We start from the raw sequence: 137,653 nt of genomic DNA, 5'->3' as shown, positions 1-137,653 counted from the left end.
CCTCTGCAAAAAAACACACACAAACGCTCACACACAGAATGCATGCGCATTGTCCAAAAGGAAGTGAGGATTCCTAAAGAAATGAGGGGTGATGTTCAACATTACAGTTAATACAACACAAAAAATGTACTGTACTCTATAAACAAGCACTGAATATTTGAGATTATAAGAGGGGTCATGCCAGATTCAATTTAATAGAGCCAACTCTGTGAAATAGCATCTTAAAACAAGCTACGCTGGTTTACTGGTCTTAGTTAGTTAGATTGCCAAGCTGGTGCTTAGTTGGTTTAACAGGACAGTCGTCTGGTCTTCCAGCCTGATCAACTGAAAAGTGCCCAAAACCAGCAGACAGACTGGTAGAATTAGGAATGCACCGATATAAACATTTCTGTCCGATATTGATTTAGAGCGAACATCTATATGCCGATAACAATACTGATATTTATTCATTTATTTTTTCATCAGATCTCTGTTTTACTTTGGAATTATGCTTTAAAAATGTACAAAAGCTTTTTCACTGTTCTAACAATTAATAATTTCCATTAAACATGGATTGGATCCATGAAAGATACATACAAGATAAAAAGATTTAGTTTTTTACCAAGATAAAAAACGAAATATGATAACATTATGATTGATATGAAAAAAAGAGGTGATTTTGTACTTGTAAAACATTTTTGCAGATTAAAGCACAGCCGTTTAAGATTTAGTAATTGCACAAGGCCATATCGCAATTTCAATCAGTCATGTAGCATTAATGGATATCATACTGATGCCTCAGAAGTCAACGTGTACTGGTTTCAAAGCATTTTGGATGGTATCCCTCATCATGTCGCCTATATGTAATGGCAGTTTTCAAAACGGTCATGTCCATTTATCGCGTTATCCTGCATTAACAAGAGAACAAGACAGAATACAAATGTAGATAGGAGTGCCAATCCTTCTACATAGTGTGTCTATTATTATTTCTGGATTGTGTATTTAAATTCACAGCGTTTTTACAAAGTGTGTTACTAATTAATTATAAATAAACATCTTTCGGGAAGACACGCAGGCTTGAGTGAGGTTTAAGATGCCATTTATTTGATGAATGTAAAACAGAAACGTAATGTCTCTCTTTGGCGTAGGCCCTGTCTGGCGGTCCGAGGGAGTTGTACTTGGAACCATCATATCCTGCCGGAGATAGGAGGCAGGGGCGAGGAGCCTACCCCTGTGCGGGACGGGGCTCAACTAGTGGTGGTGGGGTGGTGGAGGTTGCCGGTTAGCACACTGAAACAGCAATGTGATAGATTGCAATGCAATGGCTTACAGGCGATTGGCTAGGAGTTACCCAGCTAATGATGTGATGTACAGCTGCTAGTCTTCCCGCTAGAACTATGCTGCGCTTCCATATCTGTGCACCCCTAGTTACCCTACCTACATTTTTGCAAAAAAAGATTTTTAAGTGGCTCGATGTACATGTCGAGGCACTTTCCTTGTAAAATGAACATTAGAGGTGCTACACCAACAATGACCTTTATTTACTTTCAGACAAATCATGAAGTAGTGCATGACTTGTAAGCCGATACATATTAACGTTCACATTAAATAACCAACTACATTTACAGGCTATTTGGAGCACAAACAAATTGTGCGGTAGCTCAACTTAACTGTGCTTGCAATGCAAAGGACCGTGGTTTGAGTCCAGAAACGCATGTGATTTGACGTGAGCCAAAAGTGTCATAGAAGGACCACAAAATGACGCGGTTGTTTTAACAATTGCGTTTTTCATCTCACATTTGTTTGTTTGACACGATCGTTTAGGTTTAGGGAGGTAGGTGTTGACTCGATAGAGCAGATATAGGCAATTTATGGCCTGTGGGCCGGATCCGGCCCTCCACATGGTTTAATCTGGCCTGTGGATCATTTCAGTGGATATTTTAGTTATATTGCATTGGGACCTAACGTGCCTCCACAAGCATTTAACATGCTCAGGGTTGCCAGATAAGAGATGCAAACCGAATTACAGATTTATACTTGCACATATTGGTAATAGTCTGCCTAATGGTGTACGTAATGTAATTTTGCAAGTGTCGCCACAGTCACGTAATTAATTAAATCAGGTTGTCAGCAAACAAGCTTAGGCTGTTTAGTATTCTCTCACTATAGCGTGTCACAATATGTGCAAAACTATAGCCTACATCCCCTTCGGACACATTTCTTAGGGGCAACAAATGGGTGATTTCGTTAGAAAACCTCTACAATGAGTGCAAAGGATTGGAACAGAATTCAGGGTTCTTGAGATTTGTTTTTAAACATACCACGCTATCTTAAAAACGCTCATGTTGGGACAGGGCAACATGACAGCCAAAGATGTGTGTCTGAATTTGTATGACTGTAACGGTGGGACTTTAAATATGATTAATTAAAAAATGCAGCTATTCTAAGCTAAAGCGCACTTTCAGCACAATCATTAAAGCAATACACGTCCCTCCCTTGAAAATAACCTCTCTAACAAACTTGCGAAAATGTTCAAGATTCTAGATTAGTTTCTTCACCCCAACAGTTTTAAAATATAGTGGCTGAAACTAAATTAGAACGAGCAAGACGTGGCATGTTTTCATGCTCTGCTAAATCTAGATGGATTAACATGTGAGATCATCTTCGTAGCATGTAATTACATACCATCTTCTTAGCGTTTTACAATCGTACATTTTTAAGGGAACAAATATTCCACGTAGTCTCTCAATTATTAAGGTTGAGAGATAAAACTGCATGCATAAAAAATATAAAGGAGTTAGAAAAAATGTCTTTAATCTTTGTAAACATACCTTTGTGGATCATCTATCATCAAGCCAGCACATACCACTGCATTAAATAGTTAAGACGTAGAACCAGACATTGTATGCATTGAGTCACACTTTAACCAGCATCATTGTGTTGACCCACCAGTGCAGAAGTTTCATCACCACAGGTGAATTATAAAAAGGTCTTTGTTTGATTGTTAAACAAAGGGCAGCTGTATATACTCAGCAAATCAAGACTAATTTAATAAAAGTCATGGTTAGTCATGGACTTTCTGTTCCAACAAGTGTTTAAAGTATTAAATGCAGTGTTTTGCTGGGTGTGTGTGTTACACTGTTGCAGGAAATAGTATGTGAACCTGAATTTCAGCATGGCTGTAATTATCTGCATCCGAATCACAGTTCTGATATATTCAATGCAACAACACTTTTGCTGGTGTGATTATTGCTTAAGTCTGCCTTAAGAACTTTATAGGTTATAAACTTAATAGCAATTAAAACTCCTATGTGACACTTCAAGAACATGAGACATGTGCCTGAATAAATTACTCGCGTGTAACGGATAAAAAGTGATTTTTAAGCAATGTTGTTTTCATTTTATTTACATCAAAGTTACTAGTATCTATTTTTCATTGTTCATTTAAAAAATATTGGGTATGGGAAACAAATAGTAATAAAAGCAATTATATTTATGTCAATCAACCCAGCAAAAATTCCTTGAAATTGTTAATTATTGTTAATGATCCATCATATGGTCAAAAAAAAAGCCCTTGTACAAGGTCAGAAATGAACAAGGATTCGGAGTAAAAATGGCATTGAAAGTGACAAAAATACCCCCAAATTTCAAAATGTGGGGGCTAAAAAAATGTCCACGTAATAAATTCCTCTTTGTTTCATTTGTAATATCTAATACATTTCTTAACTTTATATTCTAGGCCTAGATATACACCTAAAAATTGCCTATATTTTTACATTGACTAATTTCAGGTTTATTAATTTACTTTTGTTAAAGTCGACACGAAATCAAAATTGACCCTATTTATTTTCTTAATCACGTTATTGTGAAGAGGGGTGTAAAATACTCAGAAATTGTACTTAAGTGAATGTATGTATACTGAGTGAACATTTGACTCAATTAAAAGTCTAAGTATCTAGACAAAAACATACTTGAGTGGAAGTAAAAAGTATTCACAAATTAGTATTAAAAAAGTAAAAAGTTACTTTTTCCTAGCTGAAATGAAATCAGGAGACGAGATTGTTAAATTTGATTGGATTAAGTCAACCTTTTTACTGTCTCTGATGACTGTCACATTTCTTCCACTGTGGCATTCTCAACCTGGTCAAAAAATCATGTTACAAATAACTCAATTTTTGCAAATTTATTTTTGCATGGATTGTTGTACTGTTGATTGTTGTGGCTGTAGTTTCCTGGTGAACAGCAATGACATTTATTTCACTCAAATCACATTTAAAACAAGATATTATCAGTTATCAAACACTTCCTTATTACAGTGTTTTCTACGGAAGCGTATTGCATTCACTTGAGAAAAAAAAATCTACTCTGTTTTTCTGAATTAACGACTTCATTATCTCAGAATTACGAGATAATTCTTCATTAAAAAAAGTTTTTGCTCTGTTTTTCTGAATTAACGATTTAATTATCTCAGAATTATGAGATAATTTTTCATTAAAAAAAAGTTTTTGCTCTGTTTTTCTGAATTAATGAGATCCCTCAAAATCCTGCCAGGAGCTCTATTTTAGCTGGATGGAAGTAAACGTGTCCCACCTTTCAAGTTTAATCTGGTTTTATTTTACAATAGAAGTTTCGAATGTAAATATGACATGACATTTGGTACAGTCTAGTATGAATGGTCAGAATGACCGCTATGGCCATTCTAGTAGTTATAGACTTCCGGTAGTTCTAGTGTTAAATGCAAGTACAAGTCTATTGCTTGATTCGTGTCCTTTGGAAGATCAAAGCGTGTCTCAGCCATGACAGTATTACAAATGTCATAGACAGTAATGTCTTTGTATTGAAGGCCAAGTTTAAAATATATCTCTATAAATTGTCTCAGACCCAAAGTAAAATAAAACCGGATTAAACTTGAAAGGCGGGACACGTTTACTTCCATCCAGCTAAAATAGAGCTCCTGGCAGGATTTTGAGGGATCTCATTAATTCAGAAAAACAGAGCAAAAACTTTTTTTTAATGAAAAATTATCTCGTAATTCTGAGATAATTAAGTCGTTAATTCAGAAAAACAGAGCAAAAACTTTTTTTTAATGAAAAATTATCTCGTAATTCTGAGATAATGAAGTCGTTAATTCAGAAAAACAGAGTAGATTTTTTTTTCTCAAGTGAATGCAATACGCTTCCGTAGTTTTCAGAGCGGTTCTGTGCTTCATATAACTTCATCTCATAAACAGAAGTGCTCAGAGTTTGGTTTCCTTTGCTTACGTGCACTAAGCACTTCATTTACACTAAACCCGCACATCCTGCATGAAGTGGTTTTTATGATCATCTGCGGAAGCTGCATCTCAGTCTCCACCAGCACAATAATTCAAACATCTTTATTAAATGATTGCTGAGCAAACAGCATTAACAGTAGCACCTGTAGAGACCAGAAACTCTTCTTCCTCATTCTCTTGTCATTTGTTTACGGTCCTTATTACACTCTCAGCAGCAACATGTGAAAGCAGAACTAAAATTACCAACATCCAACAAAATGAAATGGAACGTACATATAATAAATCCATATAAAACATTTAGATACTATAATATACAGCCAAGCATCACTTCAGTCTATTATGATGGACTTCAGAGGATGAACTGATGCCAACTCCAACCATAAGACATGGGATACTTCATATGCCATTGTCTGAACGTTGGATTTAGGATGGACCACACCGAAATTACCGGCCAGGTTGAACTGCGTTTCACATCCCTGATCTCGGCCTGCATCACCTCGGTCTATTGATGGACTACGATCTTGAATTGAATGCATAGACTAACAATGGCCAACAAAAGCCTTCATCAGCCAATTAACAAGGACAATTGCATCTATGTGAACTTCTAACATATTAGTCATTGATCTTACAGTTCAAACACAATCGATGTTTAAACACTGACCCTTAACCCTCACTTAGTTTAATAATTTTAAACCATGACTTTAACTATACATCAGTAATATTTACATTATATTTATGATGTTAGCCAGAGGGGAACTGGCCCCCACAGTGAGTCTGGTTTCTCCCAAGGTTATTTTTCTCCATTAATCAACATCTTATGGAGTTTTGTGTTCCTTGCCACAGTCGCCTTCAGCTTGCTCACTGGGGTTATTAATACAATTATTATTTAATTACTTATTTTTAAACACGATTAACAATTGTATTTTATCTAATTACACAATGATGATTCATCGACATTATAGACAATATCGTTATATCATCTGTTAATGCTGATCTTCTGTAAAGCTGCTTTGAAACGATGTGTGTTGTGAAAGGCGCTATACTAATAAAAATGACATGACTTAATATAATGGATTGTTAAGTGAAATAATAAAATAATTTACATGAAATGGTGACAAACTAAACAAAACTTCCACATTAAGTTTAATTGCACCAATGGGTTATCAGTTGAACTTCAGTTTTACACTAAGCCTCATTCTTTAGGACTATCTTATATACATTAGAGAATAGCTTATAAAAGCCAAACTGTTTTAAAGGAATATTTAGTGTTTATTTAATTATTCAACCAACCAACAGTATTTTTAACAGCTGTGGTATTACCAACAGGGACATTCAGTTTACGGTGGCATTGAGCAGAAAGTTTACATATAAGCAGTTTTGACAGAGCTGCTGATAAAAGTTAAATGATCAGCATCTGATGATTAGATGAAATGAAAATTGGAGATCAGCATTTGATGTTAAAATCCTGATTGGAGCGTCTCTAATATTCAAGCTGACTGGTTTTCAAAAACTAATAATGATGATAAGTGGGCTGAGACTCTATCACAAAATGGACAAGAACAGGTACACGGTGAATGGGTAAAATTTGAAAATGAAGAAGACAGTGTTTTTTCTTCACTGTTTATATATTTATTTGTTTGTGGGTGAATTGGAAAAAAAAGGTCTCAGTTTGGTTCTTTTTAAGTGACTTAAGTGTGAAAACCCCAGTAGCCTTTTGGCAGTTGAACGTGTGAATAATCGCAGTTTAAATCGAAATCATAAAATGTTTAAAAATAATCGCAATATGACATTTTGTCCAAATTGTGCAGCCCTAGTAGGGAGGTCAGTTTGGATAAACCTCATCAGTTTGGGAGAACATTTCACTCGCTTTTAGCGCCACCCAGTGGACATTTCACTTTGGATCTGCCCTAAAAAGTGTAAAGAACCATATAATTTTATTTTTCAAATATGGTGCCACAGTCATGCAATTTTCATGCATGAGAGAATGCGCTCACGGATTGCGATGTTAGCCCCTTGAAACATAGAGAAAATTAAAAAATGTCAAATGAAGCTTTGTAGAAAGTTAGAAATGTTGTTGGTTTTGTGAATTCAATAAAATTAATAATTAATATGTACTCAATTCAATTCTTTTTATTATCATTATTATTATCATTGCTGGTTTTATAGTTATTATTATAATGAATAGTTGCCTAACAACAACAACAATAATAATTCAGCAAAGCCTTTTGATTTCTGTATGTATATTTGCAACGGGAATGATAATTTTTGACTTCATAACTTTCCAATCTGTAGAAGTAGCGTAGAAGTGTTTAGAATAAAGTTTAGGGAAAAACCCATTAGTGTTTCTCAGTTCGCGCTCATAGTTTTGAATGAATACATCACATTCAGTCGGTCGGTCACAAGCGGTCTAGTTGCACAAATATTTAAACGTATCCGAAGCTCAAATCAGATCCGAATTTCTGCCTCTGCAGATGGTCAAACCTCCACACAGCCGCCATTTGACCTTTGGTCCTTTGTTGGATTCAGTGAAAAGACAGCTTCAGTCCAGTCAGACGAAAGAAATGATGCGTGAATATAGTAAAAAGTACTGCTTTTCTTTGGAAATGTAATTAAGTAAAAGTAAAAGTATTTCATTTAAATTGCACTCAAGGAAATTACAAATCCCCCCAAAAATGTCATAACTTGCTCTTCTGCTGATATGACTGACTCTTCTCTTGTCAAAAGTTTTTAGTCAATTTTATCCCCACCCCTTCAAGAGCCTGTCATATACACAAACCTGGCACAGAGATGTTGAAGTGTATTTTCGGCTGTTTCCCTCCCAAAACCCTGTTTAATTCCCAAAACTTCCTTGATTGTGGCACTGCTGGCTTGAATTTTGATATTTCGAAAAAGGATGAATAACAGCAAATTTGCGGTTATGTTCATCAGTCGGATGCGGAGAAAGTGGCTGGAGTTTCTTCATATTTCTTTAACACAGGCATTTTTCGGAGATATCATGGTATGTACAGCACGATTCAAAATGTTTAAAATTTTTGTTAAATTTTCATTTATCTAACATTGGAATTTCACAACAGCTCATAGTAAGAAAACACACGTGCTGTGTGCGTTTGTGGGCTGATTATGTACTAATGTTGTCAGTAAGATCATCGATTGGTTCTCAAGTCAGTGGAAAAGCGAGCCAGTATTGATATTGGTTCTCAGTTTTCTCCATAGACGGCTCTGACATGAGCAACATGGTGGAAACCAATTTGTGAGTGTATCTGGCAGTAAACTAAAGCCTATTGGCTCTTTCAAAGCCTATCAAAAAGGGATGAGCCGTGTGACATTTCTTGCCCCAACTTCCTGTTTCAGTTGGAAACATGTCACAATAACAAATTGAGCTGCGCTCACCAAGCTCACTGTGACTTTAAAGGTTACTCATTCACAATTAATGAAATTGTATTATGAAATTGAAATGTGTAAATCTTGAAAGTATTTAGTATTTTATTTTTTTTGGAGTGCATACATACTGTATAATTACTAAGGTTAAGAATTTATGTTATTAACTTTATTATAAGTTGATTAGAGTACACATCCCCTCATAAAGGTAAAAATTGCCTATGAAAGTCAAATCCAGGAGGCCTCTTGGAAAGGTTGGAAATGGAAAAGGTTATTTCTGACACTGCAATGTAACATAAACAATACCAGTTAAAGGTTTGGACACGCTCACTAATTCTTTATTAGGAGTATTTCCAAATTTCAGAATATTAGTATAAAGTCATCAAAACCATAAAATAACACAAATGGATGTATGGGAATTATGCAGTAACCAAAAATGTTAACTGTCTTATATTTTAGCTTCTTCAAAGTACCCACTTTCATCATAGTTTTTCACAATCTTGGCATTCTTTCATCCTGTGATGCTTTTTTTTAACAGTGAAGGCATTCTCATGTATACTGGCTGCTTTGCCTTCACTATTTGGTCCAACTCCAATTAATTAAAATGTCAGTTTAGTGAAGAAATTCATGTGTTGGCACAATTTATACTGGCCTACAAACTAATTCCAAGCATTCAAGCATAAGCCTTTTCATCAAAGGGTTTTGAAGATCTTAGAGAAACATTTTCAGTCAAGTGTGTCCAAACTTTAATGATGTACTCAACATGACAGAATTTACACACAGGCATGTTATCTGGTTTGGTATTTACAGTGGCAGACAAGTGATAAGCTGTGAGAAAAAAAGCCTGATGTCATAGGTCAAATTATCAATTATTTACTCACAGTCATTGTTTCACACAGCCAAATCAAAGAGTCTCATGTCACACGTGTTCCTGTGTTCCCAACATCTGATGTTAAGCTCATTCTCACTCGCTTTCTTACTTTGATGCGCTCAAACGCAACATATAAACCCAATCAAAAACATGTCTATAAAATCTGGACAAACTAAACAGCGACATTTATCTTACAACTTTCCAATTTTCTTACCATATCCACACCAACTCCATCTATTTCTCAAAAGGTTATGACTGTGCTTTATTTTTCTCCTTGAAAGTCTTTTTAACCTTTCTACACTGTTCGTTAATTTTTGACTAAAATCACTTTTCCCGATGTAATAAAAATTGTTTCCTTTATCTGAGTAGTCCAGTACTTTTTCTGCATTTACCATATAAACACACAAAATGAATGAAAAGTGACACCTTAACTGTTCGCGGTCAGAATTGGCTGACTATAGGAAATTAATGGAAAAGACAAAAAAATTTAGCAATTTTTAAATGCCACAATGCAGAACAAACACACACCGAAATGAAGGCATGAGACTTTAAGACATGAATAGTCAAAAATATTACTTTTGTTCCATTTTCATTTAATTTTGCCGCACGCTTAAATAGTTGCAGTACCCAAAAGTTCAACAAAAGAGCGGTTTCCTTATTCACTGGGTCACATATCCGGTGTGCACGGCCGTCATAACGACCAACATCCACCATTCCATTTTGGCAGGTCAGGCGCTCCAGCGGCATTGACGCCATAGCGATGGCATTTCACGCCCGGCACATGCCGCCTCCCGCAGGGCTACGAGCACATTCTATCAGGAGTGTGGCGGCCTCCTGGGCCTTTACCAGTGGCGCCTCTCTAACAGACATTTGCATAGCAGCGGGCTGGGCAACACCTTTGCGAGGTTGTACAATCTCCGGGTTGAGCCGGTTTTGTCCCGTGTCTTGGCAGGAACAAACAGGTAAGTCCAGGACAGTTGGCCGGGTGTATCGCTTGCGCATAGCGCCTTTCACCTCCACTGAGCTGAAGACGTGCGCTGATTGACTCCCAGTAGTGTTCACAAAATGCGTTCCCTGGATGACTTCCTCCAAGCCCTGTGGCAGAATTTCCACTCAAATACCCCCCCCCCCCTCTGGGTGGGGTGTGGTCTCCGTGGTGTGTCCCCCCCCCACCCCGTGGACTTAGTTGGTCCCAGTCGGTTGACACATTTTCACACTTTTTGGGGAGAAAAATAAAAAATAGAGTAAAAAGGAACGACTGGGCTAGCCTGTCCCTATTTTTTGGGCAGTCGACTTGTCCCTGAAGGGCTGTTCGACGCTCATACGTTGGGGGAGGTTACGTGTCGGCCTGGTATCCTGGCTACGAGGCACACAGTTGTCTGCCCGTCTCGCACTGCCTGTTCACGGAACACAGATCAGCTAGTTGAGGCGTTTTGTAGGGGGACCCCTAGTGTCACTTCATCGACACAACGTCGAGTGAGTGAGTGAGTGAGTGAGTGACAGATAGGGAACGTCCTGGTTAATTCCGTAACCTCCATTCCCTGATGGAGGGAACGAGATGTTGTGTCCCTCCTGCCACAGTCCGCTGGACTACCCGCTGAAATGGCCAGGACCTTCTCTCTCGGCTCCTCAGCACAAAACCTGAATGAGCGGTTCACACACCAGCTCCTTTATACCTGTATGTTCGGGGGAGTGGCATGCAAATACCACTTGCCAATTCCCATTGGCCTTTTATCAAAGATCAGATGTGTCTCGGGCTCCCAAGAGTGACCCCTAGTGTCACTTCATCGACAGAACGTCTAGTCATGTTTTGTGCAACTTTAGTAAGCTTTGAAAGTCCATATGCAAATGTTCCTGCCAAAACTGTTGTTCATTTCAGGTACAGTTCAGAGTGTCAGCTACTGTTATGTGTAGTCTTTACCCATCTTTAATAATGAAAATAGGTATTATTTAATTGTTTTATAGGGTAACTAAACCCTAAACCAACTTTTTTTAGTTAATGATCTGTAAGAATGGGGCTTTATTAGTACTGGTCATTGATTCAAGTAATTTTTTTGACATTTGTGTATAAAGTGTTTTAATTCTACAATATATGGTGTAAAAACGTCTGAGTGCTGCCCTCTTCAGGTTGAACGGTGGCTACTGCAGTTGAATTTTCTTATTGGCTGTTTGCGGTACTTCGTGACATAAGCGGTGACAGCTGACGTAAGCAGGTTCCAGCTCACCACGCCCTTGGTACGAGCTACTACGCCCATGGCAGTATAAAAACCATCTTGTTTCGTCAAAACCACTGTAGCGAGTCAGGAGTTGGAATTGCGAGTATTGAAAACGATCAGGATAGAGTATTTTAGCATCTATTTAGCATAGCATTTATATAGTTATTTAGATTAGTTCGTGTAGCCTAGGTAGTTAATTAGCATATTTGTTAGTGTAGTATTGTTAGAAGCATAGTTAGTTAGTAGCATAGTATTGCGTCAGTTAGGATAGCTTCAAGTTAGCGTAGATTATCTGTATTTAGTACAGTGGTCAGGATGGTACGTAGGTGTAGTGTTTCTGGTTGCAACAGCACTGCTGGACTGTATTGCTTTCCATATAGACTTGGAAATTAGGCGCCAGTGGTTGCATGTCCTTGGGCTGGAAGACCGCTAGTTCCCGCCTATAGCTGAAGGAGTGTGCAAACTGCATTTTATGCGGGATTGCTTCTCCAACGCAATGGAGGTGGAAATGGGCTTCTCCAAACAGCTCGCGCTGAAAAGCGACGCAGTGCCAAACGCTGCTCCTCCTGCATGGACTCCACCACCGCAGCGGCGTCTTGAGGTGAGTGATCATATATATTTGAATCACAATTTATGGTTAGGCTAAAGTTAATCCTCTGGGGTCGACAAACACATATTGCTGGATTTTTTCACATAGCGGCAAAATACGAATATGCCTACAGAGCGCGCGCTATTGACATCAACTCGATAAAACTCATCAGATTCATGATGTCGTCTTGCGACCGTGTGAGGAATAATAATAACATAATAGTAATACAATTCACCCTCCTCCACTTCAGGTGAAGGTGGGGGAGAAAAGTCCTCGACTTCAAAAGACCGCTCCGTGGCAAAGCTACTTGCGTCACTCCAGTCACTCTCCATTTTAGAGTCTGACAGCAGCTGTCAATTAATCCGTCACTACGGGTCTCAGGTGCACGCCCCCCCGCTCAGCCCTGCCCTCGTTTCGTCCCCTCTATCCCTGCTGGGGTCTGCCCACTTTTCAAGCATTTTTCAAATATTGCTAGTGGGTGGAGTCAGACTCTGAGCAGGGGTTTAGTTACCCTTTAAACAAGCATTGTATTTCTACTACAGGCAAACCCATCTAGGCATTACTATACACCTCTTACACAGTATGAGTACAATATCTATACCCCTCTTACAAATTAACATTTAATATTAAATTTTTTCACAATACAAGAAAGCTTACAAATGTTGCTCTGCAAACTCTTTAGATAGACAAAATCAATTACTAACACTGTCTGTGCAAAATTATATCTAGTCTGTTCACTCCTGTCATAAGCATTTAAGCAAATAAACCTGAGAAAAATCAAAACACATGAATACATTTGGTGATGAATAACTAGAAGTTAATCTGCCTAGAACAGTAGTCCCATTGAAAAAATGGTGTTTAAGAATTCATGGAAGTACATGAACAAAAATACAAGCTTGACATTTTTGCTTTGCATGACCCCATTTATTTTACTTTGTATTTCCATTAAAGAAACCACAATATTTACTTGGTACAAAAAACTTGCCCTGTAGACTCTTGTGTTTGGCTGTGTATGACTTTACGTCAATGAGGAAGGGGATTTTACTTAGAAACAGGATGTCTGTGTCATTCCTTTTTGGAGCGACAGAGTGAAAACTGAGATACAGTACTGGAAATGACCCTGTATATCGTTGTTTGCATTTTTAACATGTTTAATTATTTGGTAATTTGTTCACGTAATTTAGCATATTTTTCTGAAGGACTGTTGTGGCATACGTTAGCAACACGCACCTGTGCAATCATATAAGTTCTCCCTTTGAACACGCTTTATGAATGACAATGAGCATGATCATGTGATGGTTTTCCTGTCTTTATTGATTACATTTTTGTTTCACTGATGTATTGCATGATGTGTGAGTTGCTTTAGAAAACATGTGAATGTGTTAATTATATTGTTCTACCAGCTGTCTTTAATAGTGATTTTTTTCTTTTGGTTTGTGTGTGTGCATTTAGCTATTATGTTGTTTTAATCTAGAATGCATTACAAATTTCTGAAAACATCCTTCAAGAAGTTGGCCATAAATTTAGTGGGGTAACCATTCGACTCATTTTAGTGTTTTGAAGTAGTAGTGCAAATCAAAAACTGAGAAAACAGATCTAATGCATGTTCAAGTACAAAGTCCATTAGGTAAGTAAAGAAGAAGAGTGAATTGCCAGATGGTTAAATATCCTGTTTGCTAACCATAAACTGCTTATTACCATCAGAGCAAACCTAATAAATTCTGTTAAGAACATGCCTGGGGTCATATTTCAGCACAAAAAAGAAGAAGAGAGAAATAAGAAATTATATTTTCCATTGAGGAAATCAAGCTGTTTGGGAGAATTTAGATTTTTTGCATTGTAAGATTATAATGGTTCCTTACATGCATCGCGGCAGTTCTGATGTGAAATTTCCACTGCGTGGGGCTAAAAGTGAGTTACATTTTCTTCCAAATATATGAGGTTCTTAAGGCTAATGCCATATGGAGATTTAAATCAAGAAAACTGACCTCCCTTCCCTAAACCTTAAACCTAAACCTAACTAATAGTGTCATAAAAAGCAAATGTGAGATGAAAAACATAATTGCTGGAGCAACCACGTCATTTTGTGGTGCTACTTTGACACTTTCGACTCACGTATCGACTCTTGTGCTCATACCCCGGCCCTTTGCATCGCCATGCACTATAGTAAAAGTTTTTAGATGTCATAAGATAGCATTGTGTGAGGAACAGGGGGAAAGTAGTTGTTTATGAAGTGGTAATCAGATTATCTGATTTGCGTAAAGTGAATAAACGTTATTGTTGTTGTAGCACCTCTCGTGTTAATTTCACCTGGAAAGTGGTGCAGAATGTACGATGAGGGAGGTAAAAATTATTTTGTAAAAGTGTAGGTATAGTAACGTGATTCTGTGGGACCAGGTAGCAAAAAACATTATGCAAAAAAACAAATCTAATTTTCATTGCTCTGGTCAGGCTGGTCTGATTTGCTGGTTTTGATGGGGTTTGGGCACAGGCTGAGATACCAGCTAGACCTGCAAAAAAGACCAGCATGGAGTAAGCAAGGCATGTAAATATACCGTATATTGGCACACTAATCATACAAAAATCTAGAGTTCATGGCAAATTTGCTGTGAAAGCACTGCAAAAACCACTTATTTTCACATGCAAATGAGCATTGCGGCAAACTTGCAGCAAATTGTCCATTGTTGCTAAAGTTTTTCTGCAGGTTCACCACTACCGGCGAAGAGCTGCAAACTTCTGGCAAACATTTGTGGCCAATCACAAGCTCATTTGCATGTGATTTTAACGAGCAGCAAATTTGTGGCAAGTTTACTGCTAGCTTGCCAGAACTGTAGTTCTCCCCTCGAAGTTTTGTCAATGTAGTGACACTAGGGGTCGCTCTTGGGAGCCCCAAAACACCTTTTGAGAAAAGGCCAATGGAAATTGGAGAGTGGAATTTGCATGCCACTCCGCCAGACATTTGGGTATTCGGTGCCGAGCGATTGTGTATCAGTGAGCTGAATACTTCTGCTGTTCCATTCACCTCTGAAAGAAGCATATGCTGTTGGATATACAGCACATTCCATCGGCTTTCTCTCCTTCTGCACGATTAGTGCAGATTACGTCCCTGGGCGCTTCGACGGCGCTACTAAAAGAGTATATATTTCTTAAAAGAGTATATTTTCCTCTATTAGAGCAACACATTGATGTGAACGTCTGTTTAAAGATGCCTTTCCGTCTTTGTGTGATTCCTGGATGTGGTCGTTATCTCTCCACCTCCGACGGCCACGTGTCTGGGCCGCGATCACACTGAGACAGCATTCGTTCTCAAGGACATGACCATGGCAACGTTGCGATCGTGGCTTTCCTTCTTCCGAGGGAAAGCCACTTCAGCCAGACTTCCAGTTTCGTCTGCTCTCACTACCCTCGACGGTGGGTCGGCCCACGGGTACACTGAGGTCCCTCAGGTGGATAAGACGGTCGCGGTGCATCTATGCCTGCAAAACGCTGCCACCTGGCGGGATCATCCGGCACTCCCCTCCAGGGCCTGTTGGACTACGTCATCTCTGGCGACCAAAGCCTACAGTGCTGCTGGACAGGCTGCCTCCACCCTGCATGCCATGGCCCTCCTGCAAGTACAACAGGTCAAAGCACTGAAAGAGCGGCACGTGGGTAGTCCTGATCCCGATGTGCTGCAGGAGCTGCACCCTCCGGGCAACAAAGGTCACGGCATGAGCACTCGGACAGGCGATTTCCACCTTGGTCCAACAGATGTCCATCGCCATCCGTTAGATGGCCCCAGCTAAATCTAATACTCTGTGGAGAGAAAACATATAGAGAAAAGGCCACGGCTGGTCCCATGCTAGTTACGTCGCTTCCCCCCCTCAGGGATATGGGGAACTACATGACACCTTTTGGGGCATTGGGGGAGGTTATGTGCAGTCTTATGCACCTGCTATTATGCACGCAGCAGCTTGCTTGCACCTGAATCGGCAGTTCACATAACACGGTTCAGCTTTTGTGCCGTTTTTCTATAGGGACCCCTAGTATTACTACATCGACACAACGTCAAGTGAGTGACAGAAGGGGATCGTCTCGGTTACTCTCGTAACCTCTGTTCCATGATGGAGGGAAGGAGACGTTGTGTCCCTCTTGCCACTAACGCTGTACTAGCCGCTGAAATGGCCGGGACCTTGTCTTGGCTCCTCAGCACAAAACCTGAATGAGAGTGGGCATTCCTTCTCATTTTATACCTGTATATCCTGGGGGAGGGGCAGGCAAATTCCACTCGCCAATTTCCATTGGCCTTTTCTCAAAGATTTGAAGGTGTTTTGGGGCTCCCAAGAGCGACCGCTAGTGTCACTACATCGACACTATTTCTCTTTCCATCCACCAGGGAACGGAGGTTACGACAGTCACAAAACAGCCACAGAAGAGTGACTTGGACTAAGAACCCTCATTACAGTTCCTAAGGTAAAGATTAATGTGGAGATGCAAATAACATGCTGTTTTGTGTTAATGTTTGATAGACGTAAAGTCAAGCATCTCCATATCCAGAATCATTCAGTGATTTGAAAGCAGCAATCCTTTCAGCCAGGTGGTAGATCTGACATGACAGGAAAACATACAACTGCAGATGTAAAATTAGTGTAACAAAATTTTTTTTTTTTAAATATACTTAAAAATATGCAATAACAAAATATAAAACGAAGTGGCATCTGCAAACAAATGTTGCTAGGCTTTTTCTCAGAACAACTTTTCTTGCAACCACTTTTAACTAACTGGTCTAAAGTTTGTTTTTTATTAAAACATTTTAAAGGGTTGCTTGAATCAATATATTCTCTCATCTCTTTGTAAGCTCTGTTTTGCTTTTCCTGAACATGCTCCAACAATAGAGTAAAACAAAATAGCTTAACAGTTAGATTGTATTTGCTATTTCCCATAGTAGCTAATGTCTCAAAACACTGCTCATCTATTAATGGAATGAGACAAAAATACCCCAGTGTTGGAGAAGAATATGTTTAGGGACTAAATCATGTTAGTCAGTTAATCTTAAATGCTCGAAATAGCTTGTTGCTATTTAAACACATGGTGGGGTTTTGTGGCCTTTTGTCTTTGCATCGAAATGACATTTAGGAAGCGAAGTGCTGCATTTCATTTTAGACACACTGAAGTTTGGAAATGTTAGCGTGAACTGGATTTGCAGCTACAGTGGCACCAAAAAGTATTTGGACATTGAAGCCATGCTTAAAATGTATGCATGTTATTGCATTAGGTAACAACATATCAAAACAACAATATTTGTTTGAAAGATATATCCCTGCTGAGAAGAAGTAAAAAAAACAACCCAACAACACTTAAACCATCTTGCTTATCGTAGCTGGTTTAAGCTTGTCACCCAGACTGAGTACTTGAAAAGTGCCCAAAATGTCTCTAAAATCAGAAAAGAATCCAGCCTGACCATGCTGGGAGAACAGCAAACCATCTTAGCCTGGCTTAAGTTGGGTTTTTTTCTTCTGCACAAATAGCACAAAAAACACACTTTTCAAGCTGAACATTAAACTGTAGTTTAAACATTTTGTTCTCTCTTACAGGATGAGAGTAAGGAGGTATAAGGTCTTCCTGTTGTGCTTGGTGGGGCTCTTTATCATTTCCTTCCTACAATACTACAAAGCCCTGAACAATATTCTTCTGCTACAAGAGCTCTCCTCCTCCTATTCACAAAAAAAGACACTGGAGATGGTCAACAGTTTCTTCTGGAATGTGCCGGATACTGAATTACGGTTCCAACACGACTATCACAAGCACAGCTATCGGAAGGTAAGGCCAATGAGTGTCTAGAAATTAATGAGAAATTATAAAGTGGTTAAGGGATCACAGTGTCCCAGATGTCAGTTTTTCATATATAACTTTTGTTTTGTGTCTGATTCTAGTAAGATTAGTTTAGGGTTAGGGATTTGAACAAACATCTAACCCTAAAGGCGCCAATGTACTATATACTATAAATCGAAGAAAGAAAGGGAGTGATGTCATTTCAAACTAAATCTGTCCAAAAAGGTGTTTTTGAGTTTGTTGCAGTGTTTTAAAACTGCTTGCCAGTGCAAACTTTCAGGAAAACTTTATACTGGCTGTTAAACGCCATCTTACTGCTATTGGTCTACTTCATCAGTGTGAGTGATCCAGTGTTTAACCTAATTTGATGCCAATTTCTTTTTCTGGTAAATTACTTCACTCAAGCGTGATCAGTCAGCATGAACATTATGACCACATTACTTATAGCGTTAGCACTATGACTGCAGAATGTAAACATGGCAAATTACATGTGATCTACTGCATACATATTTCTTTAAATCATCAAGTGTTACAGCTTCTTTTACTGATCTTATTTGGATTCTATCCATAGAATGAGGCATGTAGTCATTGATAACACGTTTTAATGTAACATTGGTTAATGTTTTATAGGTAGTCTGTTGACAGGACAGCATGCGTCCCATTTAAATGCTCTACTATGGCGATCGCATACCGTATATTGTTGCTCAACTGTTTCAACCATATTTGTAGCTCTGAGCTATGAATGGTAAAATGGTAAATGGTCTGCACTTATATAGCGCCTTTTTAAGCCTTAACGGTATTCATAGCGCTTTACACTGCGTCTCATTCACCCATTCACACACACACATTCATACACAAATGGCGGCAGAGCTGCTATGTAAGGTGCTAGCCTGCCATTGGGAGCAACTTGGGGTTCAGTGTCTTGCCCAAGGACACTTCAGCATGTGGAGTCGTGTGGGCCGGGATTCGACACCAACCCTGCTCTACCAACTGAGCCACAGCCGCCAAACAATGAAGATAGTAAAAGTAAACTATATAGTAAACGTTTTTCGCTTAACTCGTCTCACCTATTTGTTCTATGGACGTAAGAGATTGAGCAATTTCGGGTTTGGTTTGCTGGGTTGGGTCAGAGGTTCTGCTTAAAGCCTGGACAGACCATTATAGTCTTTATCCTTATTCATTTAGAACACACAAAACATGGATTATACTTTTGTTATTATGGTAGAAAGTAGACCCATATCGCTGAGCATCAAGCTCAAGACAATGAGACTTAACCATGAATGTAATGAATCTAAACAAAGTGTAATAAGCTTCTTTTGCTCCAAATAGGGTTTTTTGATGCAAAGGAGATTCCGCCAGATGACCCATTTCCAAAAGGAGACCTTCACAAAGGTACATTTGTCCTCCATGATGGTTCCTCATCATTTTTCATCTACTCCAACTCTGGAGCAATGTGCTTCCGTGAGGGGACTAAAGAGTCTGCATCACAACGTGCGATACTGCAGCATCATCATCAACATGATTCAATCAATGAAGGCAAGAAGATGGTTCAGTGTGCCTGCCGCCAAGGCTGGCACGGCCCTCATTGCGGCATACCTACAATCGTGCAACATTCAAATCTCCCAACCAAGTCAAAATTAACACCCAGAAAAGTTCCACGCCGAGTCATCAATGCCATCAACATTAACCATGAGTTTGACCTTCTACACACTCGATTCCATGAACTTGCTGATGCCGTGGATGTGTTTTTAGTTTGTGAATCCAATTTTACCACGTACGGCAACCCGAAACCTCTTTATTTCCTGCAGCTGGTCCTAAATGGAACATTTGATTACATTAAGAACAAGATCCTTTACATCTTCCTTGACCATTTTCCAAATGGTGGCCATTCGGACGGCTGGATCGCCGATGATTATTTACGAACGTATTTGACCAAAAACGGAATGTCACGTGTTCAGGGCTTGAAAGATGATGATGTTTTTATTATAGATGATGCGGATGAAATTCCCACACGAGAGGCAATCCTTTTCCTTAAAGTCTATGATGGCTGGACCGAGCCATTTGGGATCCACATGCGGAAATCTGTGTATGGATTTTACTGGAGACAATTTGGAACGCTGAACGTCTTGTCGGGTTGCACGGTAGCTATGCTCTTTAAGGTTTACAAGGGCGATGGAATTCTTCTTCGACGTCGGCTGTATTACACAATGTCGGGATTCCGGGAGTATGAGAACTCTACGGGACGCATTCTGGTACCTTGGGCCATCGGAAGCCCCTTTCACTATGCTGGATGGCACTGTTCCTGGTGTTTCAAACCAGAGGGGATTTATTACAAACTTATTTCAGCCCAGAATGGAGACTTCCCACGTTGGGGCGATTACACAGAAAAACTAAAACTAAGTTATATTCAAGAGCTAATACGTACTGGGGGTTGGTTTGATGATTCTTTACCAATCTACCCTCATACAGACCCCAAAGAACATATGTATGCTCCAAAATATCTACTGGACAACTACGAAAAATATCAATACTTGCTGAAGAACCCATACACAAAATAGAAAGTTTAAAAGAAATGGGAAGTTTAAGGAAATTTTTTTGGTAAAACGCTTCTTCATTGTCACCAAAGGTTTGCTGCAGGTTCACTACTACCACTGAAGAGCTTCTGGCAAACATTTGTGGTGAATCGTAAACTCATTTACATGTGAAAATAATGAGTGTGAAGTTTCTCAGAACTCTAGATTTTTTTTTGAAGGGTAATTGAGATAGGTATACATTTTGTCTAATTGTGTTCTGCTATTAACTATCTGGTTGGCTTAATATTGCTCTTTTGTAGAGTAAAACTTGTGAAAAATAATCGATTATTTTCAACAAATCAGTTGCCCTGCGGGCAGTGGTGGCTCAGTGGTTAAGGCTCTGGGTTACTGATCAGAAGGTCAGGGGTTCAAGCCCCAACACCACCAAGACACCACTGTTGGGCCCTTGAACCTATCTGCTCCAGGGGCGCTGTATCATGGCTGACCCTGCACTCTGACCCCAGCTTAGCTTAGCTGGGATATGTGAAAAATAAATAATTTCACCATGTATATGCAGAAATGTATGTATAATGTGTGACAATTGATCAATTAAAAATTAAATTAAAAAGAAACTGGTCTGAAGAACTTATTAGTGAATCAATTGAATTTGAATTATTTTAAAAATATAATAATAATAATAATAATAATAATATATATATATATATATATATATATATATATATATATATATATATATATATATATATATATTATAAATATAAATATAAATATAAATGACTGGAAGGTCATCCGTAATTTTTTAACTGCCATGCTCATGGCAGATTGGGGTTCGGGTCCGGTCTGGGTTGTGTTCCCATCTTGCTACCCACACTCGCACCACTTGATCTACTATCCCCCTATTAGTGTCTATCAATGAAAATGGCTAAATTTTCTTGTATCTTGATAAAGATATCAAACAGCACTAGCCCTATCTTAATATATGTTTATTGATTTGAAGGGTTAAAACAGTACACATGTGTACTTTATGATTTTATGATGCTTCATCTATTTTTTATGTTTTTAAACTGTAAACTACAGTGAAATTGCAGATTAAAAGTCACTTTTATAGTTCTTCCAAATGTCTTCGGTCTCAGGGCTTTTACAGGGTCTGTCATGCGCTGGAGGTTTGTGATAATTCACTTAAAACACTCTCTCTAGGCATCTGTATCTAAAGTGTTTTATGTGTAGGCTGTGCCCCAGAAATGCAACTCCTATCAGCCAATGAGAGTGTAGTATTCAGTTGTCCATGTAATAGCAACATTGCGGCCCCTTGAGGCGACTCACTGCATATAAACTCAGCAAAAAAAGAAATGTCCTCTCAATTTCAACTGCTTTTATTTTCAGCAAACTTAACATGTGTAAATATGTGTATGAACATAAAAAGATTCAACAACTAAGACATAAACTGAACAAGTTTTACTGATATGTGAACAGAAATGGAATAATGTGTCCCTGAACAAAGCGGGGTCAAAATCAAAAGTAACAGTCAGTATCATTAAGTGCTGCAGTGCATCTCCTCCTCATGGACGGCACCAGATTTGCCAGTTCTTGCTGTGAGATGTTACCCCACTCTTCCACCAAGGCACATGCAAGTTCCCGGACATTTCTGGGGGGAATGGCCATAGCCTTCACCTTCCAATCCAACAGGTCCCAGACGTGTTCAATGGGATTGAGTTCCGGGCCCTTCGCTGACCATGGCAGAACACTGACATTCCTGTCTTGCAGGAAATCATGCACAGAACGAGCAGTATGGCTGGTGGCATTGTCATGTTGGAGGGTCATGTCAGGATGAGCCTGCAGGAAGGGTACCACATGAGGGAGGAGGATGTCTTCCCTGTAATGCACAGCAGTGAGATTGCCTGCAGTGACAAGCTCAGTCCGATGATGCTGTGACACACCACCCCAAACCATGACGGACCTTCCACCTCTAAATCGATCCCGCTTCAGAGTACAGGCCTCTGTGTAATGCTCAGTCCTTCGACGATAAACGTGAGTACGACCATCACCCCTGGTGAGACAAAACCATGACTCATCAGTGAAGAGCACTTTATCCAGTCCTGTCTGGTCCAGCGTAGGTGGGTTTGTGCCCATAGACGATGTTGTTGCCGGTGATGTCTGGTAAGGACCTGCCTTACAACAGGCCTACAAGCCCTCAGTCCAGCCTCTCTCAGCCTATTGCGGATAGTCTGAGCACTGATGGAGGGATTCCTGGTGTAACTTGGGGAGTTGTTGTTGCCATCCTGTACCGATCCTGTGCAGGTTTTGTTACTCTTGGTCTGCCACTGCGAGGACGATCAGCTGTCCTTCCTGTCTCCCTGTAGCACTGTCTTGGGCGTCTCACAGTACAGACATTGCAATTTATTGCCCTGGCCACAAGTGCAGTCCTCATGCCTCCATGCAGCATGCCGAAGACATGTTTACATTGATGAGCAGGGACCCAGGAGTCAGTAGAACGGTCTCTTTATTGTCCTAAGTTTTTACAACTGTGACCTTAATTGCCTACCATCTGTAAGCTGTTAGTGTCTTTACGACCGTTCCACAGGTGTATGTTCATTGATTGTTTATGGGATGCTGCTTCGAGCCCCACAGCCAACACCATTGTGTCCTTGAGCAAGGCACTTAACTCCAGGTTGCTCCGGGAGGATTGTCCCTGCAATAAGGGCTCTGTAAGTCGCTTTGGATAAAAGCGTCTGCCAAATGCGTAAATGTAAATGTATTGAACAAGCATGGAAAACATTGTTTAAACACTTTACAATAAAGATCTGTAAAGTTATTTTGATTTTTACAAAATTATCTTTAAAATACATTGTCCTGAAAAGGGAACGTTTCTTTTTTTGCTGAGTTTAGAATAAAATTGCTATTTCAATGTTATCGATTCATATTATGTCCCTGCATGACCAAGAACATCACTCCTGGGAGGAGCTCCCATATCGTCAAAGTGACGGACTTGAAAGGAAACCATGGTTAATTATTTTGGGAAGCCACAGTAATTGCGAGGGAATTCAAAAAACTATTGTGAAGGGAAAACAAAACGTATTGCAAGGGGATGCAAAATTATTTTACAAATAAATGTTTAAAATCCCTCCCTTTCCTTTAAGGGACTCCATATCATTTCATGTGAGTCAACATCGTTTTAAAAGGTACTATGTGCAAAATCTTTTAATGAGGAAAACTTTTTTTCATATTGGCCAATTCGTAATATTTCAATGTTGCACTGTAAGTAATGTTGCCCAATGTGCCTTATATACCAGTACCTTCATACTCTAAAATGTAAGCGGCTGCTGTATTGAGTTGCTGTGAGAGAATATTCCGGGTGTCATTTTCCATTAACATATGCAATGTCAGCATTGCTAAACAATGGCCTGACTGTCTTTTTAATGCTGGCTGGACCAAATCTGAATGAGTGGTCTTCCAATGGATTGAAAACTGCTGATATGTGAGTGTTTTATTCTTAAAACGGTTTTACCTCCTATTTATACTCTCAGGTAGAAATCTTTATGGACAAGGTTTAGAAGTAATGGCGAATTTCCAATTGTTTCACTTCCCAAAACTGATGAAGGCTTTCTGTTGGTGGGTGGCTGCTTTCTAGGGAACTTGAAGTCCAAAGTGCATCAGTTGAGCAGTTCAACATCCAAGATCCTCTTAGGGCACACAAAAATGAAATAAAATCTGAGCTGTTTTGTTGGATTCCACTCCCATTAATTAAAATGATTAAAAGTTAATCATTTCTTTTCTCAGATCATGTCTGTACACTCTGAAGGCATTTGTTTGGGCAACAGGTAAAGGGAGAGGTCATAGTTAAACTTTGAGTTTAACAACGTAGGCCTGCCTGACAGGAACAATTTCCATAACCCATAGAGACTGATAGCTATTGTTCATTTGTGTTTTAGTGGCCACGTCCTTGACAACCACCAAATATACGTGCCAGCGTTAACTGAGCACCAAGTAAACAAGCAGCTAATCCATGTAGATTTGATTTATTATGTGGAAAACACAAAAGGAGATGTCTTAGTGAATATCTCGGTCCATCTTTTTAAAACAATGGAGATGAAAAATACTTTCGGTCCTTTTTAATCTTTAAAGTGAGGCACTGTCCACTTTCATATTATTGAAAGATAGACAGCAATATTCATCAACTTATTTTTTGATACGCATTAGAAAGAAAGTTGTGTGTTTGGAACAAAATGATGGTGAATAAATGATGACAGAATTTTTATTTTTGGGTGTTTCTATTCCTTTATACTCTCCTCACTGTGTATAATGTAATACTGTCTTTCATTGATTTTGGGGAAACAAGATTCTAATTACAGCTGCATGTTCGTTGTTTACAACAACAGAAAACACAACTGGCACTTGCTTTTGATTTAATAGATGCCATTATTTGCTAGTGTAAAGTACAGTAATAATTTGGCAAAATGTCTCCAGATCCTCCATATTGTTGGACTGTTTTTTAATGTGAATAATGAAGAAATTTTTATTGACTAATGTTAATTTTGTAGTTGCTTCTACATTCCAAATGATTCACTTGTGATTGTGTAGAAATATGTATTTATTTTTGTAAAATAAAATATAAAATGTTTTCTTATCCTTTTTCAAGTCATCCTTCATGTTTTTATGTAAGTCATTAAGTGTAAAACATAATCGATTAATATGATTAAATGATTATGATGATATGCACTATTACCTCTCACCACTAGAGGGTGTGATTTCACGAGCACGTCCTTCTCTGTTAAGCAATCCAAAATATATTAATAAACAAAAACAATAAAAACCTCCAGTCACTCTGGCTGAACTTACATTGAACCAGTATTATAAGGAATGATGATTTATGTAATTTTAACTGAAATGGTCCAACTTTTCTGCACACAGCAAAACTTGCTTGTGTTTACACAGTATGTTTGCATGACACTGAGGGGAATTAAACATGCATTATTTTTTTTATTCCATTCTTTACTCGTTTTTTATTTTTGCCCCACAGAAAGATTTTGTTCCAGTTTATTTGATTCAGTCAGTTGAATTAAACTTTTATTTTGGCATTTCAAATAATAAAAATACAGTTCACTAGACATTCCATAAAATATATAAATTGGAAATAAGAATATTAGCGGTTAATATTCAAACCAAAATATTTTCAGTCCCTTTTGCAGTCAAGTATGTAACTTTTAGCACCTGCTGAAATGTGTTAAAAAATACAAACATCAAACTTGTAGCACCTGATTTCTTTGGTAACAATGCAACCAGAAATTTAGCAAGTTTTAAACTTAGATTTTTATTTAGCACCATTTCTTTGCACGTTATCATCTCAGAATCTTTACAATCCTGAGAGTCTTTTAAGTCAAGATTTTGGGACGAAATCTGTCTCCTGTGGTTTGAAAATATGTAATATTTAAGGGCTCTCTATATATTTCTATCATCTAGGTCTCTCTTAAGTGGATTCTTGCTACTGAAAAGGGAAAGCCACACACACGTCCTGTCTGCCCAATAAACAGAACCAGACACCACACACACGCGTGTATTTTTTTCCTCAGTACCCACAGCTAGGGTGACACACTCTCAACTAATTTCAAACAGAAAATTGGTCAAAGTTTTCTATGTCCAGATTAAGATAATGAGTAAAATTATTCTACACATTGCGCTATTCCTTTTTTTTTTTTTTTTTTTAACTGTGGTAACATTGTTTGTTTGAGCGTCTCGAACCAGCCCGACACAGCAACATTGACCACGTTTACATGGACACCAGAAAGCTGTTTATTGTGAGAAAGCTGCTTGAGGCTCCAAATCGGCATATGTGTTTACGTCTTACAGCTGTGTTCTCTTTATACCTGTATACATGCGGTTCAGTCAGTAAACAGTTTTCTCCATAGCAACGTAATTTCCCCACGATGCTTCTGCAAATAACAAACATGGCATCCGAGGAAGACTTTGTTATTTTCTTCTCTGTTGCTTAGTGTCATTTCCAGATATTCCAGAGTTGTTGCTGTATTTGTTTCCTTAACTTTCTACCATGACCTGCAGCAGAATTGCGCTATAATAGTGGGGTTTCCCTCTTATGTAAAACTCCAGGATTCCCCTGCATACACCCGAACGTGAAGGACCGTCGATATTTTACATGGGTGTGTATCCACCTTTTTCACAGGCAGCGAAATTACCCATTATGCTTTGCATGTTCGTCCAATGCGGATGCTACAGACTTCCGCTTCGCAGCTTATTCCCATTACCAAGCATTGAAATATCACTAACAACGGTCAAAAATGAGTGAACAGTCTGTGCTTATTTAATGTAAATCCCTTTTTCACTAAAGGTCACGTGTGGACATTCTGTTTCAAGTACACAATCAATCACACACATTTACATGGTAAGGTTACTAGGCTCTAGTGCTCTCTCTGTGTGTGTGTGTGTGTGTGTGTGTGTGAGTGAGTGAAAGAGAGAGAGAGAGACAGACATACAGCAGAGAGAGAGAGAGAGAGAGAGAGAGAGATAGTAGAGTATTCACGTATATGATGTGCAAGATTTAATTATGTTTTTTGTTGAGCAGTTCAATACGAAAACAGCCAAATAGCGGACATTTAGGGAATCTAGAAATCCTGACTGGTCACTTTTTAGGGAGGGAATTAAAGAAAGGACGTATGGTCATAATAGGTTCCATTTAAAAATCTTCAGATTTGAGGCATGTGCCTTTGCATTATTTGTGCATTAACAAGTTCTGCCTTTTCACGCACTCTGCCGAGAACAACTTGGTCTCTCCCACATTCACATACAGTCACAGCGCGGCATGATATATGAACCTTGTGAAGATGATTAATAAAACAAAGGTTTTTTTTAAAAAAAGGCAATTGACGGAGAATTAGTTTAATGTAACCTCTGATTATTACATCTGGGGGATTATCATTGTGACATTAATTTCCAGTCATTATTCAGCTACCTGTAGTTGTTATAACACCCTATAACAGCGCATAATTATCCAAACCCTTAGCTGCTCGCCATCACCAGTAACATTAGTCTAGCTGATAAGAACAACTAAGCGGAAGTGTGGAGCATCCGAGAGGAAATCTCTCGCTGCAATGGTGCCGCCCATGGAGAAGTCAGGAAAAAGGTGGATAAATGGCTTTAGTTTAAATTCTATGCGCTTTTCCCAATGTAATCCCAGAAATGTTGAATTCTTTCCACTGTTTTGACGTTTTGTTGGGCACCATCCTAAGACGTTAGCTTTCCGGTCTGCTCATTCCTCAAACACATATAAGAATGCAACTTATGTGTTTACATTGCCACTTTAAGCCGTGTTCTCTGGGATAAACCAGGGTGTGTTAAACCGCTTTCTCTTAATCCATTAAACAGCATAAGAAAATCGGCATTCTCATTTATATGACATTTCAGAATGCCACTTTCTTGTTTCTTTTTCTTAAGTGCGTGTAAACGTGGACACTGGCTTAACCAACGGTGTAAGTTTGGGGCGGGACTATCTGCTTGTTCTACCAATGGCAGATGGGGGTAGTGTTTGGGGAAACTTTTTTGAAAACAGTAATTATGTTTGCAATTCCTTTTGGTGACACTAGAGGTCCCAAAATTATACACTTCACCTTTAATTCCCTTTATGCCTTATTATTTTCCTATTAGAGTCCTCTTGCCTATAAAAGTTGTTGCATTGCTAAAGCATTTTTGGCCCATTTTCAAATATTAAGTCAATAAATGATCCTTTTTGCTCCTTTCTGCCAATGTTTCTCATCTCACTCAGTTTCTGCTTTGATGAGGTATCCATTAAAGGTAATGTAAACATCCACATCATCGCTATATATGGCGTTCTCGCGCTCCCGTTTGTATAGGCGGACCCAAACCTCATCGCCCTCCTGCAGAGGCAACATCACGCTCTGACTCTGCATGATGGAGCGGTTGCTAGGCTGAGCATAAACAATCGCCTTCTCACTCTCTTTGTGCATGATGTGCAGATACGTCTCCTTAAAGTTCCATGTGTGTATGTTTACATTGAAGAAGTAAATGCCGGGTATTTGGCAATGGAACTTCCCGGAAAACATGTCAAAGTGTTTGGGGGTGTTTACGAAGATGGTGTCGAAAATTAAGGCCTGGTAGTTGTCAACGCTGTGAAGGGACTTCCGTCGGCCCACAGAGAAAGCAGAGTGCTGGGACTTGCAGGCATCACCAGGAGCTCCGACTTGTCCCTTAGCTCCTTCTGGACCCTCAGCTCCCCGTGGTCCCAGGGAACCCTCGATTCCAGGCTTTCCAGGAGTTCCTCTTTCTCCACGATCACCCTTGTCCCCTTGGAGAGAAAAATAACAAAGTGTAAAAAAAAGCAAAAACCCCAAACATACTCCACGCAAGTACGCAGACACAAATCTTGGCCAACACATTGCAAGTGTGTGATCCATATGTACTTGTTTGATTAATAGCTGTAAACAACACAATCTAATGGACAGATCCAATATTTTGACACATACCTGATTTTTGACGCAACTGTTTGCATTTTCGTAAGATGTAACCGACTGTGTGTACATTAATCCCTCACAGGACGTGCATTATGACCATGAACACATTTGACCGTTTACATGCACAGAAGCTCTACATCATTTACCAGAAGTGCTTGGGCCTCACAGTAATTGTGGTAATGCATCCTTTTACAAATTAAGTGCATTAATTATTTTATTGATCACATCTTCAGCCAAAGGCAAGTCAGTAAAATCAGTAAACTTTCAATGCAAGTCATTTCACAGTGCGGCTATCTTGGGTACGCCCCGTGGAAGCTATTTTCTATGGATGCAAGTGGCATAAACGCACAGCTCCTATCTACTTGAATGGTGGAGGACCGAAATCTCCAAAGCAGTTGGTCAAGATTATGATCAAAAAACATATTTCAAATCAGTAGTCAAATCTGATGGTATCATCATAAATCCTGACATTTTTATAACAGTAATATTCTCAGAAAATATAATCAAAGTGTTGCCCCACCACAAGAGTAGTTTACCTGAAAAATAAGCGACATTGCCCGCCCACTTTTTCAGTCGTCTGGGTTCCAGAAGTATTTTTCCCATACAATTTTTTCAATGGGCTTTTCATAAAACACTTCGTGAATGATTTCTAAGCCATGAAACAAAGCAACCAGCTCTGAGGTGAATCACAACATTACAAACTTTTGGTGTTTTAAACCAAAAAAGTATTTGAAAATTGGACAAAAAGACAAAGGTACAAGACTGGGTACTTACTGTCTCACACGAGGGCATGAACTACAATCCCATGAAGCATTTGACGTAATCAAACACAAAACTATGGAACTATATAAAACTACTGATTTTAGGTTGTTGATTATAAGTATAGAAACTATATATTTTGAGTAAAATATTCTGATATATATAGATATGTATGTAGTTTGGTAGACTGACTTGATTGGTTGTTGAAGTGAGCGGTTGCTGCTGGATTTGTTTGAAGGAATTTGTTGGTCAGATTGGTGGATATCTCTCTGCTGAATCATGGGTAGTGTAGTTGTTATCCAGGAATTCCACTATTAATCACGATTTTAAAACAATGAGGTTGAAATAACGCAGACTGATGGCTTCAACTAAGGCATAAACCATCGATGAGCAAACTCGGAGCTCACGGTAGGTCTGTCTTTAAAGGTTTATAATTTATCATCAAAAATCAATTAGTCTATGGAAAAAAATTATGGGATTTTTACTTCCAGAGACAGACTGTTGCACTCTATAGCACCCCTTGTGGCAGTTCTGAGAATGCCGGTGGTCACACTAAAATTTGCGCCGCATTTACTTCCATTCAAACGTATCCAAATGCAAGAGACCAGAAAAGCAAGTTCAAGCAAAGAAATGTTGCATTCTACTGCAATAAAAGCTTGTTGCAAATTCCTGCTGTGACCAATAGAAGATCGAAATGTCAAACACTGACCTCTTGCCTCAATTCAAACAATACGTTTCAAAGCGGAGTGTTTTTATTGTTGCAGGAAATTAAGTAGATGGCATATTTTAACATTTTGAATATAACATTATTTGTTAATTGCGATGTATTATTTATTAAAACTAGAAGCTCTCGAATGTGACATCATATCCTCTCCGTTGTGGTGTCCGAAATAATTTTGCATGCACAAAAACTAGTGTGACCGGGGCTTTACACTTTGAATTGTGTTCTGACATATTTTTGAAAAAGATAACGATGTATGAAATCAAGCTTGCTTAGCTGGAAGTGTTCACATTCACACATTTGCATTGCGAGTATGAGGTTGCAAGCGTATTTTCACTATGGGTTTTTGAACATAATGGGTTTCTTTCATCAGCTGTATGCCTTCATTTGAAACCATGTGTACAGATTTAACTACTGCATGAGGTCAAAACACAAGGACAGCTTTACATGAAGAATGGCAGAGCTGACATATTGGGCAGTACAGCCATAATAGGTCGTACAGTATGTGGAGTAAGACTATATTGGGTGATGTGGGCACAAACTATAGAATTCAATTCCAATATTTATTCCTCAGAATCAGACCTCAAATACGACGGAGTAATATGACTGAGTTGGTAAACCATACTTTATATGCCAATGCTTACAGGAAATTGGCACACACTACAAAACAAAAATTCTGCCAGATTAAAATGAGACCCACAAACCTCAAATCACAGCTTTTAAAAAAGGCAAAAATGAGGGATTGTTTTTTGCCCTACTAAGGCTCTTTTTTTCTACTTCTTCCATTGTCTTTCACTGGTCAACATACAATTTTTGGTACAAATTCTGACCTTGGTTTGTAATTTCCAGACCGCTTTTCCTGCAGACTGCATTTTCATACATGCAACAAACAAATGCACACATGTGCTCACATGTAAGGCACATAAAACATCTTTGGTCATACTGTTCCTGCCACATCAGCAACTTTTCTGCCAGGTTTGTCACTTCCTGTCCACAAAAAGGCCTCCAGTGGAACAGAAATTCCAGAGCCAAAAACAGAGAGGTTAACTAAGGCTCACAGAGGGAAGGAAAGCAACTGAAAACACACAATACTGTTCATCCCAAACAATGAGAGCCATGTTTCCCTGCAGAATCTCTATCATGATTAATTTGCCAGTTTAGATTCAATATCACAGAGTTGTGCCAATAGACAGACTGATTGGGGAATTTGTTCAACTAAAAGCAGAAGAAAATCAGTCAATCAATGGAGTACCTTTGAGAATGGTCATGTTTATGTATGTACGGACTTCAGGCATTGCAGGCAAGTTTTCTTTAAGGGTTCCAGCATCGTCTAGTGGTGGGAGGTGTTCACAGCATCGACGGCAGGGAGGTTGAGGTACAGAAACTACTAGGTGAAGAAGTAAACAGATAGACAGGAGGGATCCCAACATGGCGGCACCTGAGACAAAAGAATAAAATACACACATTTTGCATAATAAACAGCTTAAAAACAGCCTAAGACGGTTTCTTGGTCTTAGCTGGTCTCCCTGACAAATCAGGTGGGAGATTAGCTGGCCAAACTGCTAAGCTGTCTGAAGACCTATTTAGCTTTTAGAATAATTTCTAATTAGAATAATTTGTAAAGGAATATATATATTTTTTGGGTAATAATTTGTAAGCATGTAATTCTAGTTCTGTTCGCTCCATCTCCCTCCAAAAAGTCAAATACTAGAAAAAATTATTTGTTCCTCTATCACCTTCCATCGCAAAATGCCCATCTAAAATGTAGGTGGCGCTCCAATGCATTGTAGTCCTCACAGATGTGCTTGTCAATAGGCATTCAGTCTAATTTAAATCTCGACCTCTGAGTGGACTACAAGCTGAATCTTGGTGTCATTAGAAATCTGAGATTGTCCCCTTTGCGCAGATATAAAGCATTTTATCATCAACAGTAGATAACATATATTTCAGATGATTTGTTTAGCATACATTTCCTGCTGGACTGCATATGTTGTCCTGGACATCTTAGATATAACCTTTGATTATTTACTCAAGCAAGCTCAGAGAAAAGTAAAAAATATGTAGAACATTTTGTAAGAAAACTGCCTAAGGTAAAAGCAGATATAACGTTTTTGGCTACTCGGGGCGTAAAGCTGCATTGATCGTGGCATAAAAAGACATTTGTATTTGATGTCTTTAAGATATCATCTTTCACTTTGTGATTCTTTTGAAAATCTTTTGAACTGTAGTATTAGGACAACAAAATACTGTACAGTCACATTCATGAAAATGAGTGCTATCATTTGATATATGAATTGTCCATTTAAGTGCTATATGAAAGACTTTTCACATTAATATTTCTTCCACATTACCTCTAGGTGGCACTAATTTCCGACACAGAGGTTTTCAGCCCTATATTTTATGTAATATAAACGCAAAAAAAATAAAAAAAATGGCGATGTCAAATGATATGCCTGACTTACGTATCTAGGGACTTTAACATTTTAAGCGTAACTTATTTTGCGATATAGCGCCCCCCCTATGGTCCAGTGTCCACAGAGTTTAAGACTTCCTGGGTCAGCCAGCTTTTTCAGAATGTACATGTGAATAACAAGCTAGACCAGCACTAAGCCTACATAAACTTGCCTGGATCAGCATAAAAATTCATGCTGGTCTGAACTGGTCTTTTCAGCCTGTTTTGATAAGGGAATAAATCAGATTGTTGTGTTATTGTAAAGGGATCAATGGAAAGGAGGAGGCGAGAACCGGCTTGACAATATAAATAATAGTTTTAATGACAAACTTAAAAGACAAACACACACGATGGACATGTCCGTAAACGATCTCTCTCTCTCCCGCACGATCCTCTGCAGTCGATCTTTATCCCTCTCGGAGGCTTGATTAGCCTAATACGGGACCGGGTGTGTAGGATCACGACCCGGCCCCGCCCTCCACCCTGCCACAGTTATGTTCATGGATATTTTTGTCGTTCCCTACATTAACTTTCCACACACACTGTTATGCTGCAATTAATGTGAGATTGTGTATTTAAAAAATGGCATCATTCATGTAGTCTGGATTAAGATATGATCCAGAAAAATGGATTGAGGAAGGGAAAGAGACAGAAAAAGTGAGAGAGAATGGAATGCTGACAAATGTAGGCCCCTTCTGGAGGACACAGATGAACGTTTCTGTTGGTCTGAGTCCAACCAGCACACTTGATGACAGCTAAACTAACAGAGTCTCTGTCGCTCTGCTCGACTCCTAGACCCGACACAATCCAGCTCTTATCTGCAAGAGTTCACCGGGGGCAGTGTTTCGAATTTCGGTAAGCACAGACCAATTTTAGCTAAAGAAAAGTCTACCTGCTGTTTCCGAATTACACTGTGAGACCAGTCTGTAGTGCAACTGTCCAAATCATCTGTTGATTTTGAATAAATAGTAACCTTCAGCAATTAAATAATTATGCCTTAACAAATCATCAACATTATGTCTATCTTGCTATAGAGATCAAACTGTGCTTTAAAAGATGCCCTACAGAAATGTGTCTGTAATACATCAGTAATAGACCTCAGTAACAGTTTGCACATGTTCCCTTCTGTCTCTGCATCTTTACTTCAGCCAGCAAGCTGTAAACTCATGCTGTCAAGCCTTAAACAGCATGTTTCCTGTTAGAAAGCTCACAAAAGCCTCATGTGAACACTGTAATGCAAAGATGACTTTAATAAGTCTCAACAAACTAATCCCGTTTTTTAAAACATCTAAAAATGGATAAACTCTGTCAACTGCAGTTCCTGTTTAACACATATCTGGCTGGTCTGATGTATGTGTGTATGTGTAGCAATACTTACAATAGTTCTCGATGCTGGTTTTGCAGCTGCAGTTGGGTCAGTGAGCTGAGGAAAGGTAGAGTAAAAGAAAAAGGAAAATTCCTCCGTCAGCTTATTTTTCCCTCCCTCTTTCACTCTCCCTCCCTTTCTTTCATTCTTATTCAGTCTCTCACTCCCTTTCCTCCATCCCATTCCCAAACACACAATGAGCCGCTCAGTCAAGACAGACTTTCAAATTCTTTCTCTCTCTTGTGTAATTGTGTAAATTATAATCACTTTTACTCTTGTCTATAATGAATGTCTATCTATCTATCTATCTATCTATCTATCTATCTATCTATCTATCTATCTATCTATCTATCTATCTATCTATCTATCTATCTGTCAAAACATTATTCTCTCTCACAGGTGAGGCGTATAATGTTGATAATCTCCTATTAAGGCCACATGTCAAGGTCTGTGTAGATTAGATGGTAAGCGAATAATGAGTTCTCATAGTCAACATGTAGAATGCAGGAGAAATGGGCAGAAGTAAAGACCTGAGTGACGTTTGACAAGGGCCAAATTATTATGGCCAGACAACTGGGTCAGAGTATCTCTGGAGCGGCAAGGCTTGTGTGGTTCTCCCAGTCAGCAGTGGTGAGTAGCTACTGACAGTGGTACGATGAGAGACAAACCACAAACCAGCGACAGGATGTTGGGCACCCAAGGCTCAACAATGCGGACAACGAAGGTGTGGCACAAGTCACAGAAAATGTTAATGATGGTTATGGGAGCCATTTGTCACCAAATGGTGCCCATGATAACCCCTGTCCACTGTCGAAAGCGCCTACAATGTGCATGTGAGCGTTGGAACTGGAACTTGGAGTGGTAGAAGAAGGTCGGCGCCGAGTTTACATCATGTGGACGGCCGTGCACGTGTGCGTTGTTAACCAGGGGAAGTGATGGCAGCAGGATGCACTGTGGGAAGACGACAAGCCGGTGAAGGGAGTGTGATGCTTTGGGCAATGTTCTGCTGGGAAACCCTGGGTCCAGGTCCATTCATGTGGATGTCAGTTTGACACGTGGCACCTACCTAAACATCGTTGCAGACCAGGTACACCCCCTCATGGGAATGGTAATCCCTGAAGCCTCTTTCAGCCGCATTATGTGCCTTGCCACACTGCACACATTGTTCAGGAATGGTTTGTGAAGCATGCTGAAGAGTTCAAGATGTTACTCTGGACTCCAATTTCACCAAATCTCAATCTGATTGAGCATCTATGGGATGTGTTGGACCAACAAGTCCGATCCACAGCGGCTCCACCTCACAACTTACAGGACTTGAAGGATCTGCTGCTAATGTCTTGGTGCCAGATACTACAGGACACCTTCTGGGGTCTTGTAGAGTCCGTGCCTCGGCGCTTTTTTGGCAGCACACAGAGGACCAACAGCATATTAGACAGGTGGTCATAATGTTTCGGTCGGTCTAGCAGAAAATGTAACTCCACAAATGTGTGTATATTTAATTTCTAAGAACATATAAATAACCACATAGAAACTCCCATTGAAAAGTCATAATGTTGCAGCTTGTTACGTGAATAACCCTGATTTTGCTCTATGGTCTGTGGAGACCTTGTCTCTCCCACAGAGGAATTTCAGATAAAATATCTGCAAACCATAAAAGTAGACTAATTTTCACCATGCCCTTTTATGGCCCAACCCACACACACAAATACACAAACTAACCAAAGACTGCTTGACCTACATGTATTGCTTCATGAGAAAAACTTTATGAAGATGAGAGCAGAATTTGCAATAAACTAAACATTTACATGGGTGTTGTGGGTGGTTGCCAGGGTATTGGTGTACAGTTACTACAGTATGGTGTTCTGAATCATTTTCAGCATGTTGCTAGGGTATGTTTGTTGATTCTTACCGTCCCTAAATTGATATGATATTCTGGGCTCTAGATATGGTTTGGGTTTCTTCTCCAATGTAAGTCTTTTCACCAGTTTTATCATATGCCAGGTAAAAAATTCCAATCACTTAAAAGTAATGGCACACGTCTCCTCAAAAAGACACATCATTTTAGGTATCATACATGTCCAAAAAAAAAAAAAAAAACTTATTCCAAGATAATCTAAGGCAATATCAGTAATTAGGATAATTTTTAGTACTAAGAGAAAAATGGCAAATGATGGCCTATACTGCACGTAGTGAATAATGTTATGTTAAAAAACAATAAAAAAAGGGCTTGTGCATTTGTGGTTCCGTACACACATCCTTCTCAAAAACCACTTTCTCATCTGTTTTGAATTAGTATGTCTGGGTCATCGGTTACATTCCTGGTACTTATGTAATAGCAATCATCTCATTCTCCCCATATGGAAAGAAAATTAAGGTCCGTCATTGACCTTTGATTGACAAAAGGTTTATTTTGTCCTATGTTACATTCCCTCCATCTGTTCTCTTATTTTCCTTCCAGGATTTTCCTCTGCTGTTGTCTTTGCATGCATTCCTGGAAAGAAATATATTATAAAAGCTTTTCTCTTTTGAGGTCTATTAAGCCCTTTCAAGAAAGGTTTAATTAAGAAATTATAGTAATATTTCATCCAAAATTTAAATTCTGTCATTATTTACCAACACCTTTTCCAGTGGGACACAAGCTCGATTTGTTCAGCAGAATGTTCAGGCATGCTGCATCCAAGAATAAAAGAAAACAGTGACAATAAGCTGTCAAGCTCCATAAAGCACTAAAAGCAGCATAGAAGTACCCTACAAGTAGTCCGTCATTCAACAACTTTCTGTGAGGAACAGATGGAAATGTTCATTGTTACATTTCATTGTTAGCCCTCTGCGTAACTCTCAAATCTTGTACATGTACAGATTACATGTACATATTAAAAATACTAAATATTAGTAACAGTGAGTCTGGTTTCTCCCAAGGTTATTTTTTTTCCATTAATCAACATCTTATGGAGTTTTGTGTTCCTTGCCACAGTCGCCGCCTACAGCTTGCTCACTGGGGTTATTAATACAATTATTATTAATTACTTATTTTTAAACATGATTACAATCGTATTTTATCTAATTACACAATGATGATTCATAGACATTATAGATATTACAGTTGTATCGTCTGTTAATGCCTGAGCTTCTGTAAAGCTGCTTTGAAACGATGTGTGTTGTGAAAGGCGCTATACAAATAAAAATGACTTGACTTGACTTATATTCCACTAAATAGTTGGTAATCAGAATATAGTTACATTCAAAATGTATTTCAATTACTTAAATAGATTACTTTGCATTTTAATGTCATTTGTTTTATTTAAAATGTAGTCTCTTCAGTTAGAAAACATTTATCCATATAAATGATGCAATCCAAAGTGCATTTGAACAGCTGTGAAAAACTCTCTTAAGATGTGTTAAAGTCACACGAGCAGACAGAGAAGTAAGTTTGGAGCAGAAGAAATAGAAATAAACCTTGTGTAAATTGTTAGCTTTATGCTAAGCTAAAAAGCTATTTCTAGCCATTTTACATGCACCTGTTACCAGGCACAATCATATATTTAATTTTTGAAAATCCATGTCAGATCATTTTTTTTCTTTCTCTAGTAAGACCTTTGCTATTAGGGTAAAAATCTTATTCTTGATGAGAATTATTATTATTATTATTATTATTTATATAAACATAACTAAAAATCCTTAAAACAAATCAATTTGCTTTATTTTGTTTTAGAAACAACACTGCACAATATATTTAGGGTTTTCAGAGAATATATTTTTAACATGTGTCTTACATGGCAAGTCAGTCCACTGTCGGCCATCTTTAAAACGCTTTCGGGAGGCTATTTCCTGTCATGCCTCCTATCTACTTGAATGGAGAAAGACCAAAATGTAAAAAACAGTTGGTCAAGATTACGATCAAAGAACATATTTAAAAATTGTGATTCTTTATCACATATTACGCTAAAGATACGCAATTCTCTCAGCTTGTATAGCTAATGCGCATGCGCGTTCTAAAGATGCTCGACAGGTGATGTCTGTATCTAAAAGGTGATTGGCGCGTTTAACTGTAAGGCGGGTCTTCCTTTCTACATCTGTTGACCTATGGCGCTCAGAGCTGCTTGAATGAGCGTTCCAATTCCTCCCATTAATTTAAATAGAAGTGACCCATCTCTGCTAAATAATCTCTGGTAACAGTGCGTGAGATTTAGCGGTGTAGCATTTCTGTCGTAAAAAAGAGGTCTTATCGATGCTGTAGACCTTGAGCATTAGAGCTTTCTAATTATATATGGTTGGTCAGGATTAATAATTGAAAATGTTATGTGATTAAATTAGTAATGCTGTGACGATGATAACGTCTCATTCAAATAAAAAAGTAGGCTATGTCTGCCTACCTGTCCATTGGTTTTCCACATTCTTTCAGAAGACATTGCCCTGTTGAAGTTTTCTAGGTTTATTTAAGAGGCCTCACAGGAGATACGCTTGACTTATCTGGTTACACAAGCCGCTGACAATAAATGTCAGACCACATACTACCTGCAATAACTCCACTCATTCAACACATGCACACTCAAGCCTCTTTTGTAAACAACATGGCATGTACACTTGTCATATTTTTGGGGTGTTGTTTATATTTCAATCTGAACTGTAAACAAGATTAACAACAGAAAATGTATATTTCAATTAAAAGAGAACTGTAACATAAAAAAAAAAAAACATTTCAAATAATTGTGTTGTTTATACAAAAAACAAAAACAAAAAAAAATGCAGATATCAGAGCATTGCATGAATGAATTTTACATTTGTTTCTTTTCTGTTCAATTGTTCAAATAATAAAACTTAAATCCTTTGAATCTTGTGATGTGAATATCAAAATATGGTAGAAATATTTAGGAGTGCTGTTGAGAGGTTTAGATTAAACATGCATTCATGAATTTCCCCCCTTATTGAAAACTGTTATTTACATATAATAAGCAGCATTTATCCCATGTTCATAACATTCAGCAACTTTATAGATGAAATAACAATAGCAGCAATAAAAAAAAAAAGCAAGAACTTAATCATTTCAATCAGTTATAACATAATATAAAAGGTTAGTGGTGGCAATATATTTAACAAGTCAATAAAGTTCTACAAGATACAATCAATAATAGTTAAAATAATTAAAGATGTCTTGGACACATGGTGTTACATCACAAGCTTGCTGCTTTCCACTGTGTTAAAGCTAAAGTGAGTCAACATGAAATGGCAAATTGAAACGTTGAAAAGTAAAAATGAGAATGGAGTCAGACCTGAATGCAAGTTTGCAGTTGATTGTGGAAATGATGAAAACCAGATGGTGGCTAGGACATGTAGGCTTAAGGTCAAGTTCACGCTTCAGAGCAGCCTGACTGATTATTAACTGCAACTATTAACTGTGACTTTTTTATGTGGAAATTAAAGGTGCACTCAGTGTTTTTTTTCCTCATTAAAAAGTTTAACTCTTAAAGACATGAATGGTCATTTTAAAACATATGTTTAACACTCATGTTAAGCATGTTATTTTACATGGAGAGGGTCCCCCATGTTAAATGGTAAATGGTCTGCACTTATATAGCGCTTTTTCTAACCTCAGAGGTTACCAAAGCGCTTTACACTGTGTCCCAATCACCCATCCACACACACATTCATACACCAATGGTGGCAGAGCTGCCATGCAAGGCGCTAGCCTACCATTGGGAGCAACTTGGGGTTCAGTGTCTTGCCCAAGGACACTTCGGCATGTGGAGTCATGTGGGCCGGGAATCGAACCACCAACCCTGTGATTAGCAGCTGACCCGCTCTACCACCTGAGCCACAGCTGCCCCACATGTTAGAATCACGTGACCAGCCGAATATTACTCACTCAATCTCAGTAAGCGTCCTGTTATTGGACACTTTCACTCATGGATTCAGTTAATCATGGCTGACCGTGAACAGTGAATTTCTACAATACTTTCGGTAACTGAAAAGTATTCAGTTTGAACGATGCTGCATCCACACCGCTAGATGTCAGTGTAAGACTACATAAACAAAAACCTTTTACTGACATTCAATTTCTGTGTTAACTATCAGCAATTCTTTAGAAAGGCTGCACTACCTGCATTAGCAGACTAGGAAATGCCTGATTAGCTATTTGGCTATTGGTTCCACTTAACAAATAGCCCACGCTGTCTGGTGACATCATCTAAAGAGGAAAGTCGTCTCAGAGGCGGAGCAAATTAAATGTTTGCAAATAAAACCTCCAATTAAAATGTGCACAATAAAATGAGGAATGCATTAAGTAATACATACAATCAATTTTGATTTCATTTAGACTTAAAATCTAGCTTATAATGCCAATGTAGAAAATAATCTTAGGCCATGCCCACACAAATACATTTTTGGCTGAAAGCGCATTAATTTTGCAAGGTTTATACCTCTCATTCACACTAGAACTGCGTTATCCTCCTCCAAATATATATATTTTCGAAAATGCTCTCTAGTACCGCGTGTTTTAGAAAACTATGATGTTAGGAAATGTAAAACGTACTGGTGCAAATGTGGCCTTAACCATTCAAAGCTCTTTTAATGTAGCTGTTATAGCTTGCAAGGTGTTGGAATGTATCAAATTTGCACATTTACAATCAATTAATACACATAAACGGTGTATATGGACGGAGACCCAACAAGACCTGCAATCAGATGGATTTGTTGCTGTATTCCTGCATCTCTTTCATGGTCAGATACCCACTCCCACAGGGCTCGATCATAGAGGAGGGTCTGGCCACAGTGCTCTCTGCAGGCTTAGAGGTGGAACTACAGCTAGGCGGAGTCACAAGTTCAGGCCAGGGTTTGATGACGGGCATTGGAGGAAAACTCTCTCCTGGGCAAACTAAACCCAAAGAACTCTGTGACAATGAGATAATGAAGGAAACCAAATGATTTCCTTTGGTCAAATTGGTCTCCTCTTCATTGATTACTCCATCATCTTGGTCTTCCTCATAATGCTCCTCCCCGGCCATGTCAAACCCAGAGTCTGGATTCAGTGGATCTTTAGGTTGATGACTTGGGCTTTGCAAACGTTCGTATGAGGAGCTGGACGAAGAGAGAGCAGGGTTTGGACCTTCCTCAGGGTGGTAAGTGAAATACACGGGGCAGGTTTCTAGACACAAGGATCCTGAATGGGATTTGCTGTAGAAGTAGCCCATGGTTGCAAAACCCGACGATGATGCATGGCTGGTACCGCTGTTCTCGAGTCCAGAGTCCACCTGATTGGAGTAAAGGTGCGTAGCTGTAGACATCTGAGATTTGGTGTCCATCAAGGACACATCCCAAATATCAGAGACCTCGACAGGTGAGATATAATCACATGACTGTGGAGTAAGAAACGGCCCAACAGAATTCTGTACGCCCAGCCATTTCTGTGGACAGGCAAGAGGAAATATATGAGCATGTGTGTGTGTTTGCTTTGGTTAGATGTAAGAAAGTAATGCGTAAGCATTTACAAGAAGTGCAGGTTTCAGCCACATCTCTAAATATGTGTGTGTGCATGCATGCACCTAGCTGTTGTTTGGGGACAAATCTGTCCAAAATCTGACATTTGGGATATCCCCATTTGGACAAACGATTTATGGATAAAATAAATATATATATTCTAAAAAAGCAAAAAGTTTTAATTTTGGGGTACGGTTAGGGTTCCACTATAGTAATTACACTGCATGGCCAAAGTCACCATTTGGATAATTAAATTATAATTAAGCAGATAATTAAAGGGTCATGACATGATGAATACAATTGTTCTTGATGTTTTAACATATAAGCGGTCATCGTACTATAAAAACATACTGTAAGTTTCAGAACTTAAAACTTCCTCCTTAATTGAAAACGAGCATTTATTTAAACCAAGCTGCAAAAAGGGCTCGTTTGGAATTCATGGGACTTGTGACATCACAAGGACCAAATACATCTGCATATGCAATGCCTATTTTTCCGTCATAGCACCCTTGGCTCCACCCACTGGTGTTCAGAGTCAGTTGAAGAGGAGAGAGATGGGCCTGTCATGGGAAATTTGTCCAAAGTGAACTTACACAGGACATCTTCATGTGCCTGTCTGGATTTAAATGTTTTTCTACATAACTGTGCATGGCTTTGACCATTATCATACATCTTGTGCCACTTTTAAACAACGTGGTGTCAAGTTATAACCCTTAAATGTAGACCCCATTGTGATTCATGTCTTACTGTTGTGCTGTTTTGAAGGTATCCTGGACCATTTTTGCACCCATCTATGCTATTTTTAATTGTTGGTCTTTTGTAAACATACATTCGTTGGATGTCTTTGATCATTTTGATACGTTTTCGGTGATGTGTGTTTATGGTGCTGCTTGAGTGAACAGTTTAATAAATTCAGATGAAATGTGTTGAATGTGGGTTATATGTTAATCCTGAAATGTAGTTTTATAAATCTTGCTGTTTTTGTGGAGTTTATTAATGTTCTTCGGATTGTTTCAAATATGGCTCTATTGGAAGGGCTGCATGATGTTAGACAATCACAACAGTGGGCATTTATATTGAAGTCTTAAAGGGCTAGACATCTTAAAACAGAGCGTTTCAGACAGGGGGCCAGAGACATGGTGGAAAATTATTATATATGACTAAATTATGAATAAACTATACTAACATTATAAGTGGAAAGATAATAAAATGATAATACAAAAAAAAGAGTATGTCTTTTTTGCAACCTCATAGCCTTTAAGAGCTTATGATTTGATCATTATTGCAGTGATTAATATGATTCAGCTGGCAACAATACTTAACCCCTAACTGATGCAGTGTGTAGCTTCTCATTTCTTACACAACCATGTCAGAAGACGTATACTTGTATGGATGTATGGTCATGAAAAATATGTTAATGTGTTTCAAAAGGGGCAAATTATTGGCCTGCATCAAGCAAAGAAAACACTGGAATTGGGTCAAGAACTGTCCAATGCATTATTAAAACCTGGAAGGATAGTGGTGAACCGTCAGCTTCACGGAAGAAATGTGGTCGGAAAACAATCTTGAATGATCATAATCGGAGGTCACTAAAATGGCGTTGCTTCAATTGGTCAGGTCTAGGCACAGCAACGTTATGTAGCAATAAAATGAAGTCAGCTGACTAACTGAATGTACTGAAAGACCAGGTTATCCCAGCAATGGATTTTTTTCTTCCCTGAAGGCAGAGGTATATTCCAGGACAATAATGGCAAGATTTATTGGGCTCAAATTGTGAAAGAGTGGTTCAGGGAGCATGAGGAATAATTTTCACACATGAATTGGCCACCACAGTCAGAGTCCTGACCCTTAACCCCATTAAATGTCTTTGGGATGTGCTGGAGAAGACTTTACAGAGCGTCATCAATACAAGATCTCGGCCAAAAATGTATGCAACTCTGGATAGAAATAAATGTTCTGACGTTGCATAAGTTTGTCAAAACAATGCCATGACGAATGCGTGCCGTAATCAAAGCTAAAAAATGTTGTGTGTGTGGCCAGGCAGTGTATAATGAGCCTTATATTAAAACAATAGAAGTTTAAAGTATTTTCCCATTTACACAGTTAAGTAAATGTTTACATTTAGGGCTAAAACACACTCTACACAAGTACATGCACGCAGACGTATCTTGCAACGCAAGCTCGATTTCACAGGTCGTTACATTCGGAAATGTTTCAGACCGCAATTCATAACTCAACGCAAGTAGGTTGACATTGTCACAAGGGGTGCTATAGTGAGATTAGTGTGAACTGTCCACTTCTAAAGTGAGTTTTCTCTTTAAGGTCGACTACTGTAATGGTGATGGTACTGTAACAGTTTGAAGAGAATACTGCTGAGAAAGTTAGTCAATATATTTATAGAATCTTAACTGAATAATTGCACATCCAGTTAATGGCACAGACATCCGAAGGTAACTCTATCGCCCCCTTGAGTACTGAGGTTTATTCTGTGATGGTAACGCAAGAATGCACATTAAGCACGTTTAACCGGACAACACATTTGCAATGCGGTGGCCAAGCAATCGTATCTGCATTCAAATACTTGCCTAGAGTATGTTTCAGCATTTAGATTTACCGGTAGTCACACAAATACATTGAAACTAATGTCTAACTAGTGTCTAGACACTAGTGTCTAGAGCTTACCCGGAAGTTTCCGCCATGAATGGTGTGAAGAGGCTGAAAGTATTTGGAGGGATCTGGAACATGTTGATTTTTTGGTTTTAAAAACCTGCAGAAAAAAGCATTTTAACAAATTATGTTTAATAGGTGTAACTGATTCAAACAGCATCAACACTTACTCCATTGCAGAAACAAACACAAATACATTAAGTACACACACACACACACACACACACACTCAACAACAACAACTACCATTAACCACTAAGTGGTGGTGACGTTACCACGACGCTTGTCCCAGTCTATGTGCACCTTGAGGCCACGTGAAGTGTCGAAAGCCTGCTGGTAGGAGGTCACAGGGCAGACCCAGATGCCATGGGTCGACTGACTGAGACGACTGGCTGATGGACCACCTGTGCCCCCTACTGTGAAAACTTGCTGTGCTTGAGACATCTAGTGCTGCGCTCATTGTTGTGAGCATCGCTCCTCCGCCCTCCATTGTTGTTGGAGGGCAACTACCTCCAACTGCCCAGTAACATCCTGCACGAGCCTCCTCCATAGAGGCCGATCTTGACACCGTTGGTACCAGTCAGCGGCAAGTCCACTCTGCTCCACATCCTCCTGTACCACATAACCCATCTCCTCTCCAGCCTGTGCTGCGCCCTATAAAGCCCCCCTCAATCCGGCTGAACATAAGCTGTGGCTGGGCATGCGGGCTACATGGCCCAGCCAATGCAGCCTTGCCTGCCGGAGGAGCTCACTGATGGGACTTTGTCCAGATCAGCCTGGTTAAACCCAGGATGAATCGTTGGCAGGCCAGCCTAAATATTTCTAACCGGCAAAGATATTCCATTAACAGGGTCCATGTTTCGCAAGCATAGAGAAGGGTGGGAATGACCATGGCTGAGAAGACCTGAAGCTTTGTGCGGAGCGACAGACCAGGTAGCTTTCACGCAGCGTTACGCAACCAATGAAACGATAATGCGTCTCGACTGATAAAGAGTGAGATCTCCACTGCTAAAACGGAGCTGCTCATGAGCACACTGCCCAGGTATGAGAAACTCTCCACAACTGCTACATCACCAATTGGAAGCTGGGGGGTAGAGGTGGAGTGTCCAATGGCACAAAGTACCCAGGCAGGTGCTTCGTTTTGGTGGGGCTGACGGTAAGGCCCCACCTCTTATTGGCAAGCTCCAGGTTCAGCAGCAGCACCCCCAACTCCTCCTCTGAGTGAGCAGCAATTACCAGATCATCGTCATATATAACATGGTTGAGCAATAGGGAGCCATCCCTTGACCGCACCCATGCATCGATCAGCCTCCCATTGTATCTGTACCAGATGGAAATTCCTCCGGTACATTACATACAAATTCCTCCGGTCGTGAAGCCCATTGAAGGCTTCACGAACTACGACAAAATAGATGTTAAATAATGTGGGAGCAAGAGGACATCCCTGTCGCACCCCAAATTGTACAGGGAATGGCTCCGTTCCAGCATACACATATACTCCGTATACACACAAATACACACACACACACACACTCAATGAAAGGTACCTAAAAGTAGAAAGGAGTTGTTTTAGCATTTTTGCAACCTTGTTTCCAAAATTTGGTAATAAACAATATACAGTACTCACCGAATGCTTTTTTTGACCTTCATGTAGATAATCAAAGAAATGACAGCGAGAACAAGTAACACATGGAAGCCAACGATCAGAATGGTGTGGCTATCACTGGGGAGAGCTGGAAAATGGAGGGAAACTGTTATCATGTACAAATCTATCTCTCTCTCTCTCTCTCTCTCTCTATATATATATGTATAACATGGGGAGCCAAACAATAAATCATAATGCTAATAATATAGTTATATAGTTGATATTCTGACAGTTATAATTCCTGAATATACTGTGAGCATTTGGAATATATAATAGATATTTACATTTACATTTATGCATTTGGCAGACGCTTTTATCCAAAGCGACTTACAGTTACACTTATTACAGGGACAATCCCCCCGGAGCAACCTGGAGTTAAGTGCCTTGCTCAAGGACACAATGGTGGTGGCCATGGGGTTAGAACCTGTGACCTTCTGATTAACAGCCCTGTGCTTTAGCCACTACGCCACACCACACTACGCCACCACTATATATTTATATATATATATATATATAAATCCTAAATATATTGTTATAATTCTGAAAATATGGTTATAAATCTGAATATATAATTGTAAATCTGAATATTTAGTTATAAATCTGAACGTATAAATGTAAATCTGAAAATATGGCTGAAAAATCCTGAATACATTGTGATAATTCAGAATATAGTGATAAATCTGAATATATAATTGTAAATCTGAATATAAAGTTATAAATCCTAAATATATTGTGATAATTCAGAATATATCATTTGAAAAAACAATTATATAGTTGTAAATCTTCATAAATATAAATTCAAAAGACAGTTATATAGAAGAGGATCATAATAATAATATAAGACACAAACACATAACATTATTTTATGTGTTTGGCAGGAGGCCCACCTGCCGTTCTTTCCACTGACGGCTGTTGTTGTATTTCTTTCTTCCCAGTCTCAGACTTCCAGGACACGGCAGGGCTCCAGTTGCTCCATTCCCCCTGTAGGTAACCTTCATCTATTGGTTCAACAGGCTTCACACGCACCCTGGCCTGGTACTCTTCTCCTACAGTTAGTTTGTTTTGGTTTAGCAATAAAGAACTTCCATGGGACACCAACTGAGGTTTTGCCATCTATAACACAGGAGGAGCATGCACAAATCCACAATCATTGTTAAAGAAAGCTGGTTGTCATTATTTTTGCAATTTCATTTGGTGACAGTAATGGCATAGAAATGACACACTTCACCATTAATTAAAACAAACACAAATGCATGTTACCTCCCAGCTTGTGTGTGCTTTTTTAAACTGCAGCTCAAATTCATAATGTTTAATATCTTTTGGAAAGTGAATGCCTCTACTCCAAGTTATGTTGTTTCCTCTTACAGATGGCATATCTGGTGGGTGCGTCTTAACTGTCAATGCCCAAAAAAAAAAGAAAGAAAAAGAAAGAAAAACCAAGATGAAAAATGCTAATTTGTTAAAATTATAAAACAAAAAGCAACTGGCTTAACATTACATGTAGTCTCATCCTCAGTCCTGTTGCATAGCAACAATAATAAATGTAATAAAATTTATATAATAAATGTAGATATTCATAATTAAATCCACAAAAAAAACGTACTAATTTCTACACCACTAATGTTGACAGACGGTATTACAAAAATAAAGATTGTTTTCAAAACAGCTTTTCTGAATATTCCCCCCATCTTCAATTGTTCTGCCAAACAGATTGTCCCGCCCCCAAATTCATGCCATTGGTTGAACCAATGTTGTTATGTCGAGCTGGTTGGGATGCTCAAACAAACAGAACAATGTTTTTACACTTTTTTGGGGGAAATCAGCTGACAAAAAGCTTCCTTATAGTTGAGGTATAAGTAAGCTGGGATAGAAGAATGTATTTTAACATTAAAAATGTTTAAGAATTTAAAGGTGAACAACTACTTTCAGTAATTCTGTATGTGTTACATTAACACAACATGCTAATGGATTTTATTCTATAATTTTTGACGGTAATGAAAATGAGGCTGTGAGGGATAGATGTACAGTCTCTTCAATAGGTTGTGCTGTTGTTCAAAGGGTTTTTTGATCGTTCCTCTCACGAAACATTGAAAAAATTCTTTCCAAGACATTTCAGTTGACAAAAAATCAAACTGAAACATTTTATGTGATCTAGGAGCTTTAAACAGTGGATGTAACTGAAGAGACTGTAAATCTATCCCATACAGCCTCTTTATTGTTCATGTCAAAATTAAAGGCCCAGAGTCAAAAAGCAACTTACTGTTTCGGCCAGGATGATAATTCATTTTAGTAATGAGAGATCCATTACAAACCACACTCAAACAGATCTTATCGAGAAAGAAAAAGTCCTGTGAGAAAGAGAGAGAGGTAGAGAAGAAGATAAAGATTGTTGATAAAGTGAGGATACTAGATGTCAACTTAGGTAAAAAGTATTTAAATTAATGTATTTTCTGCTTACCCATTTTTCAAAGGTTAAAGTGCAGCTCCTCACAAGATATGCATGATTTTTCACTGGCACCAGCTCACACTTTGGCATGCTACACACAAATGTAATATGATAAACAGAATTCAAATTCAAGATTAAAATTTTGTAGGTCAATTTTTCAATATTAATCCTGAAGATTGTCATTTCTGTCACCAAATGAAAATCACAAAAAAACCTGTTGTTTTCAAACACGTTTCCTGAACACTCCCCGCATACTTCTATTGGTCAATCAAACAGATTATCCATCCTCAAACTCAATTTTGCTGTGTTTGACTCATCGGTTGGTCAAACAAACAGAGCAATGTTTTGACAGTGCCACAGAGCCAAAGTGTTACACTTTTCAGGGAAATCAACGGACTTATTACTTATACATGTTACCGAATGCATATTCAAAGATCAGTTCACCCAGAAATGAAAATTCTGTCATTTTTTACTCACACCTGTGTTGTGATAACCCTAAATTACTTTCTTTCTTTTTGTTAACACAAAGGGAGAAACCGTTGATCTCCTGCGCGCATTCATGACAGGGCACGAGAGTAACAGTTCACGCAGCCCCCGTGCAACATTGGGATGTTCAAGCGAAAACTTGTTTGTTTATCTAAAAACAGGTCCTCCACAGTGATAGTGAAAATAGATCACAACTCACTAAAAATGAGTTCTCAGAAATCAAACAGAAACATAGCGGAGACAGTGAAGAGCGATGGTACATTCTACTGATGGCTTGTTTTCTATTTTCAGCATCGCACGGATAACTCTGTCTGCTGTGAAATAGCTAAACCAGCGTTTCTCAACGGGGGCGGTACCGCCCCCTAGGGGGCGTTTGGACAGTGTTGGGGGGGCGGTGTGAACGAGGCAGCAGAGAGGGGGGCGCTCAGGCACAAATGGGGGGCGTTACTCAGAGGTACTCAACAGGCGGCCTGCGCAAAAATCTTTTCAGCTCTTCTCCTTAGCCTATGTCTTCGTCTTGCTCGGATTACTGCTGCCACTTCACCAGGAGGATATGCCAGGAGAGCCGCTTCCTAAGTTACAAATGCTTTTAATAGGCGGAGAATTTTCAGCGCAAAATAGAGGCGCGCTTTCACCGGCTTTTTCTGTACATAACGCGGAATACATAATTAGGCGCAGTTTACGCTTCCCCTCCCATCTATTTATGTGACACTCCCACTTTCCCCTTGTCCATCCCATGAATGCATATGCATGACACGAAAAGCGCATTTTGCCATTTTAAATTGCGACAGGCAATCTGCGCTTTCATCTCGGTGCGTCACGTTCGTACATACCTCGCCATGGTTTTATGTGCACTTTGCGAAACAAATACGCCTGAAGTGGGCGCAAAAGCGTTAGTACATCTGGCCCTGAGAATTTTAATTGTAATGTGATGATCAGGTGCGGATATCTAATCGGAGAAAATCATTGGTGATGGTGAGTTTGTTTTTAACAGCTGATTCGGGTGACGTTAGAGCTGATCCGCGCATCTCTACTCTGCAATGTGTAATTGGCCGATGGTAATAATAAAGTCATAATAATATAAATATTGATTTTATATTATTTGTCTTTTGCAGTTATTCACCTAGTATATTAATATTAACTTACGTTCTCTCCCTCGTGTCCCGCAAAATCAGGTCTGCTGACCTGCAACAGAGCAATAGCCAGGTGGTCACCCTACGTTACTCACTGTTATTCATCACAACGTTTAAGCCTCTGACAACTCATACAATGTTCATTTGAATGTAAAATAAAATTATGTCTGTGCAAATGAATGAATTCATATTTAAATGTTGCTAATAACCCACTCGGCTAGTTACCGACAAATGATCTCCATAGCAACGCCTAAAAACAAATGCCGCAGCTGTCAGAGTGGTAGAAATGACCGTTTGTAGGCTATTCAAATTTGAAGCCTAGTATATATTGCCTAATTGAGTGCGCTGAACGACCGCTGCTTTTTCATTGGCCATTTAGGTTAGTTACGTTATTGTTCACGTGATTGGTTCATCTTAAAAAAAATTGTGTGAGCCTGAATTTGTTTGAATTTCTAAATACATTTGAAATACCTTTCAAACAATCCATGTGTTTTTGCATTTTTTCCAAACACAATATTACTCAACTTGAGGCTTTTACATGTAGTTTATACAATAAGAAACTTCTGTTTCAGTTTTTTTTTTTTTTTACCAAAAACTCAGGCTTCAGGTATCAGTGTTGCAATTGTTTGGCTGTAATAGTATTTCTGAAGTGTTTTTTTTTTTAGGGGGGGGCGTTAAGAGGATCATGAAGAGGTCAGGGGGGCGTTTGTTCAAAAAAGGTTGAGAACCACTGAGATAAACAAACAAACTTCCAAACAAATAAGGCTGGGCATAGAAATGCATCTATTCTTCAACTACAAAACACTTCAGACATGTTTAGTAAGTTCTGTTTTATGTTTTGTGTGCAGATGTGTTGTGTTCTGTTGTCACTGTGGCTGATCTGTTTTTAGAAAGAGTTTTCGCTTGAATGCTCAAATGTCACGAGGGGGCTTCGTGAACGGTTGCTCTCGTGCCCTGTCATGAACGCATGAAAGTTATTTTTATTTGTAAGCGCTTTTCACAAAAAACATCGTTTTACAGAAAATCATGCATTAACAGAAAATAAAATTGTAATATCTATAAAGTCATTGTGCAGGTTGATTAAATATGATTGTAAATTGTGTATAAAAATAAATAATTAAATAATTATTTTATTTAGAACCCCAACGAGCAAGCCGAAGGTGACAGGAGACCAACAGTCAATGAACATTTTCACTAAATAATACATTCGATTTCGGGTTGTTTCTCACCAAACCTTATCGTATACTTTCATAACAATCATTAGTCTCATGGAATAATTTATTAGACTTCCGAACTACATTTTTGCGTTCTTTTGAAGCTTGAAGATGTAGTCATCATAAACTGCCATTGTATGACATCACTAAGCACATCTCCCTTTGTGTTAAGAAAAAGAAAGAAAGCCATATAGGGTTATAAAAACACAGGGGTGAGTAAACAATTACTGAATTTTCATTTTTGGGTGAACTATCCCTTTAAGCTGGGATAATAGAATGTTTTTTAACATCCAAAAAATTACACACATCAGCTTTAAGAATCTTTGTCTTGAGATTTAGAAACACAAACCTCTCAAAGCTTCTGTTCCCCTCAAGCTCACATCGCTGGCCGGAGAAATCCGTAGAATTCCTCCACACACAGGAAATGTTTCTCAAGTAGTCATTCACGCAGGACAGACCTTCTATTTTTGGTAAGATCACAAGACATATCAACGTTAAAAGGATAAATAAATTAAGTAATCATTTGTATTTCATTACTTGTAGGAAATGGGCGTAAAACAAGCTTGGTACTGGCCAACACAAAAGCATAAAAACACTTACCCATTTGTGTGTGATTGGACTGAGCGGTTCCATAAAGTATAATGAAGATTAGGAGAGGGGTATAGCAGTAATGCCTCATCACTACTTGGATCCTGAACACACAAATAAAACGTATATATATTTTTTAATGTCATAATTTATTCACAATTATATTGTTCCAAAACTGATGTTATTTTCTTTTTGGTTGGAAGTACAAAAGATATGATATTGAATTAAAATTTTTACTTTTTATACACAGACTGCTCGGCTTTAAGGAAGCACACAACTGTGGTCAGCTTCATTTGTTGTCTATAAACAATATCTAGTGGATGTGAAACATGGTCAACAGTTAACAACATGCACAAGTGTGTGGTTAGGGGCCTGGCAAGCTCAGTATTTAAGAACTATGATAATTCACTGATAATAATAATAATAATAATAATTCCTTACATTTATATAGCGCATTTCTAGGCACTCATTACATAGTATAGGGTGAATCTCCTCAACCACCACCAGTATGCGGCATCCACCTGGATGATGCGATGGGAGCCATAGCGTGCCAGTACGCTCACCACAGACCAGCTATTGATTGAGAGGAGAGTAGAGTGATGTCGCCAATTCAGGGATGGAGATTATTAGGAGGCCATGATAGACAAGGGCCAATGGGGGGAATTTGGCCAGGACACCAGGGTTACGCCCCTACTCTTTACGACAAGTGCCCTGGTATTTTTAATGACCACAGAGAGTCAGGACCACGATTTAACGTTTTCATCTGATTTGATTATAACTTCTGCATTTATGTTACATAAAATAACAAAAGCAGGCCTGAAAACATTTGCGTCGCAAATCAGCACCACTTAGAGTTCATATGGTAAAAATAAGGCTCATTTTTTAATGCACTTACCACAGTTCGAAAGATTTTCAAAAGAATCACAAAGTGAAAAAACGTCTCTATTAAGCTCCGATCACTGCTGCTATAAGCCCAAAATCAGATTTCTTAAAAAAAAAATGCTTGTGTGAATAATCCAATGTTATATCTTAGACGTCCAAAACAAAATATGCAGTCCAACAGGAAAAGCATGCTAAAGAAATCATCGTAAATATATGTTACTGACTACAGATGATAAAGTGGTGCAAAGGGGATGATCTCAGCTTTCTAATGACGCCAAGATTGAGCTTGAGGTTTGTGAGGTGGTGTGCATGAACTGAAAATTAGACTGAATATCTAAGGATGAGCACATCTGTAAGGGCTAAAATGTGCCACCTACATTTCAAATCGGCATTTTCACAGAAACAGGAACAAAATGACATTTGTAAGCATGTAAATTTGGTTCTGTTCACTCAATCTCCCAACAAATAGTCTTATTACACACACACACACACACACACACACACACACACACACACACACACACACGACAAAGACAAAGATACCCCATTTAGCCTTAACAGACTGTAGGGGCAAGTGCTGTTAGCAAGCACCTATGAAGGCCAGAACGGTACACGAGGGGGTGGGTGGCCAGCACCAAGCCCGACCGCCTTTGTCTCCCCAGTGGCAATGTTTTACACACCGCACCAGCTACTCATTTTAGGAGTCAACCTAGGGGAGGCCCTGGACCGGTTCAGATAATCGTCACTGGTGTTGGCCATGAGCGGGAATCGAACTCGGGTCGCCAGGTTTGTAGCGCTAACCGCTACTTCAATTGCGTACATTTTTTTAACGCGTTATTTTTTTTAACGCGTTACAATATATATAATATATATATTATATATGTAACAATAACAATATATATAAATATTGTTACATTTCATGGAAAAGGAAGCTGGGACTGGCTTAACAAACACCCAAGACACTTTAATCATACTTTTCAGTGTACAAAGTAACAGGGTGCTTTCTAGCCCCACATAAAACACACGCTCCGCTTTTCAGCCAACTACATCAAACAAATGAACAAACAGACAGCTTTGTGCATCTCCTCCCCTTAAATACTCACACTGACCCTTACTGGAATGCGAGACCGGTCATCACTCACCTTCCCGGCCTCGCTCTGCCCAGACGTGGCTTGACACCGCCCTGCTAACCATATATATATTTATATACAAAGAACTGTGCTAAAGTGTTAGGCACGTAAGATGTTTCACAAAAGCATTTCTCTGAAGATGGTTGTTTATATCTTCAGCTTTAGTGTGTCAATAGGAAAAATACATTTAAAACTTCCAAACATTACTTTTGCAAATAGAAAAGATTAGAGTAGAAGAACAGGGAGACCTGCAACAGATGGCATGGTCCCCCCAAAGCCCCCCACTGAACATCATGTCAGCAATTGAGACAGCCGAAATAGATAGAAGAACTGTGGTGAATTCACCAAGAAGCTTGGAACATCCTATCTGCCAACAACCAAGAAATACTGTGTCCAGGTGTACTAGGTGAATTGGTGATATTACAAAGGTGGTCACACCGAATATTGATTTAGCTTTTTATATATACTGGACTTTGTATGACATTAAGTGATAAATGAAAACTACTTATGGCATTATTTTTGAAGACATCCACACTATTCAACATTTTTCACAAGTGCCTAACACTTTTGCACAGTACTGTATAAAGGGATGTGCCGATACAATCAAATATTGATATATTCCGATACATTTTCTCACAATATTGTATTGAATCGTCGATCCGTGTATCATGATATTATCAGTGCAGTCAGAGACACTTCTATGAAGCACGAAAGAGACAAACGGATCCCTGCAAGATTCACATTCTTTCTCACAGACATGCTGAGAACTTTTAAATTTGATAATGAGAAATTGCAAGCGGTAGCGCAAAAATGCCTCAATGTTTAAGAGGTAAACTTTTTAAAATTCTGCTGAACATTGAACACACTGTGCCGTTTTGGAGAGATGAAGATACAATGGCATGACCTAATAATATCAAGTAGGATACTGTTTTGTGGCAAAGAAGATATTAAAGATATTTCTTATCATAGATATAGGTTACACATTGTCCTAGATTTCGCTCAGTCTTACCATTTATTGGAACTGCTCAATGCAAAAGGAGTATATAATTAAACAAAGCTGTAAAAAAAAAATTATATAAACATAGTTAATGCATTAAGCCTACTTACTTTTATTTGACATTAAAACTGTTTTCCTGTTGTGATATCAAAAATGTAATTGTACTTTTGCTTCTTTTCTTAAGAGTTGATTATGCTGAATGCATTACTTATCAAAGTAAATAAAAGCTATGAAGCACATTTCAGCTAATTAAAAAATTGAGAGGCCTAATAATTTCGGTGCCTCCAAAATATGATTATGACTAAGAACCTGTCGAAATATGGCATTGTATCTTATGGTTATAATACAACTTGCAGCCATCTGTTTTTAGGCCTATAGGTGCAATGCAAGTAAACGAGATATCCTCACGTTTGACAAACGAATTACAGTATGATGCACACAGATGTTAAACACACCCCAAAACGAGGTTTAGTCAGAATAAGAAGATGAAATATGAAGAATTACTTTTTGTCTAGCTGGCAGGGCAGAAAAGGGATTTTTGGGAGTGCTTGTTGTAATGTTGTGCGGTGTTTGGAGTGAATGGAACTGTTGTTTATATTGAAATGCGCCCTCACGTGACTAAATCAAGCCCGCTTCACGGGGGCGCGTCAGTGGTCGCGTTCACGCGGATATGAAATGTTGCACAATGTATAGTGCGCCGTTCAAGCCATATTTTTTGACTGTTTTTCACTGTTCCGCTAGTCCACCTAATTACCTGTAATTTGACACTGCTTCAGTTCCCGCTCCGTTTTAAACCGTCTAGGACCTCCGACTTCGGAGCTGGCCAATCATAGTGAAGACTTTGGCTTTTTGGCATGGCCAATGGAGCGAACTTTCAGACAGCACGTATTTATAGGTCATTGAAGTACACATATACATTTAACAATATTTGTATCACTTTTACTCTATACTTTTCAAATAAGCTATAGTTTTTGTAATGCAAACATAAAACAAAAAAATTGAAAACAAAAAATTACACTGCATGCCCAATTATTAGTCAAATTGCATGTGGGATTCATTTTTATTGTTGAACAAACACAATGCTCTCAGTCAATCCAAAATGTTATTGAACCTCATACCTGAATGTTTAACAAATATTTGTATCCTTCTCAGGGGATTTATGTGCGCACAATTATCAGCAACTAAATTCCAAAAAGAATTTCTCCCAACTCAATTGTTTATTCTAATTTTTTAGAGTAAGTGCAACAATTAGTAACACAAAATGACAATTAAATAACATTTTGGGCCTTTCAAAAATATTCAGTGACCAATATAGCCACCCTTCTTTTCAATAACTGCCATGAGCCTTCCATCCATGGAGTCTGTCAGTTTCTTGATCTGTTCACGATCAACTTTAACCGTAGCAGCAACCACAGCCTCCCAAATGCTGTTCAAAGAGGTGTATTGTCTTCCATCCATCCATCCATCTTCAACCGCTTATCCGAAGTCGGGTCGCGGGGGCAGCTGCTCCAGCAGGGGGCCCCAAACTTCCCTATCCTGAGCCACATTAACCAGCTCTGACTGGGGGACCCCGAGGCGTTCCCAGGCCAGTGTGGAGATGTAATCTCTCCACCTAATCCTGGGTCTTCCCCGAGGCCTCCTCCCAGCGGGACGTGCCTGAAACACCTCCCTAGGGAGGCGGCCAGGGGGCATCCTTACCAGATGCCCAAACCACCTCAACTGACTCCTCTCTTTTCGTGACAACGGTGCGATAGAGCGAGTGCAATACCGCCCCCGCTGCCCCGATTCTCCGGCCAACCTCCCGCTCCATTGTCCCCTCACTTGTGAACAAGACTCCGAGGTACTTGAACTCCTTCACTTGGGGCAATACCTCCTTCCCTCACTGTAAATCTCACGTTTGAGAAGGGCCCACAAGTTCTCAGTAGCATTTCCTTCAGGTAAGGAAGGGGACAAGTCATTATTTTGGCATCTCTGAGGCCCTTACTGGCTAGCCAAGCAGTGGAGTACTTGGATGCATGTGATGGAGCATTGTCCTGCATAAAGATAATGGCCTTCTTGAATGCGAAGGACTTCTTCCTGTACCACTGCTTGAAGAAAGTACTTTCCAGAGACTGGTAGTAGGTTTGAGAGTTGAGTTTCAGTCCATCTTCAACTCGAAAAGGTCCAGCTACCTCATCCTTAATGATAGCAGCACATACCAGTACCCCTCCTCCACCTTGCTGGCACCTGACTCGAAGTGGTGCCCTGTGTCCATTAGTGATCCAGCCACGGGCCCATCCATCTGGTCCATCAAGAGTCACTCTCATTTCATCTGTCCATAAAACCTTTGACAAATCTGTCTTCATGTAATTCTTTGCCCAATCTTGATGCTTCAACTTGTGAATCTTATTCAGTGATGGTCATGTATCAGCCTTCTTGACCTTGGCCATGTCTCTGAGCACTTGACACCTTATACTTCTGGACACTCCAGGTAGATTGCAGTTCTGGAATATGGTATCATTGGAGGATAATGGGTTCCTGGTAGCTTCACGTTTAATTCTTCTCAAGTATTTTACAGTTAATTTGCACCTTTTCTTCTCCATGGGTTTTTACTGAAACAAAACGTTTGATTGTCCGATGGTCACGCCTCAATAATTTAGCTATTTCAAGACTGTTGCATCCATCTGAAAGGCATTTTACAATATTTTACTTTTCAGTGTCAGTTAAATCTCTTTTTTGGCCCATTTTAATGTGGCCCAGAGGTAATGAAGCTGCCTAAAAATGATGCACACCTTGATATGTGTTAGTAACTTTCGTCACACCCTCCCTCATTACACAAATACATACCACCTAAAAATGATTGAATCCAATAAGCATTCAAGTTTATATGGTATGGAGTTGGAAAATGTGCAGATCAGAATACACACTTGCCTAATAATTGGGCATGCCGTGTAATTAAAAACGAAGAGCTGCATTAATGGCATATGCCAAATCAAAGGTCATCATGTGCCAACGTTCGCCCGCAGGCCCTAAATTGGGCACCTCTGCTATATAGTATTGTCGTATTCTCTTGTTTATTGCGTGAGTAAAACACACACACACATTCGTGCGTCTCTTCTGCAAGCCTCACTTTTATTGAACACCTCCAGCGCCCACTCCTGGGCAGACCACAGTACTCTGGGCCTAAACCATGTAACCCATTATTATGTAGTTCCACTACATATATTATCTTACATCTCCCCTTTTAACAGAAGCAACAACAAAAACAATAACATATTTTTTTACTAGACATTTCTTAAAGAACAACTCAACACTGAGCAAAAACCAATATCTGTTATTGTTGTTATGAAAAACACATTATCAACAGATACACATGTATATATATATATATTTTCAACATTATTAGCAACATTTCCCCTCTTCCCCCTTTCTGCTCTTTTTTTCTTTTCTACCCACCACCAGGGAGGCTGGGGGGTGTAACTGCTTGACTACTGTGAAACGGTCCCCTAAAACTACAGCAAAGTGACTATAAATCCAGTCTTTTAGGTTTTACGACTGGTCTCCCAGATCTGGTTCTGGTTACTGCTCCCGTTGGACTGACAGAATATGTTTGGGGTGTCAGTGCATTTTGTGTCTCTGTACTGTTCTCAGAACACTGGGAACCAGCATGGGTGTCACAATCACCATCGTGTACATCCATAGGAAAGAGGAAATGCCGGTTCCTACGAACAGTTCCATGAGGCACATCCACCTGGTAAGAACGGGGTGTTGGATGTTTCTTTACCACAGTCCCAGTCACCTTTTGATCTGTGACCCACACCTGATCGCCAGGTGAGAGCTTGTTCAGGTCATGCACCCTATGCCGTTTGTTGAAATATCTCATATCTGCACTTCTTTTCTCTCTCTCTCGAACACTTATGGCGGTGCCATCAGGTAACAAGGGGTCCAATAGTCTTGGAAGGGTTGGCACCGTAGTACGAAGGCGGCGTCCCATGAGCAACTGGGCTGGGCTGTACCCGTTTTGAAGTGGAGTCGACCTATATGACAGTAAGGCAAGATAAGGATCTTGCTCTTTTTTGAGAAGGTTTTTACTGTCTGTACAGCCCGCTCAGCTTTCTCCGTTGCTGCGTGGATGCTTTGGGCTACTGGTGACATGTCTGAATCCATAAGCACCTGCGAAATTTGAGAAAGTGCTGGATGAGAACTGTGGCCCATTATCACTCACTAATGTCTCTGGGATGCCGTGGCGTGCAAAGATAGACTTTAGGTGTGTAGTAATATCTCGAGAGCTGGTGAGTGAAAGATTTGCCACCTCAACATACCGTGAATAATAATCCACAACTAAAAGATAGGTTTTCCCTTTCAGGACAAACAGATCTGTTCCTAGCTTTTGCCAGGGCCTCTCAGGAAGATCCGATGGGATCAACGGTTCAGTGTGATTAGTGCGCTCTTTAATGCAAGTATGGCATTTCAGAACCAGCTCGTTCAACTGCTGGCTAAGTCCCGGCCACCACACACTTTGCCGTGCACGTGCTCTGCATTTAACTACCCCTTGATGCCCTTCGTGCAGCCTGTCAAGGACATCATTTCAGCAAAGCCGAGGGAATGACGAGTCTTGTACCTTTCAGAAGGAGGCCATTGTGGACAGATAGGTAAGCTCGCTCAGACCAGTAGAGCTTCTGGCCCCTGTACAACAACCTGACTCAGGCCATCCGTCCTTGCACATTTTCATGACATTTGAGCAAACACTATCCGACTTGAGGTGCTCTCTCAGGTTGTCCAGGTAAGATTGACTTGCTGGGAGATGCTCCACAATGCTGTCGACGTAAATGTTAGTGCTTTCCATGAACTCCACATCCATGTTTTCTCTATGAGCAGGTAGCGGAGCACGTGACAGAGTGTCAGCTGTCCATAAGCTCTTTCCAGGAACATGAGAAATCTTGTACGAATAGCGCATCAGTCGCATACGGAACCGCTGGATGCGGGGAGGTAGGGCATCCAAATCCTGGCCACCAAGGAGACTCAACAGTGGTTTGTGATCGGTTTCCATCTCAAATTGTTGTCCGATCAAAAGTCACGAAATCTCTCACATGCCCAGGTCAGCCCAAGGGCCTCCTTTTCAACTTGTGCATATCTTTGCTCAATAGGAGTAAGAGACCGTGATGCGTAGGCCACAGGTCTCCAATCAACACCCTCTTTTTGCAGCAGGACTGCTCCCAAGCCATACGATGATGCGTCTGCAGATACTTTGAGTTGTTTGTTTGCATCGTACAGGGCCAGCACTGGAGCAGAAGACAAGTCTCCTTTCAAGTTCTTAAAAGCTTTGACTTGCTCTTCCCCCAGAACCAACAATTTCTCTTGGACAGGAGATCTCTGAGGGGTTTATCTTTTTCCGCCAGATGAGGAATGAATTTCCCCAGCTGGTTGACCATACCAAGAAAACTCCTTAGCTCACTGACATTTGTTGGCTCTGGCATCTCCTGGACTGCTGCGGTCTTGGCTGGGTCTGGTTGCACTCCTTTGTCTGAGATAATGTGCCCGAGAAACTTGACTACATGCTGCGACAAGGCACATTTGTCTAAGTTAAGGGTAACGCCAGCATTTTCCATCTTTTGGAGCACTGCGTGAAGGCGTACATCATGCTCCTCTTGAGAACGCCCCCACACCAGCACGTCGTCCATGTGACAGACCACACCGTCCAGGCCCTCCGTGACTTCAGTTACCATACGATTTTGGAAGTGCTCAGGTGCCGATGCGATACCGAAGGGCAAACGATTGAAGAAATATCGCCCAAATGGTGTGATAAAAGTCATCAGCTTGGCGGACTGTTCAGCTAGAGGTATTTGCCAAAATCCCATGTTTGCATCTAGCTTGCTAAAAACACAAGCTCCCGCTAACAACCCAAGAGTCTGATCTACTGAAGGAAGTATAAATTTCTCCCTTCGCACTGATTCGTTGAGCTTTGTTAAGTCAACACAAATGCGTGGATCACCCGACTTTTTGGGCACCACGACAATGCCTGCACACCACTCTGTGGGTTCTTCCACCCTGCTTATGACCCCCATCCGCTCCATGCATTGTAGTTCATTTTTTACTTTTGGCATGAGTGGAAGAGCGATGCGTCGTGGAGTTTTGAGGGAAAATGGAACCGCTCCTGGGCTCAGTTCAATGGTGTAAGGCCTCTGTAACAGTCCTAGCCCACTGCACAGCTTTGGATAGCGTTCCTGTAATGTGTTAATGCTTACACCATCAACACGTGTGACAAGACCCAATTTGGTGATGGCGGGTCTACCTAGCAGTGGCGAATGAAGACTCTTGACAACATACACGTCCTCCAATATGTGCTTGTCTCCTTTCAGAAGCAACATGTTTGAAACTCCAATCACGCTAAGTGGTGAGCATCCAGGTCCAAGTAAAGGCTTGGTCACTCTCTGGAGTGCTGGTTTGTTGCCCTCTTTAAATATCTTATGGAAGACATGGTCTGGCATAACAGTGACATCAGCGCCTGTGTCGATTTTGAACTGTACTTCACAGTCCTTTATTTTAATATCTATCAGCCAGGGGTCACCCCGGCAACCACAGTGCCTAAAAATATGCCATGGTCCTGTTCTTGAATCTCATTCACCTTTCTGGATGAAGCACACACCTTTTGGTAATGTCCCTCTTCCCACAGGCATGACAGAGTACAGTATTTGCAGGGCATTGTGCTTTTGGATGAGATGGGCTTTTTCCACACTTGTGGCATCTTGATTGTGACTGTTTAAATTTGTCTTTTGCTCCATGAGCACTTTTGACTCTCTGCCTGCTTTGAAATGACTTGCTTTTACTTATGACTCTATCTACAGAGTCAGACGTTTTGGCATTAATGCATTCACCACGCTAGTTACTCTGCTGCTGCTTCACTGCCTCAGTCTGTCTCGCCATGTCAATGGCCTTTTCCAGCGTTAAATCTTTATCTAACTGCATTCGCTCTGACAGACGTAAATCATTTAAACCAACGACTAACCTGTCTCTGATTAATTCGTCGTGTAGTGGCCCATATTTGCAGTGCTTGGCCAAGGAGTACAGTGCAGTCACAAAGCAGTCGATTGGTTCGTTTTCTCCTTGTTTTCTCATGTTGAAACGTGCTCTTTCATATATTACGTTTTTCTTCACAACAAAGAATGCGTGAAAACCCTCCTTCACTGCGTCGTATCGCTCACTGTTTTCGTTCGTCAGATTCAGCCCCTTTAAAATATCGTCCGCTTCATCGCCCATGCAGTACATGAGTGTATTTATTTGATTGGCTTGCGTGGAAGTATGGAGATTACTGGCCTGACGGAAACGTTCGAACCGTCGGATCCATCTTTCCCATTCGGTAGGTTTGGAGAAGTTAAATGGCTCAGGTGGCTGGATGCTGAACGTAGCACACGGGCTCGCCGCGGGCGGCTCTCTCCCCCGGGCTGCTGCATCACCTAGAGCGCGTTGTTCTCCTGCCGCTTGTTCCATGACTTTGCGACTCCAAACTAATAAAACTTTACTTGCCTCCCGAAACAAAACGTCTTCCGCAAGCTTATTAGAGTATCCTACTCTGACACCATGTCGTATTCTCTTGTTTATTGCGTGAGTAAAACACACACACACATTCGTGCGTCTCTTCCGCAAGCCTCACTTTTATTGAACACCTCCAGCGCCCACTCCTGGGCAGACCACAGTACTCTGGGCCTAAACCATGTAACCCATTATTATGTAGTTCCACTACATATATTATCTTACAAGTATGACAACATTTCCCACTATTGGGACATTTTGCCACAAAACGCTGTCATGACCCTAACCCTTTTTTCCTGAGCAAAATTTGTGAAAATGTTCAATAGATTTTTTTTTTTTTTGTGGCCAAGACTTGGACAAGATGTTCCTTTGCAGAAATTTATTTAAAAAATAAAAAATAAACCTACCCTGATATTCACTGATGTAAAAAAAAGTATGACAAATAGCCCCGGTATATATATATTCACATTAAATGTTTTCAATGTGGCTGTTAACCTGACAGGATGTTGCCCAAAGGCAACTGTAAACTGCAAAACACACACATTGAATTCCATTGCAAAATACTTTACACAACTTATGTGCTTTTGATGTGTATATGACGCAAGCTACCTTTGATTCATTTGCTGAGTTTGCCATTTTCACCAGCATACGCCTCTCTTAGTGAGTGGGTGGTCAATTGTATACAGGCAATTTACACCATGAGTTCAAAAGCCACCCACAGACAACATCGACAAAAAAAACTCAGCTGTACCAATAAGGTAACTTCTTGTAAAATATCCCACACAAACATACTAACAGCGATGATGCCCCATCTGTCAGTGTGATAAATAGTGACCAGTGACAGGGCATATACAGCAAACACTGACCTTGCTGTTTCACTGAAAGTCTTTAAGAAGTGATTGTTGGGTAAATTGGGTAGCAATTTATAGTGTGTTTGGATAACACACCGATTCAAACCTCAACTTCTTATCTGAGTGATTGTTGCAAACATCTCACATTCTCTCTTCAGTTCCACAAAATGCTTCAGTATCTCCTATTCTTAATCCTAGGAGTGCAAAAAGTTACTGCATAATTTCCTTCAAATTAGTTTTATTATTCTTCATAATTCACAGCCGGCTAAAAATCTACCCATATAGTTTCTTCTCACAAGTCAGGTCAAAGTCAAAGTAATTTATATAGCGCTTCTCACAATACACATTGTTTTAAAGCAGCTTTATAGAAAACCATACCTTTATACACACAGTGAACAAGCGATGAAAAACCTAGGCCAATCTGGGGAAGCCTATCCTACTCTGGAAAGGTCTACATTACAATAACTGTACTGCTGAGATGATACATGAAATTGAATGTGCAAATGTAAGACTGAAGTGTAGACTCACCCCTGAAGAGCTGTCTATCAAACAGCTGTCTGCGCAGGCACCATGGATGCTGAGGTCTGTCTCTCAACTTGACCCTTACAAAACTCCCCCCTACTCTTCATCCCCTTCTCTTTACGCCTTTCACTCGGTCTGCTCCTCCCTTCTAGTTACCTACCCGACCTCTTACTCTCTTTGTGAGACAAGTGCACCTCTGCTGTGTGCGTACGTGTTTGTGCACCTGACTGTGTAACCACAGTGTTTGCTGGCATGTTAAGAGGTTGCGTTCAAATAGTGTGAAAAGCTAAATCAAAGGTCAGCAGCTTTTGATGCTGAATGAGAGGACCAGAAAAGAAAATGCAATGATTTTCTAAAGTTTGAAGCAGAGTTTTACTTTTATAGTCTATCTGAGAGTATACTCTGTCTAGAAAGCATTTTGGTAAATTTAAAGTATGGTTTACAGGAAGCTGAGACTGTCAAAAAACAAGTACAATTTTTAATTGCTCAGGTACATGCAGGGCTGGATTGGTAATCTGGCATACCGGGCATTTTCCCAGTGGGCTGACATACTTTTGGGCCGTTCAGGGGTGGACTGGCTATCAGGAGAACCAGGCCGGCCACAAAATGGGCCAAATGGTCTGTGATAAGATGAAATGAGCCACCGCATTATGCAGAACGGGCCACAAAATGGCGCTGCCATATGCCGAAGGGGCCAGCGATATGCAGAAAAGGACAGCGATGGGCCGATTTGTCTTCCCAGCCACCCCTGGGTCCATGGAGAGTAATGTTAGACTTGTGGGCCGCACACTGCTCGTCACGCCGCATTAACTTTATTCAGAGCACAAAAGTGTGATGAGGACCACATCCTGTTTCATACAAACATTTGATACCCACAGACTACACCCCCCCACCCACCCAACACACGCGCGCACGCATACAAACAAACGCATGCATACAGGCATATCCACTTACAGATATACACTAATGAATCCAAAAGAGAACCAAGATTTTAAGAAAAGTACATATAAAGGAAGAGCATCTTTGGCCTTTTAACATCATTGAGAAATATGATCTGATTCAAAATACACTTTATAAATCTTGCAACATATTCTCAGTGTATCTATAACTTGGCTGGCAGATGTTCCACAATTCGTTCAACATGAATGATCTGCAAGTTAGTGATTTCTGCATAGGGTAACAAGCATATTATATGCTGCATATACACACATATTGTTACATATTCATGATTGTTGGTGTCAGACGGGCTGGTTTGAGTTTTTCTGTATCTGCTTATCTCCTGGGATTTTCACATACAGATAACCACTTTGTAATTTTGAAGTGAGCAGTATAGCATCTCAGAATGCTCAACACATCAAACCTTGAGGCGGATGGGCTACAACAGCAAAGACTACTTTGGGCACTTTATTAGGGCCATAGTCCTAATAAAGTGCACATTGAGTGTATATATATATATATATATATATATATATATATATATATATATATATATATATATATATATATTTACATTTATGCATTTGGCAGACGCTTTTATCCAAAGTGACTTACAGTGCACTTATTACAGGGAAAATCCCCCAGAGCAACCTGGAGTAAAGTGCCTTGCTCAAGGACACAATGGTAGTGACTGTGGGGATCGAATCAGCGACCAGCGACCTTCTGATTAACAGTTATGTGCTTTAGCCCACTATAACACCACTCACTTATATATTGCTATATATATATATATATATATATATATATATATATAAATAACAGTTCGTTCCGAGACAGTTCAACGAGAGAAGTACCATGAGCAACTATGGTCTGACACCATCAGCACTCCGACGCTTCACTGTGTGTCGTGCCGTTCTAAACTAAAGTGTAAGAGCAGTGCAGATCTGTTAAGAGCTACGGTTTGTCTTTTTTTTTTTTACATTGCATATGTTAGCCAGCAGGTGGTGGCAAAAGATAATTTTTGTGTGTAATATGAGCCTGTTAGGTGACGTGAAGTGAATCCGTGTCAGCCTTTTACATACAACAGCTTTTCGTGATTGCTTACTACACTTACTACAATACACTACTAAAGCTAGGACATAGCTTTAAACAGATTTAAATGAACAACTTCAGCATTACGGCTCATCACAGCTGTTATACACAACAGATTGATTAATTACACAATGGGTGCTGTTTAAAATGGTGGAGGACATTGCAGTTTCTATAGTAATAGACTCTTGTCCACCGGCTACCACGAACTTGAATGCTATTTTTTCACTGAGAAAGCTGACCTTCAGAAAGCTGAAAGCATCTCTGCTTGGATGTGGCAACATGTGATCATACATATTAGTTAAAGACATCTAATATGAAGTTGTTGTGATGTTGATTCACATTGTTTCTAGATTAGTTTTTTGGCCCTGGCACAAAATGCTAACATCATTTCACTAATCATATCAGCAGCACCTGGGAAAGTGTGAACGAGTACTAGTCAGGTGAAATCACTCTATCATCCTGATTGGATTATAAGAGCAGACTGATTGCTATAAAAGGAGGGAAGAAGTGCTTCCAATCATTGTGTTCTTGTTAGCAATGGTTACCTCTAAAGAAAGACGCGCAGCCATCATCGCTTTGCATCAAAATGGCCTCACATGCAAGGAAATTGCTGCAAAGAATATTGCACCTGAAAGAACCCTTTACCGGATGATCAAGAACTTCAAGGAGAGAGGATCAACTGCAGTGAAGAAGGCTTCAGGACGTCCCAGAGTGTCCAGCAAGCGCCAGGACCATCTCCTCCTGAGGAGTCAGCTATGGAATCGTGTCACCACCAGTGCAGAGCTTGCTCAATATTGGCAGCAGGTTGGTGTGAGTGCACCTGCATGCACAGTGAGGCAAAGACTTTTGGACAATGGCCTGGTGTCAAGAAGGGCAGCAAAGAAGCCACTTCTCTCCAAGAAAAACATAAAGGACAGTCTGAAATTCTGCAGGAAGTACAAGGATTGACAGCAGAAGACTGGTGCAAAGTTATTTGCTCTGATGATGCCCCCTTTTGACTGTTTGGGACATCTGGAAAATCGATAGTCCTGAGAAGAAAAGGTGAACGCTACCATGAGTCCTGTGTCATTCCAACAGTGAAGCATCCTGCGCCCATCCATGTGTGGGGTTGCTTTTCATCCAAGGGAGTGGGCTCGCTCACAATTCTGCCCAAAAACACTGCCATGAATAAAGAATGGTATCAAAACGTCCTGTAAGAGCAACTTCTCCCAACGATCCAGGAGCAATGTGGTGATGATCTGTGCATTTTCCAGCATGATGGAGCACCATGTCACAAGGCAAGTGTGATAATGAAGTGGCTCGAAGATCATTACATTGAAATTTTGGATCCATGGCCAGACAAATCCCCGGATCTTAATCCCATAGAGAACCAGTGGTCAATCCTCAAAAGGTGAGTGGACAAGCAGAAGTCCATAAATTGTGATCAACTCCGAGCACTAATAAGGCAAGAATGGATCGCCATCAGTCAGGATTTGGCCCAGAAGCTGATATCCAGCATGCCAGAGCGAATAGCAGAGGTTATGAAGAACAAGGGTCAACACTGTATTGAATGTTTTTGTCAATAAAAGCCTTTAAAACTCATGAAATGCTTATCATTGTTTTCCAGTACACCATAGAAACATGTGAAAAAATAATCTACAAATACTGAAGCAGCAAACATTAATATCATTGATATATTTATACATCATGCAGAAAAAAGCAGAAATGAAACATTGATTTTCCAACATTTCACACACACACATACAAGACCACAGCTACATGCATAATCTCACAGGTTTGTTTTTGTTAACAGTTTGGTAGTAATCTTCTACTCAGACCGGCACAAATTTCCATGCAGGTTTATGCTGGATTGGCTGCTGGTTTAGCTGGTGGACTATGGTTTAATATTAAAATGTCAATCGTGACAGAATGGAGAAAGTGAGGTTGTTTCAGTGCAAATGCAATTCAAAGTGTACTAAAAACTTACTGGAAACAAGCGACATTTTGATGTTGCATTTGGACAGGAACAGGAGTGTGAGGTAGGTTCACGAGACGTGCAACACAGTTCTCTGGTAAAGGTCAGTTGTCTCGGTAAGGGAAGGGGGAGGGATTTACACTCATGCAAACAAGAAAACAGCCTCGGATCTCAAAACCACAAGGAGAGGGTGTGTGAGGGTCTTAGATAGGTGTTAGGACTACGTGTGTTTGTGGGGGTGGAATATATGACCGCATTTGAAAAATCAAACAAACAAAACCTTTTTTTTTTTTTTTTACCTTGACCAGCAATGCTTAAAATAAAACTCTGTAATGGCTTAAATATTACATTAACTGCAAGTGTCAAATTTTTTAAATAATACTACCATTTGAATCAATGCTTATGCATCACTTTATGAACTCTTTATAGTCTAGAATAATGTTAAAGGGACAGTTCAATCAATAATTTTAATTCTGTTGTCATTTACTCATCCTGATGTTGTTCCAAATCTGTATGACTTTCTGTCTTCTGAAACTTTAAAGGATGCTGATGCTGCTCTGCAAACGCGGTTTTGGGCAAACATGAATTTTGGAGAAAATTTTAATATATATTATATTAAATACAAGTTAATCTCTATTAACAGTATTCAAGGCATGCTGTCGCCACAAAATGTTTTGAGTCAAACCACAGTGAACAAAAAAAAAACGCCCTTTTATGGGGCAAACGAACATCGATTTACAATGTAAAACTGTCAAAGCTTTTTTTGTGCAACAGTATAACTTGTACCACCTGGAAAATATATATATATGTAAAATAGAATAAAACAGATTCATTGCACTATTTAGTGGCATATGTAATATATTTCATATTAATCTGATGAGATATTTTCAAAATAAAAAGTATCTTACACCATAAACTCTGGCAAGTGATCAGTTCATGCATAACATGATAATAATTGATACTTTTCAGGGTTAACAGGGTTAAAAAAAAGAAACATAAACGTAAGATTCCTTAAACCCTTTTCATAACCTTTTAATTGATTATCTTTTGAAGTCTCTAAGCTGTGTTGAAAATAAAAAACAGACTTGAATAACAAGAGAGATTCATTAAAAATAATACATTTAATTATACTTGTATTTACAAAACTTCACAACCTAAAGAATCAAAGGTTGATCTGGAAGAGTCACTTAAGCAGGTGTCTCTGTTTGCAGGAAAACAATAAATACAAGAAAATATGATGCAATGGAGCACTGTTCTTACGTACCTACAAAACCACCACAATTTACTAAAATACAGTCTTGACAGTCTTTGCGAAATCAGTGCAAACTACACGAATATAAGATGTAAAACATTTGCATTGTGAAACATTTCAGCTATGGCTGATCTTGCAAACAATCCGAAATTTCACCTGACAATTTGTGCACTTGTTGTGTGGACAAACACGTGAATCAGCCCTGGATTCTAAATACAAAGCCACAGGAGAGCAAACAACCTGTGGTTCAAAAACTATCATGAAAGAAAAAGCACCGTCTGTGGTGGCAGAGCATTTTATTTGCTAAAATCGAACCCAATATGAGTTGTGGTGTTTACGAAAAGAGCTAAACTAAAGAAAAACACAAATAGATAAACAAAATAATCGGTGTGTATAGATTTCCTAAATACAATTCTCCATATATCATACCGGTTTATTTTCTTATAGTACAGTACAAACTGTTTCGTCCTGTGAACTCTACTATTGTGTTTTTGTGTGGAGCTGGTGTTTAACATTTTTTTTATTGCCTCTGATTTGACACCGAATTTTCAGGAAACTCAAGATGAAAAGAATAAGCCATCACAACCGGAGAGGGGGAAAAAAACAAGTTTCAGTGGTTTTTAAGACCAAACCACGTACATGAGGCTGTCAGTTTTACGTTACATTGATACCACATCTTATGGCAAAACGTCATCAGTCACAGCAAATTTCCCCACAACACTTGCCAAAATGTCTGTAGAGTTGCCTGTATCTGACATACAAAGCTTTGAATGGTCTAGCACCACAGTAATTAAGTGACCTTCTGACACACTATATTCCATCACGTTCATTACGATGACAAAGTTCTGGCTTGGTAATAATTCAAAGAATATCAAAACAAAAAAGTAGGTAGATCCTTTTCATATTTGGCTCCTAAACTATGGAATAGTCTCCCTAACATTGTTCGGGATGCAGACACACTCACTAATTCAGTTGAAGTCTAGACTTAAGACTCAACTATTTAGCCAGGCATACACCTAATTTATCCTTCAACTCACAATTAGGCTGCTTTAGTTAGGTCTGCTGGAACCAGAAACATTGATCATGATCTATAACTCTGCATAAAATTGAATGACATCCACGCTAATATTATTCTATTTGTTTACATGTCTCAACCTCGGGATTCATATCCCGAGGTTACCAGAATTGGCCAGATCCAGCTCCAGTCCTGTTTGGTGTCGGACTCCACTTCTACGTGTCTCTGAGTGATGACGACAAACTACAGCCGGTGCCAGCCAAACATCACCTCAGTCTTTTGACTTCAGAGGATGGACTGATGCTAACTCCAACTATAAGATATTGCATACTTCATAAGCCATTGCCTGAACCTTGGATTTAGAATGGTTCCCACCGAACCTCACCGAAATGACCTGCCGGTTGAACTGTGATGCACCTCACTGATCTCTGCATGCAGTACCGCCACTCCCTATAAGCAGACTATGCAGTCTGCATAGGGCACCAACACCCTAAGGGTCATTTGTCATTGTGTTTTCAATTAAATTTTTGTTTGTCAATCAGCATCCCAGTGATCAACCATAACAACTTGCATTTTCCAAATTGAATGCAGTTTTTCTCCATTAAAAAAATTATGAGCATAAAATTGGTATATTGGAGCATGCATCTTACTGAATAATGACAGCATGCACTGGACTCCACAAGTCTGTGCAAAACCTGGCAATCAATGGAATTCCAGCATGACTTGAAAATACTCCAAAGAGCATCATGTGTGCTTCAGAGAGAGCAAGAAAATGTGACCTATATGCCATATGTACAAAGAAGTTTGTCTAGTCAGTCGCAAATTTGCTTACTTGATTAGTGACCTAGAAATAGGGCAGAATCATACATATATCTTATTCACTTTATGTCATTGCATTCCTTTGTTTAAATGTTTCAAAACACTAAAACTTTGTTTATGTCCAGGTTTAAATTCGATTGTCAATGTGGATTCAAGCCTTTTGACTGCCAGTGATATCATCCTGAGACCCGAGCATGACTTTGTAACTAGTCGCACCTAATAAACAAAGTAAAATAAAAAAGAAATTTCTAGCACAAACAGTTTTCCTAAAAATGTATGTCCTCACATGTGGACAGTTGGACTAAGTTTTGAAATGTTAAATATTACCAAGCTTTTGAAAGTCAAGATTTTTTTTCCAACAAATTGTTTGTTTCCAGGAGTGTTGGTTATTCATGTTTTTGAGACATTATAGCTGATTTTATGTAAAGCTGCTTTGGAACAATATGTATTGGGAACAGCACAAATAAAAAACTATATAAATACGAATGATTTGACTTTTATGTTACAATGTTTTTTTTCTACTTTGGCAACAAAATCTCAATGTTCTCTCTTTGCACTCTCAAAAAAATAAGTGATAGCCAATGCTGAAGCATTTTACCCATCAGAAATTAGCATAATTAATTAATGGTCAGCATCGTCCAATCACTGCCAACCATGTTAAAATGAAATTATACATTATACATGCTGAATCTAAGTACTGATTGTCCCAAGTCTGCCAAACATGTTAAAGGTGCACTCAGTAATTTTTTCCTCATTAGTGAAGTTTAACTCCAAAAGACATGAATTGTGATTTTGACCACTTACATTAAAATGAAGACTCCAATCATATCAATAACAATCTAAAAGCAGTTTTATTCTACATGGAGAGGGTCCACACATGGGGGCTGCCATATTAGAATCACATGACCAGCCAAATACTACTTGCTAAATTTCTCTAACCATCCTGTTATTTGACACTTTCACTCATTGATTAAATTAAACTCATGGCTGATGGTGAATACTACATTTCTACAATGGCATCTGAAACTGAAAACTATTGATTTTAAATGATGCTAGTTAAAACTAGCAAAGTGCGCAGAGCTCGCCGTTCACACTTCCGATCCTCGCATGGTGTCATGTGATCCCCCCCGTTATAAACAATCTTAAAAGAGCAATATGTCATATATTTACTGTACTAAAGCATTACATTATCATAATATGTTATCAGAGATTTAGGAAACATGCTAAGTTGAAATACTGGCTTCTCCGAAAACAATGCTACAGCCAGTATATTCTACTTTGAAATGTCCATTCCAGTGTTTTGGCCTGTGTGATCCCGCCCACTGCTCATTTCCCAATAGTAGTTCGACACCCCGGGTTGCCAGATTGGAAACAAGTTAGCGGACAAACACAGCGCTCTGCAGCAATGGAAGCCAGCAATACATCTAGCTAATATTGACAGAGTTATAAAAAATCCACATGAGCTGGTTAATAATTAGCAAACAATACAAATATTACAAACGTATATATTAGCTGATCAACTTACAGTGTAAGGCTCGTCGCTTGCCATTGTCAGTTTGCTTGTTCCTGTTGCGTGTCCTCAACCTGGCAACCTGCGTGAGCTTCAGTCTGGGGAGGAGGGGGCGGGGGAGAAAACTCTCTCCAATATTTTGAATTTGTACAGCAGTTACCATTTTAAACGCTTTAATTCAATGTTTCATATTGCTCCTTTAATTAGTTTGTCTTTCTTTTTCTTGTCCAAGACACATTAGGGGAAGTTTTTAAAGAATCCTATAAATGCATAATTTTTTTTAAATCAAATCGTTAATTAAATCAGTAATTTAATCAAATCGTTCTGAATTTGCAAAAATAATTTTGAATCAAAAACCTATGGATCGCAAATCGATTTGCATTCAACTAAAAAATTCACACATTTACAAATTTGTTTTGTGTAACTTTTGCTTTGATCTAAAGTGACAAGTGACAGAAACTTATACATTAATTTAGTAAACTCACACAGTACTTGAAGTCCCTTTGGACTGAGCAGCAATAGTAATAGGTTGGGTGTTTTAATGCTTTTCTGAAATTGTAATTTTAAAAGGTGTTTATTTGTTGCGGTTTTCAAAAATGACAAATGTCAGGCTCAATTGGACACACCCTTGCTCTCCAATTCATTCAGCAGCTTATGCAGTCGTTTCTCGATAAAGTTCTGCTCTGTCCACTTCACTGCAGGAGAAGAGAAGAGATATGGCTTGGTTAAGTGATTTATTAAGCAAAGACAATTATATTCTAATATTTTAAGTCTGCTTTTTAAAACTGATTTTGAAAATGTGAGTGGCATTTGCCCATGCAAAACACACCACTGTGAGGCTAGGGTGGTCGGAATGGTTGCCAGAGTGTTGCTTTATGGTTGCTGTGTTCTGAGTTGTTACTTACAGGCCCAAGTCAAAACAGCCCACCCTCAAGTCTCAATGGCTATGTTCACAATGCAGATTAATGTGGTTTAAATCTGATTTTCTGCTCAAATAATGTTTTTGTATGGCTGTTCACATGCTGGTGTGAGGCTTCTTAACTAGCTTAACCACCGGTCAACCAAGTTCACCATTTAGGTTTCGCCAGTGAAAAACATGGCTATGCTGGTCCACCAGCTAGACCAGCACTAGCCATTTTACACCAGCATGGAAAGTGACCAGCAACAAAACCTGGCATGTACATAATTATAATATTAATGATTAGCCTACTGTAATTAAATAATAATAAAAATTACAATTAGCCGTCATTACTGTTAATGTAATACAATTACAATGCCATAGTTACATGAAAGGTTAGTAGAAGAATTATTTATAATCAGCGATGGGTAGATTACTTCTGCACTGTAATCTGAAACTGATTACAAATTACACAACTAAAATTGTAGTCAGTAACTAATCTCTTGAATTACATTTAAAAGTGATCTATTCTGATTGCTTTTAGATTACTCCTGACATAATTCTTGTTTATTTGATGTCACATGCATTTGAGTAGGATAAGATTGTCCCAATTGTAGATGTTTTACATGTTTAAGAAAAATATATAATAATAAGAATTATTAGAGGGCTCAATAAATTATGAACAATTTACTGCCTTTGACAGAATAATATGTAGTCATGTAATCGACAAAAAGTAACTGTAATCTGATTATAAGTATTTAAAAATGTAATTTAATCTAATTACAAGCACTTGAGTTTTGTAATCTGATTACATAATCCATATTACATGTAATCTGTTAGTATCAAGCACTGTTTATATTTTTTCAACTTTGTTTTCCGTGTGAATGACAACAGTAAGAGCACTGTTACATAAATCCACCTCTATAGGGATGCACCCCTCCCATACCTGGATCGGTATTGGCTCCGATACTGAATCATTTAGACGGATCGGGTATCAGTCCGACGAGGCTGATCTATATCCGATGTTGTGTGTTAGTCATGTTTGTTATTGTCAAGCTTAAAAAATTACATAAAAGAACCATAAAAACACAATTTAAGTAGTTCATATGACTCGTGCATTTTATTCAAAGCCACTTGAAGACGTGTGAGAGCTCGGTGAATCACAAAAGGCTGTGTTAAATAAGTAAATATATAAAATGCACGCACAGCCCCAGCGCACACTCTCGGCTATTTTTAGACCACGCTGTGCACCATATTTGAGCACAACTCACGAACCACATCTCAGATGCTGAATAGTTTAGTTCACTTATAATATGCATTTGGAACGGCACTGGAGGTGCATTTTAACAGAATTTGAATAAGAAGCGAATTAAACTACTGTGAACTTGCCTACAAACAGACACACTTACAGGACTTCCTGGAGAGTTCAGAATGTCAAAATAAAAGCGTGAGAGTTTAAAAGTTAAAGGTGCACGATTGAGATATTACTATTATAATAATAATTTTTAAGTTGAATGGGTTCCAAAAAATAACTGTGTGAATGAAAATTTGAGCTGATATCTTACAACTAAATTGAACAAAAATGAGATCTGAATCCTTTAAAGTCCAGATACAAGTGGGAAAAAAAACTGCTTCTTTTCTACTGATGACTTATACTGGAATTACTGGTAATTTTGCTGCTACATTATCCAGAATACTAGTTAATAATAAAGTGTTTCTTAATAAGCTATACATTTATATTGAAATAATGTGTACATTAGAGGTTTGTGTTTCTTTACATATTAAGGAGTACCCCCAATTATTTCCACGCAATAATGTAAAAATATTCTAAAATGATTATGCAAAAAACAACACTGGTATCGGTTCGGTCGATACTGAAATATCGGAATCGGAAGAGAAAAAGTGGTATCGGTGCTTCCCTAGTTATCTTTACGTGCACATATTTTTCTTTTTACGTGTAATCCAAACTAATTGCTAAACTCAACACCTATTATTTTATTTATTTAAAAAGGAACCGAATTTGTTATTTTGAAAATACATGAACTACAATTAAATGTTTTGACCTACAACAGACCTACTGTATATACGGGTCGATCAAGGGCGCAAATGACAATAGCTGAGTTAGATTGATGTAAAATATATATATATATATATCACATTAAATCTGACCTGGCTGTTCAGACTGAAAGTATATTGAAAAAAAAACAGATATGCATCCAATTTATTTCCACAAGCGATGGTGTCCCAGATCAGATTTGAACATGTCAGAATCATTCAATGCGCTTACGGCTGTTTACACGGTAAAGATCTTTGTCATATGTGAGAGGAAACAAATCTGATTTGGGCCACAGTCAGCTGCGCTGTGTCAGCTGTGCTTCTGATATCGTGCCCCTTCCTCAGTGCTAGTCTATTGGATTTTTTCCTCCCATTTTATCTTCTGCCAGGTGAAAGTCGCAAATCTTATTCCTTAGAAAAGTAATAGCACACCTCTCCTCAACAAGCCACAAGATTGGAGGTCTAATTCATGATATTGAGAGAAGAGCTGAACTAGTGTGCACTATGCAGTGGTTATAAATGCCGTACTGATCATAATAAGAATTCATGTAAAAAGCCCTTTGTGAATCTCTTTTGAATCATTGTGGCAAATCTGAGAAACCACAATAGTTCAGATTATATACCAACTTGAGCTTCGGTTCCATTTATAGAAAGAGACATAGTAAGAAACATGTTGAGAAATGAGTCAGGCAAAATTTTTGAAAAACCAACCCAAGTAATCGGTTTTGTGGCCGTGCCAGTGCACTGGATCATGAACAAAGGCTGATGGGGGATGTCGAACATATGAATCCTTGACCAGAGATGACCACACCACAGGGGGCCCTGTAATAAAGGTACAGTGGTTAGGAGACAATTTTGCATTTCTGCTTGTAATAAACATATATGGGATTTTATTTTGGTTGGGGTGAACATGTTTACATAATACACTAAAAAAGTGCGGTTTGTGCACATGTGTGAAACGCACCAGGGAATATGTTTGCACGCTGAAAGTGGCCCATCATGCGATAAGATCTGTGCTTATCGGTGTTAACTGAGCCTGTATCTGAGTAATGTGGAGCACAAAGCGGAGGAACCTGTGGGCAGAGCACTCTGCCCGCCTAAAACACATGCACACAAAAACAAAGTTACACAACCATAGTATGAGCATGCATATGTATAAGATGCACTATTTCAAAAACATGATATATTTTATGATCAGCTTTGTATACTGCTGTATACTTAATCCTGGGTAGTGCAGAACTGACCTGGTTCCTGCTGTTTACGTCCTTTGAATGGTCGTTAGTGCTCATCCTGAAATAGGCTTTGGTCCAGCCTTCGTATATTTTTAAATAAGCACGATAACCAGATAACTAGCTAATTCTGAAGTAGCTGCATTAGCATCTGAAACAAACTTTGTGCAGGTAAACAAATCACGTAGATTCGAATCTTCGTGGTGAATGTTGTTTACTGGTTATTTCAAAGGCAAGCGACGATTAAAAACAGAGAGAGGAAAAAAAATCAGATCTTTTGAAAATATAGTTAAAGTGGAAGTCTGTGCCTGCTTTGGTTGGCATGTGGGTGAGACTCAACCTGCGCTTAGCGTCGACATTAATAAATCATCGGGCCGAGACGACGACACATTCCAGCGGTTACAGACATTTCATAAACAAACGCCACTCGGCGAACAGTCTGGAGGTATTTAAAGGAATATTCCGGGTTCAATACAAGTTAAGCTCAATCGAAAGCATTTGTTTCATAATATATATATAATCACAAAAATATTTTTTCACTTGTACCTTCTTTTCTTTAAAAATGTTTTTAAATCTGGGTTCCAGTGACGCACTAACAATGGAAGTGAATAGGGCCAATCCGTAAACGTTAAAATACTATTTCAAAAGTATAGACACGAGATATATCAACAAGACATTACAATCATGTGTTAACATGACTTAAGCGTGATAAAATCGCTTACTCACCTTATACGTGTTCACTTATACCCAATTTTACAACTTTTTTGCCATAACGATTAAATGTCAACAAACCTTAAAACTCCAAAACGACTGTTATGATGATTTAAACAACATTATAGTTCAAACAATACATGAGATTTAACAGAAGAATAAATGCAAGTGCTTTTATACCATCCCCATTCACTTCCATTGTAAGGGAACCCATTGTAAGTCACTGTAACCCACATTTTTGCTTTTTCGTATTTTATTTATTTTTTTTTTTTTAAAGAGGGACGAGTCAAAATACATTGTTGTGATAATCAATATTAATTGACAAATGCTGTCGATTGAGCTTGTATTGAACCCTGAATATTCCTTTAAAACATTACTATCCCAAAAAAAAAGAACAGGTAACAGCGAGATAATACGATAATGGCGAAAAAGAAAGTGTTTTGAACTTTACGCACTATTAAATAAAAATTAAAAAAATAAGCAATACTTGAATTAACCACTTTTCTGTTTTATTCAAATAATTCATACTAATCACATATATATATGGCCACACATATTAAATGTCATGAAACAGTAAAAAAGTAAATAACTTCCATTATGTTTATATAGGTTATATACAAAAAACCTTTATCGATTACATTTTTGCTCTGGGTAAAAATGGTTCCATAGCGACTGAATTTTAACCAGTTTCATCAATAATAATAATAATAACCTTCACCATCACATTATGTAACAACACTAGTAACAGATCAGCCAACATCAACGTCGGTCTTCGACATTTTCTTTCTCTTAAATGCGGTGCGGAAAACCAATCAAATCTTTATTTACACTCATCAACTGCAATTTTGGGGGGGGGGGGGGTTTATTAAGTGCTGAACAACTGGCTGGGCACAGGTTGTTAGATTGTGCATCTGCCACTATGCTGGAGCGAATCTCTTAGCTTGTGCCCGCACACGCTTTTCATAGTCCATCCTGTTTTGACTGCAGGAGAGAGAGAGAGAGAGAGAGAAGCATGATTCAAGACATGCCTTTATCAAAGTTGTGGGTTTGGTATAATTCCACATCTTTGTAGTAAAAATATTAAAGCTGTGCATGCAGGATTTGGCTATGTGTCTGTGCTTACCAGTATATCGTATAGGCCTCTGCCTGTGCTGGATCCTGAATGTTGGGCTCATTCAGGAGCTCTTGGATACCCAGTAAAATCTACAACCACAACAATACAATTTAGCACAGTTTCTCAGTGAATTTGCATTCAAGAAGCCCTGCTATTTGTGCATGTTTGATAACATATCTCCAAGTGATCCTGTAAATAAAGGGAGTTCACCCAAAAATGAACACTCATTATTTACTCACCCACACGCCATCCCAGATGTGTATGACTTTCTGTCTTCTGCCGAACACAAACAAAGATTTCAGCTCAGTAGGTCCAGACAATGCAAGTGAATGGTGACCAAAATTTTGAAGCTCCAAAAAAGGTAGCATAAACGTAATCCCTAAGACTTCAGGGGCCAGATGCACCAGCTATACGCAAGTTACAACTTAGCCTAGTTGTGGAGTAAATGGGCACCAGTCACAATTTACGCACTACTAAATATTTGAGCGTTGTACCATAAAACTTGGGTAGAGCGTAAACCTACGTATAAACTAAATATTTACGGAAGCCTCCAAACAGGAGTAACTGATGGAATGAAAAAGCAGATCAGTGAGCTCATATTTTGAGTGACAGGCTTCAATCCTTTTGACATACAGTATGATGTTGACATTTACAATAATTTACAAGAGAGAAAAATTTGCACTTTTAAGCAGCACTTCAGCATGAAACCAATCTAATGGTGCAGTTTTCATGGTGCGTCGCCCGGAGTCAAGTTTCAACAAATACGAAATATATAAGATATTAAAATGAATAAATATCTATTTTTTTTTCCAGGCGGTTGTATTAGTATTTATTTATCACCCCTTATTTATTTTAGATACAGTTCCTGTATATTTTTATTTACACAGTGCAAATATAGCCTAGGCCTACTATTTATCAAATCTACTTTTATTATATCATATCAATTTATCATAATTTAATGGGGATATAATTTATTACAGCTGACATTTATGTGAGCAAAGGTTTGAACATCAACTGTAACAAGATCAAATTGAAGTTCCCGGATTTTTAACACTTCTGTGTACAAATTCGAAGGCTGTTTATTGGATAATACAGGTAAACGTCATATTATGTGACTAAGAACAGGTGGTGCAACCAAATTTAGAGACTTCGAGGCAAGACTTAGTTACAAACTAACTAGTAGTTACTTGGACCTTAGTGTGAACTTTACATCCTAACTTACGTGAGACCTTATGCACAGCTGGTGCAACCCTACCCAGTGGTCTAATCAATTTATTCTGAAGCGATCCAATCAGTTTTTAGTGAGAACAGACCAAAAACTCCTTTTTCACTGTACATCTTGTCATTGCAGTCTCTAAGCACGATGATGATGATGATGTCAAGCTCGATTACACTTCATAGTGCTTGATGCAAGCGCAGTGCGCTAGATGGCACTAGGAAGTGTAATCAAGCTTGAAATCATGATCACCAAGAAGAACTGCTGATGTAAAGATTTATAGTGAAAAAGGAGTTATATTTTTAGTCTGTTCTCACCCAAAAACCAATTGGATCGCTTCAGTAGATATTGATTAAACCGCTGGAGTGTTATGGAATACTTTAATGCTGCATTTATGTGCTTTTTGGAGCTTCAAAGTTTTGGTCACCATTCACTTCCATTGTATGGACCTACAGAGCTGAGATATTCTTCTAGAAAATGTTGTTTGTGTTCAGCAGAAGAAAGAACATAAAACATATGTGGGATGAAATGATGGTGAGAAAATGATTTTCATTTTTGGGTGAACTATCACATTAATATTGACATTTATATGACATTTCTGTCCCACTAGCAGTGCCAAACAGTATTGCAAAAACGATGTCCGTTTCCCCTCCGTCAGTCTGTTTGTTGCTGCTAGTGGTGCAGCTTATTTACACAATTACACACTACACCTTTAAAGACAGATGTCTATACATGGCAATATGTATGTATGTGTGTGTGTGTGTGTATTAACTTGCTTGTTTAATAGTGATGGCTGGCCTCCAGTCCTTTTCTTCCTCCAATATGGAAAGACACACTGTTCCTGAAGGATAAACGTTTGGGTGGAAGATCGGAGGCTCAAACTTACCTGAGAATAAATGATAAGGCATAAAATCAAGGTTCTACAAATAAAAGCTTTTATGAAATTCAAACTCCATCAGAAAAGTAGAGTCTGTTAATACACATTTTCTATTCTATTAAATGAATATATATACGTAAAAGTAAAACTTTATTTAAAAGGTGAAATTCGTAATTTGTTTAATTGCAGTACACACACATACACTGGCCACAACATGTCTCCTCTCAATGAAAAAAAAGCAAACATACATTTTGGTGGGGAAGATGGGTAATCATCCTTAAAGAGCATTCTCAGTTTGTACAGACCTCCTTCCCAAAGAGTCTACAGAAAACAGAAGATTTTGCAATATTTTACAAGTAGGAATGCACCAGTTATTGACCAAATAAAAAAAACAATGGTTTAATATATAAATAATTACATACATTTATTTGGTCGTATAAAGTTTATAATAATTTGTGTAATATTAAAGAACCATATACCAAAATAATGAAATCTGAATAGAAAGCATGTTTTTGTAATGTTTTATCATAATATGTCAACTGTTCTATAGTTCAGAACTGCCATAATGAGTGCCAAAATGTTTTAGAAATACAAAATAACCCCCCAATCAATTGTCCTGTCAGGAGATGGTTTCTTTCCTCTTATATTTATCTTTCATTTTGGCTGTCTAAAAATCCTGGCCTGTCATGTGTTGCAACAGATCCACTCCATGTTCAGTAGAACTTTATGTTTAGGACCAGAAAATAGCTTTTGCAGCTCTTTGTAAAAATACAAAAAAGTAAAAGATATCAGCTTCGGCCTGCAGTTTTAAATTAATTTTTTTTTTTTAAATGAGCCAAAAATGTTCACATCAGTGCATCCATAATATTTTCCATAATCATAGTCTCAAATTAATTTAAATAGATTAAAGTGATAGTTCAACCAAAAATGAAAATTCTCTCATAATTGACTCACTCTCATGACTTCACAGATGTTTATGACTTACTTTCTTCTGCTGAACACGAACAAAGATTTTTAGAAGAATATTTCAGCTTTGTAGGTCCATAAAATGCAAGTGGATAATGATCAGGCCTTTAAAACCCCAAAAAGCACAGACAATCGTAATAAAAGTAATCCATACGACTGCAGTGATGAATATCTTCTAAATGGATATGATCGCTTTGTGTGAGAAACAGATCAATATTTAAGTCCTTTTCACATAAGTTTTGTTTACTTTCGGTCACTCTCCAAAGCGCATACACGAGGGGACTCGAGAGGCTTCTCGCATGACGCAAGCGCGCTGGCATGTTCAAATGAAAGCAAAAACATTTATTTATTTATTTTGTTTTGCTTTAATCAATATAACATGAGTCAAACCAACTGAAAGCATAAGAAATAAACTAAAAGAAAAAAAAACACTTTCAAAAAGGTATATTGACAAGTTTTGATTGCCTGCCGAGTGTGGGTGGAAAGACACAGATGTGTGTGGGGAAAATTAAAAAGAAATTATTTATGGAACTCGCAAAATATATAAATAAAATAAAAATGACTAAAACTTAATTTATGTATTTAAGGTACAGAATATTATTCATGTTAATTATCTATTGCGCAAAAGCAACAAAAATAAACTATTTACAGGCACGTAAATGTCTACCTGTGGAATTTCGCATGTGGGAGTGGGACAAAACTTGAAAGTTGTGGGTGGGTGTTTGACAAAATATGACATAAATATTGCAGGAGCAGGACAGAATCTTATGGGAGCTGGACTGAAAAATTAACGTTGACCCCTACCTGATGGATTTTGCAGGTAGGAGCGGGACAAAATGTGAAATATTTTTTATGGGAGTGGTGCAGAATCTTACAGGAGTGGGACTGAAACATTTCTGCAGGATTCTGCGGGCGGGAGCAGGACAAAACATGAAATTTGCGGGCGGGATAAAATGTGACTTTTTTTTGTGGGAGCAGGATTAAATCTCTCAGGAGCAGGTCTGAAAATTTAATCCCGCGCCAGACCTCTACTAAGACTGATCCGTTTCTCACCCAAAGCAATCATTTCGCTAGAGAAGACATTAACTTAACAACTTGAGTCTTATGGATTACATTTATGCTTACTATATGCTTTTTGGAGCTTTAAAATTTTCACTTTAAATCAAATTAACTTGCATAGAAAGGACCTACAGACCTGAGATATTCTTTTAAAAATCTTTGTGTTCTGCTGAAGAAAGTTATAAACATCTGTGATGGCATGAAGATGAGTAAATGATGAGAGAATTTTACTTATTGGGTGAAATATCACTTTAAGAGACAATCATGGTTTGTGCAGAGGGATGTTAGAAAGTTGATATATAAATATATATATACACACACACACACATCACAAGTATTTACCCCCTTTTTCCCTGGTATTGCACACTCCCAATTCATTAGATTCATGGTGCCATCTGGGTTCTTGGTTGGTACAGCCACAAAACCCTACAGAAAAAAAACAACCAAAAGTACCAGACACAGTGCACAGCATTCTCACTAAAAAAGACTTAAGACAGCCAAAGAGACTAATGACTCTATTTTATTCATACAGGGTATTCTACATTGCTGACTGACTGAACAGTTTGCAAGCTCAGCTTTCAAACATCGTGTGTTAGAGTGTCCCTTACAAAAGGATGATCTTTTCTCCAGGCTTTGCGCTCCTGTGACAGTCTACTCAAAGCAATTCCAGACATGGTTGAACAACACCGCCCTGTGAACAGATGTGATTACAATCAACCATCAAACGTTTCGTTAGTGCATACATAAAGCAAAAATAAAGATAACAATCGAATATGATGTGTAAACACTTTTAGTGTACTTATTTTAACAGGATAAATCGTTAAAGTGAAACTTGTTTTGCCAAGCTTACGTATGTTATTTTATTAGCATTATGTGGCTAGCTGTCACATTACAGTTTCTTGCTTGCTTACCTTCACAAAATGTTCAGAAATACCTTTCCCAGGCAATAAAAAACGTTTTAATAAAAAGAAAAACCTCACAAATAAGAAGTCGAACGCTTAAAAAGATAAAACTGTGTCACGAGAATGCGTTCCCACCCAGCTAATTATGACTAGCTAGTGTCTGATATATCAATGTTTTCAATTTTGTGGAAAGCCCGTGAATATGCTAAACCGTTGGTAAAATGTTTGCAGATCTTACAACGGGTTTAAATTGCGTCCATTTTTATGCGAGTACAAAAGAAAAATAGGTCATGAACGTAGTAGAACGGAGACCAGCGCTTGTTTGTTATTGCTCACAGGACCCCCAGGCGTTATCCGGGACGACTATGAGCGTCCATCGTGTTCGGCCATTTGAAGTGTGGCAGAGGAAAACACGTAGAATGGCAGATGCAGATTTACATTCTGACTTACAAAATATTTACTTTTTCAACTCAGAATAGTACAGATCGGTTTTTGCCCATAAAAGTTTATTATTTTATTATTTAAAGGTGCACTCAGCAGTGTTGGGTGTAATGCATTACTAAGTAATTCATTACTATAATTTTAATAAAAAGTAAAGTAAGGGATTACTCTGCATTCTCTGTAATTTAATTATAGTTACTTATAATGTATTTGTGTTAAATTCTTTATAGACTGTAGAACAATTCTCTATAAAAACAATAGTGAATTTAAAATCAAAAATGTATATCTGAAGATAAAATATATGTTTTCTGGGGGGGCCTGGGAGCTCAGCGTATTGACGCTTAATACCAACCCTGGAGTCGCCAGTTCGATTACAGGGTGTGCTGAGTGACTCCAGCCTGGTCTCCTAAGCAACCAAATTGGCCCAGTTGCTAGGGATGAGTAAAGTCACATGGGGTAACCTCCTCATGGTTACGATTAGTTGTTCTCGTTCTCAGCGGCGTGTGTGGTAAGTTGTGCGTGGATCATGGAGAGTAGCATGAGCCTCCACATGCTGGGAGTCTCTTCGGTGTCATGCACAATGAGCCACGTGATAAGATGCACCGATTGATGGTCTCAGAAACAGAGCAAATTACAATTCATGTCTTTGGGAGTTCAACTTTTTTAATGAGGAAGAAATTACTGAGTACACCTTTATCTTTGTTGGACGAAGGAAGCAAGGAATTCAAATTAAGTACACAACTGATCAGACTAAAATCAATGAATAATACCATTTAATTTGTATTTTTAAAAAAATTAAAAAATCGTTAACATGAACATTAAGCAATGTAACGCCAATGACACGTTTAAATTAACCATGTGAAAAAATTACATATGCACATTTGAGGAGCATCTTCAGAGATTATATTATTAAAACATCCATTACGAAAGAGCGCAACGGTTAACTACAATGTTACGACAGTAAATCGCCGTTTGCGGATACCTGTCACTACAAACGGGGAGAGCCGTAAACAGACAGCTACAGGTCGCAACATTGTCCGTGGCTTCTCCAAAGAGCATAGAAGCTTCTTTACTCTTTGGCTTGTCTTATAAAACAGCAATTTTATCGTAGTAAACTCCACAAATAGTTCACTCCAAAATAAGTTTTATGTGTGTTTAAAACTATTGAAGATTGGCGGACAGGCGGTAAATTCATTGTGAATTTGAAAAATAAAGTTATGAGCTTTTCCCTCACCAAAGCTGTTTATTCAGCATACTGAAGCATCTCCTCCATAGACATCCATTAAGAAAAACGGCCTTTTGTCCCTTCAGCAGTGTACCGCCCATATAATGGCTATAGGACCGCAGCATTATGCTTTAATTTGTTTAATTTTATTTTGTTATATTTATTATAATGTATTTTTTTAGTTCAATTACAGTACAATGGAAAAAGTACAAAGCAAATATAAGGCATTGTGGTACAGTTCAGAGTATGTGAAACCGAGGAAAACAAAAACTAAAAATGTACATGTAAAAAAGTAAATAAATAAAAAAAATACAATAAAAATACTGGGATCAAAAGTGCTATATAGGTAGTTACATGAATTTGAAAATCTTTGACATTTGTATTGTTTTTATTAACATTTTGTTTTGTGAAATGGTTTCAAAGTATATTGTGAGATCAATATTACAAAAGGTAATATATGGGGGTTTCTTTTGAGTTATTTTTGTCTCATAAATATAAAACTTAATAATTAAAAATAATTAAAAGATAAAAAATAAAAGAATGTAATTTTGTTTTTCAGAAAAATCTGGGTTTTGAAAACAACAAAGTAAAATGCCATAAGGTTCTAAATTAAGAGTTTTGTTTACTTATTTTTTGTCATGTCTATTTAAGAGCAATAAAAAAAATAAATGTTCAATATCTTCAAATTATGCATTACAAAAAGTACATTTATCACAGTCTGAATATATCTACTATTGGCTGCATTTACAATATAACATCTATGAAGTTATGCTGTTTTATGTAGAATGATTCTGACCTCTTCTTCCTCTGACCTTGGAAGTTCTTTTCCACACCTTTTTGTATTTTTAAAATACAAGTTTGTCACATTGATAACAGCAATGAAATGATATCAAGGGAAATTCATTTTTTAATTATTTAAATTATTAATTATTTTATTTAGCATTTTTGCACACTTGTTAGGTCTTGCACTAATGCTTGACCTGAGAACATTAAATGAGTACAAAATAAATACCTAAATAACTGTAAATGTCAAAGAAGTGGTGTACCAGATTCAAAAATATTTTCTAAATTAAAAAAAAGTTTATAGAATGATACCATTTAAATTGAGTTTCTTGACTATTTCATGACAGAAAAGTCAAGGGACATGTTCGTCATCATATTTTGATAATGACTCCGGTCGTGATTAATATTTGTAGTTAATAATTATAAATATCTGTACATTCTATAAGCTGGCAGTGAGAACAGTATTCACCATGAATAAGATGAGACCAAATGCTTTTTCATGTGGGATGTGTTGGGAAATTTGTATATTTAAATAACATTGCATTCAGAAATATACAGTGTTGAATTCAGAACTTTGCATGCTAATCTTTTATTAAAGATGAATGCAGTGACAGATCAAATGCTTAATTTGTTAAAGTTGTGTATGTTATACATTTCTCCTACATGGGTATGTATGCAACATCAAATTCACATTGTACCCATTACATTTATATAAAAATATCAAATAAACTGTATATTGATTCTCATTGTATGTGGTTTTAATTGCATACTAGAGGCTTCATGGAAATATTTAAAATGGCTGTGTTCGGAATGGCATACTATTTATGGCAGAAATGGTACAAGTAGTATGATGGTATGCCATTCTGAACTCAGCCACTATCTCTATTGAGCTCATGGCTGTTTTCCTTTGCCCTCAGAAATCACATGTTCTGGTGCAGCCTTGGTGAACCACTCAGCCCACGCCCCATCATACAAACACACGCCCGGGTGGCCGCACAGATGAGCAGCGAGGGCGATGTGACAGGCGGTCACACCTGAGCCACATGTAACCCAGAATGGCTTCTGCAGGTCAACCCCAGCCTGCTGGAAGAGCTTGGTGAGTTCATCTACAGGAAGTTCCAGACCTGATGTTGAGTCCATGAAGCTGGTAAAGGGCATGTTAACAGAGCCAGGGATATGACCAGGCTCTGTGTCTGGGATAATAAGAAAGAAAGGGAGATAAAATACCTGAAGGGTTAGTTCACCCAAAAATTTAAATTCTCTCATAATTTACTCACACTCATGCATCCCAGAAATATATGACTATCTTTCTTCTGCTGAGCACAAACAGAAATGTTTAGAAGAATACAGTATCTCAGCTCTGTAAAGTAAGTAAATTGTGTCCAGAACTTTGAAGGACCAGAAAGCACATAAAGGCAGCATAAAAGTAATCCATATGACATCAGTGGTTAAAACAATGTCTTCAGAAGTGATATGATAGTTGTGGTTAGAAACAGATCAATATTAAAGTCCTTTTTACTATCAATATCCACTTTCACATTTTTCTTTTGTTTTTGTCCATTTGCATTCTTTGTGCATATCGCCCACTACTGGGCAGGGAGGAGAATTTATAGTAAAAAAGGACTTAAGGCCAAAACATTCTCTATGTAAGTGCGATAACTTGGCCAACGCATTGCCAATGCGCAGTCCAGCTGAACATGCCTTCCTGTGTTAACCGTGGTGGAACAAACCTCAGTACTCAAGGGGGCTATACAGTTACCTTCAAACATCTGTGCCATTAAACTGGATGTGTTGTTATTTTGACTTCAACTTATTCTCTACAAAATAAATATTCTTTAAATATTCTCTAGAAACTGTTGCTCCGCCATGACAGTAGTTGAGTTGAAAGAGAAAACTCAACATAGAAGTGGACAGTTCTACGCGTTGAGTTATGAATTGCGCTTTGACACATTTCAGAACGCAACGACGTGTAAAATCGAGCTTGCGTTGCATGATGCGTCTGCGTTCACGTACTTGCGTAAAGTATGTTTTGGCTCTTAAATATTGATCTGTTTCTCAGCAACACCTACCATATCACTTCTGAAGATGTGGATTTAACCACATTTAACATATGGACTACTTTTATGCTGCCTTTATGTGCTTTTTGGGGCTTAAAATTTTGGGGTGCATTTACTTGCATTGTGAGGAACTACAGAGCTGAGATATTTTTCTAAAAATCTCCATTTGTGTTCAGCAAAAGAAAGAAAGTCATAAAAATCAGGGTGAGTAAATGATAATTTTTAGGTGATCTATGCCTTTAAATAGTTCTGCCGTATGATTGTTATGAAGTATCAGGTTAAAAACATTTGGTTTAAAATGGTTTTAAATTATGTCACACTGCAGAAATCAGTAGTTACTACTTGAAATGTCAAGTAAACTACCAATTATGCTGTATTACGGCAAAGAATAAAGGCTATCACTAGTTCAACTAGAAAAAGGGGTAAAGTGCATGTTTTCCTAGACTAAATTTACAGAAAATAACAATCCATACTTACTTGCTCTTGGCTCAGGTTCAACTCCACGAAATCTCCCATTGGCTCTAGCGTCAACAACTTGACATTTCTGTGTTTTTATGTTCTTCAGAACGTCCTCGTAAGTTTTGACCCATGACCCCTTTAAGCAAGCATTGAACTCGGTGCGCTCTGGTTCAGTGTACTGCTCGGTAACGGGATGACCCTCCCGCAACCAGTTCTTGAACCCTCCGTCCAGAACTGACACCGAATTATGTCCAAAAGCCCTAAACATCCACCATACCCGTGGTGCAGAAAACGAGCCAAAGTCGCTGGCATCGTAAACGACCACATGCGTGTTGTTCCCTATGCCCAAATTACCGACGTAGTCTGCAAACTCGCCCTCGGTGGGCATCATGTGATCAAACTCGGAGCTTTTGTCACAACAACCGTCGATGTCGAAAAACGAAGCTCCGGGGATGTGAGTTTGTTGAAACTCGGCCCTCGCATTACGTTTCACTTTAGGTAAATACCAAGACGTGTCTAATATTCGCAAATTTGCTCCCACGCGGTTGCTTCTGACGGCGTCCGCGAGCCATCGCGCTGCTACGAGAGCTCGTGCCTGGGCAGCCATGGCACTTACTCGCTCCCCTCCGGTACAACCGGGTTACAGCAGTTCAGGGTGCAAAAAGAGTTTAATAAACCAGACGGTCCAGATTGATCCCGCTAATGTGGCATTTCGCGATTGAAAAAACAAAATCACAAACAGTTGTTTTTAGCGATTGAAATGAACATTTATGCTCTTGGATATAGCTAGTGTGAATAACTCTGTAAATGTCATGATTATTATTATATCGTGAAGTTCAGCTATGCTTCCGCATCAGGGTTTATCTCAGTGGCAGAGCATTTGACTGCAGATTAAGGGGTCAATAACGTTTTCTGTGTCAAGTAAGTCAAAATTGCATAATGTCAACAAACCATAAACCTCCAAAATGACTGTAAAAATGACAATATATACAACTTTACAGGTCAACTAATACAATAAAGTAAAAGTGAAGCTTAAAATTCTATAAAAGCACTTGCATTAATTCTTCTGTTACAGAAGAATTAATGCAAGTGGTTTTATTGAAATTTAAGCTTCACTTTTACTTTAAACCCACTAAAAATGGTCCCCCATTCACTTCCATTGTAAGTGCCTCCTTGGAACCCAGATGTTTTATTTTTTTTCCTTCGAGTCAAAATAATTTTTTCTGGTTATCAACATTATGCCACAAACGTTGTCAACTGACCTTAACTTGTACTGAACCAGTAAAAAAGTTAATTGTACAATCAAACATGTAAATATTAATGCTCTAGTCTAGCTTATAAATAAATACAATTTATGATTGTTTGTTATATTTAGTTGAAAACCATGTCATATTTCAGCCTATTTGCTATTTTGAGTAAATTTCACTGGTAAATAAAATAAGTATATTGTACTTAACTTTTTTTGAGGTTGGTGTTCCCAGCATGCACTGGGCTTGCATAATGAATACATTTATTTACCACCATTTTTATTTTTGTTTTGTCTGAAATTCATTTTCTACTTAAATTTGCCTATTCATGATCAACCTGAACATGTTTTGTGCACCAAGTGTTGAGCAAGTCTTGTTTCTATCACAAGTTTTGCAGGAGAATCTTGTCTCATAGACCACTTAGCCATTTTACCACTTCTCTGTGGGAGACTTCTGTCATATTATACATGATTAAACGTGTGTTTGAAGGGGAAGTTAATAACGTAACCAAGTTTTACAAAGTTAATTTAATTATCATGTAAATCATTCAAGTAAATCAAGAAAGTCACTTTGGATAAAAGCATCTGCCAAATGAATAAATGTTAATTATATTTGTAAATCTCTATAAAAAAAATGTAAGTTAAATTTACTCACTTTAATCAATATTATGTCATGAAGTAGATTTTACTTAATTTTGTACCATTAAGATTTACTCAAAAAAAAATTAAACGAGCAGATTGACAACAAAATGTAACTCAGTTCACAGGACCCACAGAATTCAGTTCTCCCCGGTACAAATAGTGTCAGTCACTATGGTTTTCTTACCTTAAGGGGATTCTTGCAACCAGCTGCTAGTAAATATGTTTGTTGAATTTATCAAAAGCAGTCTTGACGGGGCCTGGGTAGCTCAGCGAGTATGACCCTGACTTCCACCCCTGGAGTTACGAGTTCAAACCCAGGCTGTGCTGAGTGACTCCAGTCAGGTCTCTTAAGCAAGAAATTGGCCCGATTGCTATGGGGTGTCTTCTGCCACCCGGACTGAGGTGAGTAACCATGCCACCACGAGGACCTACTAAGTAGTGGGAACTGGGCATTCCAAATTGGGAGAATAAATTAATTATTTCTCTCCAGAGCTCTCATGTTACCACTACAAGTGCTATGAGTTTATGTGAGATTTGTCTACGTGGTTGTCGTGTATGAATATGGGATTATTTATGGACAATATTTATACACTTATATCTAAAATGTACTGAAATATGGCATGTCTAGGCTTAAATTTGGGATGGTTGAATAGTGTTAGAAATTAATCATCAAAATATATCCTAAACGTCAATTTAGGAAGTGGCCCCTTTACCTGAAATTAGTGCCCCTTATCTACTCTTCTCTGGTAAAATGACCCAGCAACTAAATAGCATATAAATGTCAATTAGGTGACTTTGCAAATCACAGCAAATTTTCTTATAGAGACCATTCATTTATAATTAATTATACATTATTATAAATATTTGTCTTATTTAAACCTTATTGAAAATTAGCCAATAGAATGTCAGTACACTTATTTTCAATTTTCTCATCCAACCGCTGTAAAAGAAATTCCAACATGTCAAGTTTAAAATTATTTACCATGATAGGCTGTTCTTACAGGACCTTATCTGACCCTTTTTAGTGGATGGCCCAATTGATGGTAGGCCCTACATTTATGCTCTGTTTAGTAAAGCACTGAATATGAATGAATGAAATATATGAGCTAATGTTTTACACATTTTTACTGGCTGCATGGGTTCATTGATTGCCTCTCAGTAGATCAGACATGACAATAGAATTTTGCATTATTATTGCAAAATCTGGCCTCTAAAACAGGAGACACTGTTTTTGTCAGTTTTTAATGTTGATGATAAACAAATTAAAAGACATTCAGGGTACTTTATTCAGGGTAATTTATTATTATATTTTGAAAAACATGTATTGAAGTAATCATGAAAAAGAATCTTATAATTCGATTTTTAAATACTAGCAAGACTATTTGAATTCATATAATGTTCAAAGAAAAAGTGTTAAAAAAAGAATAAGTGAAGAAATAGAGAGAGAAAAAGAAAGGCAACAATGTTTTGATAAGTGCAATATTTAAACTCAGTAATACTCCCAAAAGACTATCTGTTCCTACAAAAAATATATCTTAAGCCAAAACAAAGAATAAAGAATAATAACTGTAGCAGATACTAATTTACACCAAGCAGTGTATCAGTCAAATCCATATCAAGGCCAGCTCAAATCTAGGCATACTGTAAAACAATTTCTATCATCAGACAATTGTAAAACATTTAACCATCTTTAGTGTAGCTAAAATTAATTATACAGTATCAAAGCTGATATAATCATGATTACTTTGAGTTTATTTGGTATTGACTCCATAGCTATAACCCTGCAAGTATTTCAAAACATAAATTCCTTGGGCCTCATTTATAAAATGTATGTATGATCAGATTCAATCCCAAATTCAATGGATATGATCCTACATCAAAAATGAGGAAACAAATCGGGGTTTATAAAGTCAATAATTAATGTAAAAATGTCCTTATGCGTATGTCAACTGACAAGCGTGCATACTAATGTTTTTTTTTGCGTTCATGCTCCGGTGTGCTGTGCACACTGACTTGATTTGTTTTACTTTTAGTGATGAAAATACGAATAGTCAGTGACTTAATGAATTTATTAATAAATGTGTGAGAATGGGGGGAAAACAACAATAGTCTGAAATTTAAAACTGATTTTTTAATCAATTCATCCCTCAATTTAATGTTGTTGAGGACATACTGTAAATAAAAACTGATGATTTGACTAAAATACTCAAGTGCAGTGTAATCAATGGCAAGAACAAGCTGAGGAGAATAGCGGGAATAGCATGTGAGTGTTGTTTATACAGAATGTATAAATGAGGCCTCTTGTTTTTGTAGAACATCTTTGCACATTATGTAAAATATGACCAAGACACTTTAAGGCATGTACTTTTTGGCCTTTAGTCTGGGTATGATTTGCATGTCCCTGACATCACTGTGCTTCAGAAGCCAGCATAAGTATCTCTCTGTGCCCATACCCCATCCACTTGTTGAAAGAGGGATGACTTGACGTATGTTGATGTACCATTTGTATGAGTCTTCAGGTACTGCATGATGTTGTAAGGCCTCTCGAACCATGTCGGGTGTGGAGTGACGTTCTCCGAGCCCTACTGTCTCCCCTAATCCAAAGAGAAGGTCAGCTGCCTTGGCTTTGCTCCTGCTTGAACCTTCTACATACGCCTGGTAGAAGGGCACTCCAAGATGATCCATTTCTGTCAGCCAAACAGCACCTCCATACTTCTCAATCAGGACTTTTTCTCCTTTACGGGTTAGTTTTCTGCCAAAATGGGGTTGTCCCTCCTGAACCCACTCGAGGCAATCAGATGAAGGCATTATGTGAATGGCTTGGTCCAAGGTTACTCTTGGAAGGGGCCTATCTAAATTCCTCAGCAGTTCTTGAGCATGGGATAGTGTACCAGCTGCATTTAAGATAATGTTGGAATGTTCCTTTAGCATTGCCTGAGTCAAATGGGCAACATAGCTTTCAGCAATACTCATAGCAGCATCCATGTCACCAAGGAGCTCACACTCAACATGGTAGAACTGGTTGAGATGTGTAGCATCAGGATCCTCCCCTCTGAAACTGGGTGACACATAGTAAGCCCCGGGAAGACCATCCTGAAACCTTAGAAAGTACTCTAATACAAACTGCATTGAGTCAGCCAGATATACATCCTGGCCCAGCATGTTGACAAACACAGGCTCAGAATCTGACCCCAGGCCCATTGGAGAGGAAATTGTGTCAGTTGTGATTGGTGTCAATGCATAAGCATACTTGCATTTAGTGTGGAAATACTCTACTGTGCTATGAAACAGAGTGTTTTGGATTTGAAAGAGACTGCGATACCATTTGCTCTTGATGGCTGATGTTGCGTGAGTCTGGGGGTTTTCCCAGGACCGAGAGGGAGTAGTTTTTGTGATCTTCATGTAGATCTCTGTTAGGTCCTCTGTGCTGGCTGGGGGACCATCTATAGATGTTACATATCCTGCATAAGTTGAGCAGAACTGAAAAGCCACAGCTGGAGGCTTTAGGCCATTGGACTGAGGTACTAATGGAATCAACTTTGCATGAGCATAGTCGATTTCAAAGCCTTCAAAAATGAGAGCAACACCATGGGCATTTATTCCCCCTTGCACAAGATGAGCAACCTTTCGTGTTGCCACAATTAGGGCTATGTAATCACTCTCATCCAGACAAAAGATGTCACTGGGAAGTGGTTTTCTTGGTACTAGAACTGTAAGGCCTGGTGCATTTGGAAATGGAGTAAGGAATGCTACATGTTCACTGTCTTCCCAAACACGCCACTGTTGCTCTTCACCGCGGATGATGCGGGGGAAAAGGCCACTATTAGAGGGTTCTCCATGGAAATCAAAGCAAGAAGGAGCATTGGGTGTCGGGAGTTGAGAGCGAATCTTTGCCTGCAACTGGTCAAGATAGGTATCTTCACAACGTGGACCACTTTTGGAGCTACAGTAACCAGGGTCATAAGAATTGAACTCTATTTCCTCTGCTAGGTGTGGCTTCCAGTTGGGTTTTAGGCCATGTAGAGGCAAGACTTTGATGTAAGCAGGCTTTTCAAGTTCTGGCATGGACACAAGGGCACAGCGATGCACACCAAGCTTCTCACATAGTAGATGAGCAACTGTCTTTGCCCCCTGCAACATTGTTATGTAGTCAGGTACCGCTAACTGAAAGATGCTACTAGGCCCATTTAGGGTCTTTCGAGTGAGGACCGTGGCTCCTGGGGTCCAAGGATTAGACTGTAAGTGAGCTACGAATTCATCTGTTTCCCAAATTACATTTGAAAAGCTCTTCATAGGCCTCAAAACCTCAGTTCGAGGAATGCCATTGACCACTGAACCAACAAACATCACCCCAGCATTGGTTTCAATAACGGCTTCACCTTGATGTTCCACAGCAATAATTCCAGCACACTTGTCTTCAAGATCATCATGGATTACTTCCCTACAAGCCTGTCTGAGACTGTAACCTTTGAGGTTGTATAAACTGGCTACCTTGTGAGCAACTGTTTGGCGCAAGAAGGCATCACCATCACCAGAACATGTTACTGCAAGTTTCTCATCTGCATATATTCCTGCCCCCACTATAGCCGTGTCACCTACTCTGCCTTTCCACTTGCCAACTAAACCTCCAGTGGATGTGGCTGCTGCTAACTTGCCCCACTTATCCAGTGCAACTGCACCAACAGTTTGAGGATGGTTATTTTTGCCAGCACCTGACTTCATAATCAATTCCTTGTATCTCACATCAGTGTCAAAGTACTTAGATTTCAGTGTTGTTTCGTTCTCTCCAAGACTGTCCAGAAACTCTTCTGCACCTTCTCCCATCAGTAATGAATGCACACTCTTTTCCATAACACAACGGGCTGCTTTTATTGGGTTTTTCACTTTACGAAGGCAAGCAACTGATCCAGAGTTCTTCCCATGTCCATCAACAATAGTGGCTTCCATTTCGTGCTCTCCATCCTTGTTATATACTGATCCCTTGCCAGCATTGAACAAGAAGCAGTCCTCCAATGCAACCACACTTCTTTGAACTGCATCCAGACTACTACCTCCACGACTGAGCACTTGTGCTCCAAGAGTTAGAGCTGTTTGAAGGGCAAATTCGATGACCCCAGTCACCTTGTGATTCAACATAATTTCCTCCCCTGCCCCACCATGAATCATCAAAATGAAATCTGGCTTGATTTCACGAGTATTGTTTGAAGCCAGAGAGGCTTGGACTATTGTTTTGTTTTGTTTTTGTGTTTGTTTTTGCTCTACAACTCTTGCTACATCTTCCACTGGAGATCTATTTACTAGTCTGTCTTCATAGTCTTGCAGTAGACAGTCAATGGCTCCCATCTGACCAGCAATGGCATACCTTAATGCCAGGAGCAATACTACTTTTAGATTCAGCTCAAGTCTTTCTTTGAGGCTTCCCAAGACATTTGCAAAAGTACCCTTTCCATTCAGCACAAGACGTACTTTGTCCTTCTTGCCTAGGTATGTGACAGCCAGCTGATCTGTAGCGTACACGTTACCAACAGCACACTCAACTCCCTCCATCAGATCGGATCCAGTCAAGTAGATGGATGGGCATCCAAAAGGATCCAGAAATTTCTTGAGTGGGTTATCTTGAGACATACATCTGCGCAGTGCTGCTATATGAGGTCCTACACCAAGGCCAACTTTTGTGGCTTTGATGAGATTTTTGTGCTCTAAAAAAGCTAGATGAAAGAGATGAAAAAGCTTGTTTGTGTACAACGGAACATTGTCTGGACCAATGCAGGATGCCAAAGCTGTAACAAGCTGGCAAGATCTCACAGTTGTTGAGTAAGTGGGATCACAGCGACCATGTTTGAAGTGACGCATGTGAGTTGGTGTCACCATGATAAGTCTAGTAGCTACTTCCCCAAGTGTTTGCCTGAGGGACAGCTGCAAAGTGAAATTAATCCATGCATCATATAAACCTCTGTGACCCCTTAAGGTGGTGAACACATCTGGATAAGATGAAACTTCAAAAGTCAGGACAGATTGGGTTGTTTGTAGTAAGCTAGAAGGTGACTGATCTGGTATAGTTATGCCTTCAAGTGGAATTTTCAGAGGCTTAGGATGAAACGAACCAGCATTTGAAGGGGGAGCTAACTCATTGGTCTGGGTTTTAATTGTTTCTATGTTTTGGGATTCTGAAAGCTGCCATAGACGTTCAACCACAAGTCCAGCAACCATTCCATCCAGGGCACTATGCTCGAACAACATTCCTGCTTGACCATCTTTGAAAACCACCAAGTTTACCACCTGTTGATGAAGAAGGTCAATAGTTTTGTCATCCTGCCATTTATATCTGAATATTACAGTCAATTGTTTCTTAATCTCTAAATATTGATTTGTTTTTATCTTATTTAAAAAGCATACAAGTATTTTTTGACTACATTATCGACAAATTATGATGCAACCTATCAGCAACTGCTAAATGGGGACAGTTCACCCAAAAATTAATGTGCTTTTCCTCATTTACTCCAAATGAAAGTCACTCATGAAACACCAAAGGAAATGTGAGGCCGAATGTTAGCTGCATAGGAAATGATGCAATAAAACTGAATGGAAAGTGAATGGTGAATTAAAAGTGAATCCATTTGTAAGTTGCTTTAGATGAAAGAGTCTGCTAAATGACTAAATATAAATGAATGGCGACTGAATTTAACATTCATTCGAGATTGAAATAACACACGATGTACATGATGATAGAATTTTCATTTTTGGATGAACAATCCCGATATAATTACACTGTAATAATTTTCAAAGTGTTTATCATAAAAATCCCCCCTTTTACTTACCTTATCATAGTATCTCAAACATTTGCCTTCTCCTTCTCCTAGGCGGACAGCATTGAGTATATCTGCAAGATTAGCTGGTGCTGGGCAGTCTTCCAGGGACAGGGCCAGAACTGCGCTCTCCATCATATGCAGCGATGCTGCTGCTTCGCCCTTTTCTTTTAAGATATTCATTCTCACAGCATGCCAGGCTTGACGATGAAGAGAAGACAGACCACAAATAGTAGATGGGTCTTGATCAGGGCTTGATGCTGGGTGACTCACTGCATGGACCAATTGGGCATAGATGTCATTGAGAGGTAAAGGAGACAGAGATTCCCCTGAACTTGGCTGTCTTAAAATTTGGATTGGAAATATACCTCCTTGACAAATCAATATGGCATGAAGGCTGTCTTGGTACATCTGGAACATGAAGGCAAGTAAACATGTCATCAAGATGAGCAAGTACATCTAAAAATGAATTCATCCTATTGGGAAACAAGTATATATTTACATTAATGCATTTGGCAGACGGCTTCATCCAAAGCGACTTACTGTGCATTCAGAGTATGTATTAGTTCAGGGGTATGCAAATGTTTTAATGCCAAGGACCCGCAATTATGATGTTAACCTTACTAGGGACCCCTTTCCTAAGCTATAAAAGCAGCTACAGTGTAAATGTTTATGTACACTGAACAATTTTTACTCTCTGAGGAAAAGTATTTTATTTATTTATTTTATTTTATTTTTTATTTTTTTTTACAAAATATTTGTTTGTTTTCTACCCAATATTAGAATATTAGAGAAATAGTGAATTTTTTATATTTATATTATATTTATATATTAATATTTGTATAGTGTTTTGTAATATTTGCAATTATTGTTCCAAAGCAACTTTACAGGAAATTGTGCCATAATGAAAAAAAATAATCCCTAGAAAGATTATAAATGCAATTTTATTCAAATTTTCTGCCAACACCATATCATCCCCTTGAGGGGGTGATCACAGTTTGAAAGCCCTTCCATTAGTTAATAATTGACAGTTGCATGTGCTGTTGTTCAGTGTTACATTTACAATAGAGCTGTTTTATAACATCATTACATACATTTGTAGGCCAACCAAGAAGGCTAATTCGCCAAGGGTTCTCTCTGGAATTTACATTGGGCTTTAGAATAGTGTTTTTTGGGTAACATGTTTTAGGTTAAATGAGGGAAAAAAAAGGTTTGTGGTTAACATTACATGAAAAGTCATATGGTCTGCTAACAAGGTGGTACAAAAGACTACAGTGAATACAAAAATTCTCAGATTCGACAAGCACGTAAACTTACATCACTGTGGTAGTTGCAGTAATTATTTAGCAATATTTTAGCAACTTAAAAAAACTAAGTGGTTTGAAAATGAACTTTTTAGGTATGACTATGTGTGCAATTTATTTTGTAGAACAACAACATGAAAGTCTCAAGTGGCTTGAATTAGAATAATTTTTCAGGTTTAAGAATTACAAATTTAACAGCTCTACTGGAGAAAAAAATAAATCAGGAACATAGTTTCACCTTTAGCTCATCTTGGCTCTTGCCTGGTAGGCGACTAGCCGCGAATGCCTGTGATTGTTGCGTTCGCTCAGTTGGAACATCACCTTCCACCAGCAAAGGTTCACTGTACAGCTTACCAACCGCCCACAGTAGAGCTGTAGCCCTCTCTATCTGTGTGCACTCCCCCTTTAGATTAGTGGAGGGCAGGACGGAAGGGATAGCTGTGGAAGTGGGCAGGGGATCATAGCAGGAGAGCAGTCGCTTTTTGAATTCCTCAGTCACCCAGTTCTCACGTCCAGAGGCATGTGCCTTCAGATGTTCTTGGGCTTCCTCGAGTGCATCTCTCTGCTGATAGAGGACATGTTTAAAGTGTTGGTACTGCTCGGGAATTAAAGTGAGCTGAAGCACCCGGCTAGCCTCCTGCAGAGTAACATCCAGTTCTGGAATGGGATAATCAAGTAGCGCCATCCTGAAAAAAAGAGGACAAAACAGTGTAAAAAAATGTAGTTGATATGGCTGTTTTCGAAGACAGTATATGCACATGTAGCTAGTGTATAATACAATGAATAAGTGCAAGTGGTGGAACTTTTAGATCTCAAACACAAATATGTATACAGTGTATTGCATTGGATGGGTGTGTAGAGCAGTTCACAAGTCGTGCGCAGGGGTGTAAAGTAATTGAGTAAAATACTTAAGTACTATACTTGAGTATTATTATCATTCTATTAGTTGAGCTACCGTGCGATTTGATCACTTAAACAAGCTTGTAAATATAGTTGGTTTTGTATTGCAAATGTTAAAATGAGTCATGTGCTTTAGTAAAAGTGTTTATATGTTGTAAGATAGCATTGAGTGAGGAACAGAGCAAAAAGTAAGTGTTTATGAACTGATAATCTTCGGTTTTACTTTTGATTTGAGTGAAAGGGGAGAAAAGTCATTGTTGTTTTAGTGCCTCTAGTGTTCATTTCACCAGGAAATTCATTTAGCAAAAATGTAGTTATTGTAACATGATTCTTTGACCAGGTTGCGAATGCCACTGGGGGAGAAATGTGACATTCGTCAGAGGCAGTAAAAAGGCAACTTAACAAACCAATCAAATGAAACAACATCCTCTCTCACACAGTCTCTTCTCTTGATTTCATTCTAGATGGGGAAAAAAATTACTTTAATGTAGCTATGTAAAATCCAGGGCCGATTTCTCTTCCCAATCCACTCCTGTTTAGTACTATGTTTGAATGATTACCACCAGTGCATTGTGGCACATGACTTCTTTTTTTAAGCTGTAATCCAATTACATTTCCTTTTCCAGCACAAAAAGTAAGTGGTTAGGGAATGGACTTTGACTTTGCAATCATGTTTCAAAGGAATACATTATATCTAAGGATGAGCACCATGATGTCCCACGCACATACTCCAAATTAACTTCTGTCTTGCTACTTTTTACCATGTGGCCATAATGAGTATAGCATGGTATTTGTAAAGCCAGTTGTCATGGGAGTGTGTCTCATGCTGCATGACCCTAGTTGTATAATTTGATTTTGGCTAATTTAACCACATCATGCCTCTGTAATTCTGACCTTTCTTTCTTACATTTATGGGCCCTGATCAAATGGAAGTTCACCTTAAGTAGCTACCTTGATTGGGGGATTAGTAGTCTACCGAATTTGTTCATTTTGAATTGGTGCAACACCACTCAGTAAATAGGATTTCCAGATAGATAGTCTTTAAAATAAATTAATATGAACAGTATTACACATAGGTCTGGACTCTGGAGTAATAATACAACACAAAATAAAAAATATGATCTAAATAAACGCATTATCTGCCTTTGCATACTCTTTATGAAATACAGCAAATAATGCATGATGGCATTTTAAAATGATTGCATTATTAATGACCTGAGAAATATAACTGCTTAGAAATAATCCATGGTACACGGACAGCCTCCAAAAATATTTTAAGAAATGTTATATTTAGAAAAATATACTTTTTATCCCTATAAAACTGTATTTGTAAAATGTAATTCTCTAAGTTTTACATTTTTTTTTTTTTTTACAAAAATATAGAGAAAATAACAATAAAACAACATATAATTTGTATGGTATTCTGTTTCTGCTGCATATGTTCAGATTTTAAAATATTTGTGAAAAAAAAAGCTATTATTTTCAGTATAGCATTTATAGCTTTTAATCTTGAAAATTCAGAGTCGGGAGGTGAATGTATTGTTAAAAAAACACACATAAATTGGGAATATTTACCAAAAGCAAAGGGTAAAATTGTTATATAACTTTATTAGGTGATAACGACATAGACTTGCTTACACATCTGTATCTGATTCATAGTGGAAATGTTCAGGCCATTATCCAATAATATATATTTTACTATGTCATATATTTACTATGTTATTTATGTCATATAATTATTTATCAATAGAAACTAGGTGCTGCTGATGTTTAAAATATTGTATTCCTCTGGTTAGTACAGGACTGTGCTCCGCTTTGGCAGTTAGGTACATATGGTTACACTTTTTAATCCATATCAAACAAACATTACATTTAAATTAGGATATATTAAAAACATGAAATTACCAATATGGAAAATGTTCAGCTTACCTCAGGGCTGTAAAGACTTCTGAAGTATGTGTAGGCTGGTCAATGTGGCGAGAGCTAGAGTGCAGCAAGTTTTTGTTGCGGTGAATAAACAAGAGGGCAGTAATCTGGACCTAGTGATTCCAATTAAGGAATTTAATTTCCTATCTCCCAATAGACGTTGACTGTGTAACAGGCAGATTGCCACACTGACATTCCTTTTCTTTACATGTTAGAAATTAATTAAAAAACAAAGTTCAAGTCTGGTGATACCATGAATGTACTTATCTTATTGCTTGGTAAAATCATTCATTCTTTCAAATTTCAGTTTTTGATAATACTCAATATTAATTCTCAATATGTGTTCCTAGCATACTTATAACAAAGCCATTTCTGTAAGTTGAGCTTTCTAGACTCTCTACATGGAGGCTGCATTTGATTCTTACTAGTATCCTCTGAACATTTTTTGAAACTGTGTTTAAAGATGCTCTTGTTATCTACAGTATATTTCTCATCCCAAAAGGAAACTGCGAATGTATTAATCCAATGTATCTCATGATGTCGTGCGTCAGCCATGCACATCTTCTTTCTGAAGTCTCATCCTAAAATCATTCAAATACCTGCTACATGTGAATCTTGTCCTTGCACTGCCAATTGTTAAAGTTGAATTAGCCATTATTGCTTTATAATCTCAAGCATTAGTAAATCAAAATTTGAGAGTTTAGTGTTACTGAGGCATTTGTGTTACTTGTAATGTTTCTGGCGCTCACTGTTATCAGATTACCTGTAAAGGCCGATATCAGTTGGTGGGAGATTGACGAGGATGAGCAGTTCACTGACATGGGAACCTACAAAATGTCATGTGACTTACTGAGTGGTGAGGATGTCACTTAGCCTTTGCTTGAGTTTTTGTCCTATGTGAGTGTCTCATGGTATCTGAACAAAGAGTGTATTGAGTGTGTTATTCATATGTCTCACGTGAGCATGGTCTAATTGTTTTAAGTGAAATTGCATGTACTCTTGGTGAACAATAACTGTGATTTATTCAGTGCCACTGGTCACACATAATCTCAGTGGATGATGCTATAATGTACTGTGTATATATATATATGTGTGTGTGTGTGTGTGTGTGTGTGTGTGTAAGGAATGTCTTTTTTAAGGGGTTTCAACCAGAGGTCTGTGGATCCGTTAAGAGACTGTAGGGGGTCCCTGGACGGATGTATATATATATATATATATAGCAGAAAAGATTAAGTAGGCCTACTTTCTACATTGAATATGTTAGTTTTAGTGTGAACTTGAAAACATTTCTACAATTGTACTCAATTCAAACATCTCAAAATTAATTCTCTAGCTTATAAGTAAATATCATTAATTATTGTTTGTTATCTTCACAATGCATAATCATGTACCAATCCTAAATTAGAAAACCATGTCATATGTTTTTGCTCTTTGAGTAAATTTCACAGGTAAATGAAATAAGTAAATTGTACTTAACTTTTCAAAGCTGGTGTTCCCAGCATGCAACGGGGTTGAATAATTAATGAGGTTGCATGGTTTCACTTATTGCAAGTTTATTTACACCATTTTTGTTGTTACGTTTAGGAACTTCTGAATTTAAAAGGTTTAACTACTAAAAACATGAACTGTAATTTTGCAATATATGTAGGTAAATCATGAGCACTCACATTAAAATGAAGACTCCAGTCAAATCAGTAACCTTATAAAAGCTGTTTTATTCTACATGGAGAGGGTCCGCACATGGGGGCTGCCATGTTAGAATCACATGACCACCCAAATGCTACTCGCTAATCTCAGTAACAGTCCTGTTATTGGACACTTTCACTCATTGATTAAAGTTGTCATGGCTGACTGTGAATACAACATTTCTACAATGGTATCTGAAACTGAAAACTATTGATTTTAAATAATGCAGCATCCAAGCCACTAGGTGTCAGTGTAAGTCCAAGATGACACAAAGACAAAAGTTACTTTAAAAAAGTATCGAAATGATAGTAAACATTTAAAACCATGGCTTAATTCAGTGTTACATTGCTTAAGTAAAATGTAGCCTACAAACAAATAGTGAGTCAAATTTACTTGAAACAGAGTATTACAAAATAATATTTCCTTGAGAATGTTTAAATAATGCCACCAAGAATTGTGTGTAGACATTACTTCAAAATATGGACTGTTAGATTTACTTGCAATTTCTGCTTAGTGATTGTTTCCTAGGTTTTTTAAGTAAAGCCCACTCCAATTTTTTTCAGTGTACAATTGAAATTTCTTCAAAGATAAAAAGAAATAAAATAAAAATGTATGCCTTAAAGCTTTTAATGTATCTCATTTTTCCAACAGCTTTATTTAAATTATTAATATTGTTGAAAGAAACAACCTCTTATTATTTTTGGTTAATACAGTTGCTTCTATAGTGTTAAACCATCATATTTGTCTTTTTAATTTTTTAATTTTTAATTTTATAATTTTGGCTGTGTTAATGCCAACGGCATACATTTTGTGTATTTTGGGGGATTCTTTTTTTTATTAATTTTTTTATGATTAACATTTTTTGTTGATTAAACAATGAAAATAAAAACACGCACACAAACAGAATCAACATTTAACCCTCACAATTGCCCATTGCTCCAGCCAACTTCCAACCCCTTAAAATCTGTCTGGCAATCATAATACTAATTAGGACCAATTTTTTTACATGCTTATTCTCCATATTAATGACCACCCCATCACCTAAAATACAGAGTCTGAGGCCAAATTAAATTTGAAGGCCCAATATGTCACACTTAATACTGAATCCTCAACCGAAATCCTTGGATCTTAACACATCCCCAAAAGACATGGGTTATGACTCCATCTTCTGACTGACATTGCCAGCAGGTGGGTGTGTCTTTAAGACCAAGGCTTTGGAATCTATGGGGTGGGGGTACACAGAGCAGGTGGCCCAGCTGTACTTATAGAACTGAGATCTGGGAATCACAAAAAGTTTAACCAAATTTTGAAAGGATCTCAACACTCCACTCTCATATAGGTTACCGAGTGTAGCAACCCGTTTGGGGGGATTTTTGATTTTTCAACCTCAGTTCCTATAATACGTCTATAATAAACTGTGTACACAAAATAGTTACACTCAGGACCTTTAGGTAAAAAATATCCCCATTGAACCCATTAAAATGACAATATTTGATCCCAGTGCCTTTAATGCATAAAATCGAGATTTCTATGATATTATGTTTTCATTCCGTAGCCCTGGGTTCACATTTTTTATATTTTTTATATTTTCCACCAGATGGCACCATTTTTCTCATGTTTAGCCTATGGAGCAAATACATGCTTTTTTCTATTTTCTGTTTGCTCTATTATAGAGCACTGCAGGATTAAATGATGCAGCTAAAATTGTGTGGGTGTGTTGGAATGGATGTCAGAGTGTGTTTTGTATGTGTGTATTGAGAAATGTGTGGGTATGTGTGTTAAAATCCTGAAAATGAATGAATATTTGGTAGTTATGATCAGGTCTGATGTTGGTTAAAAAGTGGAAAATAATATTAATATATAATATATTTATTGACGGGGACATTTTTGTCATCTAAGGTCCTCTTGAGTAACTTTTTTTTATTAACGTACAAGGGTTAAACACCCTGGCCATGTCCCAAACGAGCTCGCTATCTAGACAACATCTGGTTAGGAAAGCTTGGAAAAATAAGTGCTCAAATATGCTGTCTAGGTAGACAGCTTACTAGTGAATGAATGCTTTGATAGTCCGTGTGAGTGTAAAGTTTGAAATATTTCTTAAATGGCATCTCATATACTAAGCTTCGGTGCACAGCCCTTCATACAAACTGAAGAGCGGTTAATCCGGAAGTAAATTACGTTCTGTTCCGGGGCGCCGTTGAGTGCTCTGTACTGAAGGCTAATCAACCTCCACGCTTGAACTGCTACACACATTCAAACGTGAGTTATGGTGTTTATTAAACATTGGCATGAGTTTATAAAGCCTTTGGGACTCCAGAGGTTCAGAGTATTCAATTATATCCACATTTATAGAAGGTCATTGGAGATGTGGCTAGCTAACCGGTAGCATGTCTCTATTTGTTTTTTACCGATTTACTTGAACTATTTCCTGTTGGGCATGTTATAAGTCCAAAGTGTAATATATATATTAATTTAGACTGATCTGTATTAACATTAGCGGTGGAATAGGCTTTATTGAAAAGAAAATCAGTCACAGTGGGTGTATCGAAAGCAACACAGTCTCCACAGTGCATCCATTTATAAAAAAGAAAAAGGGCACATCATGTGTGTTTAAGACTTGAATTAAACCACGTGGTCTATACTAAACAGTGGTTTACCCTTGACACCTTTCACAGAGGGACGTGAGACATTATTGGGTCAAATAACTTAAAATGCTCTGAAGAAAGCAGACTTGCATGCATTGGGTTGTTTAATTTGTGGTTTGTATTATAGACACATGCATGTGTGGATCATTCCTTGTTTAAAGAGGAGTTTTGAATGGAGTTTGGGTGTGACAGATTTTTTGTTGTTGCTATTTACATATTTGATCACAATTAAGACAACATTAATAACAAGAGCACTGCTGTCAATCTCCTTGGTTTCTTATTGGACTTTTAAAAAAAATATTATTATTAATAATTGAAAGACATTGATCAAGGATTTGCTGGGAAACTAGATGGTGACTTAGGCCTATTGTGTATTTAAAAAAAAAAAGCACAAGCCCTTTGATATACCTCGCCCCAACATCCTGATCCCTATACGTCATCTTATACGCCATTTAATCACATTTAGTTTGTTCGTTATGTATTCCTAACAGTGATGTTGCATATTTGGTATTTTTTTAATTGGTAAGACATTGTCTTTTTCCAGGTGTGTGTGTGAGACGTCTTTCTCTGTCTGCTCTGAGCTCTCCCTGATGGGCGGCTGGTCCCGCAGTGCCGTGCTGCAGCTGTACAGAGCGCTGCTCCGTGCAGGGCAACACCTACAGTACACCGACCGTGACTACTACCGGCGCGCTGTGACTCGTGAGTTTCGCCGTTGTCAGACCCTCAACGCCCTGGAAGAGAGGGAGGACGCGCTGAAGAGAGGCCAGTTTTTCCTCAGCAGTGGGCTGGGGGGTTTGGTGTAGAAGAGCAGGTGGGTTGGGGCCTTCTACCGGGCGGTCTGACCACTAGCGGGTACAGTGTGTTGTCTAGGGATGGGGTTTTTCAAATAATTTTGTATTCGAGTACTCTAAACCACAAAAAATGAGCAATTGATCACTCATAAATTAAAACGCAAGTTTATTTGTTTTATTCACAAATGTTGCCAAGAATGGTTTCAAAATAAGGTAACTTCTACAAATTATGCTTTTCTTTTGGGAGAGAAAATATGCATTTATAATCATAAAAAAAAATATTTAAAAGTAAAAAATATGTTTGCACTCACCCGGAGTTTAGAAACATTGAAACCAACGCTAAAGTGGTGGTGGTGTAGTGGTCTAAGCACATAACTGGTAATCTGGTAATCAGAAGGACGTTGGTTCAAACCCCACAGCCACCACCACATTGTGTCCTTGAGCAAGGCACTTAACTCCAGATTGCTCCGGGGGGATTGTCCCTGTAATAAGTGCACTGTAAGTCGCTTTGGATAAAAGCATCTGCCAAATACATAAAATGTAAAATGTAAAATACTTCCATTTTGACATGAACGTCTCATACAGTCGAACTCGTGCCTGTCAAAGTATACACAATATAACTGCACGTACACAGGCGGTTGGTGCATGAACGCTACTACTGCTATGACACACCATACTATCCCTTCAGTAGTTTCGACCCATAAAGATGTCTTTATATTCCTTCAGACTCGAGTTATACAAATGCAGGGATCTCCAGACCTCCTTATAAACACGCTCTTGACTTGCACATCCACTGTGGTTGTTTTTACCTTTATCTTCTGATGTTAAGCGGCGATTACATAATCTTCTAGCATTTCTTCTTTACTGCAACAGTTCAAAATGTAAGTGTTGCCACCTTGTAGACCCACTAATAAGTGCAAATAACTGTATACTTTGGGCTTAAGGGTAATGTACATATAAAATCTGAGTCTACATAAAAGCGATCACATTTTTATAATTTCACATGTTATTATAAAAAAAAAACAAGATGTGAAAGTTGGATTTTTATAAAATGCGCTCTGCCTGTGTTAAAGTGATAGTTCACCCAAAAATGAAAATTCTCTCATTATTTACTCACCCTCATGCCATCCCAGATGTGTATGACTTTCTATCTTCTGCTAAACACAAGCAAAGATTTTAAGATATCTCAGCTCTGTTGGTACTTTCAATGCAAGTGAATGGTGGCCAGAAATCTGAAGGTCCAATAAGCAGCATAAAAGTAATCTATGGGATATTCTTCAAAAAATCTTCATACACATCTGGGATGGCGTGAGGTTGAGTAAATTATGGGAGAATTTTCATTTTTGGGTGAACTATCCTACCCATATACTGGTCTGATAAGCTTCTGAGTTTCTTGTACTGCTTCACAGTTTCTTTCCAGCATAAAAGCAGGTCCTGTCGTGGAATATCGCGATTAATCTCTCTAAGTTGTCTTGAGTTCCAGATGCCAAAGTTGTAGTTTATTGAACACCAACAAACATGAGACCGGTCAGCTGTCCGTTCTGACTCATTTTTCAAAGTTCTCAGTTATATACCTTTTTTGTTATCTTGTTACCCACTGTCTCTGACGCATGAGGTCACTGCCTTGTCTCTTTCCCACCAATATGTTCTACGTCCTTTGTTAATTAAATATTGGTGGGAGATCCCTCGTCTATCTATTAAAAAGAAAAAGAAACATATATCTTTGGTAGCCTCTCATAACTTGACCTCATGTTACAGTTCATGGACAGAGTACATCAACTCCTAGAAACATCTGCGTAAACAGCCATGTCTCCATCAAATACTTTTTATCTTTTTCCTGCATTTTCAGCACATTCTCTCAATGGGCAGCCTTGTTTGTTCATACACATTGTTATTTGAAAGAAAACACCAGCTTCAAAATTATAATACATTTAGCTTATTAAAACAAGACACCATTCATATAACTGATTAAAAGTATCTTTGAAAAGATACATACCAGCACACCAAGGATTCTCATCAGTGTACTATTGATTAACAGAAACACTTTTTGTTTTTGAAGAAATACACTTGTTTTTCAAGGTTATATACCATTCTTTGTGTTCTCTGCAGTATCAACACTTTTAGTAACCTCATATGCTCTCTCCTGGCTCACTCAAAGGCCTGGAAACTCATATAAGTATTTTGATATATAAAAACATACTAAAATATTGAATGATATATAAAAACATACTAGAATATTAAAATATACTATAGTCCCTGTCCACTGGTTTGCATGACTCCAACAAGAACCGAATATCAATGGAGCAGAATGAAAAAAGAATCAAAATATTACAAGTATTGCCAGTGCAAACGCCATCAAATCATCTTCTCTCATCCAACACCTCTTTGACACACATTCACAGCGCCCCCCCACTGGACTCATTTGTAACTGCGATTTGGTTAGCGATTCAGAGGGAAAGTACAGTATTCAGCATGGCTCTTGGCTGGCAAATGCACAAAGAAAAATCTATTTGCTATATTCGATTAGTGTTTTAAACAGACGACTAGTTTGTGCAGAATGAGTACTGATTGATTACTTGTGCAGATCCCTGGTCTTGTCTGTCTATTTGTTTGTCTAGTTTTTGAGAAATGGTGATGGTTTGTGTACTTTGATATTTTATATACAAATAGGGAATATACACTCACTGAGCTCTTTATTAGGAACACTGTGGTCCCAATAATGTGCCCTATGTGGTCTTTTGCTCTTGTTGCCCATCCGCCTCAAGGTTCGACCTGTTGTGTATTCTGAAATGCTATTCTGCTCACTACAATTTTACAGAGTGGTTACCTGAGGTAAAGTAGCATTTCTGTTCTGCTCAAAACACTCTAGAGACTGTTGTACTTGAAAATCCCAGGAGATACAGAAATACTCAAACCAGCTGGTTTGAGTGATGGTTGATGTGAATATTAACTGAAGCTCCTGCCCAGTATCTGATTTTATGCATTGCTGCCAAAGTTTGTGTACTGGTGTTCCTAATAAAGTAGTCAATGAGTTTATATATAGGGTTCAGTTCAGGATGTTTTGACAATTGATATGTGATAATATCATGTGGATTAAGGAAAGCTGTGTGTTTATATAATGTGTTATGGGACTCCGTATGCTCCATTGGTTACCAGTTTTAGGTAATGAGACAATCCATTTCTCTCTTTTCCCCATTTCTTGCACTTTAGTGAGGGATTGAAAGATCGATGGCAGGAGTGAACGGAGATCGTAAGGGGAAGAAAGATGACAATGGGCTTGGCACAGCGATTGACTTTGTTCTCTCCAATGCAAAGCTGGTGCTGGGAGTCGGGGGTGCAGCCATGCTTGGTATCGCCACTCTGGCGGTCAAGAGAGTGAGTACTGGGACATGTTTTAGCCCGATGGCTCAGTGGGTAGCACTGTCGCCTCACAGCAAAAAGGTCTCCGGTTTGAGTCCCGGCTCACCCAGGGCCTTTCTGTGTGGAGTTTATATGTTCTCCCTGTGTTTGCCTGGGTTTCCTCCGGATGCTCTGGTTCCCCCACAGTCTAAAAACATACAGGTCAAGTGAAATGAAAACTATACATTTCCTGTAGGTGAGAGTGTATGTGTTTGTCTGTGTGGGTTAGCCCTGTGATGGACTGGCCACCTGTCTCCCTGCCTTCGGCCCGAGACAGCTGGAATAGGCTCCAGCTCTACCCATGAACCTACATAGGACAAGCAGCTACAGAAGATGGATGGATGGATGTTTTAGTGCTATGTTTTAGTGCTATGTTTTAGTACTATGTTTTAGTGCTCACTGTTGCTATAGTTATGCTATTAGTTTATAATTGAGTATGGTTTGTCTTAGATGTATGACAGAGCTCTTAGTGCTCCAGCCAGCCCCACTAAAGCTGACCAATCAGGACGGAGAAGTTGGGAGGAGCCGAGCTGGCTGGGGTCATCACCACGAACACTGAACCGTGACATGAAGCATAATGTCAGCCGTTCTCTTCAGACGCTCCCCACCTCCTCCAGCTCCTTCAAGCCAGGTAATGAATCTCTGATGGCCTGTTGCCAAAACATTCTGTGCTTTTGGATTTAATTGTATTCTGCAATATTTGATCTCGAATAGTCGACATTTTCTAAATAGGGATGCTGTCCTGTTCTATATCTGATCTTTAGGATCTCTGTGCTTGTCTTTGGAAAGAGGAGGGTGCTTCTAATTAAATGGCTTAGTTTTGTGGAAGTTCTAGAGTAGCTATCGTTGCTTACGTCACCTTTAAATATCAATGTTGAAACCAATCATTATTTTTAAGAACCATTATTTTCGGGGGGCCTGGGTAGCTCTTGTCCTCCGCCACCCGAATTGAAGTGAGTAACCGCGCCACCACGAGGACCTACTAAGTAGTGGGAATTGGGCATTCCAAATTGGGAGAAAAGGGGATTAAAAAAAAAAGAATATTTAAAAAAAATATTTTCCCTTACTTCAGTGATGTCTTTGAGGGATTTGTGTTTGTACACATTGTTGTATTACATTATTTGTATTCATCCTGGGCCACAATTGACATGGTGTATCCATTTTTGATCCTAACCTGTGTCCTTGTCTATTACCAGGGTTGTTCATAACGGAGTGTCTGTTCTACTTGCTCAGTGCGTATTTAAACCCTACATGTTTTAACACACCGTAGGTTTCTGTAGCCTTCCTGTGGATGTATTAACATGTACCAGTAGTGTGAATTTTGGGCATTAGGAATGTGCAAATCTATCCATTTTGAAGTTGACTTAAGATGGTTTAGGATTATGTCTACTAGTGGTCAACCTATATGGGTTTTTTAATGGCCAATATCAAGAGAGCAGGGTGGGCCAATATAAAACCAACATATCTCACAATTTAATATAATAAATGACATGTACAGTTGAAGTCTGAAGTTTACATTCACTTAGGTTGATGTCATTAAAACTCATTTTTAACCACTCCACAGATATAATATTAGCAAATAATGATTTGGCAAGTCGTTTAGGATATCTTACTTGTGCATGACTTATAGTCAATTAAAAGTGAAACAATTACCTATCACAATTCCAGTGGGTCAAAAGTTTACATACACTTTGCCTTTAGCAGCTTGGAAAATTCCAGATTTATGTCAAGCTTTTAGACAATTATGCAGTTTGCTTCTGATAGGAGGTGTACTGAATTGGAGGTGTACCTGTGGATGTATTTTAAGGCCTACCTTCAAACTCAGTGCCTCTTTGTTTGACATCATAGAGAAATCAAAAGGAATCTGCCAAGACCTCAGAAAACAAATTGTGGACCTCCACAACTCTGGTTCAAACTTGAGAGCAATTTCCAAATGCCTGAAGGTACCATGTTCATCTGTACAAACAATAGTATGCAAGTATAAACCGCATGGGACCACACAGCCATCATACCACTCAGGAAGGAGACACATTCTGTCTCCTAGAGATGAATGTAGTTTGGTGTGAAAAGTGCAAATCAATCCCAGAACAACAGCAAAGGACCTTGTGAAGATGCTGGAGGAAACGGGTAGACAAGTATCTATATCCACAGTAAAACAAGTCCATATTGACATAACCTGAAAGGCTTCTCAACAAGGAAGAAGCCAGTGCTCCAAAACTAAAATAAAAAAGCCAGACTACAGTTTGCAAGTGCACATGGGTACAAAGATCTTACATTTTGGAAAACATTCTCTGAGAACTTGACTCTGATCAAACAAAAATGTAACTATATGGCCAAAATGACCATCGTTATGTTTGAAGGAAAAAGGGTGAGGCTTGTAAGCCGAAGAACACCATCCCAACCGTGAAGTATGGGAGAGGCAGCATCATGTTGTGGGGGTGCTTTGCTACAGGAGGGACTGGCACACTTCACAAAATGGAAGGCATCATGAGGAAGGAAAATGAAGTGTATATATTGAAGCAACATCTCAAGACTTCAGCCAGGAAGTTAAATCTCAGTCGCAAATGGGTCTTCCAAATTGACAATGATCCCAAGCATACCTCCAAAGTTGTGGCAAAATGGCTTAAGTACAACAAAGTCAAGGTATTGGAGTGGCCATCACAAAGCCCTGATCTTAATCCAATAGAACATTTGTGGGCAGAACTGAAAAAGCGTGTGCGAGCAAGGAGGCCTACAAACCTGACTCAGTTACACCAGTTCTGTCTGGCGAAATGGGCCAAAATTCCAGCAACATATTGCGAGAAGCTTGTGGAAGGCAACCCAAAACATTTGACCCAAGTTAAACAATTTAAAGGCAATGCTACCAAATACTAACAAAGTATATGTAAACATCTGACCCACTGGGAATGTGATGAAAGAAATAAAAGCAGAAATAAATTATTCTCTCTACTATTATTCTGACATTAAAATAAAATACAGTTGTTATCCAAACTGACCTAAAACAGGAAATGTTTTCTACGATTAAATGTCAAGAATTGTGAAAAACTGAGTTTAAATGTATTTGGCTAAAGTGTATGTATTACATTGTAAACTTCTGACTTCAACTGTACATAAAATTTGTTAACTTTTTTTAGCATTATATTTTCTAATAATTTCACACAGAACTTGAACTTTGAAAAATAAAATGTGTGTATAAGATAGCAGTCTCTCCTGGTTTTTGATTGATAATACAATTTTAGACATTTTATTGTACATAAAGAAATTGTTAAAATATTAGGAAGAAGGAAATAACATTTGCACATTAGCAATCACTTTTTCTCACAGAAGACAGAATCAAACTAATTATACATGCAGTTTACCGTGAATATGACGTTTACTTGTGAAGTAAAATGCGTTTACTTTGAAATTGTTCTCACGCGCTTGTGCGAACACCGCGAGAGCAGCAATCGACTGACTGCTTTCAGATTACACAGCCCGGATCACCTGCTTGTAGTGTCATACAGCATTCGTGAAACAGATGAACAGATTTCTCAGACTGCTAGAATACATGCTTCATAGGAAGATTTAATGTACGAGTGCTCCACACGAAGAAAACACTGGATTTGCCCAAGTTTTGAGTGTTTCGTGAATTAGGTTTAAACGAGGTATCTGCATATTTTCAGAAAGAATATGATAGAAGTATTTTTTATATTTGCCTTTTTATCATTAGACAAGACATTTAACAGTTACAGGAAACTGTTGAGAAAAGAGAGAGAGAATTAAACACACATGCATTTTAAACGTCATGAGCTCCCGCGGTTCTGTCTCTGAAACACTGGACCGATTAAAGAGATGTATGCCAGTCTATTTTTGTAGTAACAAGATGGTACATAACAACAAACAAACTGTATTTGGTCACTTGCATGTCTCAGACGGCTCCTTCACATGCAAGCAGGTGATTAATCAGTGCCCTCAATGCTTCAATTACTAATAGGCAGATTTATCGCCCTCTGTGATATATTGGCCAACCACTAATGTCCACCTGACACTGATCAGTCTACGTCTAAATATTTCATAATCGCAAATAATACAAATCTGCCTAGTGAGCTAGTTAACCATCCTGTGGCATCCTTGCTGGAAATGGCAGCTCTCCTTCTTCATAGTCCACAACTAGTGTTTGGAAAACTAAACATTGTGTTTTAGACTGTGTGGTGTCTATTTGTAAGTAGAATTATTCTAGTGTTGTAAGGAAGGTATTTGAATCTTGCTCTCTTGAAACACATGCTAAATAAATGCCTTAAAATCTATTTTTCTGTTTGATTCTGCTTATTGTCAGATTCTTTGCGTCGTGTGATGTGTCGTGGCAGTGGTAAGGCTGAGCTCCAGAGGGCACGGATGCGTCTGTCACTACAAGAACACCTCTGGACCTTCTTTCATGAGCGAGTGGCGATCCCCTCTGAAGAGCAGGCTGTGGCTCGACGTGCTGCATTGGATATCTGTGCCGAGCTCCGAGTCTTCCTCCATGCCAAATTACCTGATATGCCCTTACGAGAAATGTACCTCAGCGGCAGTCTTTATGACGACCTCCAGGTGAGGACAAGGGATTTATCTAACCACGTGTACTCTGAATGCGCAGTATGCGCATGTGCATAGAATTATTTGCACTAATTAGTGGGTCCACAAGGTGGCAACACTCACATTTGAGCCATTGCTGTGACAAAGAAGCACTAGAAGATGTAATCGCCGGTAAACAAAAGGAGACAAGTTGGAAACAACAACAACAACAGTCAAATTATAGTTTGAAAGGCTAGCATTTGACAATATGCAGATGCCAAGAATTTGCGTCAAAACCAAAATATTCTTTGGGCTTTAGGTCATGTCCACACATTCATCTTTTCCTTTAAAAACACATGAATTTCTCTATGTTTACTCCTTGTCCACACTAGAACATAATTTTCCTCCACTAAAAATGGAGCGTTTCGAAAACGCTCTTCATTACCGCATACTTCTGAAAATGATGTTTAGAAAGTTTAGTTTTTAAACTTATAAAGGATTCGTGTGGACGTGGCCTCAGTGTTCAATGCAGTCACTTATAAGGTTCCATTTTGTTAGGATCTTGCCTTGGAAGGTAGCTGTCTAAGTAGACAGTAGACAGAAATCCATCACACTGGGGTTTGGAATAGAGACTTGCTTTTTTGGAGACTTGAAGTGTTGTCAGCATCTCAATGTAGAGAATACAGGAAAGAAAGTGCTTCAGGTATATTTCAATGCTACAGGGCTGACCTGACAGAACAAGTTAGATTAAAAAAAAAGAATGCAGGTGTCTCGAGAGATGTTTTTAAAAGTTTAAATCATTTTTAACCTGACAAAGTGCCTAAAAACAATGCTGCGCTCCTGCTTGGGATGCTAAAAACACAGCTAGACACGTTGCAATGGTCAAAGATGTCTGTCAAGCGCATATTTGCATGGAAAATCTATTGAAATATGGACTCAGGAACGTGTTTGTTGCAAATGTCTTGTAATTCTTAATTTTTCATGCTTATTTTTAGGTAGTGACTGCAGATCACGCCCAGCTGATGGTACCCATGATTCTTGAGAAGAACCTCTGGTCATCCATTCCTGGTGAGGACACCATCATGAATGTTCCCGGCTTCTGGCTGGTCCGTCGGGAAAACCTTGAATACTTCCCTCGTGGGAGCAGCTACTGGGACCGTTGTATGGTGGGCGGCTACCTTTCCCCAAAGAGCGTTCTGGAAGTCTTTGAAAAGCTTGTTGCTGGCTCCATTAACTGGCCCGCAATCGGTAGCGTTTTAGATTACATAATTCGTCCGGTGGTTCCATCTGAAACGCTAACGTTGGAAGTGCAATACGAAACGGACCTTCGCCTTTACATAGACTTCCTCCCGTTGCTTGTTATGGAAGATGGAGCCTCGCTGATCGCCAAACCGCATCGATTGGCCGCCGAACGGCACGAGAATTTATGGCGGCAGAGTTTTCGAGTGGCAGAGACGGCAAAGCTACGTGCTCTCGATCAGGAAGATGGCGGGTGTCGTAGCGCTTGTCTCAAAGTTGTTAAAGCAGTGTGTAAACTCAATCCCGCACTGGCACGATTAAACGCAAGCCAGCTCACTAATGCAATCCTTCTCCTAAGTGAACAGGAAGGCGATTGGACTCAGGAAGCACTGGCTGACCGTTTTTTGCAGCTGCTTCGTGCACTAGTGGGACACCTAGAGGCTGGGAGGCTACCCTGCACCCTAAATTACAAAGTCAATCTATTCTGTGAGCTTACTCCACAGGAAATCGATGAACTGGGATACACTCTATACTCCGCATTGTCCGACCCAGAGAACCTGCTGAGAACTGTTTAACAAATATACGTACGGTCACACACTACCACTGTTTGGCCCCTGTGCAAGGCCTAGACCTGTGGTTCACAACCCTTTTCCTGGAGGACCCCCAACACTACACATTTTGGGTATCTCCCTAATCAAACACACCTGTTTCAACTCATCAGCTCATTAGTGGAGACCCCAAAACCTGAATGGGTGTGTCAGAAAAGGGAGATATACAAAATGTGCAATGTTGGGGGGGCCTCTAGGAACAGGTTTGAGAACCACTGGCCTAGACAAACTGGCTTTCTTTTCTGATGTGTCCTGGTAATACCTGCAAGTAATACCACCTAATCTTGTTTGTCATATTATATATGGCCCTTCGTATATCGTTAAGGTATATGTGGCTCTCCTAAGGATGTTTTGAAGAGTCCATCAGTGCTCCAAACACTCAAACTTTTAAGATTTACACAATTTAATCTCATAATAAAATTACAACAAATTGAATTGTGTAATTTTTAACAAAATAAGATAATCAAGCTTGTATTTTTTATATATATATATATATATATATATATATATATATATATATATATAAGATTGAATTACTTTAATTTATGTTAAATTGAAAAGGATTTCTCTGAAACATTTTTCTTTCCAGTTTATGTCAGCATTCATTCACTCACTCCAATTTTGATTAATGAACAAAGAAAAACATAATTGAAGTAAAAACAAAAACATGTTTTACCATCCGTGCTGTTAAAACATGCAAATGACCTAGAATTGAAGCTGTGCTAATGGAGTAACGTTATTTTTTTGTTTGTTGAAATTGCTGCAAACATTGCTTGTTTTCAGCTACATTCTGATCTTTCTAAAGTTTGTCATACAGACTTTCCAGGAGAGTGGTGGATGTTAATTGTTAAAACGGGTTACTATCACTCTGAGAACTAAGTATTTATCTGAATGAATGCATCTTATTTAAATGGCTAAACAAAGAGCAGAATACCGTATGTATAAAAGACGGCTAATAATCCAAGACAGCCCATGCAGACTGGTTCCCATCTCTTATTTTTCTGGTGCTGTGTGTATTTTTCTGGTGCTGAGATGTAAATGAGCTTAATAAAAAAGACATTGTAGTATTTTTCTATTGATTGTACTGATGTAACCAAAAAAGTTGTGAAAATATTTATGTATATCTTGTCAAGATCATACTTTGTGATTCGAGTGTTGATTGATAGAACAAAATATCAAATAGGCTAGGTCTCTATAATGCCAAACCTTGCGGGAGATGACGTGTTGAATTGAAGCATTTATTTAGCTTGCGTAACCGGAACACCTGTGTCCACCTGTGTTATGTCGCAGATACACATTTATCCTGCATATTATATTTATATGTCTGAGCAACAAATCCAAAGTAGACTTCAACTTTTCTCTTGTGGGTTTATAGCTTGGCCTAGTACTTTGCATGATGTTTGTGTATTTGTTTCTTCATTTGCAGGTAATTTATATTTTTATTAGAGAGCACTTTGTATCATTTATAAATGTTCTAAGAGTTGTTTTTCTGTGCCTCTTGTCTCTGTGCTGCTATACAGAGCAAAGGATGGAAATAAAATAGAATGGAGTGAAAATGGTATCGTTGTGGTTTATTTATAAATGTGTTTTTCTGAATCTGTTTGTGGTCATTGTATTCAAATCTATGCTGTTGATTATGATTTAGGATAATGACTTGGTCCCATCTGTCAAAATGCACACAGTATTGCACTTACAGTGGAATTCAATGGTATGCAATTGGATAAATTAAAATAGACAGTTTCAAAAGTACAGCTAGCCTACAAGAACATTAATCCAACTGCTAAAATGTCTATTTATACAACTCCATTCGCTTTTAAACCCTCAAATGCCTTGCCCCATTGACTTGCATTAAATTTGCATTACAGGAAAACACAGACATTTGTTTGTCCATAGAGCTTAGCTTTTATTGAAGTTGGAAAAATGTATTTGAGATAAAATAAAATGTACAGAGACATTGACACTGATTTGATCTCATCCCATCATATCAGTTTTTATATTAAACATTAGTTTTCTACAAATCCAATCAGTTTTGTTGATGTCAAAATTAGATCTTTATTGGAGTGAAAGGCAAATCTAATTTGTTTCAATGGTATGCTGTTAAATTTCATCCAAAGGTAAAGGTTTGTAAACCATTTGGTGCACTCGATTTTAGTTGTTTAATATTGTGACATGCCTGATTGGTGAAATTATATGAACAGGAGACTAAACTGACCCAAAGTCTTTTGAAGTCCATTGGGGGCCATCTCTGGAAGGCAGCTATTTTTCTATTTTAACAAGCAGCATGCAAGAGCAGCTCCTATCTCCACGTATTGGGAAAAAGACCAAAAACTCCAAAACAGTTGGTCAAGATTGCAATCAAAGAACGTGTTTTAAATCGGTAGTAAAATCTGACAACACTGGAATCATAAAATGTGCTTCTTACCGCCAATAATTAAAAAAAAAAAAAAATTAAAAACGTAAAAATTACCATGAAACTTCACAGCTCAAATATGAGTTTTAACTGATTCATGCAAGTGCTTTTGTAAAATTATAAGCTTCACATTTCTACCTTTTAAACCCTCCAAAAATTGGCCCCATTCACTTCCATTGTAAACGCCTCACTGTGACCTCAATTTTAAAAGAGGGGAGGAGTCTTTTTTTAAATTTTTTTATTTACTCAGTCAAAAAAAATGCTGTCGATTGAGATTAAATTGTACTGATCCCAGCAGAAAATGGGTTTAATTTATCAGGGTAATGATAAATGGCTTCCGCAACAACCAACTGACACTTATTAGATAAGGTCACTCGCCAGTGTTCTTACTGGCTTATCCAATGTGCACGTTTATGTTTTGACATCACGATGTACAATCGCATGTACATGCAGGTTTCTTGCGTTGTCGGGATTTGGTGTTCAGGATAAACAAGCAAAAACAAGTTACAAAGAAAACTTTATTTTTTACCTCAAGCTTTGAAAGCCTTCATACAAATCCTAGACATGTTCAAAAGTAAAATGTATAGTAAAGAAACAGTAAAGTTGCCATGATCAAGTTGGAGTTCCCTAGTAACAGAAACCACATTAACGGACTATAATACACCAGTGATCAGAATGGTTCAACCATACATTCAATGTCAAACACCGTAACACAACCAGAGTACTACATATATATCAGCAATTATTATTCTTTCAAAAACTAACTTCAATCTTTATTAAATGGATTACAAAATAATTAATAGCTTAAGTATAAAATAAAAACCACACATTTTTCAAGGATTCAATCAAGAAGTACAGAGAAACCCCAGCTAAACAATTTGTTCCCATTTCCTCCTTTACAGTTTTTGTACTTTCCCACTTAAGGCATATTGCTGAATTTCCCAGTAGATCTCTTGCATATTTCCACTGCGAATTAATCGAACAACTTCAATGAAAACAGTAGTTTCTCTACTACCAACTGTCCACTATGTCCAGATACAGTAGGATGATTCACTCTTTTCACTTAGCCGCAGCGAAGCCTACCCGATCAGCATCCCTATCAAACACAGTGTAATAGCGGCCTATGAACACATCTCCCAGAATCCACAGGGGCCCAGCAGGGGGTGGGACATCCAAAGCCATAAAGCCAGACAGACAAACGCTCATGCCCATTTGAGTCACCTGAGGACAAATTGAAATGAGATGAACTTAAAAATCACTAAATGAACCAAGTCAATGCTGCATTCGCTGCTGACAGTTTGGTTCGGTCCAGAAATACTGGTAGTCTTGGAGCCAATTTACACATCATGCATCTTGATAAATTGCCTTGCTATCCTATTTGTACCAAATACCTCAACACTGTAAAAAAAAAAAAGAAAGAAATAATAAATCTTGTTTTAATATAAAATTAAGGCTGCACAAACACTTTAAATATGCATGGATGGACATGAACGGTCCTCAACTCTTCACATGCAAATCACAATAATGTTGAAGATCATCAAACACATCATTTAGTAAAAAGATTAGTAGGGCGGTCACGATTACTACATTTGGCTGACGATTAATTGTCAAACAAATAATTGTGATTGTCTCTTTTAGGGCTTTCACGATGAATTGTTATATGTGTGCTTCATACACCTTAATAAGTCATTTTTACATATTTAACTTCAAATATATAAATTAAATAGGAGTATAGGATTTCCTTTTAAGGCTTTAAAAACATGTCAAATATCAAAATATTTCCAAATACCATTTTTCATTTAAACTCTTCTGTAAATCATTTTTTTTTAATTATATATTTATTCACACACTTAGTACATTTATATTATACAATATTTTACACAAAAGTAAAATATTTATGTCCTAATTTCTTCACTTTGACACGTTATTTTAATGCTCCTTGATTTAACCCATAAACCATTATTTCTCACAAAGCAAAACCTTTTGAGATTTCGTTTCATAATTTTATCACTCCAAAGAAATCGAGTAAGCGTGCGTGTCCTTGGTCACTTCTGGTCATTAACCCTGCGTATATGAACCCGTCAAGACCAGGAACATTCACCATTACATGATTGTTTAAAGTGAAGTCGGATCGCTTTGCGTTCACCATCAAAGTTTATATTTTCATGGGAGTTTGGAGCAAGTAACATTCAAATGCTTCACGTGCTCTTCAGGACAGGAGCTGCTCTGGTTGACATCCGCGGTGCGCCTCAGTGACACATGGAGTTCAACTGAATGACAAACAATCCGTTGATGGCATTTAGATATTTGCTTACAATTCCCTTATTTGGGCATTAAAATTAGAATTTGATGTGCACAATAATTAGATCAAATCACCATGATCAAATGACCAATTAATAATCGCGATGGCCTAAAGAGGAGCATTAAATTATTTACAACAAACACAACAACTAAAAGCATAAATAACAGCAGCAAACTGTAAAAAATAAAATACAGTAACACTGCAATTTGCATAATTAATTCATGCTGCAGTGTATGTTGGGAATCCGAATAATTCAACGTGATGCGTGTACTTGAGGTTTTTAAAAAGTTCAATAACTTACAAGTTCAGCCAACAACAACTTGGATAATTGAGTTGACTCAATATCAATCCATAGCAGTTATTTTAACTCTACAGTTTAAGTTATGATAACTTAAAAGTAAAATAATTTACAGTGCATAATGTCCCTCTCTAACCTCTCCAGATGAAATTCCACAAGACTGCAAAGAAGAGGACAAACCTTCATAACATAATCATCTCCAGTTAGGTTGAATATCTTCCCTCCCAGGTTGAAAGAAACAACAGGAAGTGACGGAATCTTCTTACAGTCAATCCAGTACTGCAGGGATAAACATTTGTACAAGGTGATTCACTTTATGGTGGAAAACTAAATACAGTAAGATGGTCATCACAGAACAACCATAGCATCTTTCTTGGTAGTGCATGCAGGCACAAATTGAATACCATGAACATACTATAGTTACAGGCAATATAAGTTATTTTAGCTGGAGTTCTCCTACCTCTCCCATAAGCAGTGGAATTGCTCCGATGGCTTTCTGCAATGCTCGAACCTCTTGAACTGGCCCAGTGATCAGTGATGTTCCCGTGTCAACAATTGCCTGGCAACCACTTTTGCACAGGGTTAGAGTGCCACCCACTTGAACTCTGTATGCAAAAAAAGTTATGAAGGATTTGTCTAAATTTTCTACATTGATCAGACACCAAAAATCAAGAGATTGAACTCATAAATTTTGGCGATTAAAGTAATAAGCCAGAAAAGACCATTTTACCTCGATTAAGGGGTGTAAACCATCTTACCCAGGGTAAAAATCACTGTAATGCATGGAATTGAGTGGCGTATTGCTTTTGTAAAAAAGAGGCAACCACAACACCGATGTTAAAGGACACCAATGTTCTAACAAATTTGTTACATTTATTATTCATAAATATTAGTGCCAAGAATAGATTTATTCATAAATATTAGGGCTAAGAATAGATTATAAACGAACCAATTAAAAGCAGTTATCTGTGATTGATCATGATTAATAGTAGCACATGGTACATTAAATACTGTATAATTGCACTGCAGCATAAGACAATGTTCAATAAACAGTTACATCTATTACACAAATATTATGGCTATGAATAATTAAATTAACTAATTAGTCACACAGTTTTCTGCGATTAATCGGGATAAATCATGGTACATTAAAACATTGAATACTGTATAATCATAAATATATTTACTTTATAATTTGTCTCTTGACAAAGAACTTGCAAGAATCATCATTTATTTTAATCATTTAAATATGTACATGTTAAATGTTCAGTGTTTGTGGATAGACATTTTTATCTTTGACACAAGTATTATGTATACATGCCACAAAATTAGTGGACATGCTGTAATAGTTTAACAAAATCTTCTGGTGTTTTTCAGTAGACTTTATTTTTATAATAGGATAAAATGAACAGATTCAATTAATATCAATGTAGATTGCCAATGCATTAAAACGGATACAAACCAAATCGAATGCTGAATTTTAATTGGCCGAAGTTTAAAATATCAAAACTACCATTTTCTCTGACTGCCATTCAGTCTCTATAAAGCACATGTTGGGTCTCTCTCGTGCGGTTTCGCTTTTGACACCCGTTCAAATGACAGTGAATGAGCTTTGTTTTGGTGATTAAAGAACCATGACAGCTTGCCTGCATCTCTCCCACACCTGGCTCACTGCTTACGAGTGAATAAATCTTCTCCAGTGTTTATTATGCCCGGGACACGTGTCGAGAGTTATGAATAAGCATGCACTGCTCCACACAATCCGTTTCTGTGCCAAGATGTGCAGTCGAGTGTACCACATAGAAACGTATTAATAAAATGACATTATTTTTTTTTTTAAACTCTACATTAATTTTCCCAGCCCTAATAATCATCACATGGAGCAAGTAATATAGTCCGACCCAAGACCCACGCAGGTTCGGGCCCAAAACATTAACAAGTGCATCGGACATGGGTTGGGACATATATTGGTAGCTTCGGGTCATTTAAAAAGAATTTGCTTTTACTAAATGTACCTTTGAAGACCCAAATTCTTTCCATTATTCGTTTCAGGGGTTTGAATTATTTCATATGTACTGTATTTGTTTTAAATTATTAATGACAACGTGATTCTCACTTTCTATTGTCTGGCAATCCGCACTCCTACATGCAATTTACCAACCCCCCCATTCCAAGAACTCTTGCACCACTGTGTGATTGTAAAAACTTCAGTAGGGTTTAACGGTCAGTCATTTTAATACAAAAACCACAAACGTTATTATCCCCCCACTTCTGTCAATCTATACTTCTGTGTGTAAATGACCAAACCCTCCTGGATACTGGTGCGTGCAGAGGTCACTGCCTTCTACGTTGGGGTAAAAAAATAAATAAATTGCTGTCTGGTAGGACTCAGGACTAATTTGATCGGGTCCATCTCAGGCCAGGTTTTTAAAAAAAAAATTTTTATTCATTTATGCACGCGGTTTTGTGCAAGAAGTGATTTGGGTCGATTAGTGTCGCGTACAGATCTTAGGACCAGAGATAACCTTTAGTCTGAATCATCGGCTTTACAAAGCTTGGTAAATCGAAATCACTCAATCCATCTATCTTCAATAGCCACTTATCCCATGTAGAGTCACGGGTAGTGCTGGAGTCTATCCCAGCTGTCTCGGGCCAGAGGCAGGGAAATAACTCAATTTATTATTGTAAAAAGATTACACAAATTGCTATAAAGCCACAATTTATACTGCTAAAAGATTGCTTCTATAGAAGCTGCACAAACAATTTAGAACATACTCATCCATCTTGATCTGCCAGTAGGCTTTCCTTGTAACATTGACAAAATGTAGATCACCATCGAAATACTGCTGGTCGAAACCTCCCAGCATCAGCTCACCTCCAACCCCACCTGCAGGGTCCCTACAGACAACACACACACATACGTTCCTTTATCATGATGGGAACTTTCCATTGACTGCTTTGTTATACAGACCTAATATAATATTCCCCAACCAACCCCTCTGCACATTTTCATCATTTAGTAGGTTAAGCAGTTTTTCCTGTGGGGAACATTGGCTAGTCCCCACAATGTTGGTGATTTCAGGTTATTTTACACAATAAATGCAAAATAATTTTATTAGTTAGAATAGAATAATTTTTGTCACAAATCAGTCAGCCCATGTAAGACGCTTTCTCCACAGACCATATGATAATTGGCCATAAAATGCACGTACATTTAGCAAAAATAGAAGCCATTGGGCTGTGCAATCAGTAATTAAAGTCATGCCTTACTGTTTAACACAAAAACAAATAATGCTTTCATGGTTAAGGTCACGGACCAACTTTCTACATTCTTAAACTTTAGAAACTGAAAAGCTAATAATAAAAAACTTCAGATAAAGGGAAACAATGCCATTTCCCATTTCTTTAGGGGACAAATGACTTCAATGCCTTGTTCACCAGTAAAAATATATAAATAAACATCCTTTAAACAAGACATTTACTAGATTAGGAAAACTTCAGATTTAAAGAAAATATAGTGAAGTTTTTTTCTTACACATTGTTTTTTTTTTTATAGATAGATGGATAGATAGATAGATGGATGGATGACGGAAGGAGGGATGGATGGATAGATAGATAGATGGATAGATAGATAGATGGATGGATGACGGAAGGAGGGATGGATGGATAGATAGATGGATAGATAGATGGATGGATGGATGACGGAAGGAGGGATGGATGGATAGATAGATAGATAGATAGATAGATGGATAGATAGATAGATAGATAGATGGATGGATGACGGAAGGAGGGATGGATGGATAGATAGATGGATAGATGGATGGATGACGGAAGGAGGGATGGATGGATAGATAGATAGATAGATGGATGGATGACGGAAGGAGGGATGGATGGATAGATAGATAGATGGATGGATGACGGAAGGAGGGATGGATGGATAGATAGATAGATAGATGGATGGATGACGGAAGGAGGGATGGATGGATAGATAGATAGATAGATGGATAGATAGATAGATAGATGGATGGATGACGGAAGGAGGGATGGATGGATAGATAGATAGATGGATAGATGGATAGATAGATAGATGGATGGATGACGGAAGGAGGGATGGATGGATAGATAGATAGATGGATAGATAGATGGATGGATGACGGAAGGAGGGATGGATGGATAGATAGATAGATGGATAGATAGATGGATAGATGGATGGATGACGGAAGGAGGGATAGATGGATAGATAGATAGATGGATGGATGACGGAAGGAGGGATGGATGGATGGATAGATATATGGATGGATGACGGATAGATAGATGGATAGATAGATAGATAGATAGATAACAACAATTACAATAATAGCCAATGTGGCGAGAAAAACATTTAATTAATATATTCCCTGAAAATGATAGTATTACGTTTTCTGCTTTTTGCCATTTTGAGTCAAATACATTTCTCTTGTTTTAAGGATGCTTGGATATTTTTACCTGAACACAAGACAAAAATACTGATCAAGAAACTGATTTTTGCATTAAGAAAAAGCGAGCAAGTTATTGCTTCAAGTAGGGACATTACACGCAGAACGGGTGCATATCAGAGAGATAGCACTACGCAAACATTTCAAACTTTTAGCCTAAATCTGAAAAATCTGTCAAAAAAAAAAAACCTTGAAATTGAGTAACGCAAAGAGAGAAGAAGAGTCTTTAAACTCACCTGTTGATGTAAAAAGAGAAGATATTCTGGGGCAAGATTCTGGCAGCCATGGCAGTGTCAAACACTGGTGTGATGCCATCTACAGAGATTGCAGGATATCCCATGCCCAATACGCCATCGAAACGCGCCACAGCGAACACAATCCCAGGCTGCTTAACAGCCTCACCAAACTGCTGGTCTGTAACCTTGAGCCCTGCCAACTACAGACAGCAACAAATATTTGCCTCTTCAGATTGAAAACTGGGCGTAAAATGAAATCATGCCAATATTACTGATTTATAGAAAGACATTTAGAGAAATAACCTGAAAGCACACAGTGTAAAACACATTTGTTGTTTATTTGATAAATCAACAATGTATTATGATTCTAATCTTTTCTGACTACAGTTACAGGCAGGCAAACAGTTGAGCGTCATACAAGCAAGCACACGAGCTGAAGTCATCATTCACAGGATATTCATTTGAAAAAAAGTGGTGTGGACCAACACGATCACACAGGAAGACAGCAAGTTTCAGTACCCTAGGATTGGTCACATTATGCAGACTCGCTGAAAAGCACAAACTCCCCGCAGACATTTTTGCATCGGTACCTTCCCTTGAGGCGTGACCAGAAATGCATTGCGTCAGCAGTGCGGGAGACCTGTATTCATATCCCGCTTTAAAACTAGAAGTAACTGCTTTCACATAATCAGTTATGAGTGCAATTCGGAGGTTGCATTTTCTCTCAAATTACATTTTTACTCCACTGATGGTTAGGTTTGGGTGTCGAGTTATATGAATTCCTCTTCACTGTATTATAATGTGTTCAGATGAAATAACTCACTTCACAACTCACTTTTACATTTACAGTTATGCATTTGGCAAAGCGACTTACAGAGCCCTTATTACAGGGACAATCCCCCCGGAGCAACCTGGAGTTAAGTGCCTTACTCAAGGACACAATGGTGGTGGCTGGGGGGAATCGAACCTCCGACCTTCTGATTAACAGTTTACCAGTTATGTGGTTTAGACCACCACCACCACCACCACCACCACCACCACCACAGGGAGTGGTGGTGGTGCCCCCCTGTGGACATTTCACCGGATACCTACCCATACACATAACAACGCTTAATGTTTTGGCCACTGGAAGCAGTGTTTGGATTTTCAGTGAGCACGGACCAATTTTAGCTAAAGAAAAGTAATCCTACCGTTTCAGATTTCACAGTGAGATCAGTCTGGTGGGACTTAATTTCAACCATCTGGAATATGACGTGGTTAGAGGGTAAGGATTGAAATAAGAGGATAAGAGGGCGTGTTAACCTTAGCCAAAAAGGAATATCGTTTCAGGGGTGATTGAGCAAGTTATAGCATTTTAACGCTTTCCCGGTCCGACGTGCCGAACTCGACCCACGGTGTGTTTCAGAGGTTTATGTTTTTGAAAGATAAAACTCCAAAAAAAAAAAAAGTAAACATAATACATATATTTGGAAAGCTGAGATACTCGTGATTCCTTTTAAGATACAATCACAACAGCAGGTACAATCTATATCTTTGTCAGACCACCAACATATAAACAACCAAAAACAAAATTTAGGCAACTCACCTATGAAGCCTCATAGTGGTCCACTGAGCCATAACTTCCCGACAAAATTGGTGTTGTTTCATTGTCAAATGTCCAAACGATCAAATCAAGTAAAATGTTTAGTCCAAATCACATTATTACATCAATAAATATCCACAGACTCTTGTTGCATCATTTCAAAGCACCTGGCAGCTGTGCCTAATCTTTCACATATTATCGGTAATAACTTCAGTTCAGATGTAAACATTTCCTATATCCGGTATCAAAATGGAAGCACGCACTCTGACCTTTCGATTGACACCTCATTTGACCCAATAGGAGCTTCCATGTCCTATCCAAAGCCTTCAATACCCAACCACAGTCTGTGTCGAATGTAAGGGCATACCCACTTTCCTTTGTTTACTGATCAAACCAATTACATCGAAGAGTGGAAATGACTGACGATCATGATAGCCAATGAAATTCTGAAAACAGTGATATGCAGCTTTAGTGGGAAGATTAGAGGATGGTTCTGTAATGTGTAAGCAAAATTGCCTTGCCATTACCGAGTGTGTCGTATGCCTGTGCGTAAAAGTATTGGAGAGCTGTTTTGGAACTGTTTACACATTTGTCGATTTAAATATGGTGAAACGGACCTGAAAAACAGGATTTTCACCCCAGGATGTGATATAAGAAGGCATTCATTGTCAAAATTCTGAGTTTGGAGATGAAATTTCTGAAAACAATACGGATGATTTGGAGGCAGAGGAAATATGGAGAGATGAGACATGGCTCTGGACAAGTAAGTGTTTTCTTGTGTTTTATAACATATATTACTGTATATTCCGCGATAAATAAGCTTTAGTTTGAATAATGAACACATTTTGTAATTACCCTTTATCGTGGTGTTTCCTCAGTGAGTGTTTGAACCGCTTTGTGCGTGTTTTTGTATTTGTATGTGCGTGTGTGAGGTTTTAGTTCATTGTTTGTTTCAGATCTACTGACATGCTATATAGATGTTTTGTATATTTACTGTATATATATATATATATATATATATATAAATAAATAAATATAAGTTGAAAATAAGAATATATGTTGTGTTTGAGAGTCTATTTGTTACAATGCGGGAGGTGGGGAGGTGTAGGCCCATCTATTTGTTACAATGCTGAATTGATGGGGGAGGTGTAGGCCCATCTCTTTGTTCCATAGTACATTGGCAAAGTATACAGTATTTACAGTAAATATACATACAATAATGCATATTTACACACTTAAAAAGAAAAACTAATATATATATATATATAAAATACAGAAAAGATGGAAAAGTTGTGTCTAGCTTTGTAAATTACATTTATTTATTCTCCCCACTCAGCAAGCTGCCACATAAAGTGGAGCAGCAGAACAGCACCTCATCAAGAGAGGAGGGCTTTCAGAGAGACCCTTGCTGAGGAGCTGGCAGAGTTTGGGTCTCACTCCACAGCCAGACCCGTATCTCCTGCTCCACCTAAGAGCAGATCACAGGCCGCTGCACATCACCAAATCTTGCACCGCTGGTCGCCTGAAGTGCAGGCAGTGTCATGCAAAGACACCAGTGAAGTACTCTTCCTGTGTTCTGCCTTTGTGCTTTGTACCCAAATGTGACTGCTACAATGACTGGCATGTTGCTAGAAACATGTACAATTTTATAATGGTTTGTAAATACTTTGTGTAAAAATTCATGTAAATAGTTTGTTGTGTATTTTTTATATAAACAAATTGTCCACCATAGCACTAGTTTGACTCTTTTATATGCACAACATTTAGTTTCAAGAAGGAAAAGGCACTCTAATGTGTTTATGCATCAGTTACTCTGTGTCAGCAAAACTAATAGTGGATCTGGATATGGAATATGATAGCTGTAAGTGTCATCTTTCATTAGAGCCCAAAATTATGACTGTACGCTGAAGCGCTCAAAAGTAGGAGCCTTTTGTCCTAGGTTACCAAAGGGTCCTTTTGGAGTATCCAAAAGGCACTTTTGTAAAACGCCTGGGTGTACCCTTAGAAAAACATGTGTAAAATATTAATTTTTATGGTATTGTTCTAAAATTTGAACTTGGACTAGGTAAGGCTTCATGCTGTGATCCCATTGTGTTCTCAAGCTAATAGCTACAAGTTATAGTCATCTGCAGGCATCTGTACTGCAAAAAACATTTCAGTGCGGAAAAAAACTTCTATTTCATTGTGTTCAAACTTCTATTACTCAGAATCAGTACAACTTACAGTAATTCTGACTGCTGGGGAAAAAACTTCAGAGTGTCCACTTTCAAATGTGACCAAAACCATGCATGTACTCCAAACGGTTCAAGAACAGCTTTAAATTTACTTTGGGTATGCCTTGATTAGGCGTTTTAGGCTAATTTTACAGGATTGGGATGATACAAAAAAAAAATTATAATTTGGTTTTGTCTAGAAAGTAAATGTGGTACATTTTTATTCCATGTTGACTTTCAGCTTTGACAGAACAACGCGTTTCACAATAAGTTATTAATGGCGGTCTGGTGTCTTTACTCACAGTGACTGTATCCTGACTGATAAATCCAGAAAGACTCCCTCTACCATACTGGATTGAGAACTTGGTGCCGTTCTGAACGTAAGTGCTCGACTTCTTTGAGTTGTAGCGATGGTGCATCCCTGAGAACCAGAAAGTGAGAAAATGCATTTAAGGGACAAAAATAATAAAAATGTAATTTTTTTTTTTTAAAGAGATGTCATATGTTAACGCATGGATTAAGGCGTAATCTTTAGGATTAACAGATTTACAATTAATACAGCATAAACACTGGTGGAGATGGTGTCCACCTTGAGTCATTACACTGACGCACACACAAAAGCGATTCAGTGGCTGCGTCTCGTTTCAAAGGTTGCATCCTCTGGAGGTCGCATTTGTCTGCCACATACGTCATCGAGGCGGTCTCATTTCAGAAAAGCAAGGAGGACACTCTGAATGCAGCCTTCGAATGCAACATCGTTTCACATGAAATTCGGAGGATGCACGAGGTGTATCCTTCTTGGGCACTCACAACCCACAATTCTTTGCTTCAACAGAAATGAACATAATTTGCCCGGAAATATGATGTTCAAACATATTCAAAATATTGCGAAGTTGAATTATCTCATTAGAATATGGGTGCAGAGCATATCATACGTATAATTATAGTCAAATATAATTAAAATAAAGTATTAGACTAAACGTGCACCTGTAAAATCCATTTTCTTTTCTCTCTACATCATAACTAAAATGTACCTCATACATTCCCTTCTAAAGGGACTTTGTTCCCTTCTCACTCAAAGCGCTCGTGCTTGTTAAGGAGTTGCATGCTGTCATAGCAACCATAAGTTATTTTTCCGTTTGTCCTACGAGGGCAGTTTTGTTTTAACAAGTTTTGTTTAAAGGAGGACCTTCAGTATACCGCTGCCTTCAAAGGAAGCGTCCTAGCTAGCACATAGACTGGGGGCAGTGGTGGCTCAGTGGTTGAGGCTCAGGGTTAATGACCAGAAAGTTGGGGGTTCAAGCCCCAGCACCACCAAGATGCCACTGTTGGGCCCTTGAGCAAGGCACTTAACTCCAGGTTGCTCCAGGGGTGATTGTCCCTGTAATAAGTGCACTGTAAGTCGCTTTGGATAAACGCGTCTGCCAAATGCATAAATGTAAATGTAGACTTCGAAACGAGACACGGCTAGAGTCAGTGATAAAGTGATGGAGAAAGGAGCTCTTAACACTATTTGATGTACAAAACAAGCCCAGATGGGATTGTGATAGAAATAAAGTATTTTTCAGCCCAAGTAAGGTGTATTTTAAATCACCACAGAAGCACGGCAAGTCTCAACTATAACCAAAATGCAGAATGAGACATTTTTGTCTGCAACCCTTTTCATGTGGAGTTTAAAGCAGTACTTGTTGCTGGTGTTGACACGAAACATGAACGCAGCTTCATGCTTGCTGTAACAAAGTGGATAGCCACAGTCTGCCAGCAGATTAATAAAGTGGAGGATGAGAGTTTGAGATTTATTGTCCATTAAAATGAATATTCAACCTGTGGGGAGACTAGTTCTTTTCAATTATTCAAACTCCCACTAAGACTTTAGAAAACATTTAATGTTACTTGAATAGGTGCCATTTCAGTGCATTTCTATCTTTTTTTAGTGTGGAAGACTTTGTTGGGAAAATGTTAATAAAAGCACTATATTATTACATTAGTTTTGTTTTTCTTTCCTAAGGAAATAAATGAATTTTGACAGAAATAGTATATTTAGGGTCAAATTTCAGCACTTTCAAAATTGCCGATTAACTACAAAAATAAATGCGATTAATCATGATCACAAATGTAAAAACAATAGATAAACAATTTTATGTTTACATTACATATGGCTGCTAGGGTGTTGTGGGTTGCTTAAATGGTCCAAGCAAAAATTCTTAGCAAGCACCACTTATAAGACCATGGCCAGATTTCTACACTTTTTGAATAATTTGTGATTTGCGAGAGCTATCTCTCAACGGGCAATTTTAGCCTAATAAATACTTAAAGAGCCTAGCATAACTAAAAAAAATAAAAAGAGAGATTTTTTTTAACTTATTTTAATTCATTATATTTCAGATTCATATTTTTTACATGACTCATAGGATATCACAATTAAAAAAAACTCCCTAATTTTTCTAGGTTTTCAGTGACTGCGCAAACCCTCCATTTCACAGTATCTAGTGTTGGCCTTTACGAAGTAAAATTCAGAAGCGCAGTAGATTGTTTAAAACAAACCAATGCTTCCTTAAAAGCTATCCTTATGCCAAACCGCACTGACCACATCATTACAATACATCTTTACTCACAGCAGGCAATATCCAGGTAGGAGCAATGGACAGACGGAACCCAGAGGTTGGATGATCCAGTGTCGAACAGCACAGTGAAGTCCTGAGGGGGGGTACCAATACTGATCACTCCAAAATACTGGGCCTGGAGAAACAGACAGACCTTTGTAGACCTTGGTAACCATGTATGCCATGCGAGTCATTCTTTTTGCAAGAACCAAAAGAGCAAAAAACAAGGGATTAGATGCCACATGCTTACATCCATGAAGTTGGTGAGTTTCTCCACGGGCGGTGGTAGTTTGGTTGGGGAAGGGAATGCAGTTGTGTGGGCTGTCTGTCCAGCTATCTTGGCCATCGATTTGATCTCTTCAATAGTCATGCCATTGTCTGCCAACATGCGGCGTACAGTGCGTGTCTTGTGCAGAGGAATTCTAGACAAACAAGCATTTAATGAAGCGATATGCCACCTAAGGCCGTGATTTACAGCCGTTTTACCACAGGTAAAAGATTATTTTGTTGCATTCAAGTCATGTCGGAATGATCGTATTTACGAGTTAAGTGCACATGAACGCCACTGCAAAATCCATAATGAGTGGGATTTTCTTTGAACCTCGATTTTCAGAGTTGGGGACGAGTCAATTTAAGAATCATTGCAGAAGCGAATTGTTATTGAAAATAATTAGGTTTTACTTGAGGAATTTGACTGTGCATTTTTGTACTGTTAATGAACAACAACAAAACCTGCCAGAAAATAGGCTATTTAGCTAGTTAATGCAGTGACAAGCATTTGCAACAAAACTACATTTCATCATATGTGACCGCACAAGAATGATAAAATAGGTAGACGGAGGCGTGGCTTTGCTCTTCATTTTGTTTCATTGGTGCTAAAAAAGCTTTCTACCCATGCTAGTATGTGAAAAAGAAAGATCTGACATTGGAAAACGGGTCGATTAATTCAGACTAAAACCACTTGATCGAGGGGCTTGGGTAGCTCAGCGAGTATTGACGCAGACTACCACTCCTGGAGTCATGAGTTTGAATCCAGGACGTGCTGAGTGACTCCAGCCAGGTCTCCCGAGCAACCAAATTGGCCCAGTTGCTATGGAGGATAGAGTCACATGGGGTAATCTCCTAGCAGTTGCTATAATGTGTGGTTCTCCCTCTCGGTAGGGCACGTGGCGAGTTGTGCGTGGAGAATATAGTGTAGCCCCAACACGCGCTACGTCTCCGTGGCAATGTGATCAAGCCACGTGATAAGTTGTGCGTATTGGCGGTATCAGACGCGGAGGCAACTAGGATTCGTAACTTTCCAAAAGACTCGCTGTCCACACTGCCGTTTCAAGTGATTTCCAAAAGCTGCTCATCCACATTGAAACGTATTAAAATGCATTAAACTTATTGTGCATGCGAAAAATTGCTGTTCCATGTACGGTCTAAAACGCAATTGTCCTCATGTTCCATCGCATCTTTAACAACGTTATAAAAGTGGACAGCAGGGACAACAACGCCGCTACAACATGGGCCACCATCTTTCATTGTTTTGGGTTGAATGACTGAATCACATGGCAACAAATACATATTCATCGTTTTCAGATATCTCAGTTTTCCTTATCCACGCTAGAACGCGAAGACAGCATTCATTTTCTAACGTATCCACTTGTGAGAACGTTTTCTCTGTGAACGGATGGCCATAACGTAGAGCAAAGAATGCGTTTTCAAACCAAAACGTATTAGTGTGGCCGTGGCCTAAATTTTTTGTCTGTTCCTGGCTCAAACAAACCTATTGTATGGCTTCAGAAGACATGGAATATAGTGCATGAGCCCTATTGACTACTTTAATGAAGCTTTTATTGTGCATTTTGTCCTTTTGGGAGCTTGACAGGCCCAGTGCCCATCCACTTTCATTGGGTGGAAGAAAGCAGCGCAGAGATTCTGCTAAAGTTTCCTTTAGTGTTCCACAGAAGATGAAAATTATCATGTAGCTTTTTTCATCATGTGCAAAAAGTTGCATTTAAAGTAGCCAAATAATCTGAACAAACAATTATTCCGGTAATTATCGTAACTGTGGGACAAACAACGTAGCAGAATTCATTCAAACGATGTGCGACAGCACCGAAGACGTCTCATCTAATCGGACCTTTAAGAGATCGTTCACACAAAATACGTTGTTGCGTTTGTCTGCGCTCGGTTATAGTCATTCTTTTCTCAGTAAACATGGACTAGACGGATATTTCTTTGACTGTTGCGCCACGTCTAACATAGGAGTTTAGACGCCGTGTCAGGTTAAAACGGGCATTTTTAAAATCGCGTTTAGAGACACATGCGCTGCTTATTTTTAGGCAAAGACGCGTTGGGATTGAACGGCCCATAAGCCGCTACGCGACAAACTAGAACGTTCCTGATATATTCAACAAAGCTGCCTACACTGCATGCGTGCGTGTCAACTTCGTTAACTATAATAACGGGAGCGTTTTATCGTTGCATTGTAGATGGGGGTGAGATTCACAATGTCGCACTTCAACCACAGCAGTTAACACATGCAACGGTTTACTAGCGAGTCTCGCAGTCAGTTGATGCGATGCGTACTTCCTGAACAACAACGCCACCACTTAATGCTGTAATAAGCTTTTACAAATTACGACCTAACAACCAAGGATAAATAAGTGTGTTGCAACCGGTCAATATTATGAGAGCAAGAGCTCGGATTGGTTGAGTGAAGAGCCGATATGTGATCAACTGCCGTAAACAAACAAACAATTCATACACACTAAATGTTAACAATTTTATATATTTAAAAAATTATAAAATGGGGACAATTTAAGATTTGTTATGCTCATTGCGTAATGAATACACACCTTTAAAAAAAAAAAAAAACATCTTCGTTGATAAATAACATAACTGATGCATTTTACCTGATAATTGCTTTGCTGTCCGCAATTAAATACCAAATTAAAAACGCAAACAGGTGAAAGCGATTCATGCTGCGACGCTTAAAACAAACAAATGTAATAATTTCTGATCCAAAACAAGATTCACTACTTGCAGGAGCAAAACTTCCACAAACGCCTCTCGCGCGCAGTTTATATATCGGGGGGAAATGGCTTTCGGAGAGCTTCGTGACGTCTCATCTTACTTATAACTGATTGGCTGGAAACATTGGTGCAGCAATGCGATTGGTTGTATACAAAATCAATCAATTTCACGCCCACTTCCTCAACAATTGGCTGCTGGATTGTGATGTTACGGGTATGCATATTGTCTGTTTCTATGTTAGTAGATTTTTATATTATTTTAATTCACAAAAGGACAGAATTCTTTCCGTTATAACACACACACACACACACACACACACACACACACACACACACACACACACACACACACACACACACACACACACACACACACACATGTTGTGTTTCCATGTTTTATGGGGACTTTCCATAGACATAATGGTTTTTATACTGTACAAACTTTATATTCTATCCCCTAAACCTAACCCTACCCCTAAACCTAACCCTCACAGAAAACTTTCTGCATTTTTACATTTTCAAAAAACATAATTTAGTATGATTTATAAGCTGTTTTCCTCATGGGGACCGACAAAATGTCCCCACAAGGTCAAAAATTTCGGGTTTTACTATCCTTATGGGGACATTTGGTCCCCACAAAGTGATAAATACACGCTCACACACACACACACACACACACATACATAAACACACACACACATAGATGTATGTGTGTATGTGTGTGTGTGTGTGTGTGTGTGTGTGTGTTATAACGGAAAGAATTCTGTCCTTTTGTGAATTAAAATAATATAAAAATACACAAAATGTATTGAATTATTTTAATTTACAAAAGGACAGAATGCTTTCCATTTTATCAACCACATACACACACACACACACACACACACATAGATGTGTGTGTGTGTGTGTGTGTGTGTGTGTGTGTGTGTGTGTGTTATAACGGAAAGAATTCTGTCCTTTTGTGAATTAAAATAATATAAAAATACACAAAATGTATTGAATTATTTTAATTTACAAAAGGACAGAATGCTTTCCATTTTATCAACCACATACACACACACACACACACACATATATATGTATATGTGTGTGTGTGTGTATATGTATAATGTGTGTGTGTGTATGTATGTATGTTTGACAAAATGGAAAGCATTCTGTCCTTTTGTAAATTAAAATAATTTAATACATTTTGTGCATTCAAACACTTTTCAGTGAACACATTTATTTACCTGTAACCATCAGAAAAATGTCAACAAAAAACACATCACCTATGCTTTCCAACTTATGTCAAGTAAACGTAATGAAGTAAATTAAAAAAGTCTTCCCTCCTTTGTTTTGCAGAAAAGCCATTGAGGAAAAGTGCAAAGCAGGAGGAATTCAAGCAACAAAATCCTATGCCTGCAGAAAGATTCTCCAAGTTAGGGATAGTTCAACCAAAAATGAAATTCTCTCATCATTGACACATCTTCATGCCATCCTAGATGTGTATGACTTTCTTTCTTCTGCTGAACACAAACAAAGATATTTAGAAGAATATCTCAGCTCTGTAGGTCCTTACAATGCAAGTGAATGGTGGGCAGAACTCTGAAGCTCCAAAAAGCACATGAAGGCAGCATAAAAGTAATCTATGCAATTCCAGTGGTTAAATCCATATGTTCAGAACCATTATAATAAGTGTGGGTGAGAAACAGATCAATATTTAAGTCCGTTTTTAACTATAAATCTCCACTTTCACTTTCACATCTGAAAGTCACATGTGGTGCCTGTTTAGTTACACTTTCACATCTGAAAGTGATAGTGGATATTTATAGTTAAAAAAGGACTTAAATATTGATCTGTTTCTTACCACAGCTATCATATCCCCAGATAGCAAAAAATGTCCGCACGGCTTCTTTTTGCCGCCGTCCCTAAACTGTCGGCTATAGGTGCGTCCCACTGGCGGGGATGAAACGTTTGCCGCCGAATTCGTCACTCCCATTTCTTGCGAGATGCCGCACGCGAAAAGGCGGTTGCCTCGGGCTGATCGACCGCGGGCGGCTGGCGGCAAGCCGCTTTGAAATACAAAGATTTACTCTCAAAATCGACCAGCCATGTTGGCTATTATTATTTTTTGCTCCAAAGCCATTAGGGTTTATAACAGAGGCTTGACTCTTGATTCCATGATAAGGTAAGGTTTAGGAAATGACATTTAAATTACTTTGAAACTCTGAAGCGATTATACAGTAATATATGTAAAATATATTGAATT

At 38.4% G+C, this 137,653-nt stretch overlaps 8 protein-coding genes across 10 annotated transcripts in view; 2 read left to right on the top strand and 6 right to left on the bottom strand.

Annotated features, from left to right (window-relative positions):
- Positions 1-21,259, top strand: part of mgat3a (beta-1,4-mannosyl-glycoprotein 4-beta-N-acetylglucosaminyltransferase a) — a 26,574-nt gene extending 5,315 nt beyond the window's left edge. The window contains 2 exon segments of the mRNA XM_052138996.1: positions 17,879-18,104; positions 19,463-21,259. Of these exon segments, the coding sequence (XP_051994956.1) occupies positions 17,880-18,104; positions 19,463-20,683 (1,446 nt within the window). The 5' untranslated portion in view covers position 17,879 and the 3' untranslated portion in view covers positions 20,684-21,259.
- Positions 21,260-25,647: 4,388 nt separating this feature from the next.
- On the bottom strand, positions 25,648-34,494 carry c1qtnf6a (C1q and TNF related 6a). Its single transcript, XM_052138989.1, has 3 exons — positions 34,438-34,494; positions 31,860-32,045; positions 25,648-28,961 (listed from the first exon to the last, which is right to left on the bottom strand). The coding sequence occupies exons 2-3, from the start codon at positions 32,035-32,037 to the stop codon at positions 28,414-28,416; spliced, it is 726 nt and encodes a 241-aa protein (XP_051994949.1). The 5' UTR covers positions 32,038-32,045; positions 34,438-34,494; the 3' UTR covers positions 25,648-28,413.
- Positions 34,495-39,028: 4,534 nt separating this feature from the next.
- LOC127652683 (interleukin-2 receptor subunit beta-like) lies at positions 39,029-77,246 on the bottom strand. 3 transcript variants are annotated; one of them, XM_052138980.1, is made up of 13 exons: positions 76,744-77,246; positions 76,464-76,596; positions 76,211-76,321; positions 73,173-73,241; positions 52,090-52,181; positions 51,839-51,950; positions 48,669-48,747; positions 48,471-48,558; positions 47,471-47,604; positions 47,098-47,323; positions 46,193-46,298; positions 44,581-44,665; positions 39,029-41,825 (listed from the first exon to the last, which is right to left on the bottom strand). In XM_052138980.1, the coding sequence occupies exons 5-13, from the start codon at positions 52,166-52,168 to the stop codon at positions 41,103-41,105; spliced, it is 1,632 nt and encodes a 543-aa protein (XP_051994940.1). In that variant the 5' UTR covers positions 52,169-52,181; positions 73,173-73,241; positions 76,211-76,321; positions 76,464-76,596; positions 76,744-77,246; the 3' UTR covers positions 39,029-41,102. The 3 variants fall into 3 exon arrangements, with proteins under 3 accessions (XP_051994940.1, XP_051994941.1, XP_051994943.1); XM_052138981.1 differs by lacking the exons at positions 73,173-73,241; positions 76,211-76,321; positions 76,464-76,596; positions 76,744-77,246 and adding an exon at positions 63,975-64,063; XM_052138983.1 differs by lacking the exons at positions 51,839-51,950; positions 52,090-52,181; positions 73,173-73,241; ... (1 more) ...; positions 76,464-76,596; positions 76,744-77,246 and adding an exon at positions 49,134-49,416.
- A 460-nt stretch (positions 77,247-77,706) lies between these two features.
- LOC127652691 (SUMO-conjugating enzyme UBC9-like) lies at positions 77,707-83,917 on the bottom strand. Its single transcript, XM_052138995.1, has 7 exons — positions 83,583-83,917; positions 83,280-83,362; positions 83,014-83,097; positions 80,895-80,967; positions 80,546-80,655; positions 78,563-78,642; positions 77,707-78,420 (listed from the first exon to the last, which is right to left on the bottom strand). Exons 2-7 carry the CDS (start codon positions 83,343-83,345, stop codon positions 78,357-78,359), a joined length of 477 nt encoding a protein of 158 aa, XP_051994955.1. The 5' UTR covers positions 83,346-83,362; positions 83,583-83,917; the 3' UTR covers positions 77,707-78,356.
- A 2,782-nt stretch (positions 83,918-86,699) lies between these two features.
- LOC127652688 (3-mercaptopyruvate sulfurtransferase-like) lies at positions 86,700-89,378 on the bottom strand. The gene is made up of 2 exons (XM_052138988.1): positions 88,557-89,378; positions 86,700-87,215 (listed from the first exon to the last, which is right to left on the bottom strand). Exons 1-2 carry the CDS (start codon positions 89,143-89,145, stop codon positions 86,914-86,916), a joined length of 891 nt encoding a protein of 296 aa, XP_051994948.1. The 5' UTR covers positions 89,146-89,378; the 3' UTR covers positions 86,700-86,913.
- A 2,342-nt stretch (positions 89,379-91,720) lies between these two features.
- On the bottom strand, positions 91,721-101,408 carry si:ch211-256m1.8 (uncharacterized). The gene is made up of 4 exons (XM_052138970.1): positions 101,366-101,408; positions 98,775-99,222; positions 97,245-97,643; positions 91,721-96,705 (listed from the first exon to the last, which is right to left on the bottom strand). Exons 2-4 carry the CDS (start codon positions 99,219-99,221, stop codon positions 92,779-92,781), a joined length of 4,773 nt encoding a protein of 1,590 aa, XP_051994930.1. The 5' UTR covers position 99,222; positions 101,366-101,408; the 3' UTR covers positions 91,721-92,778.
- A 4,956-nt stretch (positions 101,409-106,364) lies between these two features.
- Positions 106,365-117,808, top strand: LOC127652685 (mitochondrial dynamics protein MID51-like). The gene is made up of 5 exons (XM_052138985.1): positions 106,365-106,504; positions 109,695-109,859; positions 110,334-110,514; positions 114,199-114,452; positions 115,412-117,808. The coding sequence occupies exons 2-5, from the start codon at positions 109,713-109,715 to the stop codon at positions 116,228-116,230; spliced, it is 1,401 nt and encodes a 466-aa protein (XP_051994945.1). The 5' UTR covers positions 106,365-106,504; positions 109,695-109,712; the 3' UTR covers positions 116,231-117,808.
- An 878-nt stretch (positions 117,809-118,686) lies between these two features.
- On the bottom strand, positions 118,687-135,451 carry LOC127652686 (cathepsin D-like). The gene is made up of 9 exons (XM_052138986.1): positions 135,286-135,451; positions 132,633-132,804; positions 132,395-132,518; positions 130,082-130,200; positions 125,985-126,184; positions 124,049-124,171; positions 121,734-121,878; positions 121,454-121,552; positions 118,687-119,894 (listed from the first exon to the last, which is right to left on the bottom strand). Exons 1-9 carry the CDS (start codon positions 135,351-135,353, stop codon positions 119,733-119,735), a joined length of 1,212 nt encoding a protein of 403 aa, XP_051994946.1. The 5' UTR covers positions 135,354-135,451; the 3' UTR covers positions 118,687-119,732.
- Between the last annotated feature and the right edge of the window lie 2,202 nt (positions 135,452-137,653).

This window comes from Xyrauchen texanus, chromosome 12, assembly GCF_025860055.1.
Source record: "Xyrauchen texanus isolate HMW12.3.18 chromosome 12, RBS_HiC_50CHRs, whole genome shotgun sequence".
Lineage (NCBI taxonomy): Eukaryota > Metazoa > Chordata > Actinopteri > Cypriniformes > Catostomidae > Xyrauchen > Xyrauchen texanus.
Note: the sequence above shows the minus strand (reverse complement) of the source record. Positions and strands in the feature narration are given on the sequence as shown.

Coding starts and splice junctions, on each gene's coding strand:
- c1qtnf6a (XM_052138989.1), bottom strand. CDS start 32,037: ATGTTGGGATCCCTCCTGTCTATCTGTTTACTTCTTCACCTAGTAGTT. Junction 28,962..31,859: donor AAACATGACCATTCTCAAAG/GTACTCCATTGA, acceptor TTTCTCTCCAAG/GGGACAAGGGTGATCGTGGA.
- LOC127652683 (XM_052138980.1), bottom strand. CDS start 52,168: ATGAGGCATTACTGCTATACCCCTCTCCTAATCTTCATTATACTTTAT. Junction 51,951..52,089: donor GTCCAATCACACACAAATGG/GTAAGTGTTTTT, acceptor TACCAAAAATAG/AAGGTCTGTCCTGCGTGAAT. Junction 47,605..48,470: donor TTATCATCCTGGCCGAAACA/GTAAGTTGCTTT, acceptor GGGCATTGACAG/TTAAGACGCACCCACCAGAT.
- LOC127652691 (XM_052138995.1), bottom strand. CDS start 83,345: ATGTCTGGAATTGCTTTGAGTAGACTGTCACAGGAGCGCAAAGCCTGG. Junction 83,098..83,279: donor GGAGAAAAGATCATCCTTTT/GTAAGGGACACT, acceptor TTTTTTCTGTAG/GGTTTTGTGGCTGTACCAAC. Junction 80,656..80,894: donor CCCATCTTCCCCACCAAAAT/GTATGTTTGCTT, acceptor ATTTATTCTCAG/GTAAGTTTGAGCCTCCGATC.
- LOC127652688 (XM_052138988.1), bottom strand. CDS start 89,145: ATGGCTGCCCAGGCACGAGCTCTCGTAGCAGCGCGATGGCTCGCGGAC. Junction 87,216..88,556: donor TGAACCTGAGCCAAGAGCAA/GTAAGTATGGAT, acceptor TTATTATCCCAG/ACACAGAGCCTGGTCATATC.
- si:ch211-256m1.8 (XM_052138970.1), bottom strand. CDS start 99,221: ATGGCGCTACTTGATTATCCCATTCCAGAACTGGATGTTACTCTGCAG. Junction 97,644..98,774: donor AGAGCCAAGATGAGCTAAAG/GTGAAACTATGT, acceptor TTCATGTTCCAG/ATGTACCAAGACAGCCTTCA. Junction 96,706..97,244: donor GTTTGAGATACTATGATAAG/GTAAGTAAAAGG, acceptor CTTCATCAACAG/GTGGTAAACTTGGTGGTTTT.
- LOC127652685 (XM_052138985.1), top strand. CDS start 109,713: ATGGCAGGAGTGAACGGAGATCGTAAGGGGAAGAAAGATGACAATGGG. Junction 109,860..110,333: donor CCACTCTGGCGGTCAAGAGA/GTGAGTACTGGG, acceptor GGTTTGTCTTAG/ATGTATGACAGAGCTCTTAG. Junction 114,453..115,411: donor GTCTTTATGACGACCTCCAG/GTGAGGACAAGG, acceptor GCTTATTTTTAG/GTAGTGACTGCAGATCACGC.
- LOC127652686 (XM_052138986.1), bottom strand. CDS start 135,353: ATGAATCGCTTTCACCTGTTTGCGTTTTTAATTTGGTATTTAATTGCG. Junction 126,185..130,081: donor TCAGTCAGGATACAGTCACT/GTGAGTAAAGAC, acceptor TGCTGTCTGTAG/TTGGCAGGGCTCAAGGTTAC. Junction 124,172..125,984: donor TTCTCTTTTTACATCAACAG/GTGAGTTTAAAG, acceptor TGTTGTCTGTAG/GGACCCTGCAGGTGGGGTTG.